This window comes from Diospyros lotus, chromosome 9 (genome assembly GCF_014633365.1).
Source record: "Diospyros lotus cultivar Yz01 chromosome 9, ASM1463336v1, whole genome shotgun sequence".
NCBI lineage: Eukaryota > Viridiplantae > Streptophyta > Magnoliopsida > Ericales > Ebenaceae > Diospyros > Diospyros lotus.
The window spans coordinates 21,167,012-21,311,190 of record NC_068346.1 but is presented as its reverse complement, the minus strand read 5'-3'; positions in this window follow the sequence as shown (position 1 = coordinate 21,311,190).

Sequence of the window (144,179 nt, the reverse complement as noted above, 5' to 3'; positions counted from 1 at the left end):
ATTAAAATGTCGTCTTTCACCTAGATTTGGAATCGTCAAAAGCAAATTAGTCAATTTTGAGATATCGTTGATTGAACAAAGTTGATTATTCCTTCTTTCAAGTTTTCTACAATGGACCCATGGCTAAAACTCAAGTTTTCTAAACTTCCCGAAATCCGAAATTGAACTTTCTTTAGCGTAATTAGTTCATCAAAATGTCGTCTTTGAGCTACATTTGGAATCGTCGAAAGCAAATTAGTCAATTTTGAGATATCATTGATTCAACAAAGTCGACTCTTTCTTGTTTCAAGTGTTCTACATTGGACCCATGGCTAAAACTCAAGTTTTCTAAACTTCCCGAAATCCGAAATTGAACATTTTTTAGCGTAATTAGTTTATCAAAATGTCGTCTTTGAGCTACATTTGGAATCGCCGAAAGCAAATGAGTCAATTTTGAGATATCATTGATTCACAAAGTCGACTCTTTCTTGTTTCAAGTGTTCTGCATTGGACCCATGGCTAAAACTCAAGATTTCTAAACTTTCCGAAATACGAAATTCAACTTTTTTTAGCGTAATTAGTTTATCAAAATGTCATCTTTTACCTAGATTTGAAATCGTCAAAAGCAATTAAGTCAATTTTGAGATATCGTTGATTGAACAAAGTTGACTCTTTCTTGTTTCAAGTGTTCTACAATGGACCCATGGCTAAAACTCAAGTTTTCAAAACTTCCCGAAATCTGAAATTGAACTTTCTTTAGCGTAATTAGTTTATTAAAATGTCGTCTTTCACCTAGATTTGGAATCGTCAAAAGCAAATTAGTCAATTTTGAGATATCGTTGATTGAACAAAGTTGATTATTCCTTCTTTCAAGTTTTCTACAATGGACCCATGGCTAAAACTCAAGTTTTCTAAACTTCCCGAAATCCGAAATTGAACTTTCTTTAGCGTAATTAGTTCATCAAAATGTCGTCTTTGAGCTACATTTGGAATCGTCGAAAGCAAATTAGTCAATTTTGAGATATCATTGATTCAACAAAGTCGACTCTTTCTTGTTTCAAGTGTTCTACATTGGACCCATGGCTAAAACTCAAGTTTTCTAAACTTCCCGAAATCCGAAATTGAACTTTTTTTAGCGTAATTAGTTTATCAAAATGTCGTCTTTGAGCTACATTTGGAATCGCCGAAAGCAAATAAGTCAATTTTGAGATATCATTGATTCACAAAGTCGACTCTTTCTTGTTTCAAGTGTTCTGCATTGGACCCATGGCTAAAACTCAAGATTTCTAAACTTTCCGAAATACGAAATTCAACTTTTTTTAGCGTAATTAGTTTATCAAAATGTCATCTTTTACCTAGATTTGAAATCGTCAAAAGCAATTAAGTCAATTTTGAGATATCGTTGATTGAACAAAGTTGTCTTTTTCTTATTACAAGTGTTGTACAATGGACCCATGGCTAAAACTCAAGTTTTCAAAACTTCCCGAAATCTGAAATTGAACTTTCTTTAGCGTAATTAGTTTATTAAAATGTCGTCTTTCACCTAGATTTGGAATCGTCAAAAGCAAATTAGTCAATTTTGAGATATCGTTGATTGAACAAAGTTGACTATTCCTTCTTTCAAGTTTTCTACAATGGACCCATGGCTAAAACTCAAGTTTTCTAAACTTCCCGAAATCCGAAATTGAACTTTCTTTAGAGTAATTAGTTCATCAAAATGTCGTCTTTGACCTAGATTTGGAATCGCCGAAAGTAAATGAGTCAATTTTGAGATATCATTGATTCACAAAGTCGACTCTTTCTTGTTTCAAGTGTTCTGCATTGGACCCATGGCTAAAACTCAAGATTTCTAAACTTTCCGAAATACGAAATTCAACTTTTTTTAGCGTAATTAGTTTATCAAAATGTCGTCTTTTACCTAGATTTGAAATCGTCAAAAGCAATTAAGTCAATTTTGAGATATCGTTGATTGAACAAAGTTGACTCTTTCTTGTTTCAAGTGTTCTACAATGGACCCATGGCTAAAACTCAAGTTTTCAAAACTTCCCGTAATCCGAAATTAAACTTTCTTTAGCGTAATTAGTTTATCAAAATGTCGTCTTTCACCTAGATTTGGAATCGTCAAAAGAAATTAAGTCAATTTTGAGATATTGTTGATTGAACAAAGTTGTCTTTTTCTTCTTTCAAGTTTTCTACAATGGACCCATGGCTAAAACTCAAGTTTCAAAACTTCCCAAAATCTGAAATTGAACTTTCTTTAGCGTAATTAGTTTATCAAAATGTCGTCTTTGACCAAGATTTGGAATTGTCGAAAGCAAATAAGTCAATTTTGAGATACCATTGATTGAACAAAGTTGACTCTTTCTTGTTTCAATTGTTCGACATTGGACCCATGGCTAAAACTCAAGTTTTCAAAACTTCCCGAAATCCGAAATTGAACTTTTTTTAGCGTAATTAGTTTATCAAAATGTCGTCTTTGACCAAGATTTGGAATTGTCGAAAGCAAATGAGTCAATTTTGAGATATCGTTGATCGAACAAAGTTGACTCTTTCTTGTTTCAATTGTTCGACATTGGACCCGTGGCTAAACTCAAGTTTTCAAAACTTTCCGAAATCCGAAATTGATCTTTCTTTAGCGTAATTAGTTTATCAAAATGTCGTCTTTCACCTAGATTTGGAATCGTCAAAAGAAATTAAGTGAATTTTGAGATATCGTTGATTGAACAAAGTTGTCTTTTTCTTCTTTCAAGTTTTCTACAATGGACCCATGGCTAAAACTCAAGTTTTCAAAACTTCCCAAAATCTCAAATTGAACTTTCTTTAGCGTAATTAGTTTATCAAAATGTCGTCTTTCACCAAGATTTGGAAATGTCGAAAGCAAATGAGTCAATTTTGAGATATCGTTGATTGAACAAAGTTGACTCTTTCTTGTTTCAATTGTTCGACATTGGACCCGTGGCTAAAACTCAAGTTTTCAAAACTTCCCGAAATCCAAAATTGATCTTTCTTTAGCTTAATTAATTTATCAAAATGTCGTCTTTCACCTAGATTTGGAATCGTGAAAAGCAATTAAGTTAATTTTGAGATATCGTTGATTGAACAAAGTTGACTTTTTCTTATTACAAGTGTTGTACAATGGACCCATGGCTAAAACTCAAGTTTTCAAAACTTCCCGAAATCTGAAATTGAACTTTCTTTAGCGTAATTAGTTTATTAAAATGTCGTCTTTCACCTAGATTTCGAATCGTCAAAAGCAATTAAGTCAATTTTGAGGTATCATTGATTGAACAAAGTTGACTTTTCCTTCTTTCAAGTTTTCTACAATGGACCCATGGCTAAAACTCAAGTTTTCAAAACTTCCCAAAATCTGAAATTTAACTTTCTTTAACGTAATTAGTTTATCAAAATGTCGTCTTTGAGCTACATTTGGAATCGCAGAAAGCAAATGAGTCCATTTTGAGATATCATTGATTCACAAAGTCGACTCTTTCTTGTTTCAAGTGTTCTGCATTGGACCCATGGCTAAAACTCAAGATTTCTAAACTTTCCGAAATACGAAATTCAACTTTTTTTAGCGTAATTAGTTTATCAAAATGTCGTCTTTTACCTAGATTTGAAATCGTTAAAAGCAATTAAGTCAATTTTGAGATATCGTTGATTGAACAAAGTTGTCTTTTTCTTATTACAAGTGTTGTACAATGGACCCATGGCTAAAACTCAAGTTTTCAAAACTTCCCGAAATCCGAAATTGATCTTTCTTTAGCGTAATTAGTTTATTAAAATGTCGTCTTTCACCTAGATTTGGAATCATCAAAAGCAAATTAGTCAATTTTGAGATATCGTTGATTGAACAAAGTTGACTATTCCTTCTTTCAAGTTTTCTACAATGGACCCATGGCTAAAACTCAAGTTTTCTAAACTTCCCGAAATCCGAAATTGAACTTTCTTTAGCGTAATTAGTTCATCAAAATGTCGTCTTTGAGCTACATTTGGAATCGCCGAAAGCAAATTAGTCAATTTTGAGATATCATTGATTCAACAAAGTCGACTCTTTCTTGTTTCAAGTGTTCTACATTGGACCCATGGCTAAAACTCAAGTTTTCTAAACTTTCGAAATCCGAAATTGAACTTTTTTTAGCGTAATTAGTTTATCAAAATGTCGTCTTTGAGCTACATTTGGAATCGCCGAAAGCAAATGAGTCAATTTTGAGATATCATTGATTCACAAAGTCGACTCTTTCCTGTTTCAAGTGTTCTGCATTGGACCCATGGCTAAAACTCAAGATTTCTAAACTTTCCGAAATACGAAATTCAACTTTTTTTAGCGTAATTAGTTTATCAAAATGTCGTCTTTTACCTAGATTTGAAATCGTCAAAAGCAATTAAGTCAATTTTGAGATATCGTTGATTGAACAAAGTTGACTCTTTCTTGTTTCAAGTGTTCTACAATGGACCCATGGCTAAAACACAAGTTTTCAAAACTTCCCGAAATCCGAAATTGAACTTTCTTTAGCGTAATTAGTTTATCAAAATGTCGTCTTTGACCAAGATTTGGAATTGTCGAAAGCAAATGAGTCAATTTTGAGATATCGTTGATCGAACAAAGTTGACTCTTTCTTGTTTCAATTGTTCGACATTGGACCCGTGGCTAAACTCAAGTTTTCAAAACTTTCCGAAATCCGAAATTGATCTTTCTTTAGCGTAATTAGTTTATCAAAATGTCGTCTTTCACCTAGATTTGGAATCGTGAAAAGAAATTTAGTGAATTTTGAGATATCGTTGATTGAACAAAGTTGTCTTTTTCTTCTTTCAAGTTTTCTACAATGGACCCATGGCTAAAACTCAAGTTCTCAAAACTTCCCAAAATCTGAAATTGAACTTTCTTTAGCGTAATTAGTTTATCAAAATGTCGTCTTTCACCAAGATTTGGAAATGTCGAAAGCAAATGAGTCAATTTTGAGATATCGTTGATGGAACAAAGTTGACTCTTTCTTGTTTCAATTGTTCGACATTCGACCCGTGGCTAAAACTCAAGTTTTCAAAACTTCCCGAAATCCGAAATTGATCTTTCTTTAGCTTAATTAATTTATCAAAATGTCGTCTTTCACCTAGATTTGGAATCGTCAAAAGAAATCAAGTCAATTTTGAGATATCGTTGATTGAACAAAGTTGTCTTTTTCTTCTTTCAAGTTTTCTACAATGGACCCATGGCTAAATTTCAAGTTTTCAAAACTTCCCAAAATCCGAAATTGAACTTTCTTTAGCGTAATTAGTTCATCAAAATGTCGTCTTTGAGCTACATTTGGAATCGCCGAAAGCAAATTAGTCAATTTTGAGATATCATTGATTCAACAAAGTCGACTCTTTCTTGTTTCAAGTGTTCTACATTGGACCCATGGCTAAAACTCAAGTTTTCTAAACTTCCCGAAATCCGAAATTGAACTTTTTTTAGCGTAATTTGTTTATCAAAATGTCGTCTTTGAGCTACATTTGGAATCGCCGAAAGCAAATGAGTCAATTTTGAGATATCATTGATTCACAAAGTCGACTCTTTCTTCTTTCAAGTGTTCTGCATTGGACCCATGGCTAAAACTCAAGATTTCTAAACTTTTCGAAATACGAAATTCAACTTTTTTTAGCGTAATTAGTTTATCAAAATGTCATCTTTTACCTAGATTTGAAATCGTCAAAAGCAATTAAGTCAATTTTGAGATATCGTTGATTGAACAAAGTTGTCCTTTTCTTATTACAAGTGTTGTACAATGGACCCATGGCTAAAACTCAAGTTTTAAAAACTTCCCGAAATCTGAAATTGAACTTTCTTTAGCGTAATTAGTTTATTAAAATGTCATCTTTCACCTAGATTTGGAATCGTCAAAAGCAAATTAGTCAATTTTGAGATATCGTTGATTGAACAAAGTTGACTATTCCTTCTTTCAAGTTTTCTACAATGGACCCATGGCTAAAACTCAAGTTTTCTAAACTTCTCGAAATCCGAAATTGAACTTTCTTTAGCGTAATTAGTTCATCAAAATGTCGTCTTTGAGCTACATTTGGAATCGCCGAAAGCAAATTAGTCAATTTTGAGATATCATTGATTCAACAAAGTCGACTCTTTCTTGTTTCAAGTGTTCTACATTGGACCCATGGCTAAAACTCAAGTTTTCTAAACTTCCGAAATCCGAAATTGAACTTTTTTTAGCGTAATTAGTTTATCAAAATGTCGTCTTTGAGCTACATTTGGAATCGCCGAAAGCAAATGAGTCAATTTTGAGATATCATTGATTCACAAAGTCGACTCTTTCTTGTTTCAAGTGTTCTGCATTGGACCCATGGCTAAAACTCAAGATTTCTAAACTTTCCTAAATACAAAATTCAACATTTTTTAGCGTAATTAGTTTATCAAAATGTCGTCTTTTACCTAGATTTGAAATCGTCAAAAGCAATTAAGTCAATTTTGAGATATCGTTGATTGAACAAAGTTGTCTTTTTCTTCTTACAAGTGTTATACAATGGACCCATGGCTAAAACTCAAGTTTTCAAAACTTCCCGAAATCTGAAATTGAACTTTCTTTAGCGTAATTAGTTTATTAAAATGTCGTCTTTCACCTAGATTTGGAATCGTCAAAAGCAAATTAGTCAATTTTGAGATATCGTTGATTGAACAAAGTTGACTATTCCTTCTTTCAAGTTTTCTACAATGGACCCATGGCTAAAACTCAAGTTTTCTAAACTTCCCGATATCCGAAATTGAACTTTCTTTAGCGTAATTAGTTCATCAAAATGTCGTCTTTGAGCTACATTTGGAATCACCGAAAGCAAATAAGTCAATTTTGAGATATCATTGATTCAACGAAGTCGACTGTTTCTTGTTTCAAGTGTTCTACATTGGACCCATGGCTAAAACTCAAGTTTTCTAAACTTCACGAAATCCGAAATTGAACTTTTTTTAGCGTAATTAGTTTATCAAAATGTCGTCTTTTACCTAGATTTGAAATCGTCAAAAGCAATTAGGTCAATTTTGTGATATCGTTGATTGAACAAAGTTGTCTTTTTCTTCTTTCAAGTTTTCTATAATGGACCCATGGCTAAAACTCAAGTTTTCAAAACTACCCAAAATCTGAAATTGAATTTTCTTTAGCGTAATTAGTTTATCAAAATGTCGTCTTTGACCAAGATTTGGAATTGTCGAAAGCAAATGAGTTAATTTTGAGATATCATTGATTGAACAAAGTTGACTCTTTCTTCTTTCAAGTTTTGTAGAATGGACCCATGGCTAAAACTCAAGTTTTCAAAACTTCCCAAAATCCGAAATTGAACTTTCTTTAGCGTAATTAGTTCATCAAAATGTCTCCTTTGAGCTACATTTGGAATCGCCGGAAACAAATGATTCAATTTTGAGATATCGTTTATTGAACAAAGTTGACTCTTTCTTGTTTCAAGTGTTCGACATTGGACCCATGGCTAAAACTCAAGTTTTGAAAACTTCCCGAAATCTGAAATTGAACTTTCTTTAGCGTAATTAGTTTGTTAAAATGTCATCTTTCACCTAGATTTGGAATCGTCAAAAGCAAATTAGTCAATTTTGAGATATCGTTGATTGAACAAAGTTGACTATTCCTTCTTTCAAGTTTTCTACAATGGACCCATGGCTAAAACTCAAGTTTTCTAAACTTCTCGAAATCCGAAATTGAACTTTTTTTAGCGTAATTTGTTTATCAAAATGTCGTCTTTGAGCTACATTTGGAATCGCCGAAAGCAAATGAGTCAATTTTGAGATATCATTGATTCACAAAGTCGACTCTTTCTTCTTTCAAGTGTTCTGCATTGGACCCATGGCTAAAACTCAAGATTTCTAAACTTTTCGAAATACGAAATTCAACTTTTTTTAGCGTAATTAGTTTATCAAAATGTCATCTTTTACCTAGATTTGAAATCGTCAAAAGCAATTAAGTCAATTTTGAGATATCGTTGATTGAACAAAGTTGTCTTTTTCTTATTACAAGTGTTGTACAATGGACCCATGGCTAAAACTCAAGTTTTAAAAACTTCCCGAAATCTGAAATTGAACTTTCTTTAGCGTAATTAGTTTATTAAAATGTCATCTTTCACCTAGATTTGGAATCGTCAAAAGCAAATTAGTCAATTTTGAGATATCGTTGATTGAACAAAGTTGACTATTCCTTCTTTCAAGTTTTCTACAATGGACCCATGGCTAAAACTCAAGTTTTCTAAACTTCTCGAAATCCGAAATTGAACTTTCTTTAGCGTAATTAGTTCATCAAAATGTCGTCTTTGAGCTACATTTGGAATCGCCGAAAGCAAATTAGTCAATTTTGAGATATCATTGATTCAACAAAGTCGACTCTTTCTTGTTTCAAGTGTTCTACATTGGACCCATGGCTAAAACTCAAGTTTTCTAAACTTCCGAAATCCGAAATTGAACTTTTTTTAGCGTAATTAGTTTATCAAAATGTCGTTTTGAGCTACATTTGGAATCGCCGAAAGCAAATGAGTCAATTTTGAGATATCATTGATTCACAAAGTCGACTCTTTCTTGTTTCAAGTGTTCTGCATTGGACCCATGGCTAAAACTCAAGATTTCTAAACTTTCCTAAATACAAAATTCAACATTTTTTAGCGTAATTAGTTTATCAAAATGTCGTCTTTTACCTAGATTTGAAATCGTCAAAAGCAATTAAGTCAATTTTGAGATATCGTTGATTGAACAAAGTTGACTCTTTCTTGTTTCAAGTGTTCTACAATGGACCCATGGCTAAAACACAAGTTTTCAAAACTTCCCGAAATCCGAAATTAAACATTCTTTAGCGTAATTAGTTTATCAAAATGTCGTCTTTCACCTAGATTTGGAATCGTCAAAAGAAATTAAGTCAATTTTGAGATATTGTTGATTGAACAAAGTTGTCTTTTTCTTCTTTCAAGTTTTCTACAATGGACCCATGGCTAAAACTCAAGTTTTCAAAACTTCCCAAAATCTGAAATTGAACTTTCTTTAGCGTAATTAGTTTATCAAAATGTCGTCTTTGACCAAGATTTGGAATTGTCGAAAGCAAATGAGTCAATTTTGAGATATCGTTGATCGAACAAAGTTGACTCTTTCTTGTTTCAATTGTTCGACATTGGACCCGTGGCTAAACTCAAGTTTTCAAAACTTTCCGAAATCCGAAATTGATCTTTCTTTAGCGTAATTAGTTTATCAAAATGTCGTCTTTCACCTAGATTTGGAATCGTGAAAAGAAATTTAGTGAATTTTGAGATATCGTTGATTGAACAAAGTTGTCTTTTTCTTCTTTCAAGTTTTCTACAATGGACCCATGGCTAAAACTCAAGTTCTCAAAACTTCCCAAAATCTGAAATTGAACTTTCTTTAGCGTAATTAGTTTATCAAAATGTCGTCTTTCACCAAGATTTGGAAATGTCGAAAGCAAATGAGTCAATTTTGAGATATCGTTGATGGAACAAAGTTGACTCTTTCTTGTTTCAATTGTTCGACATTCGACCCGTGGCTAAAAGTCAAGTTTTCAAAACTTCCCGAAATCCGAAATTGATCTTTCTTTAGCTTAATTAATTTATCAAAATGTCGTCTTTCACCTAGATTTGGAATCGTCAAAAGAAATCAAGTCAATTTTGAGATATCGTTGATTGAACAAAGTTGTCTTTTTCTTCTTTCAAGTTTTCTACAATGGACCCATGGCTAAATTTCAAGTTTTCAAAACTTCCCAAAATCTGAAATTGAACTTTCTTTAGCGTAATTAGTTTATCAAAATGTCGTCTTTGACCAAGATTTGGAATTGTCGAAAGCAAATGAGTCAATTTTGAGATATCGTTGATTGAACAAAGTTGACTCTTTCTTGTTTCAATTGTTCGACACTGGACCCATGGCTAAAACACAAGTTTTCAAAACTTCCCGAAATCCGAAATTGATCTTTCTTTAGCTTAATTAGTTTATCAAAATGTCGTCTTTCACCTAGATTTGAAATCGTCAAAAGCAATTAAGTCAATTTTGAGATATCGTTGATTGAACAAAGTTGACTCTTTCTTGTTTCAAGTGTTCTACAATGGACCCATGGCTAAAACACAAGTTTTCAAAACTTCCCGAAATCCGAAATTAAACTTTCTTTAGCGTAATTAGTTTATCAAAATGTCGTCTTTCACCTAGATTTGGAATCGTCAAAAGAAATTAAGTCAATTTTGAGATATTGTTGATTGAACAAAGTTGTCTTTTTCTTCTTTCAAGTTTTCTACAATGGACCCATGGCTAAAACTCAAGTTTTCAAAACTTCCCAAAATCTGAAATTGAACTTTCTTTAGCGTAATTAGTTTATCAAAATGTCGTCTTTGACCAAGATTTGGAATTGTCGAAAGCAAATGAGTCAATTTTGAGATATCGTTGATCGAACAAAGTTGACTCTTTCTTGTTTCAATTGTTCGACATTGGACCCGTGGCTAAACTCAAGTTTTCAAAACTTTCCGAAATCCGAAATTGATCTTTCTTTAGCGTAATTAGTTTATCAAAATGTCGTCTTTCACCTAGATTTGGAATCGTCAAAAGAAATTAAGTGAATTTTGAGATATCGTTGATTGAACAAAGTTGTCTTTTTCTTCTTTCATGTTTTCTACAATGGACCCATGGCTAAAACTCAAGTTTTCAAAACTTCCCAAAATCTGAAATTGAACTTTCTTTAGCGTAATTAGTTTATCAAAATGTCGTCTTTCACCAAGATTTGGAAATGTCGAAAGCAAATGAGTCAATTTTGAGATATCGTTGATTGAACAAAGTTGACTCTTTCTTGTTTCAATTGTTCGACATTCGACCCGTGGCTAAAACTCAAGTTTTCAAAACTTCCCGAAATCCGAAATTGATCTTTCTTTAGCTTAATTAATTTATCAAAATGTCGTCTTTCACCTAGATTTGGAATCGTCAAAAGAAATCAAGTCAATTTTGAGATATCGTTGATTGAACAAAGTTGTCTTTTTCTTCTTTCAAGTTTTCTACAATGGACCCATGGCTAAATTTCAAGTTTTCAAAACTTCCCAAAATCTGAAATTGAACTTTCTTTAGCGTAATTAGTTTATCAAAATGTCGTCTTTGACCAAGATTTGGAATTGTCGAAAGCAAATGAGTCAATTTTGAGATATCGTTGATTGAACAAAGTTGACTCTTTCTTGTTTCAATTGTTCGACACTGGACCCATGGCTAAAACACAAGTTTTCAAAACTTCCCGAAATCCGAAATTGATCTTTCTTTAGCGTAATTAGTTTATTAAAATGTCGTCTTTCACCTTGATTTGGAATCGTCAAAAGCAATTAAGTTAATTTTGAGATGTCGTTGATTGAGCAAAGTTGACTTTTTCTTCTTTCAAGTTTTATAGAATTCAAAACTTCCCGAAATCCGAAATTGAACTTTCTTTAGCGTAATTAGTTTATTAAAATGTCGTCTTTCACCTAGATTTGGAATCGTCAAAAGCAATTAAGTTAATTTTGAGATATTGTTGATTGAACAAAGTTGACTTTTTCTTATTACAAGTGTTGTAGAATGGACCCATGGCTAAAACTCAAGTTTTCAAAACTTCCCGAAATCTGAAATTGAACTTTCTTTAGCGTAATTAGTTTAGTAAAATGTCGTCTTTCACCTAGATTTCGAATTGTCAAAAGCAATTAAGTCAATTTTGAGATATCGTTGATTGAACAAAGTTGACTTTTCCTTCTTTCAAGTTTTCTACAATGGACCAATGGCTAAAACTCAAGTTTTCAAAACTTCCCAAAATCTGAAATTTAACTTTCTTTAACATAATTAGTTTATCAAAATGTCGTCTTTGAGCTACATTTGGAATCGCCGAAAGCAAATGAGTCAATTTTGAGATATCATTGATTCACAAAGTCGACTCTTTCTTCTTTCAAGTGTTCTGCATTGGACCCATGGCTAAAACTCAAGATTTCTAAACTTTTCGAAATACGAAATTCAACTTTTTTTAACGTGATTAGTTTATCAAAATGTCATCTTTTACCTAGATTTGAAATCGTCAAAAGCAATTAAGTCAATTTTGAGATATGGTTGATTGAACAAAGTTGTCTTTTTCTTATTACAAGTGTTGTACAATGGACCCATGGCTAAAACTCAAGTTTTAAAAACTTCCCGAAATCTGAAATTGAACTTTCTTTAGCGTAATTAGTTTGTTAAAATGTCATCTTTCACCTAGATTTGGAATCGTCAAAAGCAAATTAGTCAATTTTGAGATATCGTTGATTGAACAAAGTTGACTATTCCTTCTTTCAAGTTTTCTACAATGGACCCATGGCTAAAACTCAAGTTTTCTAAACTTCTCGAAATCCGAAATTGAACTTTCTTTAGCGTAATTAGTTCATCAAAATGTCGTCTTTGAGCTACATTTGGAATCGCCGAAAGCAAATTAGTCAATTTTGAGATATCATTGATTCAACAAAGTCGACTCTTTCTTGTTTCAAGTGTTCTACATTGGACCCATGGCTAAAACTCAAGTTTTCTAAACTTCCGAAATCCGAAATTGAACTTTTTTTAGCGTAATTAGTTTATCAAAATGTCGTCTTTGAGCTACATTTGGAATCGCCGAAAGCAAATGAGTCAATTTTGAGATATCATTGATTCACAAAGTCGACTCTTTCTTGTTTCAAGTGTTCTTCTGCATTGGACCCATGGCTAAAACTCAAGATTTCTAAACTTTCCGAAATACAAAATTCAACATTTTTTAGCGTAATTAGTTTATCAAAATGTCGTCTTTTACCTAGATTTGAAATCGTCAAAAGCATTTAAGTCAATTTTGAGATATCGTTGATTGAACAAAGTTGTCTTTTTCTTCTTACAAGTGTTCTACAATGGACCCATGGCTAAAACTCAAGTTTTCTAAACTTCCCGAAATCCGAAATTGAACTTTCTTTAGCGTAATTAGTTCATCAAAATGTCGTCTTTGAGCTACATTTGGAATCGCCGAAAGCAAATTAGTCAATTTTGAGATATCATTGATTCAACAAAGTCGACTCTTTCTTGTTTCAAGTGTTCTACATTGGACCCATGGCTAAAACTCAAGTTTTCTAAACTTCCCGAAATCCGAAATTGAACTTTTTTTAGCGTAATTTGTTTATCAAAATGTCGTCTTTGAGCTACATTTGGAATCGCCGAAAGCAAATGAGTCAATTTTGAGATATCATTGATTCACAAAGTCGACTCTTTCTTCTTTCAAGTGTTCTGCATTGGACCCATGGCTAAAACTCAAGATTTCTAAACTTTTCGAAATACGAAATTCAACTTTTTTTAGCGTAATTAGTTTATCAAAATGTCATCTTTTACCTAGATTTGAAATCGTCAAAAGCAATTAAGTCAATTTTGAGATATCGTTGATTGAACAAAGTTGTCTTTTTCTTATTACAAGTGTTGTACAATGGACCCATGGCTAAAACTCAAGTTTTAAAAACTTCCCGAAATCTGAAATTGAACTTTCTTTAGCGTAATTAGTTTATTAAAATGTCATCTTTCACCTAGATTTGGAATCGTCAAAAGCAAATTAGTCAATTTTGAGATATCGTTGATTGAACAAAGTTGACTATTCCTTCTTTCAAGTTTTCTACAATGGACCCATGGCTAAAACTCAAGTTTTCTAAACTTCTCGAAATCCGAAATTGAACTTTCTTTAGCGTAATTAGTTCATCAAAATGTCGTCTTTGAGCTACATTTGGAATCGCCGAAAGCAAATTAGTCAATTTTGAGATATCATTGATTCAACAAAGTCGACTCTTTCTTGTTTCAAGTGTTCTACATTGGACCCATGGCTAAAACTCAAGTTTTCTAAACTTCCGAAATCCGAAATTGAACTTTTTTTAGCGTAATTAGTTTATCAAAATGTCGTCTTTGAGCTACATTTGGAATCGCCGAAAGCAAATGAGTCAATTTTGAGATATCATTGATTCACAAAGTCGACTCTTTCTTGTTTCAAGTGTTCTGCATTGGACCCATGGCTAAAACTCAAGATTTCTAAACTTTCCTAAATACAAAATTCAACATTTTTTAGCGTAATTAGTTTATCAAAATGTCGTCTTTTACCTAGATTTGAAATCGTCAAAAGCAATTAAGTCAATTTTGAGATATCGTTGATTGAACAAAGTTGTCTTTTTCTTCTTACAAGTGTTGTACAATGGACCCATGGCTAAAACTCAAGTTTTCAAAACTTCCCGAAATCTGAAATTGAACTTTCTTTAGCGTAATTAGTTTATTAAAATGTCGTCTTTCACCTAGATTTGGAATCGTCAAAAGCAAATTAGTCAATTTTGAGATATCGTTGATTGAACAAAGTTGACTATTCCTTCTTTCAAGTTTTCTAAACTTCCCGATATCCGAAATTGAACTTTCTTTAGCGTAATTAGTTCATCAAAATGTCGTCTTTGAGCTACATTTGGAATCACCGAAAGCAAATAAGTCAATTTTGAGATATCATTGATTCAACGAAGTCGACTCTTTCTTGTTTCAAGTGTTCTACATTGGACCCATGGCTAAAACTCAAGTTTTCTAAACTTCACGAAATCCGAAATTGAACTTTTTTTAGCGTAATTAGTTTATCAAAATGTCGTCTTTTACCTAAATTTGAAATCGTCAAAAGCAATTAGGTCAATTTTGTGATATCGTTGATTGAACAAAGTTGTCTTTTTCTTCTTTCAAGTTTTCTATAATGGACCCATGGCTAAAACTCAAGTTTTCAAAACTACCCAAAATCTGAAATTGAATTTTCTTTAGCGTAATTAGTTTATCAAAATGTCGTCTTTGACCAAGATTTGGAATTGTCGAAAGCAAATGAGTTAATTTTGAGATATCATTGATTGAACAAAGTTGACTCTTTCTTCTTTCAAGTTTTGTAGAATGGACCCATGGCTAAAACTCAAGTTTTCAAAACTTCCCAAAATCCGAAATTGAACTTTCTTTAGCGTAATTAGTTCATCAAAATGTCTCCTTTGAGCTACATTTGGAATCGCCGGAAACAAATGATTCAATTTTGAGATATCGTTTATTGAACAAAGTTGACTCTTTCTTGTTTCAAGTGTTCGACATTGGACCCATGGCTAAAACTCAAGTTTTGAAAACTTCCCGAAATCTGAAATTGAACTTTCTTTAGCGTAATTAGTTTATCAAAAATTCGTCTTTCACCTAGATTTGGAATCGTCAAATGCCAATTAGTCAATTTTGAGATATTGATGATTGAACAAAGTTGAGTCTTTCTTGTTTCAAGTGTTTTACAATAGACCCATGGCTAAAACTCTAGTTTTCTAAACTTCCCGAAATTCAAAACTGGACTTTCTTTAACCTAATTAGTTTATTAAAATGTCTTCTTTCACCTAGATTTGGAATCGTCAAAAGCAATTAAATTAATTTTGTGATATCGTTGATTGAACAAAGTTGACTTTCTCTTATTACAAGTGTTGTACAATGGACCCATGGCTAAAACTCAAGTTTTCAAAACTTCCCGAAATCTGAAATTGAACTTTTTTTAGCGTAATTAGTTTATCAAAATGTCGTCTTTCTCCTAGATTTGGAATCGTTAAAAGCAATTAAGTCAATTTTGAGATATCGTTGATTGAACAAAGTTGACTCTTTCTTGTTTCAAGTGTTCTACATTGGACCTATGGCTAAAACTAAAGTTTTCTAAACTTCTCGAAATCTGAAATAGAACTTTCTTAAGCGTAATTAGTTTATCAAAATGTCGTCTTTCACCTATATTCGGAATCGTCAAAAGCAATTAAGTCAATTTTGAGATATCGTTGATTGAACAAAGTTGACATTTTCTTTTTTCAAGTTTTGTACAATGGACCCATGGCTAAAACTGAAATTATCAAAACATCCCGAAATCCGAAATTGAACTTTCTTTAGCGTAATTAGTTCATCAAAATGTCATTTTTGATCTACATTTGGACTCGCCATATCATTGATTCAACAAAGTCGACTCTTTCTTGTTTCAAGTGTTCTACATTGGACCCATGGCTAAAACTCAAGTTTTCTAAACTTCCCGAAATCCGAAATTCAACTTTTTTTAGCGTAATTAGTTTATCAAAATGTCGTCTTTCACCTAGATTTGGAATCGTCAAAAGAAATTAATTCAATTTTGAGATATCGTTGATTGAACAAAGTTGACTTTATCTTCTTTCAAGTTTTCTACAATGGACCCGTGGCTAAAACTCAAGTTTTCAAAACTTCCTGAAATCCGAAATTGTACTTTCTTTAGCGTATTTAGTATTATTAAAATGTTGTCTTTCACCTAGATTTGGAATCGTCAAAAGCAATTAAGTCAATTTTGAGATATCGTTGATTGAACAAAGTTGACTTTTCCTTCTTTCAAGTATTGTACAATGGATCCATGGCTAAAACTCAAGTTTTCAAAACTTCCCGAAATCTGAAATTGAACTTTCTTTAGTGTAATTAGTTCATCAAAATGTCGTCTTTGAGCAACATTTGGAATCGCCGAAAGCAAATGAGTCAATTTTGAGATATCATTGATTCAACAAAGTCGACTCTTTCTTGTTTCAAGTGTTCTACATTGGACTCATGGCTAAAACTCAAGTTTTCTAAACTTCCCGAAATCCGAAATTGAACTTTTTTTAGCGTAATTAGTTTATCAAAATGTCGTATTTTACCTAGATTTGATATCGTCAAAAACAATTAAGTCAATTTTGATATATCGTTGATTGAACAAAGTTGACTTTTCCTTCTTTCAAGTTTTCTACAATGGATCCATGGCTAAAACTCAAGTTTTCTAAACTTCCCGAAATCTGAAATTGAACTTTTTTTAGCATAATTAGTTTATCAAAATGTCGTGTTTGAGCTACATTAGGAATCGTCGAAAGCAATTGAGTCAATTTTGAGAAATCGTTCATTGAACAAAGTATCGTTCTTGCTCAAGTGTTCTACAAAGGACCCATGGCTAAAACTCAAGTTTTCTAAACTTCTCGAAATCCGAAATTGAACTTTCTTTAGCGTAATTAGTTTATCAAAATGTCGTCATTGAGCTACATTAGGAATCGTCGAAAGCAATTGAGTCAATTTTGAGATATCATTGATTCAACAAAGTTGTCTTTTTCTTCTTTCAAGTTTTCTACAATGGACCCATGGCTAAAACTCAAGTTTTTTAAACTTCTCGAAATCCGAAATTGAACTTTCTTTTGAGTAATTAGTTTATCAAAATGTCGTCATTGAGCTACATTAGGAATCGTCGAAAGCAATGGAGTCAATTTTGAGAAATCGTTCATTGAACAAAGTTGACTCTTTCTTGTTTCAAGTGTTTTACATTGGACCCATGGCTAAAACTCAAGTTTTCTATACTTCCCGAAATCCGAAATTGACCTTTTTTTAGCGTAATTAGTTTATAAAAATGTCATCTTTGAGCTACATTAGGAATCGTCAAAAGCAATTAAGTCAATTTTGAGATATCGTTGATTGAACAAAGTTGACTTTTTCTTCTTTCAAGTTTTCTACAATGGACCCACGGCTAAAACTCAAGTTTTCAAAACTTCCCGAAATCCGAAATTGAACTTTCTTTAGCATAATTAGTTTATTAAAATGTCGTCTTTCACCTAGATTTGGAATCGTCAAAAGCAATTAAGTTAATTTTGAGATATCGTTGATTGAACAAAGTTGAAAAAGTTGTACAATGGACCCATGGCTAAAACTCAAGTTTTCAAAACTTTCCGAAATCTGAAATTGAACTTTCTTTAGCATAATTAGTTTATTAAAATGTGGACTTTCACCTAGATTTGGAATCGTCAAAAGCAATTAAGTCAATTTTGAGATATCGTTGATTGAACAAAGTTGACTTTTCCTTCTTTCAAGTTTTGTACAACGGATCCATGGCTAAAACTCAAGTTTTCAAAACTTCCCGAAATCCGAAATTGAACTTTCTTTAGCGTAATTAGTTCATGAAAATGTCGTCTTTGAGCTACATTTGGAATCGCTGAAAGCAAATGAGTCAATTTTGAGATATCATTGATTCAACAAAGTCGACTCTTTCTTGTTTCAAGTGTTCTGCATTGGACCCATGGCTAAAACTCAAGTTTTCTAAACTTCCTGAAATCCGAAATTGAACTTTTTTTAACGTAATTAGTTTATCAAAATGTCGTCTTTTACCTAGATTTGAAATCGTCAAAAGCAATTAAGTCAATTTTGAGATATCGTTGATTGAACAAAGTTGACTCTTTCTTTTTCAAGTTTTGTACAATGGACCTATGGCTAAAACTCAAGTTTGTAAAACTTCTCAAAATCCAAAATTGAACTTTCTTTAGCGTAATTAGTTCATCAAAATGTCTCCTTTGAGCTACATTTGGAATCGCCGGAAACAAATGATTCAATTTTGAGATATCGTTTATTGAACAAAGTTGACTCTTTCTTGTTTCAAGTGTTCGACATTGGACCCATGGCTAAAACTCAAGTTTTGAAAACTTCCCGAAATCTGAAATTGAACTTTCTTTAGCGTAATTAGTTTATCAAAATGTCGTCTTTTACCTAGATTTGGAATCGTCAAATGCCAATTAGTCAATTTTGAGATATTGATGATTGAACAAAGTTGAGTCTTTCTTGTTTCAAGTGTTCTACAATAGACCCATGGCTAAAACTCTAGTTTTCTAAACTTCCCGAAATTCAAAACTGGACTTTCTTTAGCGTAATTAGTTTATCAAAATGTCGTCTTTCACTTAGATTTGGAATCGTCAAAAGCAATTAAGTCAATTTTGAGATATCGTTGATTGAACAAATTTGACTCTTTCTTGTTTCAAGTGTTCTACATTGGACCCATGGCTAAAACTCAAGTTTTCAAAACTTCCCGAAATCCGAAATTGAACTTTCTTTAACCAAATTAGTATATCAAAATGTCGTCTTTCACCTAGATTTGGAATCGTCATAAGCAAATGAGTCAATTTTGAGATATCGTTGATTGAACAATGTTGACTCTTTCTTGTTTCAAGTGTTCTACAATGGACCCATGGCTAAAACTCTTGTTTTCTAAACTTCCCGAAATCCGAAATTGAACTTTTTTTAGCGTAATTAGTTCATCAAAATGTCGTCTTTCACTTAGATTTGGAATCGTCAAAAGCAATGAAGTCAATTTTGAGATATCGTTGATTGAACAAAGTTGACTTTTTCTTGTTTCAAGTGTTCTACATTGGACCCATAGCTAAAACTCAAGTTTTCTAAACTTCCCGAAATCCAAAATTGAACTTTCTTTAACCTAATTAGTTTATCAAAATGTCGTCTTTCACCTAGATTTGGAATCGCCAAAAGCAATTAAGTTAATTTTAAGATATCGTTGATTGAACAAAGTCAACTCTTTCTTGTTTCAAGTGTTCTGCATTGGACCCATGGCTAAAACTCAAGTTTTCAAAACTTCCCGAAATCTGAAATTGAACTTTCTTTAGCGTAATTAGTTCATCAAAATGTCGTCTTTGAGCTACATTTGGAATCGCTGAAAGCAAATGAGTCAATTTTGAGATATCATTGATTCAACAAAGTCGACTCTTTCTTGTTTCAAGTGTTCTGCATTGGACCCATGGCTAAATCTCAAGTTTTCAAAACTTCCCGAAATCCGAAATTGAACTTTCTTTAGCGTAATTAGTTTATTAAAATGTCGTCTTTCACCTAGATTTGGAATCGTCAAAAGCAATTAAGTTAATTTTGACATATCGTTGATTGAACAAAGTTGACTTTTTCTTATTACAAGTGTTGTACAATGGACCCATGGTCAAAACTCAAGTTTTCAAAACTTCCCGAAATCTGAAATTGAACTTTCTTTAGCGTAATTAGTTTATTAAAATGTCGTCTTTCACCTAGATTTGGAATCGTCAAAAGCAAATTAATCAATTTTGAGATATCGATGATTGAACAAAGTTGACTTTTCCTTCTTTCAAGTTTTCTACAATGGACCCATGGCTAAAACTCAAGTTTTCAAAACTTCCCGAAATCCGAAATTGAACTTTCTTTAGCGTAATTAGTTCATCAAAATGTCGTCTTTGAGCTACATTTGGAATCGCCGAAAGCAAATTAGTCAATTTTGAGATATCATTGATTCAACAAAGTCGACACTTTTTTGTTTCAAGTGTTCTACATTGGACCCATGACTAAAACTCAAGTTTTCTAAACTTCCCGAAATCCGAAATTGAACTTTTTTTAGCGTAATTAGTTTATAAAAATGTCATCTTTGAGCTAGATTAGGAATCGTCAAAAGCAATTAAGTCAATTTTGAGATATCGTTGATTGTACAAAGTTGACTTTTTCTTCTTTCAAGTTTTCTACAATGGACCCATGGCTAAAACTCAAGTTTTCAAAACTTCCCGAAATCCGAAATTGAACTTTCTTTAGCATAATTAGTTTATTAAAATGTCGTCTTTCACCTAGATTTGGAATCGTCAAAAGCAATTAAGTTAATTTTAAGATATCGTTGATTGAACAAAGTTGACTTTTTCTTATTACAAGTGTTGTACAATGGACCAATGGCTAAAACTCAAGTTTTCAAAATTTCCCGAAATCCGAAATTGAACTTTCTTTATCGTAATTAGTTTATCAAAATGTCGTCTTTCACCTAGATTTGGAATCGTCAAAACAAATTAAGTCAATTTTGAGATATCGTTGATTGAACAAAGTTGACTTTTTCTTCTTTCAAGTTTTCTACAATGGACCCATGGCTAAAACTCAAGTTTTCAAAACTTTCCGAAATCCGAAATTGAACTTTCTTTAGCGTAATTAGTTCATCAAAATGTCGTCTTCGAGCTACATTTGGAATCGCTGAAAGCAAATGAGTCAATTTTGAGATATCATTGATTCAACAAAGTCGACTCTTTCTTGTTTCAAGTGTTCTGCATTGGACCCATGGCTAAAACTCAAGTTTTCTAAACTTCCTGAAATCCGAAATTGAACTTTTTTTAACATAATTAGTTTATCAAAATGTCGTCTTTTACCTAGATTTGAAATCGTCAAAAGCAATTAAGTCAATTTTGAGATATCGTTGATTGAACAAAGTTGACTCTTTCTTTTTCAAGTTTTGTACAATGGACCTATGGCTAAAACTCAAGTTTGTAAAACTTCTCAAAATCCAAAATTGAACTTTCTTTAGCGTAATTAGTTCATCAAAATGTCTCCTTTGAGCTACATTTGGAATCGCCGGAAACAAATGATTCGATTTTGAGATATCGTTGATTGAACAAATTTGACTTTTTCTTCTTACAAGTGTGGTACAATGGAACCATGGGTGAAACTCACGTTTTCAACACTTCCAGAAATCCGAAATTGAACTTTCTTTAGTGTAATTAGTTCATCAAAATGTCGTCTTTGAGCTACATTTGGAATCGCTGAAAGCAAATGAGTCAATTTTGAGATATCCTTGATTCAACAAAGTCGACTCTTTCTTGTTTCAAGTGTTCGGCATTGGACCCAAGGCTAAAACTCAAGTTTTCAAAACTTCCCGAAATCCGAAATTGAACTTTCTTTAGCGTAATTAGTTTATTAAAATGTCGTCTTTCACCTAGATTTGGAATCGTCAAAAGCAAATTAGTCAATTTTGAGATATCGATGATTGAACAAAGTTGACTTTTTCTTTTTCAAGTTTTGTACAATGGACCTATGGCTAAAACTCAAGTTTGTAAAACTTCTCAAAATCCAAAATTGAACTTTCTTTAGCGTAATTAGTTCATCAAAATGTCTCCTTTGAGCTACATTTGGAATCGCCGGAAACAAATGATTCAATTTTGAGATATCGTTTATTGAACAAAGTTGACTCTTTCTTGTTTCAAGTGTTCGACATTGGACCCATGGCTAAAACTCAAGTTTTGAAAACTTCCCGAAATCTGAAATTGAACTTTCTTTAGCGTAATTAGTTTATCAAAATGTCGTCTTTTACCTAGATTTGGAATCGTCAAATGCCAATTAGTCAATTTTGAGTTATTGATGATTGAACAAAGTTGAGTCTTTCTTGTTTCAAGTGTTCTACAATAGACCCATGGCTAAAACTCTAGTTTTCTAAACTTCCCGAAATTCAAAACTGGACTTTCTTTAGCGTAATTAGTTTATCAAAATGTCTTCTTTCACTTAGATTTGGAATCGTCAAAAGCAATTAAGTCAATTTTGAGATATCGTTGATTGAACAAAGTTGACTCTTTCTTGTTTCAAGTGTTCTACATTGGACCCATGGCTAAAACTCAAGTTTTCTAAACTTCCCGAAATCCGAAATTGAACTTTCTTTAACCAAATTAGTTTATCAAAATGTCGTCTCTCACCTAGATTTGGAATCGTCATAAGCAAATGAGTCAATTTTGAGATATCGTTGATTGAACAATGTTGACTCTTTCTTGTTTCAAGTGTTGTACAATAGACCCATGGCTAAAACTCTTGTTTTCTAAACTTCCCGAAATCCGAAATTGAACTTTTTTTAGCGTAATTAGTTTATCAAAATGTCGTCTTTCACTTAGATTTGGAATCGTCAAAAGCAATGAAGTCAATTTTGAGATATCGTTGATTGAACAAAGTTGACTATTTCTTGTTTCAAGTGTTCTACATTGGACCCATAGTTAAAACTCAAGTTTTCTAAACTTCCCGAAATCCAAAATTGAACTTTCTTTAACCTAATTAGTTTATCAAAATGTCGCCTTTCACCTAGATTTGAAATCGTCAAAAGCAATTAAGTTAATTTTAAGATATCGTTGATTGAACAAAGTTGACTTTTTCTTATTACAAGTGTTGTACAATGGACCAATGGCTAAAACTCAAGTTTTCAAAATTTCCCGAAATCCGAAATTGAACTTTCTTTATCGTAATTAGTTTATCAAAATGTCGTCTTTCACCTAGATTTGGAATCGTCAAAGGCAATTAAGTCAATTTTGAGATATCGTTGATTGAACAAAGTTGACTTTTTCTTCTTTCAAGTTTTCTACAATGGACCCATGGCTAAAACTCAAGTTTTTAAAACTTTCCGAAATCCGAAATTGAACTTTCTTTAGTGTAATTAATTTATCAAAATATCGTCTTTCAGCTACATTTGGAATCACCGAAAGCAAATGAGTCAATTTTGAGATATCATTGATTCAACAAAGTCGACTCTTTCTTGTTTCAAGTGTTCTGCATTGGACCCATGGCTAAAACTCAAGTTCTCAAAACTTCCCGAAATCTGAAATTGAACTTTCTTTAGCGTAATTAGTTTATTAAAATGTCGTCTTTCACCTAGATTTGGAATCGTCAAAAGCAAATTAGTCAATTTTGAGATATCGATGATTGAACAAAGTTGACTTTTCCTTCTTTCAAGTTTTCTACAATGGACCCATGGCTAAAACTCAAGTTTTCAAAACTTCCCGAAATCCGAAATTGAACTTTCTTTAGCGTAATTAGTTCAACAAAATGTCGTCTTTGAGCTACATTTGGAATCGCCGAAAGCAAATTAGTCAATTTTGAGATATCATTGATTCAACAAAGTCGACTCTTTTTTGTTTCAAGTGTTCTACATTGGACCCATGACTAAAACTCAAGTTTTGTAAACTTCCCGAAATCCGAAATTGAACTTTTTTTAGCGTAATTAGTTTATAAAAATGTCATCTTTGAGCTACATTAGGAATCGTCAAAAGCAATTAAGTCAATTTTGAGATATCGTTGATTGAACAAAGTTGACTTTTTCTTCTTTCAAGTTTTCTACAATGGACCCATGGCTAAAACTCAAGTTTTCAAAACTTTTCGAAATCCGAAATTGAACTTTCTTTAGTGTAATTAGTTCATCAAAATATCGTCTTTCAGCTACATTTGGAATCGCCGAAAGCAAATGAGTCAATTTTGAGATATCATTGATTCAACAAAGTCGACTCTTTCTTGTTTCAAGTGTTCTGCATTGGACCCATGGCTAAAACTCAAGTTTTCAAAACTTCCCGAAATCCGAAATTGAATTTCGTTAGCGTAATTAGTTTATGAAAATGTCTTCTTTCACCTAGATTTGGAATCGTCAAAAGCAATTAAGTCAATTTTGAGATATCGTTGATTGAACAAAGTTGACTTTTCCTTCTTTCAAGTTTTCAAAACTTCCCGAAATCCGAAATTAAACTTTCTTTAGCGTAATTAGTTTATCAAAATGTCGTCTTTCACCTAGATTTGGAATCGTCAAAAGCAATTAAGTCAATTTTGAGATATCGTTGATTGAACAAAGTTGACTTTTTCTTCTTTCAAGTTTCTACAATGGACCCATGGCTAAAACTCAACTTATCAAAACTTTCCGAAATCCGAAATTGAACTTTCTTTAGTGTAATTAGTTCATCAAAATGTCGTCTTTGAGCTACATTTGGAATCGCTGAAAGCAAATGAGTCAATTTTGAGATATCCTTGATTCAACAAAGTCGACTCTTTCTTGTTTCAAGTGTTCTGCATTGGACCCATGGCTAAAACTCAAGTTTTCAAAACTTCCCGAAATCCGAAATTGAACTTTCTTTAGCGTAATTAGTTTATTAAAATGTCGTCTTTCACCTAGATTTGGAATCGTCAAAAGCAATTAAGTTAATTTTAAGATATCGTTGATTGAACAAAGTTGACTTTTTCTTATTACAAGTGTTGTACAATGGACCAATGGCTAAAACTCAAGTTTTCAAAATTTCCCGAAATTCGAAATTGAACTTTCTTTATCGTAATTAGTTTATCAAAATGTCGTCTTTCACCTAGATTTGGAATCGTCAAAAGCAATTAAGTCAATTTTGAGATATCGTTGATTGAACAAAGTTGACTTTTTCTTCTTTCAAGTTTTCTACAATGGACCCATGGCTAAAACTCAAGTTTTCAAAACTTTCCGAAATCCGAAATTGAACTTTCTTTAGCGTAATTAGTTCATCAAAATGTCGTCTTCGAGCTACATTTGGAATCGCTGAAAGCAAATGAGTCAATTTTGAGATATCATTGATTCAACAAAGTCGACTCTTTCTTGTTTCAAGTGTTCTGCATTGGACCCATGGCTAAAACTCAAGTTTTCTAAACTTCTTGAAATCCGAAATTGAACTTTTTTTAACGTAATTAGTTTATCAAAATGTCGTCTTTTACCTAGATTTGAAATCGTCAAAAGCAATTAAGTCAATTTTGAGATATCGTTGATTGAACAAAGTTGACTCTTTCTTTTTCAAGTTTTGTACAATGGACTTATGGCTAAAACTCAAGTTTGTAAAACTTCTCAAAATCCAAAATTGAACTTTCTTTAGCGTAATTAGTTCATCAAAATGTCTCCTTTGAGCTACATTTGGAATCGCCGGAAACAAATGATTCGATTTTGAGATATCGTTGATTGAACAAATTTGACTTTTTCTTCTTACAAGTGTGGTACAATGGAACCATGGGTGAAACTCACGTTTTCAAAACTTCCAGAAATCCGAAATTGAACTTTCTTTAGTGTAATTAGTTCATCAAAATGTCGTCTTTGAGCTACATTTGGAATCGCTGAAAGCAAATGAGTCAATTTTGAGATATCCTTGATTCAACAAAGTCGACTCTTTCTTGTTTCAAGTGTTCGGCATTGGACCCAAGGCTAAAACTCAAGTTTTCAAAACTTCCCGAAATCCGAAATTGAACTTTCTTTAGCGTAATTAGTTTATGAAAATGTCTTCTTTCACCTAGATTTGGAATCGTCAAAAGGAATTAAGTTAATTTTAAGATATCGTTGATTGAACAAAGTTGACTTTTCCTTCTTTCAAGTTTTCAAAACTTCCCGAAATCCGAAATTAAACTTTCTTTAGCGTAATTAGTTTATCAAAATGTCGTCTTTCACCTAGATTTGGAATCGTCAAAAGCAATTAAGTCAATTTTGAGATATCGTTGATTGAACAAAGTTGACTTTTTCTTCTTTCAAGTTTCTACAATGGACCCATGGCTAAAACTCAACTTATCAAAACTTTCCGAAATCCGAAATTGAACTTTCTTTAGTGTAATTAGTTCATCAAAATGTCGTCTTTGAGCTACATTTGGAATTGCTGAAAGCAAATGAGTCAATTTTGAGATATCCTTGATTCAACAAAGTCGACTCTTTCTTGTTTCAAGTGTTCGGCATTGGACCCAAGGCTAAAACTCAAGTTTTCAAAACTTCCCGAAATCCGAAATTGAACTTTCTTTAGCGTAATTAGTTTATGAAAATGTCTTCTTTCACCTAGATTTGGAATCGTCAAAAGGAATTAAGTTAATTTTAAGATATCGTTGATTGAACAAAGTTGACTTTTCCTTCTTTCAAGTTTTCAAAACTTCCCGAAATCCGAAATTAAACTTTCTTTAGCGTAATTAGTTTATCAAAATGTCGTCTTTCACCTAGATTTGGAATCGTCAAAAGCAATTAAGTCAATTTTGAGATATCGTTGATTGAACAAAGTTGACTTTTTCTTCTTTCAAGTTTCTACAATGGACCCATGGCTAAAACTCAACTTATCAAAACTTTCCGAAATCCGAAATTGAACTTTCTTTAGTGTAATTAGTTCATCAAAATGTCGTCTTTGAGCTACATTTGGAATTGCTGAAAGCAAATGAGTCAATTTTGAGATATCCTTGATTCAACAAAGTCGACTCTTTCTTGTTTCAAGTGTTCTGCATTGGACCCATGGCTAAAACTCAAGTTTTCTAAACTTCCTGAAATCCGAAATTGAACTTTTTTTAACGTAATTAGTTTATCAAAATGTCGTCTTTTACCTAGATTTGAAATCGTCAAAAGCAATTAAGTCAATTTTGAGATATCGTTGATTGAACAAAGTTGACTCTTTCTTTTTCAAGTTTTGTACAATGGACTTATGGCTAAAACTCAAGTTTGTAAAACTTCTCAAAATCCAAAATTGAACTTTCTTTAGCGTAATTAGTTCATCAAAATGTCTCCTTTGAGCTACATTTGGAATCGCCGGAAACAAATGATTCGATTTTGAGATATCGTTGATTGAACAAATTTGACTTTTTCTTCTTACAAGTGTGGTACAATGGAACCATGGGTGAAACTCACGTTTTCAAAACTTCCAGAAATCCGAAATTGAACTTTCTTTAGTGTAATTAGTTCATCAAAATGTCGTCTTTGAGCTACATTTGGAATCGCTGAAAGCAAATGAGTCAATTTTGAGATATCCTTGATTCAACAAAGTCGACTCTTTCTTGTTTCAAGTGTTCGGCATTGGACCCAAGGCTAAAACTCAAGTTTTCAAAACTTCCCGAAATCCGAAATTGAACTTTCTTTAGCGTAATTAGTTTATTAAAATGTCGTCTTTCACCTAGATTTGGAATCGTCAAAAGCAATTAAGTTAATTTTAAGATATCGTTGATTGAACAAAGTTGACTTTTTCTTATTACAAGTGTTGTACAATGGACCAATGGCAAAAACTCAAGTTTTCAAAATTTCCCGAAATCCGAAATTGAACTTTCTTTATCGTAATTAGTTTATCAAAATGTCGTCTTTCACCTAGATTTGGAATCGTCAAAAGCAATTAAGTCAATTTTGAGATATCGTTGATTGAACAAAGTTGACTTTTTCTTCTTTCAAGTTTTCTACAATGGACCCATGGCTAAAACTCAAGTTTTCAAAACTTTCCGAAATCCGAAATTGAGCTTTCTTTAGTGTAATTAGTTCATCAAAATATCGTCTTTCAGCTACATTTGGAATCGCCGAAAGCAAATGAGTCAATTTTGAGATATCATTGATTCAACAAAGTCGACTCTTTCTTGTTTCAAGTGTTCTGCATTGGACCCATGGCTAAAACTCAAGTTTTCAAAACTTCCCGAAATCCGAAATTGAATTTCTTTAGCGTAATTAGTTTATGAAAATGTCTTCTTTCACCTAGATTTGGAATCGTCAAAAGCAATTAAGTCAATTTTGAGATATCGTTGATTGAACAAAGTTGACTTTTCCTTCTTTCAAGTTTTCAAAACTTCCCGAAATCCGAAATTAAACTTTCTTTAGCGTAATTAGTTTATCAAAATGTCGTCTTTCACCTAGATTTGGAATCGTCAAAAGCAATTAAGTCAATTTTGAGATATCGTTGATTGAACAAAGTTGACTTTTTCTTCTTTCAAGTTTCTACAATGGACCCATGGCTAAAACTCAACTTATCAAAACTTTCTGAAATCCGAAATTGAACTTTCTTTAGTGTAATTAGTTCATCAAAATGTCGTCTTTGAGCTACATTTGGAATCGCTGAAAGCAAATGAGTCAATTTTGAGATATCCTTGATTCAACAAAGTCGACTCTTTCTTGTTTCAAGTGTTCTGCATTGGACCCATGGCTAAAACTCAAGTTTTCAAAACTTCCCGAAATCCGAAATTGAACTTTCTTTAGCGTAATTAGTTTATTAAAATGTCGTCTTTCACCTAGATTTGGAATCGTCAAAAGCAATTAAGTTAATTTTAAGATATCGTTGATTGAACAAAGTTGACTTTTTCTTATTACAAGTGTTGTACAATGGACCAATGGCTAAAACTCAAGTTTTCAAAATTTCCCGAAATTCGAAATTGAACTTTCTTTATCGTAATTAGTTTATCAAAATGTCGTCTTTCACCTAGATTTGGAATCGTCAAAAGCAATTAAGTCAATTTTGAGATATCGTTGATTGAACAAAGTTGACTTTTTCTTCTTTCAAGTTTTCTACAATGGACCCATGGCTAAAACTCAAGTTTTCAAAACTTTCCGAAATCCGAAATTGAACTTTCTTTAGCGTAATTAGTTCATCAAAATGTCGTCTTCGAGCTACATTTGGAATCGCTGAAAGCAAATGAGTCAATTTTGAGATATCATTGATTCAACAAAGTCGACTCTTTCTTGTTTCAAGTGTTCTGCATTGGACCCATGGCTAAAACTCAAGTTTTCTAAACTTCCTGAAATCCGAAATTGAACTTTTTTTAACGTAATTAGTTTATCAAAATGTCGTCTTTTACCTAGATTTGAAATCGTCAAAAGCAATTAAGTCAATTTTGAGATATCGTTGATTGAACAAAGTTGACTCTTTCTTTTTCAAGTTTTGTACAATGGACCTATGGCTAAAACTCAAGTTTGTAAAACTTCTCAAAATCCAAAATTGAACTTTCTTTAGCGTAATTAGTTCATCAAAATGTCTCCTTTGAGCTACATTTGGAATCGCCGGAAACAAATGATTCGATTTTGAGATATCGTTGATTGAACAAATTTGACTTTTTCTTCTTACAAGTGTGGTACAATGGAACCATGGGTGAAACTCACGTTTTCAAAACTTCCCGAAATCCGAAATTGAACTTTCTTTAGTGTAATTAGTTCATCAAAATGTCGTCTTTGAGCTACATTTGGAATCGCTGAAAGCAAATGAGTCAATTTTGAGATATCCTTGATTCAACAAAGTCGACTCTTTCTTGTTTCAAGTGTTCTGCATTGGACCCATGGCTAAAACTCAAGTTTTGAAAACTTCCCGAAATCTGAAATTGAACTTTCTTTAGCGTAATTAGTTTATCAAAATGTCGTCTTTTACCTAGATTTGGAATCGTCAAATGCCAATTAGTCAATTTTGAGATATTGATGATTGAACAAAGTTGAGTCTTTCTTATTTCAAGTGTTCTACAATAGACCCATGGCTAAAACTCTAGTTTTCTAAACTTCCCGAAATTCAAAACTGGACTTTCTTTAGCGTAATTAGTTTATCAAAATGTCGTCTTTCACTTAGATTTGGAATTGTCAAAAGCAATTAAGTCAATTTTGAGATATCGTTAATTGAACAAAGTTGACTCTTTCTTGTTTCAAGTGTTCTACATTGGACCCATGGCTAAAACTCAAGTTTTCTAAACTTCCCGAAATCCGAAATTGAACTTTCTTTAACCAAATTAGTTTATCAAAATGTCGTCTTTCACCTAGATTTGGAATCGTCATAAGCAAATGAGTCAATTTTGAGATATCGTTGATTGAACAATGTTGACTCTTTCTTGTTTCAAGTGTTGTACAATAGACCCATGGCTAAAACTCTTGTTTTCTAAACTTCCCGAAATCCGAAATTGAACTTTTTTTAGCGTAATTAGTTTATCAAAATGTCGTCTTTCACTTAGATTTGGAATCGTCAAAAGCAATGAAGTCAATTTTGAGATATCGTTGATTGAACAAAGTTGACTCTTTCTTGTTTCAAGTGTTCTACATTGGACCCATAGCTAAAACTCAAGTTTTCTAAACTTCCCGAAATCCAAAATTGAACTTTCTTTAACCTAATTAGTTTATAAAAATGTCGTCTTTCACCTAGATTTGGAATCGTCAAAAGCAATTAAGTTAATTTTAAGATATCGTTGATTGAACAAAGTTGACTTTTTCTTATTACAAGTGTTGTACAATGGACCAATGGCTAAAACTCAAGTTTTCAAAATTTCCCGAAATCCGAAATTGAACTTTCTTTATCGTAATTAGTTTATCAAAATGTCGTCTTTCACCTAGATTTGGAATCGTCAAAAGCAATTAAGTCAATTTTGAGATATCGTTGATTGAGCAAAGTTGACTTTTTCTTCTTTCAAGTTTTCTACAATGGACCCATGGCTAAAACTCAAGTTTTCAAAACTTTCCGAAATCCGAAATTGAACTTTCTTTAGTGTAATTAGTTTATCAAAATATCGTCTTTCAGCTACATTTGGAATCGCCGAAAGCAAATGAGTCAATTTTGAGATATCATTGATTCAACAAAGTCGACTCTTTCTTGTTTCAAGTGTTCTGCATTGGACCCATGGCTAAAACTCAAGTTCTCAAAACTTCCCGAAATCTGAAATTGAATTTTCTTTAGCGTAATTAGTTTATTAAAATGTCGTCTTTCACCTAGATTTGGAATCGTCAAAAGCAAATTAGTCAATTTTGAGATATCGATGATTGAACAAAGTTGACTTTTCCTTCTTTAAAGTTTTCTACAATGGACCCATGGCTAAAACTCAAGTTTTCAAAACTTCCCGAAATCCGAAATTGAACTTTCTTTAGCGTAATTAGTTCAACAAAATGTCGTCTTTGAGCTACATTTGGAATCGCCGAAAGCAAATTAGTAAATTTTGAGATATCATTGATTCAACAAAGTCGACTCTTTTTTGTTTCAAGTGTTCTACATTGGACCCATGACTAAAACTCAAGTTTTCTAAACTTCCCGAAATCCGAAATTGAACTTTTTTTAGCGTAATTAGTTTATAAAAATGTCATCTTTGAGCTACATTAGGAATCGTCAAAAGCAATTAAGTCAATTTTGAGATATCGTTGATTGTACAAAGTTGACTTTTTCTTCTTTCAAGTTTTCTACAATGGACCCATGGCTAAAACTCAAGTTTTCAAAACTTCCCGAAATCCGAAATTGAACTTTCTTTAGCAGAATTAGTTTATTAAAATGTCGTCTTTCACCTAGATTTGGAATCGTCAAAAGCAATTAAGTTAATTTTGAGATATCGTTGATTGAACAAAGTTGACTTTTTCTTATTACAAGTGTTGTACAACGGACCCATGGCTAAAACTCAAGTTTTCAAAACTTCCCGAAATCTGAAATTAAACTTTCTTTAGCATAATTAGTTTATTAAAATGTCGTCTTTCGCCTAGATTTGGAATCGTCAAAAGCAATTAAGTCAATTTTGAGATATCGTTGATTGAACAAAGTTGACTTTTCCTTCTTTCAAGTTTTCTACAATGGATCCATGGCTAAAACTCAAGTTTTCAAAACTTCCCGAAATCCAAAATTGAACTTTCTTTAGCGTAATTAGTTTATCAAAAATCGTCTTTCACCTAGATTTGGAATCGTCAAAAGCAATTAAGTCAATTTTAAGATATCGTTGATTGAACAAAGTTGACTTTTTCTTATTACAAGTGTTGTACAATGGACCAATGGCTAAAACTCAAGTTTTCAAAATTTCCCGAAATCCGAAATTGAACTTTCTTTATCGTAATTAGTTTATCAAAATTTCGTCTTTCACCTAGATTTGGAATCGTCAAAAGCAATTAAGTCAATTTTGAGATATCGTTGATTGAACAAAGTTGACTTTTTCTTCTTTCAAGTTTTCTACAATGGAACCATGGCTAAAACTCAAGTTTTCAAAACTTTCTGAAATCCGAAATTGAACTTTCTTTAGTGTAATTAGTTCATCAAAATATCGTCTTTCAGCTACATTTGGAATCGCCGAAAGCAAATGAGTCAATTTTGAGATATCATTGATTCAACAAAGTCGACTCTTTCTTGTTTCAAGTGTTCTGCATTGGACCCATGGCTAAAACTCAAGTTTTCAAAACTTCCCGAAATCCGAAATTGAATTTCTTTAGCGTAATTAGTTTATGAAAATGTCTTCTTTCACCTAGATTTGGAATCGTCAAAAGCAATTAAGTCAATTTTGAGATATCGTTGATTGAACAAAGTTGACTTTTCCTTCTTTCAAGTTTTCAAAACTTCCCGAAATCCGAAATTAAACTTTCTTTAGCGTAATTAGTTTATAAAAATGTCGTCTTTCACCTAGATTTGGAATCGTCAAAAGCAATTAAGTCAATTTTGAGATATCGTTGATTGAACAAAGTTGACTTTTTCTTCTTTCAAGTTTCTACAATGGACCCATGGCTAAAACTCAACTTATCAAAACTTTCCGAAATCCGAAATTGAACTTTCTTTAGTGTAATTAGTTCATCAAAATGTCGTCTTTGAGCTACATTTGGAATCGCTGAAAGCAAATGAGTCAATTTTGAGATATCCTTGATTCAACAAAGTCGACTCTTTCTTGTTTCAAGTGTTCTGCATTGGACCCATGGCTAAAACTCAAGTTTTCAAAACTTCCTGAAATCTGAAATTGAACTTTCTTTAGCGTAATTAGTTTATTAAAATGTCGTCTTTCACCTAGATTTGGAATCGTCAAAAGCAATTAAGTTAATTTTAAGATATCGTTGATTGAACAAAGTTGACTTTTTCTTATTACAAGTGTTGTACAATGGACCAATGGCTAAAACTCAAGTTTTCAAAATTTCCCGAAATCCGAAATTGAACTTTCTTTATCGTAATTAGTTTATCAAAATGTCGTCTTTCATCTAGATTTGGAATCGTCAAAAGCAATTAAGTCAATTTTGAGATATCGTTGATTGAACAAAGTTGACTTTTTCTTCTTTCAAGTTTTCTACAATGGACCCATGGCTAAAACTCAAGTTTTCAAAACTTTTCGAAATCCGAAATTGAACTTTCTTTAGCGTAATTAGTTGATCAAAATGTCGTCTTCGAGCTACATTTGGAATCGCTGAAAGCAAATGAGTCAATTTTGAGATATCATTGATTCAACAAAGTCGACTCTTTCTTGTTTCAAGTGTTCTGCATTGGACCCATGGCTAAAACTCAAGTTTTCTAAACTTCCTGAAATCCGAAATTGAACTTTTTTTAACGTAATTAGTTTATCAAAATGTCGTCTTTTACCTAGATTTGAAATCGTCAAAAGCAATTAAGTCAATTTTGAGATATCGTTGATTGAACAAAGTTGACTCTTTCTTTTTCAAGTTTTGTACAATGGACCTATGGCTAAAACTCAAGTTTGTAAAACTTCTCAAAATCCAAAATTGAACTTTCTTTAGCGTAATTAGTTCATCAAAATGTCTCCTTTGAGCTACATTTGGAATCGCCGGAAACAAATGATTCGATTTTGAGATATCGTTGATTGAACAAATTTGACTTTTTCTTCTTACAAGTGTGGTACAATGGAACCATGGGTGAAACTCACGTTTTCAAAACTTCCCGAAATCCGAAATTGAACTTTCTTTAGTGTAATTAGTTCATCAAAATGTCGTCTTTGAGCTACATTTGGAATCGCTGAAAGCAAATGAGTCAATTTTGAGATATCCTTGATTCAACAAAGTCGACTCTTTCTTGTTTCAAGTGTTCTGCATTGGACCCAAGGCTAAAACTCAAGTTTTCAAAACTTCCCGAAATCCGAAATTGAACTTTCTTTAGCGTAATTAGTTTACTAAAATGTCGTCTTTCACCTAGATTTGGAATCGTCAAAAGCAATTAAGTTAATTTTAAGATATCGTTGATTGAACAAAGTTGACTTTTTCTTATTACAAGTGTTGTACAATGGACCAATGGCTAAAACTCAAGTTTTCAAAATTTCCCGAAATCCGAAATTGAACTTTCTTTATCGTAATTAGTTTTTCAAAATTTCGTCTTTCACCGAGATTTGGAATCGTCAAAAGCAATTAAGTCAATTTTGAGATATCGTTGATTGAACAAAGTTGACTTTTTCTTCTTTCAAGTTTTCTACAATGGACCCATGGCTAAAACTCAAGTTTTCAAAACTTTCCGAAATCCGAAATTGAACTTTCTTTAGTGTAATTAGTTCATCAAAATATCGTCTTTCAGCTACATTTGGAATCGCCGAAAGCAAATGAGTCAATTTTGAGATATCATTGATTCAACAAAGTCGACTCTTTCTTGTTTCAAGTGTTCTGCATTGGACCCATGGCTAAAACTCAAGTTTTCAAAACTTCCCGAAATCCGAAATTGAATTTCTTTAGCGTAATTAGTTTATGAAAATGTCTTCTTTCACCTAGATTTGGAATCGTCAAAAGCAATTAAGTCAATTTTGAGATATCGTTGATTGAACAAAGTTGACTTTTCCTTCTTTCAAGTTTTCAAAACTTCCCGAAATCCGAAATTAAACTTTCTTTAGCGTAATTAGTTTATCAAAATGTCGTCTTTCACCTAGATTTTGAATCGTCAAAAGCAATTAAGTCAATTTTGAGATATCGTTGATTGAACAAAGTTGACTTTTTCTTCTTTCAAGTTTCTACAATGGACCCATGGCTAAAACTCAACTTATCAAAACTTTCCGAAATCCGAAATTGAACTTTCTTTAGTGTAATTAGTTCATCAAAATGTCGTCTTTGAGCTACATTTGGAATCGCTGAAAGCAAATGAGTCAATTTTGAGATATCCTTGATTCAACAAAGTCGACTATTTCTTATTTCAAGTGTTCTGCATTGGACCCATGGCTAAAACTCAAGTTTTCAAAACTTCCCGAAATCCGAAATTGAACTTTCTTTAGCGTAATTAGTTTATTAAAATGTCGTCTTTCACCTAGATTTGGAATCGTCAAAAGCAATTAAGTTAATTTTAAGATATCGTTGATTGAACAAAGTTGACTTTTTCTTATTACAAGTGTTGTACAATGGACCAATGGCTAAAACTCAAGTTTTCAAAATTTCCCGAAATTCGAAATTGAACTTTCTTTATCGTAATTAGTTTATCAAAATGTCGTCTTTCACATAGATTTGGAATCGTCAAAAGCAATTAAGTCAATTTTGAGATATCGTTGATTGAACAAAGTTGACTTTTTCTTCTTTCAAGTTTTCTACAATGGACCCATGGCTAAAACTCAAGTTTTCAAAACTTTCCGAAATCCGAAATTGAACTTTCTTTAGCGTAATTAGTTCATCAAAATGTCGTCTTTGAGCTACATTTAGAATCGCTGAAAGCAAATGAGTCAATTTTGAGATATCATTGATTCAACAAAGTCGACTCTTTCTTGTTTCAAGTGTTCTGCATTGGACCCATGGCTAAAACTCAAGTTTTCTAAACTTCCTGAAATCCGAAATTGAACTTTTTTTAACGTAATTAGTTTATCAAAATGTCGTCTTTTACCTAGATTTGAAATCGTCAAAAGCAATTAAGTCAATTTTGAGATATCGTTGATTGAACAAAGTTGACTCTTTCTTTTTCAAGTTTTGTACAATGGACCTATGGCTAAAACTCAAGTTTGTAAAACTTCTCAAAATCCAAAATTGAACTTTCTTTAGCGTAATTAGTTCATCAAAATGTCTCCTTTGAGCTACATTTGGAATCGCCGGAAACAAATGATTCAATTTTGAGATATCGTTTATTGAACAAAGTTGACTCTTTCTTGTTTCAAGTGTTCGACATTGGACCCATGGCTAAAACTCAAGTTTTGAAAACTTCCCGAAATCTGAAATTGAACTTTCTTTAGCGTAATTAGTTTATCAAAATGTCGTCTTTTACCTAGATTTGGAATCGTCAAATGCCAATTAGTCAATTTTGAGATATTGATGATTGAACAAAGTTGAGTCTTTCTTGTTTCAAGTGTTCTACAATAGACCCATGGCTAAAACTCTAGTTTTCTAAACTTCCCGAAATTCAAAACTGGACTTTCTTTAGCGTAATTAGTTTATCAAAATGTCGTCTTTCACTTAGATTTGGAATCGTCAAAAGCAATTAAGTCAATTTTGAGATATCGTTGATTGAACAAAGTTGACTCTTTCTTGTTTCAAGTGTTCTACATTGGACCCATGGCTAAAACTCAAGTTTTCTAAACTTCCCGAAATCCGAAATTGAACTTTCTTTAACCAAATTAGTTTATCAAAATGTCGTCTTTCACCTAGATTTGGAATCGTCATAAGCAAATGAGTCAATTTTGAGATATCGTTGATTGAACAATGTTGACTCTTTCTTGTTTCAAGTGTTGTACAATAGACCCATGGCTAAAACTCTTGTTTTCTAAACTTCCCGAAATCCGAAATTGAACTTTTTTTAGCGTAATTAGTTTATCAAAATGTCGTCTTTCACTTAGATTTGGAATCGTCAAAAGCAATGAAGTCAATTTTGAGATATCGTTGATTGAACAAAGTTGACTCTTTCTTGTTTCAAGTGTTCTACATTGGACCCATAGCTAAAACTCAAGTTTTCTAAACTTCCCGAAATCCAAAATTGAACTTTCTTTAACCTAATTAGTTTATCAAAATGTCGTCTTTCACATAGATTTGGAATCGTCAAAAGCAATTAAGTTAATTTTAAGATATCGTTGATTGAACAAAGTTGACTTTTTCTTATTACAAGTGTTGTACAATGGACCAATGGCTAAAACTCAAGTTTTCAAAATTTCCCGAAATCCGAAATTGAACTTTCTTTATCGTAATTAGTTTATCAAAATGTCGTCTTTCACCTAGATTTGGAATCGTCAAAAGCAATTAAGTCAATTTTGAGATATCGTTGATTGTACAAAGTTGACTTTTTCTTCTTTCAAGTTTTCTACAATGGACCCATGGCTAAAACTCAAGTTTTCAAAACTTCCCGAAATCCGAAATTGAACTTTTTTTAGCGTAATTAGTTTATAAAAATGTCATCTTTGAGCTACATTAGGAATCGTCAAAAGCAATTAAGTCAATTTTGAGATATCGTTGATTGTACAAAGTTGACTTTTTCTTCTTTCAAGTTTTCTACAATGGACCCATGGCTAAAACTCAAGTTTTCAAAACTTCCCGAAATCCGAAATTGAACTTTCTTTAGCATAATTAGTTTATTAAAATGTCGTCTTTCACCTAGATTTGGAATCGTCAAAAGCAATTAAGTTAATTTTGAGATATCGTTGATTGAACAAAGTTGACTTTTTCTTATTACAAGTGTTGTACAACGGACCCATGGCTAAAACTCAAGTTTTCAAAACATCCCGAAATCTGAAATTAAACTTCCTTTAGCATAATTAGTTTATTAAAATGTCGTCTTTCGCCTAGATTTGGAATCGTCAAAAGCAATTAAGTCAATTTTGAGATATCGTTGATTGAACAAAGTTGACTTTTCCTTCTTTCAAGTTTTCTACAATGGATCCATGGCTAAAACTCAAGTTTTCAAAACTTCCCGAAATCCAAAATTGAACTTTCTTTAGCGTAATTAGTTTATCAAAAATCGTCTTTCACCTAGATTTGGAATCGTCAAAAGCAATTAAGTCAATTTTGAGATATCGTGGATTGAACAAAGTTGACTTTTTCTTCTTTCATGTTTTCTAGAATGGACCCATGGCTAAAACTCAAGTTTTCAAAACTTTTCGAAATCCGAAATTGAACTTTCTTTATTGTAATTAGTTCATTAAAATTTCGTCGTTGAGCTACATTTGGAATGGTCAAAAGCAATTAAGTCAATTTTGAGATATCGTTGATTGAACAAAGTTGACTCTTTCTTTTTCAAGTTTTGTACAATGGACCTATGGCTAAAACTCAAGTTTGTAAAACTTCTCAAAATCCAAAATTGAACTTTCTTTAGCGTAATTAGTTCATCAAAATGTCTCCTTTGAGCTACATTTGGAATCGCCGGAAACAAATGATTCGATTTTGAGATATCGTTGATTGAACAAATTTGACTTTTTCTTCTTACAAGTGTGGTACAATGGAACCATGGGTGAAACTCACGTTTTCAAAACTTCCCGAAATCCGAAATTGAACTTTCTTTAGTGTAATTAGTTCATCAAAATGTCGTCTTTGAGCTACATTTGGAATCGCTGAAAGCAAATGAGTCAATTTTGAGATATCCTTGATTCAACAAAGTCGACTCTTTCTTGTTTCAAGTGTTCTGCATTGGACCCAAGGCTAAAACTCAAGTTTTCAAAACTTCCCGAAATCCGAAATTGAACTTTCTTTAGCGTAATTAGTTTACTAAAATGTCGTCTTTCACCTAGATTTGGAATCGTCAAAAGCAATTAAGTTAATTTTAAGATATCGTTGATTGAACAAAGTTGACTTTTTCTTATTACAAGTGTTGTACAATGGACCAATGGCTAAAACTCAAGTTTTCAAAATTTCCCGAAATCCAAAATTGAACTTTCTTTATCGTAATTAGTTTATCAAAATTTCGTCTTTCACCTAGATTTGGAATCGTCAAAAGCAATTAAGTCAATTTTGAGATATCGTTGATTGAACAAAGTTGACTTTTTCTTCTTTCAAGTTTTCTACAATGGACCCATGGCTAAAACTCAAGTTTTCAAAACTTTTCGAAATCCGAAATTGAACTTTCTTTAGTGTAATTAGTTCATCAAAATATCGTCTTTCAGCTACATTTGGAATCGCCGAAAGCAAATGAGTCAATTTTGAGATATCATTGATTCAACAAAGTCGACTCTTTCTTGTTTCAAGTGTTCTGCATTGGACCCATGGCTAAAACTCAAGTTTTCAAAACTTCCCGAAATCCGAAATTGAATTTCTTTAGCGTAATTAGTTTATGAAAATGTCTTCTTTCACCTAGATTTGGAATCGTCAAAAGCAATTAAGTCAATTTTGAGATATCGTTGATTGAACAAAGTTGACTTTTCCTTCTTTCAAGTTTTCAAAACTTCCCGAAATCCGAAATTAAACTTTCTTTAGCGTAATTAGTTTATCAAAATGTCGTCTTTCACCTAGATTTTGAATCGTCAAAAGCAATTAAGTCAATTTTGAGATATCGTTGATTGAACAAAGTTGACTTTTTCTTCTTTCAAGTTTCTACAATGGACCCATGGCTAAAACTCAACTTATCAAAACTTTCCGAAATCCGAAATTGAACTTTCTTTAGTGTAATTAGTTCATCAAAATGTCGTCTTTGAGCTACATTTGGAATCGCCGAAAGCAAATGAGTCAATTTTGAGATATCATTGATTCAACAAAGTCGACTCTTTCTTGTTTCAAGTGTTCTGCATTGGACCCATGGCTAAAACTCAAGTTTTCTAAACTTCCTGAAATCTGAAATTTAACTTTTTTTAACGTAATTAGTTTATCAAAATGTCGTCTTTTACCTATATTTGAAATCGTCAAAAGCAATTAAGTCAATTTTGAGATATCGTTGATTGAACAAAGTTGACTCTTTCTTTTTCAAGTTTTGTACAATGGACCTATGGCTAAAACTCAAGTTTGTAAAACTTCTCAAAATCCAAAATTGAACTTTCTTTAGCGTAATTAGTTCATCAAAATGTCTCCTTTGAGCTACATTTGGAATCGCCGGAAACAAATGATTCGATTTTGAGATATCGTTGATTGAACAAATTTGACTTTTTCTTCTTACAAGTGTGGTACAATGGAACCATGGGTGAAACTCACGTTTTCAAAACTTCCCGAAATCCGAAATTGAACTTTCTTTAGTGGAATTAGTTCATCAAAATGTCGTCTTTGAGCTACATTTGGAATCGCTGAAAGCAAATGAGTCAATTTTGAGATATCCTTGATTCAACAAAGTCGACTCTTTCTTGTTTCAAGTGTTCTGCATTGGACCCAAGGCTAAAACTCAAGTTTTCAAAACTTCCCGAAATCCGAAATTGAACTTTCTTTAGCGTAATTAGTTTATTAAAATGTCGTCTTTCACCTAGATTTGGAATCTTCAAAAGCAATTAAGTTAATTTTAAGATATCGTTGATTGAACAAAGTTGACTTTTTCTTATTACAAGTGTTGTACAATGGACCAATGGCTAAAACTCAAGTTTTCAAAATTTCCCGAAATCCGAAATTGAACTTTCTTTATCGTAATTAGTTTATCAAAATGTCGTCTTTCACCTAGATTTGGAATCGTCAAAAGAAATTAAGTCAATTTTGAGATATCGTTGATTGAACAAAGTTGACTTTTTCTTCTTTCAAGTTTTCTACAATGGACCCATGGCTAAAACTCAAGTTTTCAAAACTTTCCGAAATCCGAAATTGAACTTTCTTTAGTGTAATTAGTTCATCAAAATATCGTCTTTCAGCTACATTTGGAATCGCAGAAAGCAAATGAGTCAATTTTGAGATATCATTGATTCAACAAAGTCGACTCTTTCTTGTTTCAAGTGTTCTGCATTGGACCCATGGCTAAAACTCAAGTTTTCAAAACTTCCCGAAATCCGAAATTGAATTTCTTTAGCGTAATTAGTTTATGAAAATGTCTTCTTTCACCTAGATTTGGAATCTTCAAAAGCAATTAAGTCAATTTTGAGATATCGTTGATTGAACAAAGTTGACTTTTCCTTCTTTCAAGTTTTCAAAACTTCCCGAAATCCGAAATTAAACTTTCTTTAGCGTAATTAGTTTATCAAAATGTCGTCTTTCACCTAGATTTGGAATCGTCAAAAGCAATTAAGTCAATTTTGAGATATCATTGATTGAACAAAGTTGACTTTTTCTTCTTTCAAGTTTCTACAATGGACCCATGGCTAAAACTCAACTTATCAAAACTTTCCGAAATCCGAAATTGAACTTTCTTTAGTGTAATTAGTTCATCAAAATGTCGTCTTTGAGCTACATTTGGAATCGCCGACAGCAAATGAGTCAATTTTGAGATATCCTTGATTCAACAAAGTCGACTCTTTCTTGTTTCAAGTGTTCTGCATTGGACCCATGGCTAAAACTCAAGTTTTCAAAACTTCCCGAAATCCAAAATTGAACTTTCTTTAGCGTAATTAGTTTATTAAAATGTCGTCTTTCACCTAGATTTGGAATCGTCAAAAGCAATTAAGTTAATTTTAAGATATCGTTGATTGAACAAAGTTGACTTTTTCTTATTACAAGTGTTGTACAATGGACCAATGGCTAAAACTCAAGTTTTCAAAATTTCCCGAAATTCGAAATTGAACTTTCTTTATCGTAATTAGTTTATCAAAATGTCGTCTTTCACCTAGATTTGGAATCGTCAAAAGCAATTAAGTCAATTTTGAGATATCGTTGATTGAACAAAGTTGACTTTTTCTTCTTTCAAGTTTTCTACAATGGACCCATGGCTAAAACTCAAGTTTTCAAAACTTTCCGAAATCCGAAATTGAACTTTCTTTAGCGTAATTAGTTTATCAAAATGTCGTCTTTCACCTAGATTTTGAATCGTCAAAAGCAATTAAGTCAATTTTGAGATATCGTTGATTGAACAAAGTTGACTTTTTCTTGTTTCAAGTGTTCTGCATTGGACCCATGGCTAAAACTCAAGTTTTCTAAACTTCCTGAAATCTGAAATTTAACTTTTTTTAACGTAATTAGTTTATCAAAATGTCGTCTTTTACCTATATTTGAAATCGTCAAAAGCAATTAAGTCAATTTTGAGATATCGTTGATTGAACAAAGTTGACTCTTTCTTTTTCAAGTTTTGTACAATGGACCTATGGCTAAAACTCAAGTTTGTAAAACTTCTCAAAATCCAAAATTGAACTTTCTTTAGCGTAATTAGTTCATCAAAATGTCTCCTTTGAGCTACATTTGGAATCGCAGGAAACAAATGATTCAATTTTGAGATATTGTTTATTGAACAAAGTTGACTCTTTCTTGTTTCAAGTGTTCGACATTGGACCCATGGCTAAAACTCAAGTTTTGAAAACTTCCCGAAATCTGAAATTGAACTTTCTTTAGCATAATTAGTTTATCAAAATGTCGTCTTTTACCTAGATTTGGAATCGTCAAATGCCAATTAGTCAATTTTGAGATATTGATGATTGAACAAAGTTGAGTCTTTCTTGTTTCAAGTGTTCTATAATAGACCCATGGCTAAAACTCTAGTTTTCTAAACTTCCCGAAATTCAAAACTGGACTTTCTTTAGCGTAATTAGTTTATCAAAATGTCGTCTTTCACTTAGATTTGGAATCGTCAAAAGCAATTAAGTCAATTTTGAGATATCGTTGATTGAACAAAGTTGACTCTTTCTTGTTTCAAGTGTTCTACATTGGACCCATGGCTAAAACTCAAGTTTTCTAAACTTCCCGAAATCCGAAATTGAACTTTCTTTAACCAAATTAGTTTATCAAAATGTCGTCTTTCACCTAGATTTGGAATCGTCATAAGCAAATGAGTCAATTTTGAGATATCGTTGATTGAACAATGTTGACTCTTTCTTGTTTCAAGTGTTGTACAATAGACACATGGCTAAAACTCTTGTTTTCTAAACTTCCCGAAATCCGAAATTGAACTTTTTTTAGCGTAATTAGTTTATCAAAATGTCGTCTTTCACTTAGATTTGGAATCGTCAAAAGCAATGAAGTCAATTTTGAGATATCGTTGATTGAACAAAGTTGACTCTTTCTTGTTTCAAGTGTTCTACATTGGACCCATAGCTAAAACTCAAGTTTTCTAAACTTCCCGAAATCCAAAATTGAACTTTCTTTAACCTAATTAGTTTATCAAAATGTCGTCTTTCACCTAGATTTGGAATCGTCAAAAGCAATTAAGTTAATTTTAAGATATCGTTGATTGAACAAAGTTGACTTTTTCTTATTACAAGTGTTGTACAATGGACCAATGGCTAAAACTCAAGTTTTCAAAATTTCCCGAAATCCGAAATTGAACTTTCTTTATCGTAATTAGTTTATCAAAATGTCGTCTTTCACCTAGATTTTGAATCGTCAAAAGCAATTAAGTCAATTTTGAGATATCGTTGATTGAACAAAGTTGACTTTTTCTTCTTTCAAGTTTTCTACAATGGACCCATGGCTAAAACTCAAGTTTTCAAAACTTTCCGAAATCCGAAATTGAACTTTCTTTAGTGTAATTAGTTTATCAAAATATCGTCTTTCAGCTACATTTGGAATCGCCGAAAGCAAATGAGTCAATTTTGAGATATCATTGATTCAACAAAGTCGACTCTTTCTTGTTTCAAGTGTTCTGCATTGGACCCATGGCTAAAACTCAAGTTCTCAAAACTTCCCGAAATCTGAAATTGAACTTTCTTTAGCGTAACTAGTTTATTAAAATGTCGTCTTTCACCTAGATTTGGAATCGTCAAAAGCAAATTAGTCAATTTTGAGATATCGATGATTGAACAAAGTTGACTTTTCCTTCTTTCAAGTTTTCTACAATGGACCCATGGCTAAAACTCAAGTTTTCAAAACTTCCCGAAATCCGAAATTGAACTTTCTTTAGCGTAATTAGTTCAACAAAATGTCGTCTTTGAGCTACATTTGGAATCGTCGAAAGCAAATTAGTCAATTTTGAGATATCATTGATTCAACAAAGTCGACTCTTTTTTGTTTCAAGTGTTCTACATTGGACCCATGACTAAAACTCAAGTTTTCTAAACTTCCCGAAATCCGAAATTGAACTTTTTTTAGCGTAATTAGTTTATAAAAATGTCATCTTTGAGCTACATTAGGAATCGTCAAAAGCAATTAAGTCAATTTTGAGATATCGTTGATTGTACAAAGTTGACTTTTTCTTCTTTCAAGTTTTCTACAATGGACCCATGGCTAAAACTCAAGTTTTCAAAACTTCCCGAAATCCGAAATTGAACTTTCTTTAGCATAATTAGTTTATTAAAATGTCGTCTTTCACCTAGATTTGGAATCGTCAAAAGCAATTAAGTTAATTTTGAGATATCGTTGATTGAACAAAGTTGACTTTTTCTTATTACAAGTGTTGTACAACGGACCCATGGCTAAAACTCAAGTTTTCAAAACATCCCGAAATCTGAAATTAAACTTTCTTTAGCATAATTAGTTTATTAAAATGTCGTCTTTCGCCTAGATTTGGAATCGTCAAAAGATTTTAAGTCAATTTTGAGATATCGTTGATTGAACAAAGTTGACTTTTCCTTCTTTCAAGTTTTCTACAATGGATCCATGGCTAAAACTCAAGTTTTCAAAACTTCCCGAAATCCAAAATTGAACTTTCTTTAGCGTAATTACTTTATCAAAAATCGTCTTTCACCTAGATTTGGAATCGTCAAAAGCAGTTAAGTCAATTTTGAGATATCGTTGATTGAACAAAGTTGACTTTTTCTTCTTTCATGTTTTCTAGAATGGACCCATGGCTAAAACTCAAGTTTTCAAAACTTTTCGAAATCCGAAATTGAACTTTCTTTATTGTAATTAGTTCGTTAAAATGTCGTCGTTGAGCTACATTTGGAATGGTCAAAAGCAATTAAGTCAATTTTGAGATATCGTTGATTGAACAAAGTTGACTTTTTCTTCTTTCAAGTTTTCTACAATGGACCCATGGCTAAAACTCAAGTTTTCAAAACTTTTCGAAATCCGAAATTGGACTTTCTTTAGTGTAATTAGTTCATCAAAATATCGTCTTTGAGCTACATTTGGAATCGCCGAAAGCAAATGAGTCAATTTTGAGATATCATTGATTCAACAAAGTCGACTCTTTCTTGTTTCAAGTGTTCTGCATTGGACCCATGGCTAAAACTCAAGTTTTCAAAACTTCCCGAAATCCGAAATTGAACTTTCTTTAGCGTAATTAGTTTATTAAAATGTCGTCTTTCACCTAGATTTGGAATCGTCAAAAGCAATTAAGTCAATTTTGAGATATCGTTGATTGAACAAAGTTGACTTTTCCTTCTTTCAAGTTTTCAAAACTTCCCGAAATCCGAAATTAAACTTTCTTTAGCATAATTAGTTTATCAAAATGTCGTCTTTCACCTAGATTTGGAATCGTCAAAAGCAATTAAGTCAATTTTGAGATATCGTTGATTGAACAAAGTTGACTCTTTCTTGTTTCAAGTGTTCTACATTGGACCCATGGCTAAAACTCAAGTTTTCTAAACTTCCCGAAATCCGAAATTGAACTTTCTTTAACCAAATTAGTTTATCAAAATGTCGTCTTTCACCTAGATTTGGAATCGTCATAAGCAAATGAGTCAATTTTGAGATATCGTTGATTGAACAATGTTGACTCTTTCTTGTTTCAAGTGTTGTACAATAGAACCATGGCTAAAACTCTTGTTTTCTAAACTTCCCGAAATCCGAAATTGAACTTTTTTTAGCGTAATTAGTTTATCAAAATGTCGTCTTTCACTTAGATTTGGAATCGTCAAAAGCAATGAAGTCAATTTTGAGATATCGTTGATTGAACAAAGTTGACTCTTTCTTGTTTCAAGTGTTCTACATTGGACCCATAGCTAAAACTCAAGTTTTCTAAACTTCCCGAAATCCAAAATTGAACTTTCTTTAACCTAATTAGTTTATCAAAATGTCGTCTTTCACCTAGATTTGGAATCGTCAAAAGCAATTAAGTTAATTTTAAGATATCGTTGATTGAACAAAGTTGACTTTTTCTTATTACAAGTGTTGTACAATGGACCAATGGCTAAAACTCAAGTTTTCAAAATTTCCCGAAATCCGAAATTGAACTTTCTTTATCGTAATTAGTTTATCAAAATGTCGTCTTTCACCTAGATTTGGAATCGTCAAAAGCAATTAAGTCAATTTTGAGATATCGTTGATTGAACAAATTTGACTTTTTCTTCTTACAAGTGTGGTACAATGGAACCATGGGTGAAACTCACGTTTTCAAAACTTCCCGAAATCCGAAATTGAACTTTCTTTAGTGTAATTAGTTCATCAAAATGTCGTCTTTGAGCTACATTTGGAATCGCTGAAAGCAAATGAGTCAATTTTGAGATATCCTTGATTCAACAAAGTCGACTCTTTCTTGTTTCAAGTGTTCTGCATTGGACCCAAGGCTAAAACTCAAGTTTTCAAAACTTCCCGAAATCCGAAATTGAACTTTCTTTAGCGTAATTAGTTTACTAAAATGTCGTCTTTCACCTAGATTTGGAATCGTCAAAAGCAATTAAGTTAATTTTAAGATATCGTTGATTGAACAAAGTTGACTTTTTCTTATTACAAGTGTTGTACAATGGACCAATGGCTAAAACTCAAGTTTTCAAAATTTCCCGAAATCCGAAATTGAACTTTCTTTATCGTAATTAGTTTATCAAAATTTCGTCTTTCACCTAGATTTGGAATCGTCAAAAGCAATTAAGTCAATTTTGAGATATCGTTGATTGAACAAAGTTGACTTTTTCTTCTTTCAAGTTTTCTACAATGGACCCATGGCTAAAACTCAAGTTTTCAAAACTTTTCGAAATCCGAAATTGAACTTTCTTTAGTGTAATTAGTTCATCAAAATATCGTCTTTCAGCTACATTTGGAATCGCCGAAAGCAAATGAGTCAATTTTGAGATATCATTGATTCAACAAAGTCGACTCTTTCTTGTTTCAAGTGTTCTGCATTGGACCCATGGCTAAAACTCAAGTTTTCAAAACTTCCCGAAATCCGAAATTGAATTTCTTTAGCGTAATTAGTTTATGAAAATGTCTTCTTTCACCTAGATTTGGAATCGTCAAAAGCAATTAAGTCAATTTTGAGATATCGTTGATTGAACAAAGTTGACTTTTCCTTCTTTCAAGTTTTCAAAACTTCCCGAAATCCGAAATTAAACTTTCTTTAGCGTAATTAGTTTATCAAAATGTCGTCTTTCACCTAGATTTTGAATCGTCAAAAGCAATTAAGTCAATTTTGAGATATCGTTGATTGAACAAAGTTGACTTTTTCTTCTTTCAAGTTTCTACAATGGACCCATGGCTAAAACTCAACTTATCAAAACTTTCCGAAATCCGAAATTGAACTTTCTTTAGTGTAATTAGTTCATCAAAATGTCGACTTTGAGCTACATTTGGAATCGCCGAAAGCAAATGAGTCAATTTTGAGATATCATTGATTCAACAAAGTCGACTCTTTCTTGTTTCAAGTGTTCTGCATTGGACCCATGGCTAAAACTCAAGTTTTCTAAACTTCCTGAAATCTGAAATTTAACTTTTTTTAACGTAATTAGTATATCAAAATGTCGTCTTTTACCTATATTTGAAATCGTCAAAAGCAATTAAGTCAATTTTGAGATATCGTTGATTGAACAAAGTTGACTCTTTCTTTTTCAAGTTTTGTACAATGGACCTATGGCTAAAACTCAAGTTTGTAAAACTTCTCAAAATCCAAAATTGAACTTTCTTTAGCGTAATTAGTTCATCAAAATGTCTCCTTTGAGCTACATTTGGAATCGCCGGAAACAAATGATTCGATTTTGAGATATCGTTGATTGAACAAATTTGACTTTTTCTTCTTACAAGTGTGGTACAATGGAACCATGGGTGAAACTCACGTTTTCAAAACTTCCCGAAATCCGAAATTGAACTTTCTTTAGTGGAATTAGTTCATCAAAATGTCGTCTTTGAGCTACATTTGGAATCGCTGAAAGCAAATGAGTCAATTTTGAGATATCCTTGATTCAACAAAGTCGACTCTTTCTTGTTTCAAGTGTTCTGCATTGGACCCAAGGCTAAAACTCAAGTTTTCAAAACTTCCCGAAATCCGAAATTGAACTTTCTTTAGCGTAATTAGTTTATTAAAATGTCGTCTTTCACCTAGATTTGGAATCTTCAAAAGCAATTAAGTTAATTTTAAGATATCGTTGATTGAACAAAGTTGACTTTTTCTTATTACAAGTGTTGTACAATGGACCAATGGCTAAAACTCAAGTTTTCAAAATTTCCCGAAATCCGAAATTGAACTTTCTTTATCGTAATTAGTTTATCAAAATGTCGTCTTTCACCTAGATTTGGAATCGTCAAAAGAAATTAAGTCAATTTTGAGATATCGTTGATTGAACAAAGTTGACTTTTTCTTCTTTCAAGTTTTCTACAATGGACCCATGGCTAAAACTCAAGTTTTCAAAACTTTCCGAAATCCGAAATTGAACTTTCTTTAGTGTAATTAGTTCATCAAAATATCGTCTTTCAGCTACATTTGGAATCGCAGAAAGCAAATGAGTCAATTTTGAGATATCATTGATTCAACAAAGTCGACTCTTTCTTGTTTCAAGTGTTCTGCATTGGACCCATGGCTAAAACTCAAGTTTTCAAAACTTCCCGAAATCCGAAATTGAATTTCTTTAGCGTAATTAGTTTATGAAAATGTCTTCTTTCACCTAGATTTGGAATCTTCAAAAGCAATTAAGTCAATTTTGAGATATCGTTGATTGAACAAAGTTGACTTTTCCTTCTTTCAAGTTTTCAAAACTTCCCGAAATCCGAAATTAAACTTTCTTTAGCGTAATTAGTTTATCAAAATGTCGTCTTTCACCTAGATTTGGAATCGTCAAAAGCAATTAAGTCAATTTTGAGATATCGTTGATTGAACAAAGTTGACTTTTTCTTCTTTCAAGTTTCTACAATGGACCCATGGCTAAAACTCAACTTATCAAAACTTTCCGAAATCCGAAATTGAAATTTCTTTAGTGTAATTAGTTCATCAAAATGTCGTCTTTGAGCTACATTTGGAATCGCCGACAGCAAATGAGTCAATTTTGAGATATCCTTGATTCAACAAAGTCGACTCTTTCTTGTTTCAAGTGTTCTGCATTGGACCCATGGCTAAAACTCAAGTTTTCAAAACTTCCCGAAATCCAAAATTGAACTTTCTTTAGCGTAATTAGTTTATTAAAATGTCGTCTTTCACCTAGATTTGGAATCGTCAAAAGCAATTAAGTTAATTTTAAGATATCGTTGATTGAACAAAGTTGACTTTTTCTTATTACAAGTGTTGTACAATGGACCAATGGCTAAAACTCAAGTTTTCAAAATTTCCCGAAATTCGAAATTGAACTTTCTTTATCGTAATTAGTTTATCAAAATGTCGTCTTTCACCTAGATTTGGAATCGTCAAAAGCAATTAAGTCAATTTTGAGATATCGTTGATTGAACAAAGTTGACTTTTTCTTCTTTCAAGTTTTCTACAATGGACCCATGGCTAAAACTCAAGTTTTCAAAACTTTCCGAAATCCGAAATTGAACTTTCTTTAGCGTAATTAGTTCATCAAAATGTCGTCTTCGAGCTACATTTGGAATCGCTGAAAGCAAATGAGTCAATTTTGAGATATCATTGATTCAACAAAGTCGACTCTTTCTTGATTCAAGTGTTCTGCATTGGACCCATGGCTAAAACTCAAGTTTTCTAAACTTCCTGAAATCCGAAATTGAACTTTTTTTAACGTAATTTGTTTATCAAAATGTCGTCTTTTACCTAGATTTGAAATCGTCAAAAGCAATTAAGTCAGTTTTGAGATATCGTTGATTTAACAAAGTTGACTCTTTCTTTTTCAAGTTTTGTACAATGGACCTATGGCTAAAACTCAAGTTTGTAAAACTTCTCAAAATCCAAAATTGAACTTTCTTTAGCGTAATTAGTTCATCAAAATGTCTCCTTTGAGCTACATTTGGAATCGCAGGAAACAAATGATTCAATTTTGAGATATTGTTTATTGAACAAAGTTGACTCTTTCTTGTTTCAAGTGTTCGACATTGGACCCATGGCTAAAACTCAAGTTTTGAAAACTTCCCGAAATCTGAAATTGAACTTTCTTTAGCATAATTAGTTTATCAAAATGTCGTCTTTTACCTAGATTTGGAATCGTCAAATGCCAATTAGTCAATTTTGAGATATTGATGATTGAACAAAGTTGAGTCTTTCTTGTTTCAAGTGTTCTATAATAGACCCATGGCTAAAACTCTAGTTTTCTAAACTTCCCGAAATTCAAAACTGGACTTTCTTTAGCGTAATTAGTTTATCAAAATGTCGTCTTTCACTTAGATTTGGAATCGTCAAAAGCAATTAAGTCAATTTTGAGATATCGTTGATTGAACAAAGTTGACTCTTTCTTGTTTCAAGTGTTCTACATTGGACCCATGGCTAAAACTCAAGTTTTCTAAACTTCCCGAAATCCGAAATTGAACTTTCTTTAACCAAATTAGTTTATCAAAATGTCGTCTTTCACCTAGATTTGGAATCGTCATAAGCAAATGAGTCAATTTTGAGATATCGTTGATTGAACAATGTTGACTCTTTCTTGTTTCAAGTGTTGTACAATAGACACATGGCTAAAACTCTTGTTTTCTAAACTTCCCGAAATCCGAAATTGAACTTTTTTTAGCGTAATTAGTTTATCAAAATGTCGTCTTTCACTTAGATTTGGAATCGTCAAAAGCAATGAAGTCAATTTTGAGATATCGTTGATTGAACAAAGTTGACTCTTTCTTGTTTCAAGTGTTCTACATTGGACCCATAGCTAAAACTCAAGTTTTCTAAACTTCCCGAAATCCAAAATTGAACTTTCTTTAACCTAATTAGTTTATCAAAATGTCGTCTTTCACCTAGATTTGGAATCGTCAAAAGCAATTAAGTTAATTTTAAGATATCGTTGATTGAACAAAGTTGACTTTTTCTTATTACAAGTGTTGTACAATGGACCAATGGCTAAAACTCAAGTTTTCAAAATTTCCCGAAATCCGAAATTGAACTTTCTTTATCGTAATTAGTTTATCAAAATGTCGTCTTTCACCTAGATTTTGAATCGTCAAAAGCAATTAAGTCAATTTTGAGATATCGTTGATTGAACAAAGTTGACTTTTTCTTCTTTCAAGTTTTCTACAATGGACCCATGGCTAAAACTCAAGTTTTCAAAACTTTCCGAAATCCGAAATTGAACTTTCTTTAGTGTAATTAGTTTATCAAAATATCGTCTTTCAGCTACATTTGGAATCGCCGAAAGCAAATGAGTCAATTTTGAGATATCATTGATTCAACAAAGTCGACTCTTTCTTGTTTCAAGTGTTCTGCATTGGACCCATGGCTAAAACTCAAGTTCTCAAAACTTCCCGAAATCTGAAATTGAACTTTCTTTAGCGTAACTAGTTTATTAAAATGTCGTCTTTCACCTAGATTTGGAATCGTCAAAAGCAAATTAGTCAATTTTGAGATATCGATGATTGAACAAAGTTGACTTTTCCTTCTTTCAAGTTTTCTACAATGGACCCATGGCTAAAACTCAAGTTTTCAAAACTTCCCGAAATCCGAAATTGAACTTTCTTTAGCGTAATTAGTTCAACAAAATGTCGTCTTTGAGCTACATTTGGAATCGTCGAAAGCAAATTAGTCAATTTTGAGATATCATTGATTCAACAAAGTCGACTCTTTTTTGTTTCAAGTGTTCTACATTGGACCCATGACTAAAACTCAAGTTTTCTAAACTTCCCGAAATCCGAAATTGAACTTTTTTTAGCGTAATTAGTTTATAAAAATGTCATCTTTGAGCTACATTAGGAATCGTCAAAAGCAATTAAGTCAATTTTGAGATATCGTTGATTGTACAAAGTTGACTTTTTCTTCTTTCAAGTTTTCTACAATGGACCCATGGCTAAAACTCAAGTTTTCAAAACTTCCCGAAATCCGAAATTGAACTTTCTTTAGCATAATTAGTTTATTAAAATGTCGTCTTTCACCTAGATTTGGAATCGTCAAAAGCAATTAAGTTAATTTTGAGATATCGTTGATTGAACAAAGTTGACTTTTTCTTATTACAAGTGTTGTACAACGGACCCATGGCTAAAACTCAAGTTTTCAAAACATCCCGAAATCTGAAATTAAACTTTCTTTAGCATAATTAGTTTATTAAAATGTCGTCTTTCGCCTAGATTTGGAATCGTCAAAAGATTTTAAGTCAATTTTGAGATATCGTTGATTGAACAAAGTTGACTTTTCCTTCTTTCAAGTTTTCTACAATGGATCCATGGCTAAAACTCAAGTTTTCAAAACTTCCCGAAATCCAAAATTGAACTTTCTTTAGCGTAATTACTTTATCAAAAATCGTCTTTCACCTAGATTTGGAATCGTCAAAAGCAGTTAAGTCAATTTTGAGATATCGTTGATTGAACAAAGTTGACTTTTTCTTCTTTCATGTTTTCTAGAATGGACCCATGGCTAAAACTCAAGTTTTCAAAACTTTTCGAAATCCGAAATTGAACTTTCTTTATTGTAATTAGTTCGTTAAAATGTCGTCGTTGAGCTACATTTGGAATGGTCAAAAGCAATTAAGTCAATTTTGAGATATCGTTGATTGAACAAAGTTGACTTTTTCTTCTTTCAAGTTTTCTACAATGGACCCATGGCTAAAACTCAAGTTTTCAAAACTTTTCGAAATCCGAAATTGAACTTTCTTTAGTGTAATTAGTTCATCAAAATATCGTCTTTGAGCTACATTTGGAATCGCCGAAAGCAAATGAGTCAATTTTGAGATATCATTGATTCAACAAAGTCGACTCTTTCTTGTTTCAAGTGTTCTGCATTGGACCCATGGCTAAAACTCAAGTTTTCAAAACTTCCCGAAATCCGAAATTGAACTTTCTTTAGCGTAATTAGTTTATTAAAATGTCGTCTTTCACCTAGATTTGGAATCGTCAAAAGCAATTAAGTCAATTTTGAGATATCGTTGATTGAACAAAGTTGACTTTTCCTTCTTTCAAGTTTTCAAAACTTCCCGAAATCCGAAATTAAACTTTCTTTAGCATAATTAGTTTATCAAAATGTCGTCTTTCACCTAGATTTGGAATCGTCAAAAGCAATTAAGTCAATTTTGAGATATCGTTGATTGAACAAAGTTGACTCTTTCTTGTTTCAAGTGTTCTACATTGGACCCATGGCTAAAACTCAAGTTTTCTAAACTTCCCGAAATCCGAAATTGAACTTTCTTTAACCAAATTAGTTTATCAAAATGTCGTCTTTCACCTAGATTTGGAATCGTCATAAGCAAATGAGTCAATTTTGAGATATCGTTGATTGAACAATGTTGACTCTTTCTTGTTTCAAGTGTTGTACAATAGAACCATGGCTAAAACTCTTGTTTTCTAAACTTCCCGAAATCCGAAATTGAACTTTTTTTAGCGTAATTAGTTTATCAAAATGTCGTCTTTCACTTAGATTTGGAATCGTCAAAAGCAATGAAGTCAATTTTGAGATATCGTTGATTGAACAAAGTTGACTCTTTCTTGTTTCAAGTGTTCTACATTGGACCCATAGCTAAAACTCAAGTTTTCTAAACTTCCCGAAATCCAAAATTGAACTTTCTTTAACCTAATTAGTTTATCAAAATGTCGTCTTTCACCTAGATTTGGAATCGTCAAAAGCAATTAAGTTAATTTTAAGATATCGTTGATTGAACAAAGTTGACTTTTTCTTATTACAAGTGTTGTACAATGGACCAATGGCTAAAACTCAAGTTTTCAAAATTTCCCGAAATCCGAAATTGAACTTTCTTTATCGTAATTAGTTTATCAAAATGTCGTCTTTCACCTAGATTTTGAATCGTCAAAAGCAATTAAGTCAATTTTGAGATATCGTTGATTGAACAAAGTTGACTTTTTCTTCTTTCAAGTTTTCTACAATGGACCCATGGCTAAAACTCAAGTTTTCAAAACTTTCCGAAATCCGAAATTGAACTTACTTTAGTGTAATTAGTTTATCAAAATATCGTCTTTCAGCTACATTTGGAATCGCCGAAAGCAAATGAGTCAATTTTGAGATATCATTGATTCAACAAAGTCGACTCTTTCTTGTTTCAAGTGTTCTGCATTGGACCCATGGCTAAAACTCAAGTTCTCAAAACTTCCCGAAATCTGAAATTGAACTTTCTTTAGCGTAATTAGTTTATTAAAATGTCGTCTTTCACCTAGATTTGGAATCGTCAAAAGCAAATTAGTCAATTTTGAGATATCGATGATTGAACAAAGTTGACTTTTCCTTCTTTCAAGTTTTCTACAATGGACCCATGGCTAAAACTCAAGTTTTCAAAACTTCCCGAAATCCGAAATTGAACTTTCTTTAGCGTAATTAGTTCAACAAAATGTCGTCTTTGAGCTACATTTGGAATCGCCGAAAGCAAATTAGTCAATTTTGAGATATCATTGATTCAACAAAGTCGACTCTTTTTTGTTTCAAGTGTTCTACATTGGACCCATGACTAAAACTCAAGTTTTCTAAACTTCCCGAAATCCGAAATTGAACTTTTTTTAGCGTAATTAGTTTTTAAAAATGTCATCTTTGAGCTACATTAGGAATCGTCAAAAGCAATTAAGTCAATTTTGAGATATCGTTGATTGTACAAAGTTGACTTTTTCTTCTTTCAAGTTTTCTACAATGGACCCATGGCTAAAACTCAAGTTTTCAAAACTTCCCGAAATCCGAAATTGAACTTTCTTTAGCATAATTAGTTTATTAAAATGTCGTCTTTCACCTAGATTTGGAATCGTCAAAAGCAATTAAGTTAATTTTGAGATATCGTTGATTGAACAAAGTTGACTTTTTCTTATTACAAGTGTTGTACAACGGACCCATGGCTAAAACTCAAGTTTTCAAAACTTCCCGAAATCTGAAATTAAACTTTCTTTAGCATAATTAGTTTATTAAAATGTCGTCTTTCGCCTAGATTTGGAATCGTCAAAAGCAATTAAGTCAATTTTGAGATATCGTTGATTGAACAAAGTTGACTTTTCCTTCTTTCAAGTTTTCTACAATGGATCCATGGCTAAAACTCAAGTTTTCAAAACTTCCCGAAATCCAAAATTAAACTTTCTTTAGCGTAATTAGTTTATCAAAAATCGTCTTTCACCTAGATTTGGAATCGTCAAAAGCAATTAAGTCAATTTTGAGATATCGTTGATTGAACAAAGTTGATTTTTTCTTCTTTCATGTTTTCTAGAATGGACCCATGGCTAAAACTCAAGTTTTCAAAACTTTTCGAAATCCGAAATTGAACTTTCTTTATTGTAATTAGTTCATTAAAATGTCGTCTTTGAGCTACATTTGGAATCGTCAAAAGCAATTAAGTCAATTTTGAGATATCGTTGATTGAACAAAGTTGACTTTTTCTTCTTTCAAGTTTTCTACAATGGACCCATGGCTAAAACTCAAGTTTTCAAAACTTTTCGAAATCCGAAATTGAACTTTCTTTAGTGTAATTAGTTCATCAAAATATAGTCTTTGAGCTACATTTGGAATCGCCGAAAGCAAATGAGTCAATTTTGAGATATCATTGATTCAACAAAGTCGACTCTTTCTTGTTTCAAGTGTTCTGCATTGGACCCATGGCTAAAACTCAAGTTTTCAAAACTTCCCGAAATCCGAAATTGAACTTTCTTTAGCGTAATTAGTTTATTAAAATGTCGTCTTTCACCTAGATTTGGAATCGTCAAAAGCAATTAAGTCAATTTTGAGATATCGTTGATTGAACAAAGTTGACTTTTCCTTCTTTCAAGTTTTCAAAACTTCCCGAAATCCGAAATTAAACTTTCTTTAGCATAATTAGTTTATCAAAATGTCGTCTTTCACCTAGATTTGGAATCGTCAAAAGCAATTAAGTCAATTTTGAGATATCGTTGATTGAACAAAGTTGACTCTTTCTTGTTTCAAGTGTTCTACATTGGACCCATGGCTAAAACTCAAGTTTTCTAAACTTACCGAAATCCGAAATTGAACTTTCTTTAACCAAATTAGTTTATCAAAATGTCGTCTTTCACCTAGATTTGGAATCGTCATAAGCAAATGAGTCAATTTTGAGATATCGTTGATTGAACAATGTTGACTCTTTCTTGTTTCAAGTGTTGTACAATAGACCCATGGCTAAAACTCTTGTTTTCTAAACTTCCCGAAATCCGAAATTGAACTTTTTTTAGCGTAATTAGTTTATCAAAATGTCGTCTTTCACTTAGATTTGGAATCGTCAAAAGCAATGAAGTCAATTTTGAGATATCGTTGATTGAACAAAGTTGACTCTTTCTTGTTTCAAGTGTTCTACATTGGACCCATAGCTAAAACTCAAGTTTTCTAAACTTCCCGAAATCCAAAATTGAACTTTCTTTACCCTAATTAGTTTATCAAAATGTCGTCTTTCACCTAGATTTGGAATCGTCAAAAGCAATTAAGTTAATTTTAAGATATCGTTGATTGAACAAAGTTGACTTTTTCTTATTACAAGTGTTGTACAATGGACTAATGGCTAAAACTCAAGTTTTCAAAATTTCCCGAAATCCGAAATTGAACTTTCTTTATCGTAATTAGTTTATCAAAATGTCGTCTTTCACCTAGATTTGGAATCGTCAAAAGCAATTAAGTCAATTTTGAGATATCGTTGATTGAACAAAGTTGACTTTTTCTTCTTTCAAGTTTTCTACAATGGACCCATGGCTAAAACTCAAGTTTTCAAAACTTTTCGAAATCCGAAATTGAACTTTCTTTAGTGTAATTAGTTCATCAAAATATCGTCTTTGAGCTACATTTGGAATCGCCGAAAGCAAATGAGTCAATTTTGAGATATCATTGATTCAACAAAGTCGACTCTTTCTTGTTTCAAGTGTTCTGCATTGGACCCATGGCTAAAACTCAAGTTTTCAAAACTTCCCGAAATCCGAAATTGAACTTTCTTTAGCGTAATTAGTTTATTAAAATGTCGTCTTTCACCTTGATTTGGAATCGTCAAAGCAATTAAGTCAATTTTGAGATATCGTTGATTGAACAAAGTTGACTTTTCCTTCTTTCAAGTTTTCAAAACTTCCCGAAATCCGAAATTAAACTTTCTTTAGCGTAATTAGTTTATCAAAATGTCGTCTTTCACCTAGATTTGGAATCGTCAAAAGCAATTAAGTCAATTTTGAGATATCGTTGATTGAACAAAGTTGACTTTTTCTTCTTTCAAGTTTCTACAATGGACCCATGGCTAAAACTCAACTTATCAAAACTTTCCGAAATCCGAAATTGAACTTTCTTTAGTGTAATTAGTTCATCAAAATGTCGTCTTTGAGCTACATTTGGAATCGCTGAAAGCAAATGAGTCAATTTTGAGATATCCTTGATTCAACAAAGTCGACTCTTTCTTGTTTCAAGTGTTCTGCATTGGACCCAAGGCTAAAACTCAAGTTTTCAAAACTTCCCGAAATCCGAAATTGAACTTTCTTTAGCGTAATTAGTTTACTAAAATGTCGTCTTTCACCTAGATTTGGAATCGTCAAAAGCAATTAAGTTAATTTTAAGATATCGTTGATTGAACAAAGTTAACTTTTTCTTATTACAAGTGTTGTACAATGGACCAATGGCTAAAACTCAAGTTTTCAAAATTTCCCGAAATCCGAAATTGAACTTTCTTTATCGTAATTAGTTTATCAAAATGTCGTCTTTCACCTAGATTTGGAATCGTCAAAAGCAATTAAGTCAATTTTGAGATATCGTTGATTGAACAAAGTTGACTTTTTCTTCTTTCAAGTTTTCTACAATGGACCCATGGCTAAAACTCAAGTTTTCAAAACTTTCCGAAATCCGAAATTGAACTTTCTTTAGCGTAATTAGTTCATCAAAATGTCGTCTTCGAGCTACATTTGGAATCGCTGAAAGCAAATGAGTCAATTTTGAGATATCATTGATTCAACAAAGTCGACTCTTTCTTGTTTCAAGTGTTCTGCATTGGACCCATGGCTAAAACTCAAGTTTTCTAAACTTCCTGAAATCCGAAATTGAACTTTTTTTAACGTAATTAGTTTATCAAAATGTCGTCTTTTACCTAGATTTGAAATCGTCAAAAGCAATTAAGTCAATTTTGAGATATCGTTGATTGAACAAAGTTGACTCTTTCTTTTTCAAGTTTTGTACAATGGACCTATGGCTAAAACTCAAGTTTGTAAAACTTCTCAAAATCCAAAATTGAACTTTCTTTAGCGTAATTAGTTCATCAAAATGTCTCCGTTGAGCTACATTTGGAATCGCCGGAAACAAATGATTCGATTTTGAGATATCGTTGATTGAACAAATTTGACTTTTTCTTCTTACAAGTGTGGTACAATGGAACCATGGGTGAAACTCACGTTTTCAAAACTTCCCGAAATCCGAAATTGAACTTTCTTTAGTGTAATTAGTTCATCAAAATGTCGTCTTTGAGCTACGTTTGGAATCGCTGTAAGCAAATGAGTCAATTTTGAGATATCCTTGATTCAACAAAGTCGACTCTTTCTTGTTTCAAGTGTTCTGCATTGGACCCAAGGCTAAAACTCAAGTTTTCAAAACTTCCCGAAATCCGAAATTGTACTTTCTTTAGCGTAATTAGTTTATTAAAATGTCGTCTTTCACCTAGATTTGGAATCGTCAAAAGCAATTAAGTTAATTTTAAGATATCGTTGATTGAACAAAGTTAACTTTTTCTTATTACAAGTGTTGTACAATGGACCAATGGCTAAAACTCAAGTTTTCAAAATTTCCCGAAATCCGAAATTGAACTTTCTTTATCGTAATTAGTTTATCAAAATGTCGTCTTTCACCTAGATTTGGAATCGTCAAAAGCAATTAAGTCAATTTTGAGATATCGTTGATTGAACAAAGTTGACTTTTTCTTCTTTCATGTTTTCTAGAATGGACCCATGGCTAAAACTCAAGTTTTCAAAACTTTTCGAAATCCGAAATTGAACTTTCTTTATTGTAATTAGTTCATTAAAATGTCGTCTTTGAGCTACATTTGGAATCGTCAAAAGCAATTAAGTCAATTTTGAGATATCGTTGATTGAACAAAGTTGACTTTTTCTTCTTTCAAGTTTTCTACAATGGACCCATGGCTAAAACTCAAGTTTTCAAAACTTTTCGAAATCCGAAATTGAACTTTCTTTAGTGTAATTAGTTCATCAAAATATAGTCTTTGAGCTACATTTGGAATCGCCGAAAGCAAATGAGTCAATTTTGAGATATCATTGATTCAACAAAGTCGACTCTTTCTTGTTTCAAGTGTTCTGCATTGGACCCATGGCTAAAACTCAAGTTTTCAAAACTTCCCGAAATCCGAAATTGAACTTTCTTTAGCGTAATTAGTTTATTAAAATGTCGTCTTTCACCTAGATTTGGAATCGTCAAAAGCAATTAAGTCAATTTTGAGATATCGTTGATTGAACAAAGTTGACTTTTCCTTCTTTCAAGTTTTCAAAACTTCCCGAAATCCGAAATTAAACTTTCTTTAGCATAATTAGTTTATCAAAATGTCGTCTTTCACCTAGATTTGGAATCGTCAAAAGCAATTAAGTCAATTTTGAGATATCGTTGATTGAACAAAGTTGACTCTTTCTTGTTTCAAGTGTTCTACATTGGACCCATGGCTAAAACTCAAGTTTTCTAAACTTACCGAAATCCGAAATTGAACTTTCTTTAACCAAATTAGTTTATCAAAATGTCGTCTTTCACCTAGATTTGGAATCGTCATAAGCAAATGAGTCAATTTTGAGATATCGTTGATTGAACAATGTTGACTCTTTCTTGTTTCAAGTGTTGTACAATAGACCCATGGCTAAAACTCTTGTTTTCTAAACTTCCCGAAATCCGAAATTGAACTTTTTTTAGCGTAATTAGTTTATCAAAATGTCGTCTTTCACTTAGATTTGGAATCGTCAAAAGCAATGAAGTCAATTTTGAGATATCGTTGATTGAACAAAGTTGACTCTTTCTTGTTTCAAGTGTTCTACATTGGACCCATAGCTAAAACTCAAGTTTTCTAAACTTCCCGAAATCCAAAATTGAACTTTCTTTACCCTAATTAGTTTATCAAAATGTCGTCTTTCACCTAGATTTGGAATCGTCAAAAGCAATTAAGTTAATTTTAAGATATCGTTGATTGAACAAAGTTGACTTTTTCTTATTACAAGTGTTGTACAATGGACTAATGGCTAAAACTCAAGTTTTCAAAATTTCCCGAAATCCGAAATTGAACTTTCTTTATCGTAATTAGTTTATCAAAATGTCGTCTTTCACCTAGATTTGGAATCGTCAAAAGCAATTAAGTCAATTTTGAGATATCGTTGATTGAACAAAGTTGACTTTTTCTTCTTTCAAGTTTTCTACAATGGACCCATGGCTAAAACTCAAGTTTTCAAAACTTTTCGAAATCCGAAATTGAACTTTCTTTAGTGTAATTAGTTCATCAAAATATCGTCTTTGAGCTACATTTGGAATCGCCGAAAGCAAATGAGTCAATTTTGAGATATCATTGATTCAACAAAGTCGACTCTTTCTTGTTTCAAGTGTTCTGCATTGGACCCATGGCTAAAACTCAAGTTTTCAAAACTTCCCGAAATCTGAAATTGAACTTTCTTTAGCGTAATTAGTTTATTAAAATGTCGTCTTTCACCTTGATTTGGAATCGTCAAAGCAATTAAGTCAATTTTGAGATATCGTTGATTGAACAAAGTTGACTTTTCCTTCTTTCAAGTTTTCAAAACTTCCCGAAATCCGAAATTAAACTTTCTTTAGCGTAATTAGTTTATCAAAATGTCGTCTTTCACCTAGATTTGGAATCGTCAAAAGCAATTAAGTCAATTTTGAGATATCGTTGATTGAACAAAGTTGACTTTTTCTTCTTTCAAGTTTCTACAATGGACCCATGGCTAAAACTCAACTTATCAAAACTTTCCGAAATCCGAAATTGAACTTTCTTTAGTGTAATTAGTTCATCAAAATGTCGTCTTTGAGCTACATTTGGAATCGCTGAAAGCAAATGAGTCAATTTTGAGATATCCTTGATTCAACAAAGTCGACTCTTTCTTGTTTCAAGTGTTCTGCATTGGACCCAAGGCTAAAACTCAAGTTTTCAAAACTTCCCGAAATCCGAAATTGAACTTTCTTTAGCGTAATTAGTTTACTAAAATGTCGTCTTTCACCTAGATTTGGAATCGTCAAAAGCAATTAAGTTAATTTTAAGATATCGTTGATTGAACAAAGTTAACTTTTTCTTATTACAAGTGTTGTACAATGGACCAATGGCTAAAACTCAAGTTTTCAAAATTTCCCGAAATCCGAAATTGAACTTTCTTTATCGTAATTAGTTTATCAAAATGTCGTCTTTCACCTAGATTTGGAATCGTCAAAAGCAATTAAGTCAATTTTGAGATATCGTTGATTGAACAAAGTTGACTTTTTCTTCTTTCAAGTTTTCTACAATGGACCCATGGCTAAAACTCAAGTTTTCAAAACTTTCCGAAATCCGAAATTGAACTTTCTTTAGCGTAATTAGTTCATCAAAATGTCGTCTTCGAGCTACATTTGGAATCGCTGAAAGCAAATGAGTCAATTTTGAGATATCATTGATTCAACAAAGTCGACTCTTTCTTGTTTCAAGTGTTCTGCATTGGACCCATGGCTAAAACTCAAGTTTTCTAAACTTCCTGAAATCCGAAATTGAACTTTTTTTAACGTAATTAGTTTATCAAAATGTCGTCTTTTACCTAGATTTGAAATCGTCAAAAGCAATTAAGTCAATTTTGAGATATCGTTGATTGAACAAAGTTGACTCTTTCTTTTTCAAGTTTTGTACAATGGACCTATGGCTAAAACTCAAGTTTGTAAAACTTCTCAAAATCCAAAATTGAACTTTCTTTAGCGTAATTAGTTCATCAAAATGTCTCCGTTGAGCTACATTTGGAATCGCCGGAAACAAATGATTCGATTTTGAGATATCGTTGATTGAACAAATTTGACTTTTTCTTCTTACAAGTGTGGTACAATGGAACCATGGGTGAAACTCACGTTTTCAAAACTTCCCGAAATCCGAAATTGAACTTTCTTTAGTGTAATTAGTTCATCAAAATGTCGTCTTTGAGCTACGTTTGGAATCGCTGTAAGCAAATGAGTCAATTTTGAGATATCCTTGATTCAACAAAGTCGACTCTTTCTTGTTTCAAGTGTTCTGCATTGGACCCAAGGCTAAAACTCAAGTTTTCAAAACTTCCCGAAATCCGAAATTGTACTTTCTTTAGCGTAATTAGTTTATTAAAATGTCGTCTTTCACCTAGATTTGGAATCGTCAAAAGCAATTAAGTTAATTTTAAGATATCGTTGATTGAACAAAGTTGACTTTTTCTTATTACAAGTGTTGTACAATGGACCAATGGCTAAAACTCAAGTTTTCAAAATTTCCCGAAATCCGAAATTGAACTTTCTTTATCGTAATTAGTTTATCAAAATGTCGTCTTTCACCTAGATTTGGAATCGTCAAAAGCAATTAAGTCAATTTTGAGATATCGTTGATTGAACAAAGTTGACTTTTTCTTCTTTCAAGTTTTCTACAATGGACCCATGGCTAAAACTCAAGTTTTCAAAACTTTCCGAAATCCGAAATTGAACTTTCTTTAGTGTAATTAGTTCATCAAAATATCGTCTTTCAGCTACATTTGGAATCGCCGAAAGCAAATGAGTCAATTTTGAGATATCATTGATTCAACAAAGTCGACTCTTTCTTGTTTCAAGTGTTCTGCATTGGACCCATGGCTAAAACTCAACTTTTCAAAACTTCCCGAAATCCGAAATTGAATTTCTTTAGCGTAATTAGTTTATGAAAATGTCTTCTTTCACCTAGATTTGGAATCGTCAAAAGCAATTAAGTCAATTTTGAGATATCGTTGATTGAACAAAGTTGACTTTTTCTTCTTTCAAGTTTCTACAATGGACCCATGGCTAAAACTCAACTTATCAAAACTTTCCGAAATCCGAAATTGAACTTTCTTTAGTGTAATTAGTTCATCAAAATGTCGTCTTTGAGCTACATTTTGAATCGCTGAAAGCAAATGAGTCAATTTTGAGATATCCTTGATTCAACAAAGTCGACTCTTTCTTGTTTCAAGTGTTCTGCATTGGACCCATGGCTAAAACTCAAGTTTTCAAAACTTCCCGAAATCCGAAATTGAACTTTCTTTAGCGTAATTAGTTTATTAAAATGTCGTCTTTCACCTAGATTTGGAATCGTCAAAAGCAATTAAGTTAATTTTAAGATATCGTTGATTGAACAAAGTTGACTTTTTCTTATTACAAGTGTTGTACAATGGACCAATGGCTAAAACTCAAGTTTTCAAAATTTCCCGATATTCGAAATTGAACTTTCTTTATCGTAATTAGTTTATCAAAATGTCGTCTTTCACCTAGATTTGGAATCGTCAAAAGCAATTAAGTCAATTTTGAGATATCGTTGATTGAACAAAGTTGACTTTTTCTTCTTTCAAGTTTTCTACAATGGACCCATGGCTAAAACTCAAGTTTTCAAAACTTTCCGAAATCCGAAATTGAACTTTCTTTAGTGTAATTAGTTCATCAAAATATCGTCTTTCAGCTACATTTGGAATCGCCGAAAGCAAATGAGTCAATTTTGAGATATCATTGATTCAACAAAGTCGACTCTTTCTTGTTTCAAGTGTTCTGCATTGGACCCATGGCTAAAACTCAACTTTTCAAAACTTCCCGAAATCCGAAATTGAATTTCTTTAGCGTAATTAGTTTATGAAAATGTCTTCTTTCACCTAGATTTGGAATCGTCAAAAGCAATTAAGTCAATTTTGAGATATCGTTGATTGAACAAAGTTGACTTTTCCTTCTTTCAAGTTTTCAAAACTTCCCGAAATCCGAAATTAAACTTTCTTTAGCGTAATTAGTTTATCAAAATGTCGTCTTTCACCTAGATTTGGAATCGTCAAAAGCAATTAAGTCAATTTTGAGATATCGTTGATTGAACAAAGTTGACTTTTTCCTCTTTCAAGTTTCTACAATGGACCCATGGCTAAAACTCAACTTATCAAAACTTTCCGAAATCCGAAATTGAACTTTCTTTAGTGTAATTAGTTCATCAAAATGTCGTCTTTGAGCTACATTTTGAATCGCTGAAAGCAAATGAGTCAATTTTGAGATATCCTTGATTCAACAAAGTCGACTCTTTCTTGTTTCAAGTGTTCTGCATTGGACCCATGGCTAAAACTCAAGTTTTCAAAACTTCCCGAAATCCGAAATTGAACTTTCTTTAGCGTAATTAGTTTATTAAAATGTCGTCTTTCACCTAGATTTGGAATCGTCAAAAGCAATTAAGTTAATTTTAAGATATCGTTGATTGAACAAAGTTGACTTTTTCTTATTACAAGTGTTGTACATTGGACCAATGGCTAAAACTCAAGTTTTCAAAATTTCCCGATATTCGAAATTGAACTTTCTTTATCGTAATTAGTTTATCAAAATGTCGTCTTTCACCTAGATTTGGAATCGTCAAAATCAATTAAGTCAATTTTGAGATATCGTTGATTGAACAAAGTTGACTTTTTCTTCTTTCAAGTTTTCTACAATGGACCCATGGCTAAAACTCAAGTTTTCAAAACTTTCCGAAATCCGAAATTGAACTTTCTTTAGCGTAATTAGTTCATCAAAATGTCGTCTTTGAGCTACATTTGGAATCGCGGAAAGCAAATGAGTCAATTTTGAGATATCATTGATTCAACAAAGTCGACTCTTTCTTGTTTCAAGTGTTCTGCATTGGACCCATGGCTAAAACTCAAGTTTTCTAAACTTCCTGAAATCCGAAATTGAACTTTTTTTAACGTAATTAGTTTATCAAAATGTCGTCTTTTACCTAGATTTGAAATCCTCAAAAGCAATTAAGTCAATTTTGAGATATCGTTGATTGAACAAAGTTGACTCTTTCTTTTTCAAGTTTTGTACAATGGACCTATGGCTAAAACTCAAGTTTGTAAAACTTCTCAAAATCCAAAATTGAACTTTCTTTAGCGTAATTAGTTCATCAAAATGTCTCCTTTGAGCTACATTTGGAATCGCCGGAAACAAATGATTCAATTTTGAGATATCGTTTATTGAACAAAGTTGACTCTTTCTTGTTTCAAGTGTTCGACATTGGACCCATGGCTAAAACTCAAGTTTTGAAAACTTCCCGAAATCTGAAATTGAACTTTCTTTAGCGTAATTAGTTTATCAAAATGTCGTCTTTTACCTAGATTTGGAATCGTCAAATGCCAATTAGTCAATTTTGAGATATTGATGATTGAACAAAGTTGAGTCTTTCTTGTTTCAAGTGTTCTACAATAGACCCATGGCTAAAACTCTAGTTTTCTAAACTTCCCGAAATTCAAAACTGGACTTTCTTTAGCGTAATTAGTTTATCAAAATGTCGTCTTTCACTTAGATTTGGAATCGTCAAAAGCAATTAAGTCAATTTTGAGATATCGTTGATTGAACAAAGTTGACTCTTTCTTGTTTCAAGTGTTCTACATTGGACCCATGGCTAAAACTCAAGTTTTCTAAACTTCCCGAAATCCGAAATTGAACTTTCTTTAACCAAATTAGTTTATCAAAATGTCGTCTTTCACCTAGATTTGGAATCGTCATAAGCAAATGAGTCAATTTTGAGATATCGTTGATTGAACAATGTTGACTCTTTCTTGTTTCAAGTGTTCTACATTGGACCCATAGCTAAAACTCAAGTTTTCTAAACTTCCCGAAATCCAAAATTGAACTTTCTTTAACCTAATTAGTTTATCAAAATGTCGTCTTTCACCTAGATTTGGAATCGTCAAAAGCAATTAAGTTAATTTTAAGATATCGTTGATTGAACAAAGTTGACTTTTTCTTATTACAAGTGTTGTACAATGGACCAATGGCTAAAACTCAAGTTTTCAAAATTTCCCGAAATCCGAAATTGAACTTTCTTTATCGTAATTAGTTTATCAAAATGTCGTCTTTCACCTAGATTTGGAATCGTCAAAAGCAATTAAGTCAATTTTGAGATATCGTTGATTGAACAAAGTTGACTTTTTCTTCTTTCAAGTTTTCTACAATGGACCCATGGCTAAAACTCAAGTTTTCAAAACTTTCCGAAATCCGAAATTGAACTTACTTTAGCGTAATTAGTTTATCAAAATATCGTCTTTCAGCTACATTTGGAATCGCCGAAAGCAAATGAGTCAATTTTGAGATATCATTGATTCAACAAAGTCGACTCTTTCTTGTTTCAAGTGTTCTGCATTGGACCCATGGCTAAAACTCAAGTTTTCTAAACTTCCCGAAATAAAAAAGTGACCTTTCTTTAACATAATTGGTTTATCAAAATGTCGTCTTTCACCTAGATTTGGAATCGTCAAAAACAAATGAGTCAATTTTGAGATATCGTTGATTGAACAAAGTTAACTCTTTCTTGTTTCAAGTGTTCTACATTGGACCCATAGCTAAAACTCAAGTTTTCTAAACTTCCCGAAATAAAAAATTGACCTTTCTTTAACCTAATTGGTTTATCAAAATGTCGTCTTTCACCTAGATTTCGAATCGTCAAAAGCAATTAAGTCAATTTTGAGATATCGTTGATTTAGCAAAGTTGTCTTTTTCTTCTATCAAGTTTTCTACAATAGAACCATGGCTAAAACTCAAGTTTTCTAAACTTCCCGAAATCCAAAATTGAACTTTTTTTAGCTTAATTAGTTTATCAAAATGTCGTCTTTCACCTAGATTTGGAATCGTCAAAAGCAATTAAGTCAATTTTGAGATATCGTTGATTGAACAAAGTCGACTCTTTCTTGTTTCAAGTGTTCTGCATTGGACCCATGGCTAAAACTCAAGTTTTCAAAACTTCCCGAAATCCGAAATTGAACTTTTTTTACCGTAATTAGTTTATCAAAATGTTGTCTTTTACCTTGATTTGAAATCGTCAAAAGCAATTAAGTCAATTTTGAGATATCGTTGATTGAACAAAGTTGACTTTTTCTTCTTTCAAGTTTTCTACAATGGACCCATGGCTAAAACTCAAGTTTTCAAAACTTCCCGAAATCCGAAATTGTACTTTCTTTAGCGTAATTAGTTTATTAAAATGTCGTCTTTCACCTAGATTTGGAATCGTCAAAAGCAATTAAGTTAATTTTGACATATCGTTGATTGAACAAAGTTGACTTTTTCTTATTACAAGTGTTGTACAATGGACCCATGGTTAAAACTCAAGTTTTCAAAACTTCCCGAAATCTGAAATTGAACTTTCTTTAGCGTAATTAGTTTATTAAAATGTCGTCTTTCACCTAGATTTGGAATCGTCAAAAGCAATTAAGTCAATTTTGAGATATCGTTGATTGAAGAAAGTTGACTTTTCCTTCTTTCAAGTTTTGTACAACGGATCCATGGCTAAAACTCAAGTTTTCAAAACTTCCCGAAATCCGAAATTGTACTTTCTTTAGCGTAATTAGTTTATCAAAATGTTGTCTTTTACCTTGATTTGAAATCGTCAAAAGCAATTAAGTCAATTTTGAGATATCGTTGATTGAACAAAGTTGACTTTTTCTTCTTTCAAATTTTCTACAGTGGACCCATGGCTAAAACTCAAGTTTTCAAAACTTCCCGAAATCCGAAATTGAACTTTCTTTCGCGTAATTAGTTCATCAAAATGTCGTCTTTGAGCTACATTTGAAATCACCGAAAGCAAATGAGTCAATTTTTAGATATCATTGATTCAACAAAGTCGACTCTTTCTTGTTTCAAGTGTTCTACATTGGACCCATGGCTAAAACTCAAGTTTTCTAAACTTTCCGAAATCCGAAATTGAATTTTTTTAGCGTAATTAGTTTATCAAAATGTCATCTTTTACCTAGATTTGAAATCGTCAAAAGCAATTAAGTCATTTCTGAGATATCGTTGACTGAACAAAGTTGACTTTTTCTTCTTTCAAGTTTTCTACAATGGACCCATGGCTAAAACTCAAGTTTTCAAAACTTCCCGAAATCCGAAATTGTACTTTCTTTAGCGTAATTAGTTTATTAAAATGTCGTCTTTCACCTAGATTTGGAATCGTCAAAAGCAATTAAGTTAATTTTGACATATCGTTGATTGAACAAAGTTGACTTTTTCTTATTACAAGTGTTGTACAATGGACCCATGGTTAAAACTCAAGTTTTCAAAACTTCCCGAAATCTGAAATTGAACTTTCTTTAGCGTAATTAGTTTATTAAAATGTCGTCTTTCACCTAGATTTGGAATCGTCAAAAGCAATTAAGTCAATTTTGAGATATCGTTGATTGAACAAAGTTGACTTTTCCTTCTTTCAAGTTTTGTACAACGGATCCACGGCTAAAACTCAAGTTTTCAAAACTTCCCGAAATCCGAAATTGTACTTTCTTTAGCGTAATTAGTTTATTAAAATGTCGTCTTTTACCTAGATTTGAAATCGTCAAAAGCAATTAAGTCATTTCTTTGATATCGTTGATTGAACAAAGTTGACTTTTTCTTCTTTCAAGTTTTCTACAATGGACCCATGGCTAAAACTCAAATTTTCAAAACTTCCCGAAATCCGAAATTGAACTTTCTTTAGCGTAATTAGTTTATTAAAATGTCGTCTTTCACCTAGATTTGGAATCGTCAAAAGCAATTAAGTCAATTTTGAGATATCGTTGATTGAACAAAGTCGACTCTTTCTTGTTTCAAGTGTTCTGCATTGGACCCATGGCTAAAACTCAAGTTTTCAAAACTTCCCGCAATCCGAAATTGAACTTTTTTTACCGTAATTAGTTTATCAAAATGTTGTCTTTTACCTTGATTTGAAATCGTCAAAAGCAATTAAGTCAATTTTGAGATATCGTTGATTGAACAAAGTTGACTTTTTCTTCTTTCAAGTTTTCTACAATGGACCCATGGCTAAAACTCAATTTTTCAAAACTTCCCGAAATCCGAAATTGAACTTTCTTTAACCTAATTAGTTTATCAAAATGTCGTCTTTCACCTAGATTTGCAATCCTCAAAAGCAATTAAGTCAATTTTGAGATATCGTTGATTGAACAAAGTTGACTTTTTCTTCTTTCAAATTTTCTACAGTGGACCCATGGCTAAAACTCAAGTTTTCAAAACTTCCCGAAATCCGAAATTGAACTTTCTTTAGCGTAATTAGTTCATCAAAATGTCGTCTTTGAGCTACATTTGAAATCACCGAAAGCAAATGAGTCAATTTTTAGATATCATTGATTCAACAAAGTCGACTCTTTCTTGTTTCAAGTGTTCTACATTGGACCCATGGCTAAAACTCAAGTTTTCTAAACTTTCCGAAATCCGAAATTGAATTTTTTTAGCGTAATTAGTTTATCAAAATGTCATCTTTTACCTAGATTTGAAATCGTCAAAAGCAATTAAGTCATTTCTGAGATATCGTTGATTGAAGAAAGTTGACTTTTTCTTCTTTCAAGTTTTCTACAATGGACCCATGGCTAAAACTCAAGTTTTCAAAACTTCCCGAAATCCGAAATTGTACTTTCTTTAGCGTAATTAGTTTATTAAAATGTCGTCTTTCACCTAGATTTGGAATCGTCAAAAGCAATTAAGTTAATTTTGAGATATCGTTGATTGAACAAAGTTGACTTTTTCTTATTACAAGTGTTGTACAATGGACCCATGGCTAAAACTCAAGTTTTCAAAACTTCCCGAAATCTGAAATTGAACTTTCTTTAGCGCAATTAGTTTATTAAAATGTCGTCTTTCACCTAGATTTGGAATCGTCAAAAACAATTAAGTCAATTTTGAGATATCGTTGATTGAACAAAGTTGACTTTTCCATCTTTGAAGTTTTCTAGAATGGATCCATGGCTAAAACTCAAGTTTTCAAAACTTCCCGAAATCCGAAATTGAATTTTCTTTAGTGTAATTAGTTCATCAAAATGTCGTCTTTGAGCTACATTTGGAATCGCCGAAATCAAATGAGTCAATTTTGAGATATCATTGATTCAACAAAGTCGACTCTTTCTTGTTTCAAGTGTTCTACATTGGACCCATGGCTAAAACTCAAGTTTTCAAAACTTCCCGAAATCCGAAATTGTACTTTCTTTAGCGTAATTAGTTTATTAAAATGTCGTCTTTTACCTAGATTTGAAATCGTCAAAAGCAATTAAGTCATTTCTTTGATATCGTTGATTGAACAAAGTTGACTTTTTCTTCTTTCAAGTTTTCTACAATGGACCCATGGCTAAAACTCAAATTTTCAAAACTTCCCGAAATCCGAAATTGAACTTTCTTTAGCATAATTAGTTTATTAAAATGTCGTCTTTCACCTAGATTTGGAATCGTCAAAAGCAATTAAGTCAATTTTGAGATATCGTTGATTGAACAAAGTCGACTCTTTCTTGTTTCAAGTGTTCTGCATTGGACCCATGGCTAAAACTCAAGTTTTCAAAACTTCCCGCAATCCGAAATTGAACTTTTTTTACCGTAATTAGATTATCAAAATGTTGTCTTTTACCTTGATTTGAAATCGTCAAAAGCAATTAAGTCAATTTTGAGATATCGTTGATTGAACAAAGTTGACTTTTTCTTCTTTCAAGTTTTCTACAATGGACCCATGGCTAAAACTCAATTTTTCAAAACTTCCCGAAATCCGAAATTGAACTTTCTTTAACCTAATTAGTTTATCAAAATGTCGTCTTTCATCTAGATTTGGAATCATCAAAAGCAATTAAGTCAATTTTGAGATATCGTTGATTGAACAAAGTTGACTTTTTCTTCTTTCAAATTTTCTACAGTGGACCCATGGCTAAAACTCAAGTTTTCAAAACTTCCCGAAATCCGAAATTGAACTTTCTTTAGCGTAATTAGTTCATCAAAATGTCGTCTTTGAGCTACATTTGAAATCACCGAAAGCAAATGAGTCAATTTTTAGATATCATTGATTCAACAAAGTCGACTCTTTCTTGTTTCAAGTGTTCTACATTGGACCCATGGCTAAAACTCAAGTTTTCTAAACTTTCCGAAATCCGAAATTGAATTTTTTTAGCGTAATTAGTTTATCAAAATGTCATCTTTTACCTAGATTTGAAATCGTCAAAAGCAATTAAGTCATTTCTGAGATATCGTTGATTGAACAAAGTTGACTTTTTCTTCTTTCAAGTTTTCTACAATGGACCCATGGCTAACCTCAAGTTTTCAAAACTTTCCGAAATCCGAAATTGAACTTTCTTTAGTGTAATTAGTTCATCAAAATATCGTCTTTCAGCTACATTTGGAATCGCCGAAAGCAAATGAGTCAATTTTGAGATATCATTGATTCAACAAAGTCGACTCTTTCTTGTTTCAAGTGTTCTGCATTGGACCCATGGCTAAAACTCAACTTTTCAAAACTTCCCGAAATCCGAAATTGAATTTCTTTAGCGTAATTAGTTTATGAAAATGTCTTCTTTCACCTAGATTTGGAATCGTCAAAAGCAATTAAGTCAATTTTGAGATATCGTTGATTGAACAAAGTTGACTTTTCCTTCTTTCAAGTTTTCAAAACTTCCCGAAATCCGAAATTAAACTTTCTTTAGCGTAATTAGTTTATCAAAATGTCGTCTTTCACCTAGATTTGGAATCGTCAAAAGCAATTAAGTCAATTTTGAGATATCGTTGATTGAACAAAGTTGACTTTTTCTTCTTTCAAGTTTCTACAATGGACCCATGGCTAAAACTCAACTTATCAAAACTTTTCGAAATCCGAAATTGAACTTTCTTTAGTGTAATTAGTTCATCAAAATGTCGTCTTTGAGCTACATTTGGAATCGCTGAAAGCAAATGAGTCAATTTTGAGATATCCTTGATTCAACAAAGTCGACTCTTTCTTGTTTCAAGTGTTCTGCATTGGACCCATGGCTAAAACTCAAGTTTTCAAAACTTCCCGAAATCTGAAATTGAACTTTCTTTAGCGTAATTAGTTTATTAAAATGTCGTCTTTCACCTAGATTTGAAATCGTCAAAAGCAATTAAGTTAATTTTAAGATATCGTTGATTGAACAAAGTTGACTTTTTCTTATTACAAGTGTTGTACAATGGACCAATGGCTAAAACTCAAGTTTTCAAAATTTCCCGAAATCCGAAATTGAACTTTCTTTATCGTAATTAGTTTATCAAAATGTCGTCTTTCATCTAGATTTGGAATCGTCAAAAGCAATTAAGTCAATTTTGAGATATCGTTGATTGAACAAAGTTGACTTTTTCTTCTTTCAAGTTTTCTACAATGGACCCATGGCTAAAACTCAAGTTTTCAAAACTTTCCGTAATCCGAAATTGAACTTTCTTTAGCGTAATTAGTTGATCAAAATGTCGTCTTCGAGCTACATTTGGAATCGCTGAAAACAAATGAGTCAATTTTGAGATATCATTGATTCAACAAAGTCGACTCTTTCTTGTTTCAAGTGTTCTGCATTGGACCCATGGCTAAAACTCAAGTTTTCTAAACTTCCTGAAATCCGAAATTGAACTTTTTTTAACGTAATTAGTTTATCAAAATGTCGTCTTTTACCTAGATTTGAAATCGTCAAAAGCAATTAAGTCAATTTTGAGATATCGTTGATTGAACAAAGTTGACTCTTTCTTTTTCAAGTTTTGTACAATGGACCTATGGCTAAAACTCAAGTTTGTAAAACTTCTCAAAATCCAAAATTGAACTTTCTTTAGCGTAATTAGTTCATCAAAATGTCTCCTTTGAGCTACGTTTGGAATCGCCGGAAACAAATGATTCGATTTTGAGATATCGTTGATTGAACAAATTTGACTTTTTCTTCTTACAAGTGTGGTACAATGGAACCATGGGTGAAATTCACGTTTTCAAAGCTTCCCGAAATCCGAAATTGAACTTTCTTTAGTGTAATTAGTTCATCAAAATGTCGTCTTTGAGCTACATTTGGAATCGCTGAAAGCAAATGAGTCAATTTTGAGATATCCTTGATTCAACAAAGTCGACTCTTTCTTGTTTCAAGTGTTCTGCATTGGACCCAAGGCTAAAACTCAAGTTTTCAAAACTTCCCGAAATCCGAAATTGAACTTTCTTTAGCGTAATTAGTTTACTAAAATGTCGTCTTTCACCTAGATTTGGAATCGTCAAAAGCAATTAAGTTAATTTTAAGATATCGTTGATTGAACAAAGTTGACTTTTTCTTATTACAAGTGTTGTACAATGGACCAATGGCTAAAACTCAAGTTTTCAAAATTTCCCGAAATCCGAAATTGAACTTTCTTTATCGTAATTAGTTTATCAAAATTTCGTCTTTCACCTAGATTTGGAATCGTCAAAAGCAATTAAGTCAATTTTGAGATATCGTTGATTGAACAAAGTTGACTTTTTCTTCTTTCAAGTTTTCTACAATGGACCCATGGCTAAAACTCAAGTTTTCAAAACTTTCCGAAATCCGAAATTGAACTTTCTTTAGTGTAATTAGTTCATCAAAATATCGTCTTTCAGCTACATTTGGAATCGCCGAAAGCAAATGAGTCAATTTTGAGATATCATTGATTCAACAAAGTCGACTCTTTCTTGTTTCAAGTGTTCTACATTGGACCCATGGCTAAAACTCAACTTTTCAAAACTTCCCGAAATCCGAAATTGAATTTCTTTAGCGTAATTAGTTTATGAAAATGTCTTCTTTCACCTAGATTTGGAATCGTCATAAGCAATTAAGTCAATTTTGAGATATCGTTGATTGAACAAAGTTGACTTTTCCTTCTTTCAAGTTTTCAAAACTTCCCGAAATCCGAAATTAAACTTTCTTTAGCGTAATTAGTTTATCAAAATGTCGTCTTTCACCTAGATTTTGAATCGTCAAAAGCAATTAAGTCAATTTTGAGATATCGTTGATTGAACAAAGTTGACTTTTTCTTCTTTCAAGTTTCTACAATGGACCCATGGCTAAAACTCAACTTATCAAAACTTTCCGAAATCCGAAATGGAACTTTCTTTAGTGTAATTAGTTCATCAAAATGTCGTCTTTGAGCTACATTTGGAATCGCTGAAAGCAAATGAGTCAATTTTGAGATATCCTTGATTCAACAAAGTCGACTCTTTCTTGTTTCAAGTGTTCTGCATTGGACCCATGGCTAAAACTCAAGTTTTCAAAACTTCCCGAAATCCGAAATTGAACTTTCTTTAGCGTAATTAGTTTATTAAAATGTCGTCTTTCACCTAGATTTGGAATCGTCAAAAGCAATTAAGTTAATTTTAAGATATCGTTGATTGAACAAAGTTGACTTTTTCTTATTACAAGTGTTGTACAATGGACCAATGGCTAAAACTCAAGTTTTCAAAATTTCCCGAAATTCGAAATTGAACTTTCTTTATCGTAATTAGTTTATCAAAATGTCGTCTTTCACATAGATTTGGAATCGTCAAAAGCAATTAAGTCAATTTTGAGATATCGTTGATTGAACAAAGTTGACTTTTTCTTCTTTCAAGTTTTCTACAATGGACCCATGGCTAAAACTCAAGTTTTCAAAACTTTTCGAAATCCGAAATTGAACTTTCTTTAGCGCAATTAGTTGATCAAAATGTCGTCTTTGAGCTACATTTGGAATCGCTGAAAGCAAATGAGTCAATTTTGAGATATCATTGATTCAACAAAGTCGACTCTTTCTTGTTTCAAGTGTTCTGCATTGGACCCATGGCTAAAACTCAAGTTTTCTAAACTTCCTGAAATCCGAAATTGAACTTTTTTTAACGTAATTAGTTTATCAAAATGTCGTCTTTTACCTAGATTTGAAATCGTCAAAAGCAAATAAGTCAATTTTGAGATATCGTTGATTGAACAAAGTTGACTCTTTCTTTTTCAAGTTTTGTACAATGGACCTATGGCTAAAACTCAAGTTTGTAAAACTTCTCAAAATCCAAAATTGAACTTTCTTTAGCGTAATTAGTTCATCAAAATGTCTCCTTTGAGCTACATTAGGAATCGCCGGAAACAAATGATTCAATTTTGAGATATCGTTTATTGAACAAAGTTGACTCTTTCTTGTTTCAAGTGTTCGACATTGGACCCATGGCTAAAACTCAAGTTTTGAAAACTTCCCGAAATCTGAAATTGAACTTTCTTTAGCGTAATTAGTTTATCAAAATGTCGTCTTTTACCTAGATTTGGAATCGTCAAATGCCAATTAGTCAATTTTGAGATATTGATGATTGAACAAAGTTGAGTCTTTCTTGTTTCAAGTGTTCTACAATAGACCCATGGCTAAAACTCTAGTTTTCTAAACTTCCCGAAATTCAAAACTGGACTTTCTTTAGCGTAATTAGTTTATCAAAATGTCGTCTTTCACTTAGATTTGGAATCGTCAAAAGCAATTAAGTCAATTTTGAGATATCGTTGATTGAACAAAGTTGACTCTTTCTTGTTTCAAGTGTTCTACATTGGACCCATGGCTAAAACTCAAGTTTTCTAAACTTCCCGAAATCCGAAATTGAACTTTCTTTAACCAAATTAGTTTATCAAAATGTCGTCTTTCACCTAGATTTGGAATCGTCATAAGCAAATGAGTCAATTTTGAGATATCGTTGATTGAACAATGTTGACTCTTTCTTGTTTCAAGTGTTGTACAATAGACCCATGGCTAAAACTCTTGTTTTCTAAACTTCTCGAAATCCGAAATTGAACTTTTTTTAGCGTAATTAGTTTATCAAAATGTCGTCTTTCACTTAGATTTGGAATCGTCAAAAGCAATGAAGTCAATTTTGAGATATCGTTGATTGAACAAAGTTGACTCTTTCTTGTTTCAAGTGTTCTACATTGGACCCATAGCTAAAACTCAAGTTTTCTAAACTTCCCGAAATCCAAAATTGAACTTTCTTTAACCTAATTAGTTTATCAAAATGTCGTCTTTCACCTAGATTTGGAATCGTCAAAAGCAATTAAGTTAATTTTAAGATATCGTTGATTGAACAAAGTTGACTTTTTCTTATTACAAGTGTTGTACAATGGACCAATGGCTAAAACTCAAGTTTTCAAAATTTCCCGAAATCCGAAATTGAACTTTCTTTATCGTAATTAGTTTATCAAAATGTCGTCTTTCGCCTAGATTTTGAATCGTCAAAAGCAATTAAGTCAATTTTGAGATATCGTTGATTGAACAAAGTTGACTTTTTCTTCTTTCAAGTTTTCTACAATGGACCCATGGCTAAAACTCAAGTTTTCAAAACTTTCCGAAATCCGAAATTGAACTTTCTTTAGTGTAATTAGTTTATCAAAATATCGTCTTTCAGCTACATTTGGAATCGCCGAAAGCAAATGAGTCAATTTTGAGATATCATTGATTCAACAAAGTCGACTCTTTCTTGTTTCAAGTGTTCTGCATTGGACCCATGGCTAAAACTCAAGTTCTCAAAACTTCCCGAAATCTGAAATTGAACTTTCTTTAGCGTAATTAGTTTATTAAAATGTCGTCTTTCACCTAGATTTGGAATCGTCAAAAGCAAATTAGTCAATTTTGAGATATCGATGATTGAACAAAGTTGACTTTTCCTTCTTTCAAGTTTTCTACAATGGACCCATGGCTAAAACTCAAGTTTTCAAAACTTCCCGAAATCCGAAATTGAACTTTCTTTAGCGTAATTAGTTCAACAAAATGTCGTCTTTGAGCTACATTTGGAATCGTCGAAAGCAAATTAGTCAATTTTGAGATATCATTGATTCAACAAAGTCGACTCTTTTTTGTTTCAAGTGTTCTACATTGGACCCATGACTAAAACTCAAGTTTTCTAAACTTCCCGAAATCCGAAATTGAACTTTTTTTAGCGTAATTAGTTTATAAAAATGTCATCTTTGAGCTACATTAGGAATCGTCAAAAGCAATTAAGTCAATTTTGAGATATCGTTGATTGTACAAAGTTGACTTTTTCTTCTTTCAAGTTTTCTACAATGGACCCATGGCTAAAACTCAAGTTTTCAAAACTTCCTGAAATCCGAAATTGAACTTTCTTTAGCATAATTAGTTTATTAAAATGTCGTCTTTCACCTAGATTTGGAATCGTCAAAAGCAATTAAGTTAATTTTGAGATATCGTTGATTGAACAAAGTTGACTTTTTCTTATTACAAGTGTTGTACAACGGACCCATGGCTAAAACTCAAGTTTTCAAAACTTCCCGAAATCTGAAATTAAACTTTCTTTAGCATAATTAGTTTATTAAAATGTCGTCTTTCGCCTAGATTTGGAATCGTCAAAAGCAATTAAGTCAATTTTGAGATATCGTTGATTGAACAAAGTTGACTTTTCCTTCTTTCAAGTTTTCTACAATGGATCCATGGCTAAAACTCAAGTTTTCAAAACTTCCCGAAATCCAAAATTGAACTTTCTTTAGCGTAATTAGTTTATCAAAAATCGTCTTTCACCTAGATTTGGAATCGTCAAAAGCAATTAAGTCAATTTTGAGATATCGTTGATTGAACAAAGTTGACTCTTTCTTCTTTCATGTTTTCTAGAATGGACCCATGGCTAAAACTCAAGTTTTCAAACTTTTCGAAATCCGAAATTGAACTTTCTTTATTGTAATTAGTTCATTAAAATGTCGTCGTTGAGCTACATTTGGAATGGTCAAAAGCAATTAAGTCAATTTTGAGATATCGTTGATTGAACAAAGTTGACTTTTTCTTCTTTCAAGTTTTCTACAATGGACCCATGGCTAAAACTCAAGTTTTCAAAACTTTTCGAAATCCGAAATTGAACTTTCTTTAGTGTAATTAGTTCAACAAAATGTCGTCTTTGAGCTACATTTGGAATCGTCGAAAGCAAATTAGTCAATTTTGAGATATCATTGATTCAACAAAGTCGACTCTTTTTTGTTTCAAGTGTTCTACATTGGACCCATGACTAAAACTCAAGTTTTCTAAACTTCCCGAAATCCGAAATTGAACTTTTTTTAGCGTAATTAGTTTATAAAAATGTCATCTTTGAGCTACATTAGGAATCGTCAAAAGCAATTAAGTCAATTTTGAGATATCGTTGATTGTACAAAGTTGACTTTTTCTTCTTTCAAGTTTTCTACAATGGACCCATGGCTAAAACTCAAGTTTTCAAAACTTCCCGAAATCCGAAATTGAACTTTCTTTAGCATAATTAGTTTATTAAAATGTCGTCTTTCACCTAGATTTGGAATCGTCAAAAGCAATTAAGTTAATTTTGAGATATCGTTGATTGAACAAAGTTGACTTTTTCTTATTACAAGTGTTGTACAACGGACCCATGGCTAAAACTCAAGTTTTCAAAACTTCCCGAAATCTGAAATTAAACTTTCTTTAGCATAATTAGTTTATTAAAATGTCGTCTTTCGCCTAGATTTGGAATCGTCAAAAGCAATTAAGTCAATTTTGAGATATCGTTGATTGAACAAAGTTGACTTTTCCTTCTTTCAAGTTTTCTACAATGGATCCATGGCTAAAACTCAAGTTTTCAAAACTTCCCGAAATCCAAAATTGAACTTTCTTTAGCGTAATTAGTTTATCAAAAATCGTCTTTCACCTAGATTTGGAATCGTCAAAAGCAATTAAGTCAATTTTGAGATATCGTTGATTGAACAAAGTTGACTCTTTCTTCTTTCATGTTTTCTAGAATGGACCCATGGCTAAAACTCAAGTTTTCAAAACTTTTCGAAATCCGAAATTGAACTTTCTTTATTGTAATTAGTTCATTAAAATGTCGTCGTTGAGCTACATTTGGAATGGTCAAAAGCAATTAAGTCAATTTTGAGATATCGTTGATTGAACAAAGTTGACTTTTTCTTCTTTCAAGTTTTCTACAATGGACCCATGGCTAAAACTCAAGTTTTCAAAACTTTTCGAAATCCGAAATTGAACTTTCTTTAGTGTAATTAGTTCATCAAAATATCGTCTTTGAGCTACATTTGGAATCGCCGAAAGCAAATGAGTCAATTTTGAGATATCATTGATTCAACAAAGTCGACTCTTTCTTGTTTCAAGTGTTCTACATTGGACTCATGGCTAAAACTCAAGTTTTCTAAACTTCCCGAAATCCGAAATTGAACTTTCTTTAACCAAATTAGTTTATCAAAATGTCGTCTTTCACCTAGATTTGGAATCGTCATAAGCAAATGAGTCAATTTTGAGATATCGTTGATTGAACAATGTTGACTCTTTCTTGTTTCAAGTGTTGTACAATAGACCCATGGCTAAAACTCTTGTTTTCTAAACTTCCCGAAATCCGAAATTGAACTTTTTTTAGCGTAATTAGTTTATCAAAATGTCGTCTTTCACTTTGATTGGGAATCGTCAAAAGCAATGAAGTCAATTTTGAGATATCGTTGATTGAACAAAGTTGACTCTTTCTTGTTTCAAGTGTTCTACATTGGACCCATAGCTAAAACTCAAGTTTTCTAAACTTCCCGAAATCCAAAATTGAACTTTCTTTAACCTAATTAGTTTATCAAAATGTCGTCTTTCACCTAGATTTGGAATCGTCAAAAGCAATTAAGTTAATTTTAAGATATCGTTGATTGAACAAAGTTGACTTTTTCTTATTACAAGTGTTGTACATTGGACCAATGGCTAAAACTCAAGTTTTCAAAATTTCCCGAAATCCGAAATTGAACTTTCTTTATCGTAATTAGTTTATCAAAATGTCGTCTTTCACCTAGATTTGGAATCGTCAAAAGCAATTAAGTCAATTTTGAGATATCGTTGATTGAACAAAGTTGACTTTTTCTTCTTTCAAGTTTTCTACAATGGACCCATGGCTAAAACTCAAGTTTTCAAAACTTTCCGAAATCCGAAATTGAACTTTCTTTAGTGTAATTAGTTTATCAAAATATCGTCTTTCAGCTACATTTGGAATCGCCGAAAGCAAATGAGTCAATTTTGAGATATCATTGATTCAACAAAGTCGACTCTTTCTTGTTTCAAGTGTTCTGCATTGGACCCATGGCTAAAACTCAAGTTCTCAAAACTTCCCGAAATCCGAAATTAAACTTTCTTTAGCGTAATTAGTTTATCAAAATGTCGTCTTTCACCTAGATTTGGAATCGTCAAAAGCAATTAAGTCAATTTTGAGATATCGTTGATTGAACAAAGTTGACTTTTTCTTCTTTCAAGTTTCTACAATGGACATAAAACTCAACTTATCAAAACTTTTCGAAATCCGAAATTGAACTTTCTTTAGTGTAATTAGTTCATCAAAATGTCGTCTTTGAGCTACATTTGGAATCGCTGAAAGCAAATGAGTCAATTTTGAGATATCCTTGATTCAACAAAGTCGACTCTTTCTTGTTTCAAGTGTTCTGCATTGGACCCATGGCTAAAACTCAAGTTTTCAAAACTTCCCGAAATCTGAAATTGAACTTTCTTTAGCGTAATTAGTTTATTAAAATGTCGTCTTTCACCTAGATTTGGAATCGTCAAAAGCAATTAAGTTAATTTTAAGATATCGTTGATTGAACAAAGTTGACTTTTTCTTATTACAAGTGTTGTACAATGGACCAATGGCTAAAACTCAAGTTTTCAAAATTTCCCGAAATCCGAAATTGAACTTTCTTTATCGTAATTAGTTTATCAAAATGTCGTCTTTCATCTAGATTTGGAATCGTCAAAAGCAATTAAGTCAATTTTGAGATATCGTTGATTGAACAAAGTTGACTTTTTCTTCTTTCAAGTTTTCTACAATGGACCCATGGCTAAAACTCAAGTTTTCAAAACTTTCCGTAATCCGAAATTGAACTTTCTTTAGCGTAATTAGTTGATCAAAATGTCGTCTTCGAGCTACATTTGGAATCGCTGAAAACAAATGAGTCAATTTTGAGATATCATTGATTCAACAAAGTCGACTCTTTCTTGTTTCAAGTGTTCTGCATTGGACCCATGGCTAAAACTCAAGTTTTCTAAACTTCCTGAAATCCGAAATTGAACTTTTTTTAACGTAATTAGTTTATCAAAATGTCGTCTTTTACCTAGATTTGAAATCGTCAAAAGCAATTAAGTCAATTTTGAGATATCGTTGATTGAACAAAGTTGACTCTTTCTTTTTCAAGTTTTGTACAATGGACCTATGGCTAAAACTCAAGTTTGTAAAACTTCTCAAAATCCAAAATTGAACTTTCTTTAGCGTAATTAGTTCATCAAAATGTCTCCTTTGAGCTACATTTGGAATCGCCGGAAACAAATGATTCGATTTTGAGATATCGTTGATTGAACAAATTTGACTTTTTCTTCTTACAAGTGTGGTACAATGGAACCATGGGTGAAATTCACGTTTTCAAAGCTTCCCGAAATCGGAAATTGAACTTTCTTTAGTGTAATTAGTTCATCAAAATGTCGTCTTTGAGCTACATTTGGAATCGCTGAAAGCAAATGAGTCAATTTTGAGATATCCTTGATTCAACAAAGTCGACTCTTTCTTGTTTCAAGTGTTCTGCATTGGACCCAAGGCTAAAACTCAAGTTTTCAAAACTTCCCGAAATCCGAAATTGAACTTTCTTTAGCGTAATTAGTTTACTAAAATGTCGTCTTTCACCTAGATTTGGAATCGTCAAAAGCAATTAAGTTAATTTTAAGATATCGTTGATTGAACAAAGTTGACTTTTTCTTATTACAAGTGTTGTACAATGGACCAATGGCTAAAACTCAAGTTTTCAAAATTTCCCGAAATCCGAAATTGAACTTTCTTTATCGTAATTAGTTTATCAAAATTTCGTCTTTCACCTAGATTTGGAATCGTCAAAAGCAATTAAGTCAATTTTGAGATATCGTTGATTGAACAAAGTTGACTTTTTCTTCTTTCAAGTTTTCTACAATGGACCCATGGCTAAAACTCAAGTTTTCAAAACTTTCCGAAATCCGAAATTGAACTTTCTTTAGTGTAATTAGTTCATCAAAATATCGTCTTTCAGCTACATTTGGAATCGCCGAAAGCAAATGAGTCAATTTTGAGATATCATTGATTCAACAAAGTCGACTCTTTCTTGTTTCAAGTGTTCTGCATTGGACCCATGGCTAAAACTCAACTTTTCAAAACTTCCCGAAATCCGAAATTGAATTTCTTTAGCGTAATTAGTTTATGAAAATGTCTTCTTTCACCTAGATTTGGAATCGTCATAAGCAATTAAGTCAATTTTGAGATATCGTTGATTGAACAAAGTTGACTTTTCCTTCTTTCAAGTTTTCAAAACTTCCCGAAATCCGAAATTAAACTTTCTTTAGCGTAATTAGTTTATCAAAATGTCGTCTTTCACCTAGATTTTGAATCGTCAAAAGCAATTAAGTCAATTTTGAGATATCGTTGATTGAACAAAGTTGACTTTTTCTTCTTTCAAGTTTCTACAATGGATCCATGGCTAAAACTCAAGTTTTCAAAACTTCCCGAAATCCAAAATTGAACTTTCTTTAGCGTAATTAGTTTATCAAAAATCGTCTTTCACCTAGATTTGGAATCGTCAAAAGCAATTAAGTCAATTTTGAGATATCGTTGATTGAACAAAGTTGACTCTTTCTTCTTTCATGTTTTCTAGAATGGACCCATGGCTAAAACTCAAGTTTTCAAAACTTTTCGAAATCCGAAATTGAACTTTCTTTATTGTAATTAGTTCATTAAAATGTCGTCGTTGAGCTACATTTGGAATGGTCAAAAGCAATTAAGTCAATTTTGAGATATCGTTGATTGAACAAAGTTGACTTTTTCTTCTTTCAAGTTTTCTACAATGGACCCATGGCTAAAACTCAAGTTTTCAAAACTTTTCGAAATCCGAAATTGAACTTTCTTTAGTGTAATTAGTTCATCAAAATATCGTCTTTGAGCTACATTTGGAATCGCCGAAAGCAAATGAGTCAATTTTGAGATATCATTGATTCAACAAAGTCGACTCTTTCTTGTTTCAAGTGTTCTACATTGGACTCATGGCTAAAACTCAAGTTTTCTAAACTTCCCGAAATCCGAAATTGAACTTTCTTTAACCAAATTAGTTTATCAAAATGTCGTCTTTCACCTAGATTTGGAATCGTCATAAGCAAATGAGTCAATTTTGAGATATCGTTGATTGAACAATGTTGACTCTTTCTTGTTTCAAGTGTTGTACAATAGACCCATGGCTAAAACTCTTGTTTTCTAAACTTCCCGAAATCCGAAATTGAACTTTTTTTAGCGTAATTAGTTTATCAAAATGTCGTCTTTCACTTTGATTGGGAATCGTCAAAAGCAATGAAGTCAATTTTGAGATATCGTTGATTGAACAAAGTTGACTCTTTCTTGTTTCAAGTGTTCTACATTGGACCCATAGCTAAAACTCAAGTTTTCTAAACTTCCCGAAATCCAAAATTGAACTTTCTTTAACCTAATTAGTTTATCAAAATGTCGTCTTTCACCTAGATTTGGAATCGTCAAAAGCAATTAAGTTAATTTTAAGATATCGTTGATTGAACAAAGTTGACTTTTTCTTATTACAAGTGTTGTACAATGGACCAATGGCTAAAACTCAAGTTTTCAAATTTCCCGAAATCCGAAATTGAACTTTCTTTATCGTAATTAGTTTATCAAAATGTCGTCTTTCACCTAGATTTGGAATCGTCAAAAGCAATTAAGTCAATTTTGAGATATCGTTGATTGAACAAAGTTGACTTTTTCTTCTTTCAAGTTTTCTACAATGGACCCATGGCTAAAACTCAAGTTTTCAAAACTTTCCGAAATCCGAAATTGAACTTTCTTTAGTGTAATTAGTTTATCAAAATATCGTCTTTCAGCTACATTTGGAATCGCCGAAAGCAAATGAGTCAATTTTGAGATATCATTGATTCAACAAAGTCGACTCTTTCTTATTTCAAGTGTTCTGCATTGGACCCATGGCTAAAACTCAAGTTCTCAAAACTTCCCGAAATCTGAAATTGAACTTTCTTTAGCGTAATTAGTTTATTAAAATGTCGTCTTTCACCTAGATTTGGAATCGTCAAAAGCAAATTAGTCAATTTTGAGATATCGATGATTGAACAAAGTTGACTTTTCCTTCTTTCAAGTTTTCTACAATGGACCCATGGCTAAAACTCAAGTTTTCAAAACTTCCCGAAATCCGAAATTGAACTTTCTTTAGCGTAATTAGTTCAACAAAATGTCGTCTTTGAGCTACATTTGGAATCGCCGAAAGCAAATTAGTCAATTTTGAGATATCATTGATTCAACAAAGTCGACTCTTTTTTGTTTCAAGTGTTCTACATTGGACCCATGACTAAAACTCAAGTTTTCTAAACTTCCCGAAATCCGAAATTGAACTTTTTTTAGCGTAATTAGTTTATAAAAATGTCATCTTTGAGCTACATTAGGAATCGTCAAAAGCAATTAAGTCAATTTTGAGATATCGTTGATTGTACAAAGTTGACTTTTTCTTCTTTCAAGTTTTCTACAATGGACCCATGGCTAAAACTCAAGTTTTCAAAACTTCCCGAAATCCGAAATTGAACTTTCTTTAGCATAATTAGTTTATTAAAATGTCGTCTTTCACCTAGATTTGGAATCGTCAAAAGCAATTAAGTTAATTTTGAGATATCGTTGATTGAACAAAGTTGACTTTTTCTTATTACAAGTGTTGTACAACGGACCCATGGCTAAAACTCAAGTTTTCAAAACTTCCCGAAATCTGAAATTAAACTTTCTTTAGCATAATTAGTTTATTAAAATGTCGTCTTTCGCCTAGATTTGGAATCGTCAAAAGCAATTAAGTCAATTTTGAGATATCGTTGATTGAACAAAGTTGACTTTTCCTTCTTTCAAGTTTTCTACAATGGATCCATGGCTAAAACTCAAGTTTTCAAAACTTCTCGAAATCCAAAATTAAACTTTCTTTAGCGTAATTAGTTTATCAAAAATCGTCTTTCACCTAGATTTGGAATCGTCAAAAGCAATTAAGTCAATTTTGAGATATCGTTGATTGAACAAAGTTGACTTTTTCTTCTTTCATGTTTTCTAGAATGGACCCATGGCTAAAACTCAAGTTTTCAAAACTTTTCGAAATCCGAAATTGAACTTTCTTTATTGTAATTACTTCATTAAAATGTCGTCGTTGAGCTACATTTGGAATCGTCAAAAGCAATTAAGTCAATTTTGAGATATCGTTGATTGAACAAAGTTGACTTTTTCTTCTTTCAAGTTTTCTACAATGGACCCATGGCTAAAACTCAAGTTTTCAAAACTTTTCGAAATCCGAAATTGAACTTTCTTTAGTGTAATTTGTTCATCAAAATATCGTCTTTGAGCTACATTTGGAATCGCCGAAAGCAAATGAGTCAATTTTGAGATATCATTGATTCAACAAAGTCGACTCTTTCTTGTTTCAAGTGTTCTGCATTGGACCCATGGCTAAAACTCAAGTTTTCAAAACTTCCCGAAATCCGAAATTGAACTTTCTTTAGCGTAATTAGTTTATTAAAATGTCGTCTTTCACCTAGATTTGGAATCGTCAAAAGCAATTAAGTCAATTTTGAGATATCGTTGATTGAACAAAGTTGACTTTTCCTTCTTTCAAGTTTTCAAAACTTCCCGAAATCCGAAATTAAACTTTCTTTAGCGTAATTAGTTTATCAAAATGTCGTCTTTCACCTAGATTTGGAATCGTCAAAAGCAATTAAGTCAATTTTGAGATATCGTTGATTGAACAAAGTTGACTTTTTCTTCTTTCAAGTTTCTACAATGGACCCATGGCTAAAACTCAACTTATCAAAACTTTCCGAAATCCGAAATTGAACTTTCTTTAGTGTAATTAGTTCATCAAAATGTCGTCTTTGAGCTACATTTGGAATCGCTGAAAGCAAATGAGTCAATTTTGAGATATCCTTGATTCAACAAAGTCGACTCTTTCTTGTTTCAAGTGTTCTGCATTGGACCCATGGCTAAAACTCAAGTTTTCAAAACTTCCCGAAATCTGAAATTGAACTTTCTTTAGCGTAATTAGTTTATCAAAATGTCGTCTTTTACCTAGATTTGGAATCGTCAAATGCCAATTAGTCAATTTTGAGATATTGATGATTGAACAAAGTTGAGTCTTTCTTGTTTCAAGTGTTCTACAATAGACCCATGGCTAAAACTCTAGTTTTCTAAACTTCCCGAAATTCAAAACTGGACTTTCTTTAGCGTAATTAGTTTATCAAAATGTCGTCTTTCACTTAGATTTGGAATCGTCAAAAGCAATTAAGTCAATTTTGAGATATCGTTGATTGAACAAAGTTGACTCTTTCTTGTTTCAAGTGTTCTACATTGGACCCATGGCTAAAACTCAAGTTTTCTAAACTTCCCGAAATCCGAAATTGAACTTTCTTTAACCAAATTAGTTTATCAAAATGTCGTCTTTCACCTAGATTTGGAATCGTCATAAGCAAATGAGTCAATTTTGAGATATCGTTGATTGAACAATGTTGACTCTTTCTTGTTTCAAGTGTTGTACAATAGACCCATGGCTAAAACTCTTGTTTTCTAAACTTCCCGAAATCCGAAATTGAACTTTTTTTAGCGTAATTAGTTTATCAAAATGTCGTCTTTCACTTAGATTTGGAATCGTCAAAAGCAATGAAGTCAATTTTGAGATATCGTTGATTGAACAAAGTTGACTCTTTCTTGTTTCAAGTGTTCTACATTGGACCCATAGCTAAAACTCAAGTTTTCTAAACTTCCCGAAATCCAAAATTGAACTTTCTTTAACCTAATTAGTTTATCAAAATGTCGTCTTTCACCTAGATTTGGAATCGTCAAAAGCAATTAAGTTAATTTTAAGATATCGTTGATTGAACAAAGTTGACTTTTTCTTATTACAAGTGTTGTACAATGGACCAATGGCTAAAACTCAAGTTTTCAAAATTTCCCGAAATCCGAAATTGAACTTTCTTTATCGTAATTAGTTTATCAAAATGTCGTCTTTCACCTAGATTTTGAATCGTCAAAAGCAATTAAGTCAATTTTGAGATATCGTTGATTGAACAAAGTTGACTTTTTCTTCTTTCAAGTTTTCTACAATGGACCCATGGCTAAAACTCAAGTTTTCAAAACTTTCCGAAATCCGAAATTGAACTTTCTTTAGTGTAATTAGTTTATCAAAATATCGTCTTTCAGCTACATTTGGAATCGCCGAAAGCAAATGAGTCAATTTTGAGATATCATTGATTCAACAAAGTCGACTCTTTCTTGTTTCAAGTGTTCTGCATTGGACCCATGGCTAAAACTCAAGTTCTCAAAACTTCCCGAAATCTGAAATTGAACTTTCTTTAGCGTAATTAGTTTATTAAAATGTCGTCTTTCACCTAGATTTGGAATCGTCAAAAGCAAATTAGTCAATTTTGAGATATCGATGATTGAACAAAGTTGACTTTTCCTTCTTTCAAGTTTTCTACAATGGACCCATGGCTAAAACTCAAGTTTTCAAAACTTCCCGAAATCCGAAATTGAACTTTCTTTAGCGTAATTAGTTCAACAAAATGTCGTCTTTGAGCTACATTTGGAATCGTAGAAAGCAAATTAGTCAATTTTGAGATATCATTGATTCAACAAAGTCGACTCTTTTTTGTTTCAAGTGTTCTACATTGGACCCATGACTAAAACTCAAGTTTTCTAAACTTCCCGAAATCCGAAATTGAACTTTTTTTAGCGTAATTAGTTTATAAAAATGTCATCTTTGAGCTACATTAGGAATCGTCAAAAGCAATTAAGTCAATTTTGAGATATCGTTGATTGTACAAAGTTGACTTTTTCTTCTTTCAAGTTTTCTAGAATGGACCCATGGCTAAAACTCAAGTTTTCAAAACTTCCCGAAATCCGAAATTGAACTTTCTTTAGCATAATTAGTTTATTAAAATGTCGTCTTTCACCTAGATTTGGAATCGTCAAAAGCAATTAAGTTAATTTTGAGATATCGTTGATTGAACAAAGTTGACTTTTTCTTATTACAAGTGTTGTACAACGGACCCATGGCTAAAACTCAAGTTTTCAAAACTTCCCGAAATCTGAAATTAAACTTTCTTTAGCATAATTAGTTTATTAAAATGTCGTCTTTCGCCTAGATTTGGAATCGTCAAAAGCAATTAAGTCAATTTTGAGATATCGTTGATTGAACAAAGTTGACTTTTCCTTCTTTCAAGTTTTCTACAATGGATCCATGGCTAAAACTCAAGTTTTCAAAACTTCCCGAAATCCAAAATTGAACTTTCTTTAGCGTAATTAGTTTATCAAAAATCGTCTTTCACCTAGATTTGGAATCGTCAAAAGCAATTAAGTCAATTTTGAGATATCGTTGATTGAACAAAGTTGACTCTTTCTTCTTTCATGTTTTCTAGAATGGACCCATGGCTAAAACTCAAGTTTTCAAAACTTTTCGAAATCCGAAATTGAACTTTCTTTATTGTAATTAGTTCATTAAAATGTCGTCGTTGAGCTACATTTGGAATCGTCAAAAGCAATTAAGTCAATTTTGAGATATCGTTGATTGAACAAAGTTGACTTTTTCTTCTTTCAAGTATTCTACAATGGACCCATGGCTAAAACTCAAGTTTTCAAAACTTTTCGAAATCCGAAATTGAACTTTCTTTAGTGTAATTAGTTCATCAAAATATCGTCTTTGAGCTACATTTGGAATCGCCGAAAGCAAATGAGTCAATTTTGAGATATCATTGATTCAACAAAGTCGACTCTTTCTTGTTTCAAGTGTTCTGCATTGGACCCATGGCTAAAACTCAAGTTTTCAAAACTTCCCGAAATCCGAAATTGAACTTTCTTTAGCGTAATTAGTTTATTAAAATGTCGTCTTTCACCTAGATTTGGAATCGTCAAAAGCAATTAAGTCAATTTTGAGATATCGTTGATTGAACAAAGTTGACTTTTCCTTCTTTCAAGTTTTCAAAACTTCCCGAAATCCGAAATTAAACTTTCTTTAGCATAATTAGTTTATCAAAATGTCGTCTTTCACCTAGATTTGGAATCGTCAAAAGCAATTAAGTCAATTTTGAGATATCGTTGATTGAACAAAGTTGACTCTTTCTTGTTTCAAGTGTTCTACATTGGACCCATGGCTAAAACTCAAGTTTTCTAAACTTCCCGAAATCCGAAATTGAACTTTCTTTAACCAAATTAGTTTATCAAAATGTCGTCTTTCACCTAGATTTGGAATCGTCATAAGCAAATGAGTCAATTTTGAGATATCGTTGATTGAACAATGTTGACTCTTTCTTGTTTCAAGTGTTGTACAATAGACCCATGGCTAAAACTCTTGTTTTCTAAACTTCCCGAAATCCGAAATTGAACTTTTTTTAGCGTAATTAGTTTATCAAAATGTCGTCTTTCACTTTGATTTGGAATCGTCAAAAGCAATGAAGTCAATTTTGAGATATCGTTGATTGAACAAAGTTGACTCTTTCTTGTTTCAAGTGTTCTACATTGGACCCATAGCTAAAACTCAAGTTTTCTAAACTTCGCGAAATCCAAAATTGAACTTTCTTTAACCTAATTAGTTTATCAAAATGTCGTCTTTCACCTAGATTTGGAATCGTCAAAAGCAATTAAGTTAATTTTAAGATATCGTTGATTGAACAAAGTTGACTTTTTCTTATTACAAGTGTTGTACAATGGACCAATGGCTAAAACTCAAGTTTTCAAAATTTCCCGAAATCCGAAATTGAACTTTCTTTATCGTAATTAGTTTATCAAAATGTCGTCTTTCACCTAGATTTGGAATCGTCAAAAGCAATTAAGTCAATTTTGAGATATCGTTGATTGAACAAAGTTGACTTTTTCTTCTTTCAAGTTTTCTACAATGGACCCATGGCTAAAACTCAAGTTTTCAAACTTTCCGAAATCCGAAATTGAACTTTCTTTAGTGTAATTAGTTTATCAAAATATCGTCTTTCAGCTACATTTGGAATCGCCGAAAGCAAATGAGTCAATTTTGAGATATCATTGATTCAACAAAGTCGACTCTTTCTTGTTTCAAGTGTTCTGCATTGGACCCATGGCTAAAACTCAAGTTCTCAAAACTTCCCGAAATCTGAAATTGAACTTTCTTTAGCGTAATTAGTTTATTAAAATGTCGTCTTTCACCTAGATTTCGAATCGTCAAAAGCAAATTAGTCAATTTTGAGATATCGATGATTGAACAAAGTTGACTTTTCCTTCTTTCAAGTTTTCTACAATGGACCCATGGCTAAAACTCAAGTTTTCAAAACTTCTCGAAATCCGAAATTGAACTTTCTTTAGCGTAATTAGTTCAACAAAATGTCGTCTTTGAGCTACATTTGGAATCGCCGAAAGCAAATTAGTCAATTTTGAGATATCATTGATTCAACAAAGTCGACTCTTTTTTGTTTCAAGTGTTCTACATTGGACCCATGACTAAAACTCAAGTTTTCTAAACTTCCCGAAATCCGAAATTGAACTTTTTTTAGCGTAATTAGTTTATAAAAATGTCATCTTTGAGCTACATTAGGAATCATCAAAAGCAATTAAGTCAATTTTGAGATATCGTTGATTGTACAAAGTTGACTTTTTCTTCTTTCAAGTTTTCTACAATGGACCCATGGCTAAAACTCAAGTTTTCAAAACTTCCCGAAATCCGAAATTGAACTTTCTTTAGCATAATTAGTTTATTAAAATGTCGTCTTTCACCTAGATTTGGAATCGTCAAAAGCAATTAAGTTAATTTTGAGATATCGTTGATTGAACAAAGTTGACTTTTTCTTATTACAAGTGTTGTACAACGGACCCATGGCTAAAACTCAAGTTTTCAAAACTTCCCGAAATCTGAAATTAAACTTTCTTTAGCATAATTAGTTTATTAAAATGTCGTCTTTCGCCTAGATTTGGAATCGTCAAAAGCAATTAAGTCAATTTTGAGATATCGTTGATTGAACAAAGTTGACTTTTCCTTCTTTCAAGTTTTCTACAATGGATCCATGGCTAAAACTCAAGTTTTCAAAACTTCTCGAAATCCAAAATTAAACTTTCTTTAGCGTAATTAGTTTATCAAAAATCGTCTTTCACCTAGATTTGGAATCGTCAAAAGCAATTAAGTCAATTTTGAGATATCGTTGATTGAACAAAGTTGACTTTTTCTTCTTTCATGTTTTCTAGAATGGACCCATGGCTAAAACTCAAGTTTTCAAAACTTTTCGAAATCCGAAATTGAACTTTCTTTATTGTAATTAGTTCATTAAAATGTCGTCGTTGAGCTACATTTGGAATCGTCAAAAGCAATTAAGTCAATTTTGAGATATCGTTGATTGAACAAAGTTGACTTTTTCTTCTTTCAAGTTTTCTACAATGGACCCATGGCTAAAACTCAAGTTTTCAAAACTTTTCGAAATCCGAAATTGAACTTTCTTTAGTGTAATTTGTTCATCAAAATATCGTCTTTGAGCTACATTTGGAATCGCCGAAAGCAAATGAGTCAATTTTGAGATATCATTGATTCAACAAAGTCGACTCTTTCTTGTTTCAAGTGTTCTGCATTGGACCCATGGCTAAAACTCAAGTTTTCAAAACTTCCCGAAATCCGAAATTGAACTTTCTTTAGCGTAATTAGTTTATTAAAATGTCGTCTTTCACCTAGATTTGGAATCGTCAAAAGCAATTAAGTCAATTTTGAGATATCGTTGATTGAACAAAGTTGACTTTTCCTTCTTTCAAGTTTTCAAAACTTCCCGAAATCCGAAATTAAACTTTCTTTAGCGTAATTAGTTTATCAAAATGTCGTCTTTCACCTAGATTTGGAATCGTCAAAAGCAATTAAGTCAATTTTGAGATATCGTTGATTGAACAAAGTTGACTTTTTCTTCTTTCAAGTTTCTACAATGGACCCATGGCTAAAACTCAACTTATCAAAACTTTCCGAAATCCGAAATTGAACTTTCTTTAGTGTAATTAGTTCATCAAAATGTCGTCTCCGAGCTACATTTGGAATCGCTGAAAGCAAATGAGTCAATTTTGAGATATCCTTGATTCAACAAAGTCGACTCTTTCTTGTTTCAAGTGTTCTGCTTTGGACCCATGGCTAAAACTCAAGTTTTCAAAACTTCCCGAAATCTGAAATTGAACTTTCTTTAGCGTAATTAGTTTATTAAAATGTCGTCTTTCACCTAGATTTGGAATCGTCAAAAGCAATTAAGTTAATTTTAAGATATCGTTGATTGAACAAAGTTAACTTTTTCTTATTACAAGTGTTGTACAATGGACCAATGGCTAAAACTCAAGTTTTCAAAATTTCCCGAAATCCGAAATTGAACTTTCTTTATCGTAATTAGTTTATCAAAATGTCGTCTTTCACCTAGATTTGGAATCGTCAAAAGCAATTAAGTCAATTTTGAGATATCGTTGATTGAACAAAGTTGACTTTTTCTTCTTTCAAGTTTTCTACAATGGACCCATGGCTAAAACTCAAGTTTTCAAAACTTTCCGAAATCCGAAATTGAACTTTCTTTAGCGTAATTAGTTCATCAAAATGTCGTCTTCGAGCTACATTTGGAATCGCTGAAAGCAAATGAGTCAATTTTGAGATATCATTGATTCAACAAAGTCGACTCTTTCTTGTTTCAAGTGTTCTGCATTGGACCCATGGCTAAAACTCAAGTTTTCAAAACTTCCCGAAATCTGAAATTGAACTTTCTTTAGCGTAATTAGTTTATTAAAATGTCGTCTTTCACCTAGATTTGGAATCGTCAAAAGCAATTAAGTTAATTTTAAGATATCGTTGATTGAACAAAGTTGACTTTTTCTTATTACAAGTGTTGTACAATGGACCAATGGCTAAAACTCAAGTTTTCAAAATTTCCCGAAATCCGAAATTGAACTTTCTTTATCGTAATTAGATTATCAAAATGTCGTCTTTGCCCTAGATTTGGAATCGTCAAAAGCAATTAAGTCAATTTTGAGATATCGTTGATTGAACAAAGTTGACTTTTCCTTCTTTCAAGTTTTCTACAATGGATCCATGGCTAAAACTCAAGTTTTCAAAACTTCCCGAAATCCAAAATTAAACTTTCTTTAGCGTAATTAGTTTATCAAAAATCGTCTTTCACCTAGATTTGGAATCGTCAAAAGCAATTAAGTCAATTTTGAGATATCGTTGATTGAACAAAGTTGACTTTTTCTTCTTTCATGTTTTCTAGAATGGACCCATGGCTAAAACTCAAGTTTTCAAAACTTTTCGAAATCCGAAATTGAACTTTCTTTATTGTAATTAGTTCATTAAAATGTCGTCGTTGAGCTACATTTGGAATCGTCAAAAGCAATTAAGTCAATTTTGAGATATCGTTGATTGAACAAAGTTGACTTTTTCTTCTTTCAAGTTTTCTACAATGGACCCATGGCTAAAACTCAAGTTTTCAAAACTTTTCGAAATCCGAAATTGAACTTTCTTTAGTGTAATTAGTTCATCAAAATATCGTCTTTGAGCTACATTTGGAATCGCCGAAAGCAAATGAGTCAATTTTGAGATATCATTGATTCAACAAAGTCGACTCTTTCTTGTTTCAAGTGTTCTGCATTGGACCCATGGCTAAAACTCAAGTTTTCAAAACTTCCCGAAATCCGAAATTGAACTTTCTTTGGCGTAATTAGTTTATTAAAATGTCGTCTTTCACCTAGATTTGGAATCGTCAAAAGCAATTAAGTCAATTTTGAGATATCGTTGATTGAACAAAGTTGACTTTTCCTTCTTTCAAGTTTTCAAAACTTCCCGAAATCCGAAATTAAACTTTCTTTAGCGTAATTAGTTTATCAAAATGTCGTCTTTCACCTAGATTTGGAATCGTCAAAAGCAATTAAGTCAATTTTGAGATATCGTTGATTGAACAAAGTTGACTTTTTCTTCTTTCAAGTTTCTACAATGGACCCATGGCTAAAACTCAACTTATCAAAACTTTCCGAAATCCGAAATTGAACTTTCTTTAGTGTAATTAGTTCATCAAAATGTCGTCTTTGAGCTACATTTGGAATCGCTGAAAGCAAATGAGTCAATTTTGAGATATCCTTGATTCAACAAAGTCGACTCTTTCTTGTTTCAAGTGTTCTGCATTGGACCCATGGCTAAAACTCAAGTTTTCAAAACTTCCCGAAATCTGAAATTGAACTTTCTTTAGCGTAATTAGTTTATTAAAAAGTCGTCTTTCACCTAGATTTGGAATCGTCAAAAGCAATTAAGTTAATTTTAAGATATCGTTGATTGAACAAAGTTAACTTTTTCTTATTACAAGTGTTGTACAATGGACCAATGGCTAAAACTCAAGTTTTCAAAATTTCCCGAAATCCGAAATTGAACTTTCTTTATCGTAATTAGTTTATCAAAATGTCGTCTTTCACCTAGACTTGGAATCGTCAAAAGCAATTAAGTCAATTTTGAGATATCGTTGATTGAACAAAGTTGACTTTTTCTTCTTTCAAGTTTTCTACAATGGACCCATGGCTAAAACTCAAGTTTTCAAAACTTTCCGAAATCCGAAATTGAACTTTCTTTAGCGTAATTAGTTCATCAAAATGTCGTCTTCGAGCTACATTTGGAATCGCTGAAAGCAAATGAGTCAATTTTGAGATATCATTGATTCAACAAAGTCGACTCTTTCTTGTTTCAAGTGTTCTGCATTGGACCCATGGCTAAAACTCAAGTTTTCTAAACTTCCTGAAATCCGAAATTGAACTTTTTTTAACGTAATTAGTTTATCAAAATGTCGTCTTTTACCTAGATTTGAAATCGTCAAAAGCAATTAAGTCAATTTTGAGATATCGTTGATTGAACAAAGTTGACTCTTTCTTTTTCAAGTTTTGGACAATGGACCTATGGCTAAAACTCAAGTTTGTAAAACTTCTCAAAATCCAAAATTGAACTTTCTTTAGCGTAATTAGTTCATCAAAATGTCTCCTTTGAGCTACATTTGGAATCGCCGGAAACAAATGATTCGATTTTGAGATATCGTTGATTGAACAAATTTGACTTTTTCTTCTTACAAGTGTGGTACAATGGAACCATGGGTGAAACTCACGTTTTCAAAACTTCTCGAAATCCGAAATTGAACTTTCTTTAGTGTAATTAGTTCATCAAAATGTCGTCTTTGAGCTACGTTTGGAATCGCTGAAAGCAAATGAGTCAATTTTGAGATATCCTTGATTCAACAAAGTCGACTCTTTCTTGTTTCAAGTGTTCTGCATTGGACCCAAGGCTAAAACTCAAGTTTTCAAAACTTCCCGAAATCCGAAATTGAACTTTCTTTAGCGTAATTAGTTTATTAAAATGTCGTCTTTCACCTAGATTTGGAATCGTCAAAAGCAATTAAGTTAATTTTAAGATATCGTTGATTGAACAAAGTTGACTTTTTCTTATTACAAGTGTTGTACAATGGACCAATGGCTAAAACTCAAGTTTTCAAAATTTCCCGAAATCCGAAATTGAACTTTCTTTATCGTAATTAGTTTATCAAAATGTCGTCTTTCACCTAGATTTGGAATCGTCAAAAGCAATTAAGTCAATTTTGAGATATCGTTGATTGAACAAAGTTGACTTTTTCTTCTTTCAAGTTTCTACAATGGACCCATGGCTAAAACTCAACTTATCAAAACTTTCCGAAATCCGAAATTGAACTTTCTTTAGTGTAATTAGTTCATCAAAATGTCGTCTTTGAGCTACATTTGGAATCGCTGAAAGCAAATGAGTCAATTTTGAGATATCCTTGATTCAACAAAGTCGACTCTTTCTTGTTTCAAGTGTTCTGCATTGGACCCATGGCTAAAACTCAAGTTTTCAAAACTTCCCGAAATCTGAAATTGAACTTTCTTTAGCGTAATTAGTTTATTAAAATGTCGTCTTTCACCTAGATTTGGAATCGTCAAAAGCAATTAAGTTAATTTTAAGATATCGTTGATTGAACAAAGTTGACTTTTTCTTATTACAAGTGTTGTACAATGGACCAATGGCTAAAACTCAAGTTTTCAAAATTTCCCGAAATCCGAAATTGAACTTTCTTTATCGTAATTAGATTATCAAAATGTCGTCTTTCCCCTAGATTTGGAATCGTCAAAAGCAATTAAGTCAATTTTGAGATATCGTTGATTGAACAAAGTTGACTTTTTCTTCTTTCAAGTTTTCTACAATGGACCCATGGCTAAAACTCAAGTTTTCAAAACTTTCCGAAATCCGAAATTGAACTTTCTTTAGCGTAATTAGTTCATCAAAATGTCGTCTTCGAGCTACATTTGGAATCGCTGAAAGCAAATGAGTCAATTTTGAGATATCATTGATTCAACAAAGTCGACTCTTTCTTGTTTCAAGTGTTCTGCATTGGACCCATGGCTAAAACTCAAGTTTTCTAAACTTCCTGAAATCCGAAATTGAACTTTTTTTAACGTAATTAGTTTATCAAAATGTCGTCTTTTACCTAGATTTGAAATCGTCAAAAGCAATTAAGTCAATTTTGAGATATCGTTGATTGAACAAAGTTGACTCTTTCTTTTTCAAGTTTTGGACAATGGACCTATGGCTAAAACTCAAGTTTGTAAAACTTCTCAAAATCCAAAATTGAACTTTCTTTAGCGTAATTAGTTCATCAAAATGTCTCCTTTGAGCTACATTTGGAATCGCCGGAAACAAATGATTCGATTTTGAGATATCGTTGATTGAACAAATTTGACTTTTTCTTCTTACAAGTGTGGTACAATGGAACCATGGGTGAAACTCACGTTTTCAAAACTTCTCGAAATCCGAAATTGAACTTTCTTTAGTGTAATTAGTTCATCAAAATGTCGTCTTTGAGCTACGTTTGGAATCGCTGAAAGCAAATGAGTCAATTTTGAGATATCCTTGATTCAACAAAGTCGACTCTTTCTTGTTTCAAGTGTTCTGCATTGGACCCAAGGCTAAAACTCAAGTTTTCAAAACTTCCCGAAATCCGAAATTGAACTTTCTTTAGCGTAATTAGTTTATTAAAATGTCGTCTTTCATCTAGATTTGGAATCGTCAAAAGCAATTAAGTTAATTTTAAGATATCGTTGATTGAACAAAGTTGACTTTTTCTTATTACAAGTGTTGTACAATGGACCAATGGCTAAAACTCAAGTTTTCAAAATTTCCCGAAATCCGAAATTGAACTTTCTTTATCGTAATTAGTTTATCAAAATGTCGTCTTTCACCTAGATTTGGAATCGTCAAAAGCAATTAAGTCAATTTTGAGATATCGTTGATTGAACAAAGTTGACTTTTTCTTCTTTCAAGTTTCTACAATGGACCCATGGCTAAAACTCAACTTATCAAAACTTTCCGAAATCCGAAATTGAACTTTCTTTAGTGTAATTAGTTCATCAAAATGTCGTCTTTGAGCTACATTTGGAATCGCTGAAAGCAAATGAGTCAATTTTGAGATATCCTTGATTCAACAAAGTCGACTCTTTCTTGTTTCAAGTGTTCTGCATTGGACCCATGGCTAAAACTCAAGTTTTCAAAACTTCCCGAAATCTGAAATTGAACTTTCTTTAGCGTAATTAGTTTATTAAAATGTCGTCTTTCACCTAGATTTGGAATCGTCAAAAGCAATTAAGTTAATTTTAAGATATCGTTGATTGAACAAAGTTGACTTTTTCTTATTACAAGTGTTGTACAATGGACCAATGGCTAAAACTCAAGTTTTCAAAATTTCCCGAAATCCGAAATTGAACTTTCTTTATCGTAATTAGTTTATCAAAATGTCGTCTTTCCCCTAGATTTGGAATCGTCAAAAGCAATTAAGTCAATTTTGAGATATCGTTGATTGAACAAAGTTGACTTTTCCTTCTTTCAAGTTTTCTACAATGGATCCATGTCTAAAACTCAAGTTTTCAAAACTTCCCGAAATCCAAAATTAAACTTTCTTTAGCGTAATTAGTTTATCAAAAATCGTCTTTCACCTAGATTTGGAATCGTCAAAAGCAATTAAGTCAATTTTGAGATATCGTTGATTGAACAAAGTTGACTCTTTCTTCTTTCATGTTTTCTAGAATGGACCCATGGCTAAAACTCAAGTTTTCAAAACTTTTCGAAATCCGAAATTGAACTTTCTTTATTGTAATTAGTTCATTAAAATGTCGTCGTTGAGCTACATTTGGAATCGTCAAAAGCAATTAAGTCAATTTTGAGATATCGTTGATTGAACAAAGTTGACTTTTTCTTCTTTCAAGTTTTCTACAATGGACCCATGGCTAAAACTCAAGTTTTCAAAACTTTTCGAAATCCGAAATTGAACTTTCTTTAGTGTAATTAGTTCATCAAAATATCGTCTTTGAGCTACATTTGGAATCGCCGAAAGCAAATGAGTCAATTTTGAGATATCATTGATTCAACAAAGTCGACTCTTTCTTGTTTCAAGTGTTCTGCATTGGACCCATGGCTAAAACTCAAGTTTTCAAAACTTCCCGAAATCCGAAATTGAACTTTCTTTGGCGTAATTAGTTTATTAAAATGTCGTCTTTCACCTAGATTTGGAATCGTCAAAAGCAATTAAGTCAATTTTGAGATATCGTTGATTGAACAAAGTTGACTTTTCCTTCTTTCAAGTTTTCAAAAGTTCCCGAAATCCGAAATTAAACTTTCTTTAGCGTAATTAGTTTATCAAAATGTCGTCTTTCACCTAGATTTGGAATCGTCAAAAGCAATTAAGTCAATTTTGAGATATCGTTGATTGAACAAAGTTGATTTTTTCTTCTTTCAAGTTTCTACAATGGACCCATGGCTAAAACTCAACTTATCAAAACTTTCCGAAATCCGAAATTGAACTTTCTTTAGTGTAATTAGTTCATCAAAATGTCGTCTTTGAGCTACATTTGGAATCGCTGAAAGCAAATGAGTCAATTTTGAGATATCCTTGATTCAACAAAGTCGACTCTTTCTTGTTTCAAGTGTTCTGCATTGGACCCATGGCTAAAACTCAAGTTTTCAAAACTTCCCGAAATCTGAAATTGAACTTTCTTTAGCGTAATTAGTTTATTACAATGTCGTCTTTCACCTAGATTTGGAATCGTCAAAAGCAATTAAGTTAATTTTAAGATATCGTTGATTGAACAAAGTTGACTTTTTCTTATTACAAGTGTTGTACAATGGACCAATGGCTAAAACTCAAGTTTTCAAAATTTCCCGAAATCCGAAATTGAACTTTCTTTATCGTAATTAGTTTATCAAAATGTCGTCTTTCACCCAGATTTTGAATCGTCAAAAGCAATTAAGTCAATTTTGAGATATCGTTGATTGAACAAAGTTGACTTTTTCTTCTTTCAAGTTTTCTACAATGGACCCATGGCTAAAACTCAAGTTTTCAAAACTTTCCGAAATCCGAAATTGAACTTTCTTTAGTGTAATTAGTTTATCAAAATATCGTCTTTCAGCTACATTTGGAATCGCCGAAAGCAAATGAGTCAATTTTGAGATATCATTGATTCAACAAAGTCGACTCTTTCTTGTTTCAAGTGTTCTGCATTGGACCCATGGCTAAAACTCAAGTTCTCAAAACTTCCCGAAATCTGAAATTGAACTTTCTTTAGCGTAATTAGTTTATTAAAATGTCGTCTTTCACCTAGATTTGGAATCGTCAAAAGCAAATTAGTCAATTTTGAGATATCGATGATTGAACAAAGTTGACTTTTCCTTCTTTCAAGTTTTCTACAATGGACCCATGGCTAAAACTCAAGTTTTCAAAACTTCCCGAAATCCGAAATTGAACTTTCTTTAGCGTAATTAGTTCAACAAAATGTCGTCTTTGAGCTACATTTGGAATCGTAGAAAGCAAATTAGTCAATTTTGAGATATCATTGATTCAACAAAGTCGACTCTTTTTTGTTTCAAGTGTTCTACATTGGACCCATGACTAAAACTCAAGTTTTCTAAACTTCCCGAAATCCGAAATTGAACTTTTTTTAGCGTAATTAGTTTATAAAAATGTCATCTTTGAGCTACATTAGGAATCGTCAAAAGCAATTAAGTCAATTTTGAGATATCGTTGATTGTACAAAGTTGACTTTTTCTTCTTTCAAGTTTTCTAGAATGGACCCATGGCTAAAACTCAAGTTTTCAAAACTTCCCGAAATCCGAAATTGAACTTTCTTTAGCATAATTAGTTTATTAAAATGTCGTCTTTCACCTAGATTTGGAATCGTCAAAAGCAATTAAGTTAATTTTGAGATATCGTTGATTGAACAAAGTTGACTTTTTCTTATTACAAGTGTTGTACAACGGACCCATGGCTAAAACTCAAGTTTTCAAAACTTCCCGAAATCTGAAATTAAACTTTCTTTAGCATAATTAGTTTATTAAAATGTCGTCTTTCGCCTAGATTTGGAATCGTCAAAAGCAATTAAGTCAATTTTGAGATATCGTTGATTGAACAAAGTTGACTTTTCCTTCTTTCAAGTTTTCTACAATGGATCCATGGCTAAAACTCAAGTTTTCAAAACTTCCCGAAATCCAAAATTGAACTTTCTTTAGCGTAATTAGTTTATCAAAAATCGTCTTTCACCTAGATTTGGAATCGTCAAAAGCAATTAAGTCAATTTTGAGATATCGTTGATTGAACAAAGTTGACTCTTTCTTCTTTCATGTTTTCTAGAATGGACCCATGGCTAAAACTCAAGTTTTCAAAACTTTTCGAAATCCGAAATTGAACTTTCTTTATTGTAATTAGTTCATTAAAATGTCGTCGTTGAGCTACATTTGGAATCGTCAAAAGCAATTAAGTCAATTTTGAGATATCGTTGATTGAACAAAGTTGACTTTTTCTTCTTTCAAGTTTTCTACAATGGACCCATGGCTAAAACTCAAGTTTTCAAAACTTTTCGAAATCCGAAATTGAACTTTCTTTAGTGTAATTAGTTCATCAAAATATCGTCTTTGAGCTACATTTGGAATCGCCGAAAGCAAATGAGTCAATTTTGAGATATCATTGATTCAACAAAGTCGACTCTTTCTTGTTTCAAGTGTTCTGCATTGGACCCATGGCTAAAACTCAAGTTTTCAAAACTTCCCGAAATCCGAAATTGAACTTTCTTTAGCGTAATTAGTTTATTAAAATGTCGTCTTTCACCTAGATTTGGAATCGTCAAAAGCAATTAAGTCAATTTTGAGATATCGTTGATTGAACAAAGTTGACTTTTCCTTCTTTCAAGTTTTCAAAACTTCCCGAAATCCGAAATTAAACTTTCTTTAGCATAATTAGTTTATCAAAATGTCGTCTTTCACCTAGATTTGGAATCGTCAAAAGCAATTAAGTCAATTTTGAGATATCGTTGATTGAACAAAGTTGACTCTTTCTTGTTTCAAGTGTTCTACATTGGACCCATGGCTAAAACTCAAGTTTTCTAAACTTCCCGAAATCCGAAATTGAACTTTCTTTAACCAAATTAGTTTATCAAAATGTCGTCTTTCACCTAGATTTGGAATCGTCATAAGCAAATGAGTCAATTTTGAGATATCGTTGATTGAACAATGTTGACTCTTTCTTGTTTCAAGTGTTGTACAATAGACCCATGGCTAAAACTCTTGTTTTCTAAACTTCCCGAAATCCGAAATTGAACTTTTTTTAGCGTAATTAGTTTATCAAAATGTCGTCTTTCACTTTGATTTGGAATCGTCAAAAGCAATGAAGTCAATTTTGAGATATCGTTGATTGAACAAAGTTGACTCTTTCTTGTTTCAAGTGTTCTACATTGGACCCATAGCTAAAACTCAAGTTTTCTAAACTTCGCGAAATCCAAAATTGAACTTTCTTTAACCTAATTAGTTTATCAAAATGTCGTCTTTCACCTAGATTTGGAATCGTCAAAAGCAATTAAGTTAATTTTAAGATATCGTTGATTGAACAAAGTTGACTTTTTCTTATTACAAGTGTTGTACAATGGACCAATGGCTAAAACTCAAGTTTTCAAAATTTCCCGAAATCCGAAATTGAACTTTCTTTATCGTAATTAGTTTATCAAAATGTCGTCTTTCACCTAGATTTGGAATCGTCAAAAGCAATTAAGTCAATTTTGAGATATCGTTGATTGAACAAAGTTGACTTTTTCTTCTTTCAAGTTTTCTACAATGGACCCATGGCTAAAACTCAAGTTTTCAAAACTTTCCGAAATCCGAAATTGAACTTTCTTTAGTGTAATTAGTTTATCAAAATATCGTCTTTCAGCTACATTTGGAATCGCCGAAAGCAAATGAGTCAATTTTGAGATATCATTGATTCAACAAAGTCGACTCTTTCTTGTTTCAAGTGTTCTGCATTGGACCCATGGCTAAAACTCAAGTTCTCAAAACTTCCCGAAATCTGAAATTGAACTTTCTTTAGCGTAATTAGTTTATTAAAATGTTGTCTTTCACCTAGATTTGGAATCGTCAAAAGCAAATTAGTCAATTTTGAGATATCGATGATTGAACAAAGTTGACTTTTCCTTCTTTCAAGTTTTCTACAATGGACCCATGGCTAAAACTCAAGTTTTCAAAACTTCCCGAAATCCGAAATTGAACTTTCTTTAGCGTAATTAGTTCAACAAAATGTCGTCTTTGAGCTACATTTGGAATCGCCGAAAGCAAATTAGTCAATTTTGAGATATCATTGATTCAACAAAGTCGACTCTTTTTTGTTTCAAGTGTTCTACATTGGACCCATGACTAAAACTCAAGTTTTCTAAACTTCCCGAAATCCGAAATTGAACTTTTTTTAGCGTAATTAGTTTATAAAAATGTCATCTTTGAGCTACATTAGGAATCGTCAAAAGCAATTAAGTCAATTTTGAGATATCGTTGATTGTACAAAGTTGACTTTTTCTTCTTTCAAGTTTTCTACAATGGACCCATGGCTAAAACTCAAGTTTTCAAAACTTCCCGAAATCCGAAATTGAACTTTCTTTAGCATAATTAGTTTATTAAAATGTCGTCTTTCACCTAGATTTGGAATCGTCAAAAGCAATTAAGTTAATTTTGAGATATCGTTGATTGAACAAAGTTGACTTTTTCTTATTACAAGTGTTGTACAACGGACCCATGGCTAAAACTCAAGTTTTCAAAACTTCCCGAAATCTGAAATTAAACTTTCTTTAGCATAATTAGTTTATTAAAATGTCGTCTTTCGCCTAGATTTGGAATCGTCAAAAGCAATTAAGTCAATTTTGAGATATCGTTGATTGAACAAAGTTGACTTTTCCTTCTTTCAAGTTTTCTACAATGGATCCATGGCTAAAACTCAAGTTTTCAAAACTTCTCGAAATCCAAAATTAAACTTTCTTTAGCGTAATTAGTTTATCAAAAATCGTCTTTCACCTAGATTTGGAATCGTCAAAAGCAATTAAGTCAATTTTGAGATATCGTTGATTGAACAAAGTTGACTTTTTCTTCTTTCATGTTTTCTAGAATGGACCCATGGCTAAAACTCAAGTTTTCAAAACTTTTCGAAATCCGAAATTGAACTTTCTTTATTGTAATTAGTTCATTAAAATGTCGTCGTTGAGCTACATTTGGAATCGTCAAAAGCAATTAAGTCAATTTTGAGATATCGTTGATTGAACAAAGTTGACTTTTTCTTCTTTCAAGTTTTCTACAATGGACCCATGGCTAAAACTCAAGTTTTCAAAACTTTTCGAAATCCGAAATTGAACTTTCTTTAGTGTAATTTGTTCATCAAAATATCGTCTTTGAGCTACATTTGGAATCGCCGAAAGCAAATGAGTCAATTTTGAGATATCATTGATTCAACAAAGTCGACTCTTTCTTGTTTCAAGTGTTCTGCATTGGACCCATGGCTAAAACTCAAGTTTTCAAAACTTCCCGAAATCCGAAATTGAACTTTCTTTAGCGTAATTAGTTTATTAAAATGTCGTCTTTCACCTAGATTTGGAATCGTCAAAAGCAATTAAGTCAATTTTGAGATATCGTTGATTGAACAAAGTTGACTTTTCCTTCTTTCAAGTTTTCAAAACTTCCCGAAATCCGAAATTAAACTTTCTTTAGCGTAATTAGTTTATCAAAATGTCGTCTTTCACCTAGATTTGGAATCGTCAAAAGCAATTAAGTCAATTTTGAGATATCGTTGATTGAACAAAGTTGACTTTTTCTTCTTTCAAGTTTCTACAATGGACCCATGGCTAAAACTCAACTTATCAAAACTTTCCGAAATCCGAAATTGAACTTTCTTTAGTGTAATTAGTTCATCAAAATGTCGTCTCCGAGCTACATTTGGAATCGCTGAAAGCAAATGAGTCAATTTTGAGATATCCTTGATTCAACAAAGTCGACTCTTTCTTGTTTCAAGTGTTCTGCTTTGGACCCATGGCTAAAACTCAAGTTTTCAAAACTTCCCTAAATCTGAAATTGAACTTTCTTTAGCGTAATTAGTTTATTAAAATGTCGTCTTTCACCTAGATTTGGAATCGTCAAAAGCAATTAAGTTAATTTTAAGATATCGTTGATTGAACAAAGTTAACTTTTTCTTATTACAAGTGTTGTACAATGGACCAATGGCTAAAACTCAAGTTTTCAAAATTTCCCGAAATCCGAAATTGAACTTTCTTTATCGTAATTAGTTTATCAAAATGTCGTCTTTCACCTAGATTTGGAATCGTCAAAAGCAATTAAGTCAATTTTGAGATATCGTTGATTGAACAAAGTTGACTTTTTCTTCTTTCAAGTTTTCTACAATGGACCCATGGCTAAAACTCAAGTTTTCAAAACTTTCCGAAATCCGAAATTGAACTTTCTTTAGCGTAATTAGTTCATCAAAATGTCGTCTTCGAGCTACATTTGGAATCGCTGAAAGCAAATGAGTCAATTTTGAGATATCATTGATTCAACAAAGTCGACTCTTTCTTGTTTCAAGTGTTCTGCATTGGACCCATGGCTAAAACTCAAGTTTTCTAAACTTCCTGAAATCCGAAATTGAACTTTTTTTAACGTAATTAGTTTATCAAAATGTCGTCTTTTACCTAGATTTGAAATCGTCAAAAGCAATTAAGTCAATTTTGAGATATCGTTGATTGAACAAAGTTGACTCTTTCTTTTTCAAGTTTTGTACAATGGACCTATGGCTAAAACTCAAGTTTGTAAAACTTCTCAAAATCCAAAATTGAACTTTCTTTAGCGTAATTAGTTCATCAAAATGTCTCCTTTGAGCTACATTTGGAATCGCCGGAAACAAATGATTCGATTTTGAGATATCGTTGATTGAACAAATTTGACTTTTTCTTCTTACAAGTGTGGTACAATGGAACCATGGGTGAAACTCACGTTTTCAAAACTTCTCGAAATCCGAAATTGAACTTTCTTTAGTGTAATTAGTTCATCAAAATGTCGTCTTTGAGCTACGTTTGGAATCGCTGAAAGCAAATGAGTCAATTTTGAGATATCCTTGATTCAACAAAGTCGACTCTTTCTTGTTTCAAGTGTTCTGCATTGGACCCAAGGCTAAAACTCAAGTTTTCAAAACTTCCCGAAATCCGAAATTGAACTTTCTTTAGCGTAATTAGTTTATTAAAATGTCGTCTTTCACCTAGATTTGGAATCGTCAAAAGCAATTAAGTTAATTTTAAGATATCGTTGATTGAACAAAGTTGACTTTTTCTTATTACAAGTGTTGTACAATGGACCAATGGCTAAAACTCAAGTTTTCAAAATTTCCCGAAATCCGAAATTGAACTTTCTTTATCGTAATTAGTTTATCAAAATGTCGTCTTTCACCTAGATTTGGAATCGTCAAAAGCAATTAAGTCAATTTTGAGATATCGTTGATTGAACAAAGTTGACTTTTTCTTCTTTCAAGTTTCTACAATGGACCCATGGCTAAAACTCAACTTATCAAAACTTTCCGAAATCCAAAATTGAACTTTCTTTAGTGTAATTAGTTCATCAAAATGTCGTCTTTGAGCTACATTTGGAATCGCTGAAAGCAAATGAGTCAATTTTGAGATATCCTTGATTCAACAAAGTCGACTCTTTCTTGTTTCAAGTGTTCTGCATTGGACCCATGGCTAAAACTCAAGTTTTCAAAACTTCCCGAAATCTGAAATTGAACTTTCTTTAGCGTAATTAGTTTATTAAAATGTCGTCTTTCACCTAGATTTGGAATCGTCAAAAGCAATTAAGTTAATTTTAAGATATCGTTGATTGAACAAAGTTGACTTTTTCTTATTACAAGTGTTGTACAATGGACCAATGGCTAAAACTCAAGTTTTCAAAATTTCCCGAAATCCGAAATTGAACTTTCTTTATCGTAATTAGATTATCAAAATGTCGTCTTTCCCCTAGATTTGGAATCGTCAAAAGCAATTAAGTCAATTTTGAGATATCGTTGATTGAACAAAGTTGACTTTTCCTTCTTTCAAGTTTTCTACAATGGATCCATGGCTAAAACTCAAGTTTTCAAAACTTCCCGAAATCCAAAATTAAACTTTCTTTAGCGTAATTAGTTTATCAAAAATCGTCTTTCACCTAGATTTGGAATCGTCAAAAGCAATTAAGTCAATTTTGAGATATCGTTGATTGAACAAAGTTGACTTTTTCTTCTTTCATGTTTTCTAGAATGGACCCATGGCTAAAACTCAAGTTTTCAAAACTTTTCGAAATCCGAAATTGAACTTTCTTTATTGTAATTAGTTCATTAAAATGTCGTCGTTGAGCTACATTTGGAATCGTCAAAAGCAATTAAGTCAATTTTGAGATATCGTTGATTGAACAAAGTTGACTTTTTCTTCTTTCAAGTTTTCTACAATGGACCCATGGCTAAAACTCAAGTTTTCAAAACTTTTCGAAATCCGAAATTGAACTTTCTTTAGTGTAATTAGTTCATCAAAATATCGTCTTTGAGCTACATTTGGAATCGCCGAAAGCAACTGAGTCAATTTTGAGATATCATTGATTCAACAAAGTCGACTCTTTCTTGTTTCAAGTGTTCTGCATTGGACCCATGGCTAAAACTCAAGTTTTCAAAACTTCCCGAAATCCGAAATTGAACTTTCGTTGGCGTAATTAGTTTATTAAAATGTCGTCTTTCACCTAGATTTGGAATCGTCAAAAGCAATTAAGTCAATTTTGAGATATCGTTGATTGAACAAAGTTGACTTTTCCTTCTTTCAAGTTTTCAAAACTTCCCGAAATCCGAAATTAAACTTTCTTTAGCGTAATTAGTTTATCAAAATGTCGTCTTTCACCTAGATTTGGAATCGTCAAAAGCAATTAAGTCAATTTTGAGATATCGTTGATTGAACAAAGTTGACTTTTTCTTCTTTCAAGTTTCTACAATGGACCCATGGCTAAAACTCAACTTATCAAAACTTTCCGAAATCCGAAATTGAACTTTCTTTAGTGTAATTAGTTCATCAAAATGTCGTCTTTGAGCTACATTTGGAATCGCTGAAAGCAAATGAGTCAATTTTGAGATATCCTTGATTCAACAAAGTCGACTCTTTCTTGTTTCAAGTGTTCTGCATTGGACCCATGGCTAAAACTCAAGTTTTCAAAACTTCCCGAAATCTGAAATTGAACTTTCTTTAGCGTAATTAGTTTATTAAAAAGTCGTCTTTCACCTAGATTTGGAATCGTCAAAAGCAATTAAGTTAATTTTAAGATATCGTTGATTGAACAAAGTTAACTTTTTCTTATTACAAGTGTTGTACAATGGACCAATGGCTAAAACTCAAGTTTTCAAAATTTCCCGAAATCCGAAATTGAACTTTCTTTATCGTAATTAGTTTATCAAAATGTCGTCTTTCACCTAGATTTGGAATCGTCAAAAGCAATTAAGTCAATTTTGAGATATCGTTGATTGAACAAAGTTGACTTTTTCTTCTTTCAAGTTTTCTACAATGGACCCATGGCTAAAACTCAAGTTTTCAAAACTTTCCGAAATCCGAAATTGAACTTTCTTTAGCGTAATTAGTTCATCAAAATGTCGTCTTCGAGGTACATTTGGAATCGCTGAAAGCAAATGAGTCAATTTTGAGATATCATTGATTCAACAAAGTCGACTCTTTCTTGTTTCAAGTGTTCTGCATTGGACCCATGGCTAAAACTCAAGTTTTCTAAACTTCCTGAAATCCGAAATTGAACTTTTTTTAACGTAATTAGTTTATCAAAATGTCGTCTTTTACCTAGATTTGAAATCGTCAAAAGCAATTAAGTCAATTTTGAGATATCGTTGATTGAACAAAGTTGACTATTTCTTTTTCAAGTTTTGTACAATGGACCTATGGCTAAAACTCAAGTTTGTAAAACTTCTCAAAATCCAAAATTGAACTTTCTTTAGCGTAATTAGTTCATCAAAATGTCTCCTTTGAGCTACATTTGGAATCGCCGGAAACAAATGATTCGATTTTGAGATATCGTTGATTGAACAAATTTGACTTTTTCTTCTTACAAGTGTGGTACAATGGAACCATGGGTGAAACTCACGTTTTCAAAACTTCTCGAAATCCGAAATTGAACTTTCTTTAGTGTAATTAGTTCCTCAAAATGTCGTCTTTGAGCTACGTTTGGAATCGCTGAAAGCAAATGAGTCAATTTTGAGATATCCTTGATTCAACAAAGTCGACTCTTTCTTGTTTCAAGTGTTCTGCATTGGACCCAAGGCTAAAACTCAAGTTTTCAAAACTTCCCGAAATCCGAAATTGAACTTTCTTTAGCGTAATTAGTTTATTAAAATGTCGTCTTTCACCTAGATTTGGAATCGTCAAAAGCAATTAAGTTAATTTTAAGATATCGTTGATTGAACAAAGTTGACTTTTTCTTATTACAAGTGTTGTACAATGGACCAATGGCTAAAACTCAAGTTTTCAAAATTTCCCGAAATCCGAAATTGAACTTTCTTTATCGTAATTAGTTTATCAAAATGTCGTCTTTCACCTAGATTTGGAATCGTCAAAAGCAATTAAGTCAATTTTGAGATATCGTTGATTGAACAAAGTTGACTTTTTCTTCTTTCAAGTTTCTACAATGGACCCATGGCTAAAACTCAACTTATCAAAACTTTCCGAAATCCGAAATTGAACTTTCTTTAGTGTAATTAGTTCATCAAAATGTCGTCTTTGAGCTACATTTGGAATCGCTGAAAGCAAATGAGTCAATTTTGAGATATCCTTGATTCAACAAAGTCGACTCTTTCTTGTTTCAAGTGTTCTGCATTGGACCCATGGCTAAAACTCAAGTTTTCAAAACTTCCCGAAATCTGAAATTGAACTTTCTTTAGCGTAATTAGTTTATTAAAATGTCGTCTTTCACCTAGATTTGGAATCGTCAAAAGCAATTAAGTTAATTTTAAGATATCGTTGATTGAACAAAGTTGACTTTTTCTTATTACAAGTGTTGTACAATGGACCAATGGCTAAAACTCAAGTTTTCAAAATTTCCCGAAATCCGAAATTGAACTTTCTTTATCGTAATTAGTTTATCAAAATGTCGTCTTTCCCCTAGATTTGGAATCGTCAAAAGCAATTAAGTCAATTTTGAGATATCGTTGATTGAACAAAGTTGACTTTTCCTTCTTTCAAGTTTTCTACAATGGATCCATGTCTAAAACTCAAGTTTTCAAAACTTCCCGAAATCCAAAATTAAACTTTCTTTAGCGTAATTAGTTTATCAAAAATCGTCTTTCACCTAGATTTGGAATCGTCAAAAGCAATTAAGTCAATTTTGAGATATCGTTGATTGAACAAAGTTGACTCTTTCTTCTTTCATGTTTTCTAGAATGGACCCATGGCTAAAACTCAAGTTTTCAAAACTTTTCGAAATCCGAAATTGAACTTTCTTTATTGTAATTAGTTCATTAAAATGTCGTCGTTGAGCTACATTTGGAATCGTCAAAAGCAATTAAGTCAATTTTGAGATATCGTTGATTGAACAAAGTTGACTTTTTCTTCTTTCAAGTTTTCTACAATGGACCCATGGCTAAAACTCAAGTTTTCAAAACTTTTCGAAATCCGAAATTGAACTTTCTTTAGTGTAATTAGTTCATCAAAATATCGTCTTTGAGCTACATTTGGAATCGCCGAAAGCAAATGAGTCAATTTTGAGATATCATTGATTCAACAAAGTCGACTCTTTCTTGTTTCAAGTGTTCTGCATTGGACCCATGGCTAAAACTCAAGTTTTCAAAACTTCCCGAAATCTGAAATTGAACTTTCTTTAGCGTAATTAGTTTATTAAAATGTCGTCTTTCACCTAGATTTGGAATCGTCAAAAGCAATTAAGTTAATTTTAAGATATCGTTGATTGAACAAAGTTGACTTTTTCTTATTACAAGTGTTGTACAATGGACCAATGGCTAAAACTCAAGTTTTCAAAATTTCCCGAAATCCGAAATTGAACTTTCTTTATCGTAATTAGTTTATCAAAATGTCGTCTTTCACCTAGATTTGGAATCGTCAAAAGCAATTAAGTTAATTTTAAGATATCGTTGATTGAACAAAGTTGACTTTTTCTTATTACAAGTGTTGTACAATGGACCAATGGCTAAAACTCAAGTTTTCTAAATTTCCCGAAATCCGAAATTGAACTTTCTTTATCGTAATTAGTTTATCAAAATGTCGTCTTTCACCCAGATTTTGAATCGTCAAAAGCAATTAAGTCAATTTTGAGATATCGTTGATTGAACAAAGTTGACTTTTTCTTCTTTCAAGTTTTCTACAATGGACCCATGGCTAAAACTCAAGTTTTCAAAACTTTCCGAAATCCGAAATTGAACTTTCTTTAGTGTAATTAGTTTATCAAAATATCGTCTTTCAGCTACATTTGGAATCGCCGAAAGCAAATGAGTCAATTTTGAGATATCATTGATTCAACAAAGTCGACTCTTTCTTGTTTCAAGTGTTCTGCATTGGACCCATGGCTAAAACTCAAGTTCTCAAAACTTCCCGAAATCTGAAATTGAACTTTCTTTAGCGTAATTAGTTTATTAAAATGTCGTCTTTCACCTAGATTTGGAATCGTCAAAAGCAAATTAGTCAATTTTGAGATATCGATGATTGAACAAAGTTGACTTTTCCTTCTTTCAAGTTTTCTACAATGGACCCATGGCTAAAACTCAAGTTTTCAAAACTTCCCGAAATCCGAAATTGAACTTTCTTTAGCGTAATTAGTTCAACAAAATGTCGTCTTTGAGCTACATTTGGAATCCCCGAAAGCAAATTAGTCAATTTTGAGATATCATTGATTCAACAAAGTCGACTCTTTTTTGTTTCAAGTGTTCTACATTGGACCCATGACTAAAACTCAAGTTTTCTAAACTTCCCGAAAGCCGAAATTGAACTTTTTTTAGCGTAATTAGTTTATAAAAATGTCATCTTTGAGCTACATTAGGAATCGTCAAAAGCAATTAAGTCAATTTTGAGATATCGTTGATTGTACAAAGTTGACTTTTTCTTCTTTCAAGTTTTCTACAATGGACCCATGGCTAAAACTCAAGTTTTCAAAACTTCCCGAAATCCGAAATTGAACTTTCTTTAGCATAATTAGTTTATTAAAATGTCGTCTTTCACCTAGATTTGGAATCGTCAAAAGCAATTAAGTTAATTTTGAGATATCGTTGATTGAACAAAGTTGACTTTTTCTTATTACAAGTGTTGTACAACGGACCCATGGCTAAAACTCAAGTTTTCAAAACTTCCCGAAATCTGAAATTAAACTTTCTTTAGCATAATTAGTTTATTAAAATGTCGTCTTTCGCCTAGATTTGGAATCGTCAAAAGCAATTAAGTCAATTTTGAGATATCGTTGATTGAACAAAGTTGACTTTTCCTTCTTTCAAGTTTTCTACAATGGATCCATGGCTAAAACTCAAGTTTTCAAAACTTCCCGAAATCCAAAATTGAACTTTCTTTAGCGTAATTAGTTTATCAAAAATCGTCTTTCACCTAGATTTGGAATCGTCAAAAGCAATTAAGTCAATTTTGAGATATCGTTGATTGAACAAAGTTGACTCTTTCTTCTTTCATGTTTTCTAGAATGGACCCATGGCTAAAACTCAAGTTTTCAAAAACTTTTCGAAATCCGAAATTGAACTTTCTTTATTGTAATTAGTTCATTAAAATGTCGTCGTTGAGCTACATTTGGAATCGTCAAAAGCAATTAAGTCAATTTTGAGATATCGTTGATTGAACAAAGTTGACTTTTTCTTCTTTCAAGTTTTCTACAATGGACCCATGGCTAAAACTCAAGTTTTCAAAACTTTTCGAAATCCGAAATTGAACTTTCTTTAGTGTAATTAGTTCATCAAAATATCGTCTTTGAGCTACATTTGGAATCGCCGAAAGCAAATGAGTCAATTTTGAGATATCATTGATTCAACAAAGTCGACTCTTTCTTGTTTCAAGTGTTCTGCATTGGACCCATGGCTAAAACTCAAGTTTTCAAAACTTCCCGAAATCCGAAATTGAACTTTCTTTAGCGTAATTAGTTTATTAAAATGTCGTCTTTCACCTAGATTTGGAATCGTCAAAAGCAATTAAGTCAATTTTGAGATATCGTTGATTGAACAAAGTTGACTTTTCCTTCTTTCAAGTTTTCAAAACTTCCCGAAATCCGAAATTAAACTTTCTTTAGCATAATTAGTTTATCAAAATGTCGTCTTTCACCTAGATTTGGAATCGTCAAAAGCAATTAAGTCAATTTTGAGATATCGTTGATTGAACAAAGTTGACTCTTTCTTGTTTCAAGTGTTCTACATTGGACCCATGGCTAAAACTCAAGTTTTCTAAACTTCCCGAAATCCGAAATTTAACTTTCTTTAACCAAATTAGTTTATCAAAATGTCGTCTTTCACCTAGATTTGGAATCGTCATAAGCAAATGAGTCAATTTTGAGATATCGTTGATTGAACAATGTTGACTCTTTCTTGTTTCAAGTGTTGTACAATAGACCCATGGCTAAAACTCTTGTTTTCTAAACTTCCCGAAATCCGAAATTGAACTTTTTTTAGCGTAATTAGTTTATCAAAATGTCGTCTTTCACCTTGATTTGGAATCGTCAAAAGCAATGAAGTCAATTTTGAGATATCGTTGATTGAACAAAGTTGACTCTTTCTTGTTTCAAGTGTTCTACATTGGACCCATAGCTAAAACTCAAGTTTTCTAAACTTCGCGAAATCCAAAATTGAACTTTCTTTAACCTAATTAGTTTATCAAAATGTCGTCTTTCACCTAGATTTGGAATCGTCAAAAGCAATTAAGTTAATTTTAAGATATCGTTGATTGAACAAAGTTGACTTTTTCTTATTACAAGTGTTGTACAATGGACCAATGGCTAAAACTCAAGTTTTCAAAATTTCCCGAAATCCGAAATTGAACTTTCTTTATCGTAATTAGTTTATCAAAATGTCGTCTTTCACCTAGATTTGGAATCGTCAAAAGCAATTAAGTCAATTTTGAGATATCGTTGATTGAACAAAGTTGACTTTTTCTTCTTTCAAGTTTTCTACAATGGACCCATGGCTAAAACTCAAGTTTTCAAAACTTTCCGAAATCCGAAATTGAACTTTCTTTAGTGTAATTAGTTTATCAAAATATCGTCTTTCAGCTACATTTGGAATCGCCGAAAGCAAATGAGTCAATTTTGAGATATCATTGATTCAACAAAGTCGACTCTTTCTTGTTTCAAGTGTTCTGCATTGGACCCATGGCTAAAACTCAAGTTCTCAAAACTTCCCGAAATCTGAAATTGAACTTTCTTTAGCGTAATTAGTTTATTAAAATGTCGTCTTTCACCTAGATTTGGAATCGTCAAAAGCAAATTAGTCAATTTTGAGATATCGATGATTGAACAAAGTTGACTTTTCCTTCTTTCAAGTTTTCTACAATGGACCCATGGCTAAAACTCAAGTTTTCAAAACTTCCCGAAATCCGAAATTGAACTTTCTTTAGCGTAATTAGTTCAACAAAATGTCGTCTTTGAGCTACATTTGGAATCGCCGAAAGCAAATTAGTCAATTTTGAGATATCATTGATTCAACAAAGTCGACTCTTTTTTGTTTCAAGTGTTCTACATTGGACCCATGACTAAAACTCAAGTTTCCTAAACTTCCCGAAATCCGAAATTGAACTTTTTTTAGCGTAATTAGTTTATAAAAATGTCATCTTTGAGCTACATTAGGAATCGTCAAAAGCAATTAAGTCAATTTTGAGATATCGTTGATTGTACAAAGTTGACTTTTTCTTCTTTCAAGTTTTCTACAATGGACCCATGGCTAAAACTCAAGTTTTCAAAACTTCCCGAAATCCGAAATTGAACTTTCTTTAGCATAATTAGTTTATTAAAATGTCGTCTTTCACCTAGATTTGGAATCGTCAAAAGCAATTAAGTTAATTTTGAGATATCGTTGATTGAACAAAGTTGACTTTTTCTTATTACAAGTGTTGTACAACGGACCCATGGCTAAAACTCAAGTTTTCAAAACTTCCCGAAATCTGAAATTAAACTTTCTTTAGCATAATTAGTTTATTAAAATGTCGTCTTTCGCCTAGATTTGGAATCGTCAAAAGCAATTAAGTCAATTTTGAGATATCGTTGATTGAACAAAGTTGACTTTTCCTTCTTTCAAGTTTTCTACAATGGATCCATGGCTAAAACTCAAGTTTTCAAAACTTCTCGAAATCCAAAATTAAACTTTCTTTAGCGTAATTAGTTTATCAAAAATCGTCTTTCACCTAGATTTGGAATCGTCAAAAGCAATTAAGTCAATTTTGAGATATCGTTGATTGAACAAAGTTGACTTTTTCTTCTTTCATGTTTTCTAGAATGGACCCATGGCTAAAACTCAAGTTTTCAAAACTTTTCGAAATCCGAAATTGAACTTTCTTTATTGTAATTAGTTCATTAAAATGTCGTCGTTGAGCTACATTTGGAATCGTCAAAAGCAATTAAGTCAATTTTGAGATATCGTTGATTGAACAAAGTTGACTTTTTCTTCTTTCAAGTTTTCTACAATGGACCCATGGCTAAAACTCAAGTTTTCAAAACTTTTCGAAATCCGAAATTGAACTTTCTTTAGTGTAATTAGTTCATCAAAATATCGTCTTTGAGCTACATTTGGAATCGCCGAAAGCAAATGAGTCAATTTTGAGATATCATTGATTCAACAAAGTCGACTCTTTCTTGTTTCAAGTGTTCTGCATTGGACCCATGGCTAAAACTCAAGTTTTCAAAACTTCCCGAAATCCGAAATTGAACTTTCTTTAGCGTAATTAGTTTATTAAAATGTCGTCTTTCACCTAGATTTGGAATCGTCAAAAGCAATTAAGTCAATTTTGAGATATCGTTGATTGAACAAAGTTGACTTTTCCTTCTTTCAAGTTTTCAAAACTTCCCGAAATCCGAAATTAAACTTTCTTTAGCGTAATTAGTTTATCAAAATGTCGTCTTTCACCTAGATTTGGAATCGTCAAAAGCAATTAAGTCAATTTTGAGATATCGTTGATTGAACAAAGTTGACTTTTTCTTCTTTCAAGTTTCTACAATGGACCCATGGCTAAAACTCAACTTATCAAAACTTTTCGAAATCCGAAATTGAACTTTCTTTAGTGTAATTAGTTCATCAAAATGTCGTCTTTGAGCTACATTTGGAATCGCTGAAAGCAAATGAGTCAATTTTGAGATATCCTTGATTCAACAAAGTCGACTCTTTCTTGTTTCAAGTGTTCTGCATTGGACCCATGGCTAAAACTCAAGTTTTCAAAACTTCCCGAAATCTGAAATTGAACTTTCTTTAGCGTAATTAGTTTATTAAAATGTCGTCTTTCACCTAGATTTGGAATCGTCAAAAGCAATTAAGTTAATTTTAAGATATCGTTGATTGAACAAAGTTGACTTTTTCTTATTACAAGTGTTGTACAATGGACCAATGGCTAAAACTCAAGTTTTCAAAATTTCCCGAAATCCGAAATTGAACTTTCTTTATCGTAATTAGTTTATCAAAATGTCGTCTTTCCCCTAGATTTGGAATCGTCAAAAGCAATTAAGTCAATTTTGAGATATCGTTGATTGAACAAAGTTGACTTTTCCTTCTTTCAAGTTTTCTACAATGGATCCATGTCTAAAACTCAAGTTTTCAAAACTTCCCGAAATCCAAAATTAAACTTTCTTTAGCGTAATTAGTTTATCAAAAATCGTCTTTCACCTAGATTTGGAATCGTCAAAAGCAATTAAGTCAATTTTGAGATATCGTTGATTGAACAAAGTTGACTTTTTCTTCTTTCATGTTTTCTAGAATGGACCCATGGCTAAAACTCAAGTTTTCAAAACTTTTCGAAATCCGAAATTGAACTTTCTTTATTGTAATTAGTTCATTAAAATGTCGTCGTTGAGCTACATTTGGAATCGTCAAAAGCAATTAAGTCAATTTTGAGATATCGTTGATTGAACAAAGTTGACTTTTTCTTCTTTCAAGTTTTCTACAATGGACCCATGGCTAAAACTCAAGTTTTCAAAACTTTTCGAAATCCGAAATTGAACTTTCTTTAGTGTAATTAGTTCATCAAAATATCGTCTTTGAGCTACATTTGGAATCGCCGAAAGCAAATGAGTCAATTTTGAGATATCATTGATTCAACAAAGTCGACTCTTTCTTGTTTCAAGTGTTCTGCATTGGACCCATGGCTAAAACTCAAGTTTTCAAAACTTCCCGAAATCCGAAATTGAACTTTCTTTAGCGTAATTAGTTTATTAAAATGTCGTCTTTCACCTAGATTTGGAATCGTCAAAAGCAATTAAGTCAATTTTGAGATATCGTTGATTGAACAAAGTTGACTTTTCCTTCTTTCAAGTTTTCAAAACTTCCCGAAATCCGAAATTAAACTTTCTTTAGCGTAATTAGTTTATCAAAATGTCGTCTTTCACCTAGATTTGGAATCGTCAAAAGCAATTAAGTCAATTTTGAGATATCGTTGATTGAACAAAGTTGACTTTTTCTTCTTTCAAGTTTCTACAATGGACCCATGGCTAAAACTCAACTTATCAAAACTTTCCGAAATCCGAAATTGAACTTTCTTTAGTGTAATTAGTTCATCAAAATGTCGTCTTTGAGCTACATTTGGAATCGCTGAAAGCAAATGAGTCAATTTTGAGATATCCTTGATTCAACAAAGTCGACTCTTTCTTGTTTCAAGTGTTCTGCATTGGACCCATGGCTAAAACTCAAGTTTTCAAAACTTCCCGAAATCTGAAATTGAACTTTCTTTAGCGTAATTAGTTTATTAAAATGTCGTCTTTCACCTAGATTTGGAATCGTCAAAAGCAATTAAGTTAATTTTAAGATATCGTTGATTGAACAAAGTTGACTTTTTCTTATTACAAGTGTTGTACAATGGACCAATGGCTAAAACTCAAGTTTTCAAAATTTCCCGAAATCCGAAATTGAACTTTCTTTATCGTAATTAGTTTATCAAAATGTCGTCTTTCACCTAGATTTGGAATCGTCAAAAGCAATTAAGTCAATTTTGAGATATCGTTGATTGAACAAAGTTGACTTTTCCTTCTTTCAAGTTTTCTACAATGGATCCATGGCTAAAACTCAAGTTTTCAAAACTTCCCGAAATCCAAAATTAAACTTTCTTTAGCGTAATTAGTTTATCAAAAATCGTCTTTCACCTAGATTTGGAATCGTCAAAAGCAATTAAGTCAATTTTGAGATATCGTTGATTGAACAAAGTTGACTTTTTCTTCTTTCATGTTTTCTAGAATGGACCCATGGCTAAAACTCAAGTTTTCAAAACTTTTCGAAATCCGAAATTGAACTTTCTTTATTGTAATTAGTTCATTAAAATGTCGTCGTTGAGCTACATTTGGAATCGTCAAAAGCAATTAAGTCAATTTTGAGATATCGTTGATTGAACAAAGTTGACTTTTTCTTCTTTCAAGTTTTCTACAATGGACCCATGGCTAAAACTCAAGTTTTCAAAACTTTTCGAAATCCGAAATTGAACTTTCTTTAGTGTAATTAGTTCATCAAAATATCGTCTTTGAGCTACATTTGGAATCGCCGAAAGCAAATGAGTCAATTTTGAGATATCATTGATTCAACAAAGTCGACTCTTTCTTGTTTCAAGTGTTCTGCATTGGACCCATGGCTAAAACTCAAGTTTTCAAAACTTCCCGAAATCCGAAATTGAACTTTCTTTAGCGTAATTAGTTTATTAAAATGTCGTCTTTCACCTAGATTTGGAATCGTCAAAAGCAATTAAGTCAATTTTGAGATATCGTTGATTGAACAAAGTTGACTTTTCCTTCTTTCAAGTTTTCAAAACTTCCCGAAATCCGAAATTAAACTTTCTTTAGCGTAATTAGTTTATCAAAATGTCGTCTTTCACCTAGATTTGGAATCGTCAAAAGCAATTAAGTCAATTTTGAGATATCGTTGATTGAACAAAGTTGACTTTTTCTTCTTTCAAGTTTCTACAATGGACCCATGGCTAAAACTCAACTTATCAAAACTTTCCGAAATCCGAAATTGAACTTTCTTTAGTGTAATTAGTTCATCAAAATGTCGTCTTTGAGCTACATTTGGAATCGCTGAAAGCAAATGAGTCAATTTTGAGATATCCTTGATTCAACAAAGTCGACTCTTTCTTGTTTCAAGTGTTCTGCATTGGACCCATGGCTAAAACTCAAGTTTTCAAAACTTCCCGAAATCTGAAATTGAACTTTCTTTAGCGTAATTAGTTTATTAAAATGTCGTCTTTCACCTAGATTTGGAATCGTCAAAAGCAATTAAGTTAATTTTAAGATATCGTTGATTGAACAAAGTTAACTTTTTCTTATTACAAGTGTTGTACAATGGACCAATGGCTAAAACTCAAGTTTTCAAAATTTCCCGAAATCCGAAATTGAACTTTCTTTATCGTAATTAGTTTATCAAAATGTCGTCTTTCACCTAGATTTGGAATCGTCAAAAGCAATTAAGTCAATTTTGAGATATCGTTGATTGAACAAAGTTGACTTTTTCTTCTTTCAAGTTTTCTACAATGGACCCATGGCTAAAACTCAAGTTTTCAAAACTTTCCGAAATCCGAAATTGAACTTTCTTTAGCGTAATTAGTTCATCAAAATGTCGTCTTCGAGCTACAGTTGGAATCGCTGAAAGCAAATGAGTCAATTTTGAGATATCATTGATTCAACAAAGTCGACTCTTTCTTGTTTCAAGTGTTCTGCATTGGACCCATGGCTAAAACTCAAGTTTTCTAAACTTCCTGAAATCCGAAATTGAACTTTTTTTAACGTAATTAGTTTATCAAAATGTCGTCTTTTACCTAGATTTGAAATCGTCAAAAGCAATTAAGTCAATTTTGAGATATCGTTGATTGAACAAAGTTGACTCTTTCTTTTTCAAGTTTTGTACAATGGACCTATGGCTAAAACTCAAGTTTGTAAAACTTCTCAAAATCCAAAATTGAACTTTCTTTAGCGTAATTAGTTCATCAAAATGTCTCCTTTGAGCTACATTTGGAATCGCCGGAAACAAATGATTCGATTTTGAGATATCGTTGATTGAACAAATTTGACTTTTTCTTCTTACAAGTGTGGTACAATGGAACCATGGGTGAAACTCACGTTTTCAAAACTTCTCGAAATCCGAAATTGAACTTTCTTTAGTGTAATTAGTTCATCAAAATGTCGTCTTTGAGCTACGTTTGGAATCGCTGAAAGCAAATGAGTCAATTTTGAGATATCCTTGATTCAACAAAGTCGACTCTTTCTTGTTTCAAGTGTTCTGCATTGGACCCAAGGCTAAAACTCAAGTTTTCAAAACTTCCCGAAATCCGAAATTGAACTTTCTTTAGCGTAATTAGTTTATTAAAATGTCGTCTTTCACCTAGATTTGGAATCGTCAAAAGCAATTAAGTTAATTTTAAGATATCGTTGATTGAACAAAGTTGACTTTTTCTTATTACAAGTGTTGTACAATGGACCAATGGCTAAAACTCAAGTTTTCAAAATTTCCCGAAATCCGAAATTGAACTTTCTTTATCGTAATTAGTTTATCAAAATGTCGTCTTTCACCTAGATTTGGAATCGTCAAAAGCAATTAAGTCAATTTTGAGATATCGTTGATTGAACAAAGTTGACTTTTTCTTCTTTCAAGTTTCTACAATGGACCCATGGCTAAAACTCAACTTATCAAAACTTTCCGAAATCCGAAATTGAACTTTCTTTAGTGTAATTAGTTCATCAAAATGTCGTCTTTGAGCTACATTTGGAATCGCTGAAAGCAAATGAGTCAATTTTGAGATATCCTTGATTCAACAAAGTCGACTCTTTCTTGTTTCAAGTGTTCTGCATTGGACCCATGGCTAAAACTCAAGTTTTCAAAACTTCCCGAAATCTGAAATTGAACTTTCTTTAGCGTAATTAGTTTATTAAAATGTCGTCTTTCACCTAGATTTGGAATCGTCAAAAGCAATTAAGTTAATTTTAAGATATCGTTGATTGAACAAAGTTGACTTTTTCTTATTACAAGTGTTGTACAATGGACCAATGGCTAAAACTCAAGTTTTCAAAATTTCCCGAAATCCGAAATTGAACTTTCTTTATCGTAATTAGTTTATCAAAATGTCGTCTTTCCCCTAGATTTGGAATCGTCAAAAGCAATTAAGTCAATTTTGAGATATCGTTGATTGAACAAAGTTGACTTTTCCTTCTTTCAAGTTTTCTACAATGGATCCATGTCTAAAACTCAAGTTTTCAAAACTTCCCGAAATCCAAAATTAAACTTTCTTTAGCGTAATTAGTTTATCAAAAATCGTCTTTCACCTAGATTTGGAATCGTCAAAAGCAATTAAGTCAATTTTGAGATATCGTTGATTGAACAAAGTTGACTTTTTCTTCTTTCATGTTTTCTAGAATGGACCCATGGCTAAAACTCAAGTTTTCAAAACTTTTCGAAATCCGAAATTGAACTTTCTTTATTGTAATTAGTTCATTAAAATGTCGTCGTTGAGCTACATTTGGAATCGTCAAAAGCAATTAAGTCAATTTTGAGATATCGTTGATTGAACAAAGTTGACTTTTTCTTCTTTCAAGTTTTCTACAATGGACCCATGGCTAAAACTCAAGTTTTCAAAACTTTTCGAAATCCGAAATTGAACTTTCTTTAGTGTAATTAGTTCATCAAAATATCGTCTTTGAGCTACATTTGGAATCGCCGAAAGCAAATGAGTCAATTTTGAGATATCATTGATTCAACAAAGTCGACTCTTTCTTGTTTCAAGTGTTCTGCATTGGACCCATGGCTAAAACTCAAGTTTTCAAAACTTCCCGAAATCCGAAATTGAACTTTCTTTAGCGTAATTAGTTTATTAAAATGTCGTCTTTCACCTAGATTTGGAATCGTCAAAAGCAATTAAGTCAATTTTGAGATATCGTTGATTGAACAAAGTTGACTTTTCCTTCTTTCAAGTTTTCAAAACTTCCCGAAATCCGAAATTAAACTTTCTTTAGCGTAATTAGTTTATCAAAATGTCGTCTTTCACCTAGATTTGGAATCGTCAAAAGCAATTAAGTCAATTTTGAGATATCGTTGATTGAACAAAGTTGACTTTTTCTTCTTTCAAGTTTCTACAATGGACCCATGGCTAAAACTCAACTTATCAAAACTTTTCGAAATCCGAAATTGAACTTTCTTTAGTGTAATTAGTTCATCAAAATGTCGTCTTTGAGCTACATTTGGAATCGCTGAAAGCAAATGAGTCAATTTTGAGATATCCTTGATTCAACAAAGTCGACTCTTTCTTGTTTCAAGTGTTCTGCATTGGACCCATGGCTAAAACTCAAGTTTTCAAAACTTCCCGAAATCTGAAATTGAACTTTCTTTAGCGTAATTAGTTTATTAAAATGTCGTCTTTCACCTAGATTTGGAATCGTCAAAAGCAATTAAGTTAATTTTAAGATATCGTTGATTGAACAAAGTTGACTTTTTCTTATTACAAGTGTTGTACAATGGACCAATGGCTAAAACTCAAGTTTTCAAAATTTCCCGAAATCCGAAATTGAACTTTCTTTATCGTAATTAGTTTATCAAAATGTCGTCTTTCCCCTAGATTTGGAATCGTCAAAAGCAATTAAGTCAATTTTGAGATATCGTTGATTGAACAAAGTTGACTTTTCCTTCTTTCAAGTTTTCTACAATGGATCCATGTCTAAAACTCAAGTTTTCAAAACTTCCCGAAATCCAAAATTAAACTTTCTTTAGCGTAATTAGTTTATCAAAAATCGTCTTTCACCTAGATTTGGAATCGTCAAAAGCAATTAAGTCAATTTTGAGATATCGTTGATTGAACAAAGTTGACTTTTTCTTCTTTCATGTTTTCTAGAATGGACCCATGGCTAAAACTCAAGTTTTCAAAACTTTTCGAAATCCGAAATTGAACTTTCTTTATTGTAATTAGTTCATTAAAATGTCGTCGTTGAGCTACATTTGGAATCGTCAAAAGCAATTAAGTCAATTTTGAGATATCGTTGATTGAACAAAGTTGACTTTTTCTTCTTTCAAGTTTTCTACAATGGACCCATGGCTAAAACTCAAGTTTTCAAAACTTTTCGAAATCCGAAATTGAACTTTCTTTAGTGTAATTAGTTCATCAAAATATCGTCTTTGAGCTACATTTGGAATCGCCGAAAGCAAATGAGTCAATTTTGAGATATCATTGATTCAACAAAGTCGACTCTTTCTTGTTTCAAGTGTTCTGCATTGGACCCATGGCTAAAACTCAAGTTTTCAAAACTTCCCGAAATCCGAAATTGAACTTTCTTTAGCGTAATTAGTTTATTAAAATGTCGTCTTTCACCTAGATTTGGAATCGTCAAAAGCAATTAAGTCAATTTTGAGATATCGTTGATTGAACAAAGTTGACTTTTCCTTCTTTCAAGTTTTCAAAACTTCCCGAAATCCGAAATTAAACTTTCTTTAGCGTAATTAGTTTATCAAAATGTCGTCTTTCACCTAGATTTGGAATCGTCAAAAGCAATTAAGTCAATTTTGAGATATCGTTGATTGAACAAAGTTGACTTTTTCTTCTTTCAAGTTTCTACAATGGACCCATGGCTAAAACTCAACTTATCAAAACTTTCCGAAATCCGAAATTGAACTTTCTTTAGTGTAATTAGTTCATCAAAATGTCGTCTTTGAGCTACATTTGGAATCGCTGAAAGCAAATGAGTCAATTTTGAGATATCCTTGATTCAACAAAGTCGACTCTTTCTTGTTTCAAGTGTTCTGCATTGGACCCATGGCTAAAACTCAAGTTTTCAAAACTTCCCGAAATCTGAAATTGAACTTTCTTTAGCGTAATTAGTTTATTAAAATGTCGTCTTTCACCTAGATTTGGAATCGTCAAAAGCAATTAAGTTAATTTTAAGATATCGTTGATTGAACAAAGTTGACTTTTTCTTATTACAAGTGTTGTACAATGGACCAATGGCTAAAACTCAAGTTTTCAAAATTTCCCGAAATCCGAAATTGAACTTTCTTTATCGTAATTAGTTTATCAAAATGTCGTCTTTCACCTAGATTTGGAATCGTCAAAAGCAATTAAGTCAATTTTGAGATATCGTTGATTGAACAAAGTTGACTTTTCCTTCTTTCAAGTTTTCTACAATGGATCCATGGCTAAAACTCAAGTTTTCAAAACTTCCCGAAATCCAAAATTAAACTTTCTTTAGCGTAATTAGTTTATCAAAAATCGTCTTTCACCTAGATTTGGAATCGTCAAAAGCAATTAAGTCAATTTTGAGATATCGTTGATTGAACAAAGTTGACTTTTTCTTCTTTCATGTTTTCTAGAATGGACCCATGGCTAAAACTCAAGTTTTCAAAACTTTTCGAAATCCGAAATTGAACTTTCTTTATTGTAATTAGTTCATTAAAATGTCGTCGTTGAGCTACATTTGGAATCGTCAAAAGCAATTAAGTCAATTTTGAGATATCGTTGATTGAACAAAGTTGACTTTTTCTTCTTTCAAGTTTTCTACAATGGACCCATGGCTAAAACTCAAGTTTTCAAAACTTTTCGAAATCCGAAATTGAACTTTCTTTAGTGTAATTAGTTCATCAAAATATCGTCTTTGAGCTACATTTGGAATCGCCGAAAGCAAATGAGTCAATTTTGAGATATCATTGATTCAACAAAGTCGACTCTTTCTTGTTTCAAGTGTTCTGCATTGGACCCATGGCTAAAACTCAAGTTTTCAAAACTTCCCGAAATCCGAAATTGAACTTTCTTTAGCGTAATTAGTTTATTAAAATGTCGTCTTTCACCTAGATTTGGAATCGTCAAAAGCAATTAAGTCAATTTTGAGATATCGTTGATTGAACAAAGTTGACTTTTCCTTCTTTCAAGTTTTCAAAACTTCCCGAAATCCGAAATTAAACTTTCTTTAGCGTAATTAGTTTATCAAAATGTCGTCTTTCACCTAGATTTGGAATCGTCAAAAGCAATTAAGTCAATTTTGAGATATCGTTGATTGAACAAAGTTGACTTTTTCTTCTTTCAAGTTTCTACAATGGACCCATGGCTAAAACTCAACTTATCAAAACTTTCCGAAATCCGAAATTGAACTTTCTTTAGTGTAATTAGTTCATCAAAATGTCGTCTTTGAGCTACATTTGGAATCGCTGAAAGCAAATGAGTCAATTTTGAGATATCCTTGATTCAACAAAGTCGACTCTTTCTTGTTTCAAGTGTTCTGCATTGGACCCATGGCTAAAACTCAAGTTTTCAAAACTTCCCGAAATCTGAAATTGAACTTTCTTTAGCGTAATTAGTTTATTAAAATGTCGTCTTTCACCTAGATTTGGAATCGTCAAAAGCAATTAAGTTAATTTTAAGATATCGTTGATTGAACAAAGTTAACTTTTTCTTATTACAAGTGTTGTACAATGGACCAATGGCTAAAACTCAAGTTTTCAAAATTTCCCGAAATCCGAAATTGAACTTTCTTTATCGTAATTAGTTTATCAAAATGTCGTCTTTCACCTAGATTTGGAATCGTCAAAAGCAATTAAGTCAATTTTGAGATATCGTTGATTGAACAAAGTTGACTTTTTCTTCTTTCAAGTTTTCTACAATGGACCCATGGCTAAAACTCAAGTTTTCAAAACTTTCCGAAATCCGAAATTGAACTTTCTTTAGCGTAATTAGTTCATCAAAATGTCGTCTTCGAGCTACAGTTGGAATCGCTGAAAGCAAATGAGTCAATTTTGAGATATCATTGATTCAACAAAGTCGACTCTTTCTTGTTTCAAGTGTTCTGCATTGGACCCATGGCTAAAACTCAAGTTTTCTAAACTTCCTGAAATCCGAAATTGAACTTTTTTTAACGTAATTAGTTTATCAAAATGTCGTCTTTTACCTAGATTTGAAATCGTCAAAAGCAATTAAGTCAATTTTGAGATATCGTTGATTGAACAAAGTTGACTCTTTCTTTTTCAAGTTTTGTACAATGGACCTATGGCTAAAACTCAAGTTTGTAAAACTTCTCAAAATCCAAAATTGAACTTTCTTTAGCGTAATTAGTTCATCAAAATGTCTCCTTTGAGCTACATTGGGAATCGCCGGAAACAAATGATTCGATTTTGAGATATCGTTGATTGAACAAATTTGACTTTTTCTTCTTACAAGTGTGGTACAATGGAACCATGGGTGAAACTCACGTTTTCAAAACTTCTCGAAATCCGAAATTGAACTTTCTTTAGTGTAATTAGTTCATCAAAATGTCGTCTTTGAGCTACGTTTGGAATCGCTGAAAGCAAATGAGTCAATTTTGAGATATCCTTGATTCAACAAAGTCGACTCTTTCTTGTTTCAAGTGTTCTGCATTGGACCCAAGGCTAAAACTCAAGTTTTCAAAACTTCCCGAAATCCGAAATTGAACTTTCTTTAGCGTAATTAGTTTATTAAAATGTCGTCTTTCACCTAGATTTGGAATCGTCAAAAGCAATTAAGTTAATTTTAAGATATCGTTGATTGAACAAAGTTGACTTTTTCTTATTACAAGTGTTGTACAATGGACCAATGGCTAAAACTCAAGTTTTCAAAATTTCCCGAAATCCGAAATTGAACTTTCTTTATCGTAATTAGTTTATCAAAATGTCGTCTTTCACCTAGATTTGGAATCGTCAAAAGCAATTAAGTCAATTTTGAGATATCGTTGATTGAACAAAGTTGACTTTTTCTTCTTTCAAGTTTCTACAATGGACCCATGGCTAAAACTCAACTTATCAAAACTTTCCGAAATCCGAAATTGAACTTTCTTTAGTGTAATTAGTTCATCAAAATGTCGTCTTTGAGCTACATTTGGAATCGCTGAAAGCAAATGAGTCAATTTTGAGATATCCTTGATTCAACAAAGTCGACTCTTTCTTGTTTCAAGTGTTCTGCATTGGACCCATGGCTAAAACTCAAGTTTTCAAAACTTCCCGAAATCTGAAATTGAACTTTCTTTAGCGTAATTAGTTTATTAAAATGTCGTCTTTCACCTAGATTTGGAATCGTCAAAAGCAATTAAGTTAATTTTAAGATATCGTTGATTGAACAAAGTTGACTTTTTCTTATTACAAGTGTTGTACAATGGACCAATGGCTAAAACTCAAGTTTTCAAAATTTCCCGAAATCCGAAATTGAACTTTCTTTATCGTAATTAGTTTATCAAAATGTCGTCTTTCCCCTAGATTTGGAATCGTCAAAAGCAATTAAGTCAATTTTGAGATATCGTTGATTGAACAAAGTTGACTTTTCCTTCTTTCAAGTTTTCTACAATGGATCCATGTCTAAAACTCAAGTTTTCAAAACTTCCCGAAATCCAAAATTAAACTTTCTTTAGCGTAATTAGTTTATCAAAAATCGTCTTTCACCTAGATTTGGAATCGTCAAAAGCAATTAAGTCAATTTTGAGATATCGTTGATTGAACAAAGTTGACTTTTTCTTCTTTCATGTTTTCTAGAATGGACCCATGGCTAAAACTCAAGTTTTCAAAACTTTTCGAAATCCGAAATTGAACTTTCTTTATTGTAATTAGTTCATTAAAATGTCGTCGTTGAGCTACATTTGGAATCGTCAAAAGCAATTAAGTCAATTTTGAGATATCGTTGATTGAACAAAGTTGACTTTTTCTTCTTTCAAGTTTTCTACAATGGACCCATGGCTAAAACTCAAGTTTTCAAAACTTTTCGAAATCCGAAATTGAACTTTCTTTAGTGTAATTAGTTCATCAAAATATCGTCTTTGAGCTACATTTGGAATCGCCGAAAGCAAATGAGTCAATTTTGAGATATCATTGATTCAACAAAGTCGACTCTTTCTTGTTTCAAGTGTTCTGCATTGGACCCATGGCTAAAACTCAAGTTTTCAAAACTTCCCGAAATCCGAAATTGAACTTTCTTTAGCGTAATTAGTTTATTAAAATGTCGTCTTTCACCTAGATTTGGAATCGTCAAAAGCAATTAAGTCAATTTTGAGATATCGTTGATTGAACAAAGTTGACTTTTCCTTCTTTCAAGTTTTCAAAACTTCCCGAAATCCGAAATTAAACTTTCTTTAGCGTAATTAGTTTATCAAAATGTCGTCTTTCACCTAGATTTGGAATCGTCAAAAGCAATTAAGTCAATTTTGAGATATCGTTGATTGAACAAAGTTGACTTTTTCTTCTTTCAAGTTTCTACAATGGACCCATGGCTAAAACTCAACTTATCAAAACTTTTCGAAATCCGAAATTGAACTTTCTTTAGTGTAATTAGTTCATCAAAATGTCGTCTTTGAGCTACATTTGGAATCGCTGAAAGCAAATGAGTCAATTTTGAGATATCCTTGATTCAACAAAGTCGACTCTTTCTTGTTTCAAGTGTTCTGCATTGGACCCATGGCTAAAACTCAAGTTTTCAAAACTTCCCGAAATCTGAAATTGAACTTTCTTTAGCGTAATTAGTTTATTAAAATGTCGTCTTTCACCTAGATTTGGAATCGTCAAAAGCAATTAAGTTAATTTTAAGATATCGTTGATTGAACAAAGTTGACTTTTTCTTATTACAAGTGTTGTACAATGGACCAATGGCTAAAACTCAAGTTTTCAAAATTTCCCGAAATCCGAAATTGAACTTTCTTTATCGTAATTAGTTTATCAAAATGTCGTCTTTCCCCTAGATTTGGAATCGTCAAAAGCAATTAAGTCAATTTTGAGATATCGTTGATTGAACAAAGTTGACTTTTCCTTCTTTCAAGTTTTCTACAATGGATCCATGTCTAAAACTCAAGTTTTCAAAACTTCCCGAAATCCAAAATTAAACTTTCTTTAGCGTAATTAGTTTATCAAAAATCGTCTTTCACCTAGATTTGGAATCGTCAAAAGCAATTAAGTCAATTTTGAGATATCGTTGATTGAACAAAGTTGACTTTTTCTTCTTTCATGTTTTCTAGAATGGACCCATGGCTAAAACTCAAGTTTTCAAAACTTTTCGAAATCCGAAATTGAACTTTCTTTATTGTAATTAGTTCATTAAAATGTCGTCGTTGAGCTACATTTGGAATCGTCAAAAGCAATTAAGTCAATTTTGAGATATCGTTGATTGAACAAAGTTGACTTTTTCTTCTTTCAAGTTTTCTACAATGGACCCATGGCTAAAACTCAAGTTTTCAAAACTTTTCGAAATCCGAAATTGAACTTTCTTTAGTGTAATTAGTTCATCAAAATATCGTCTTTGAGCTACATTTGGAATCGCCGAAAGCAAATGAGTCAATTTTGAGATATCATTGATTCAACAAAGTCGACTCTTTATTGTTTCAAGTGTTCTGCATTGGACCCATGGCTAAAACTCAAGTTTTCAAAACTTCCCGAAATCCGAAATTGAACTTTCTTTAGCGTAATTAGTTTATTAAAATGTCGTCTTTCACCTAGATTTGGAATCGTCAAAAGCAATTAAGTCAATTTTGAGATATCGTTGATTGAACAAAGTTGACTTTTCCTTCTTTCAAGTTTTCAAAACTTCCCGAAATCCGAAATTAAACTTTCTTTAGCGTAATTAGTTTATCAAAATGTCGTCTTTCACCTAGATTTGGAATCGTCAAAAGCAATTAAGTCAATTTTGAGATATCGTTGATTGAACAAAGTTGACTTTTTCTTCTTTCAAGTTTCTACAATGGACCCATGGCTAAAACTCAACTTATCAAAACTTTCCGAAATCCGAAATTGAACTTTCTTTAGTGTAATTAGTTCATCAAAATGTCGTCTTTGAGCTACATTTGGAATCGCTGAAAGCAAATGAGTCAATTTTGAGATATCCTTGATTCAACAAAGTCGACTCTTTCTTGTTTCAAGTGTTCTGCATTGGACCCATGGCTAAAACTCAAGTTTTCAAAACTTCCCGAAATCTGAAATTGAACTTTCTTTAGCGTAATTAGTTTATTAAAATGTCGTCTTTCACCTAGATTTGGAATCGTCAAAAGCAATTAAGTTAATTTTAAGATATCGTTGATTGAACAAAGTTGACTTTTTCTTATTACAAGTGTTGTACAATGGACCAATGGCTAAAACTCAAGTTTTCAAAATTTCCCGAAATCCGAAATTGAACTTTCTTTATCGTAATTAGTTTATCAAAATGTCGTCTTTCACCTAGATTTGGAATCGTCAAAAGCAATTAAGTCAATTTTGAGATATCGTTGATTGAACAAAGTTGACTTTTCCTTCTTTCAAGTTTTCTACAATGGATCCATGGCTAAAACTCAAGTTTTCAAAACTTCCCGAAATCCAAAATTAAACTTTCTTTAGCGTAATTAGTTTATCAAAAATCGTCTTTCACCTAGATTTGGAATCGTCAAAAGCAATTAAGTCAATTTTGAGATATCGTTGATTGAACAAAGTTGACTTTTTCTTCTTTCATGTTTTCTAGAATGGACCCATGGCTAAAACTCAAGTTTTCAAAACTTTTCGAAATCCGAAATTGAACTTTCTTTATTGTAATTAGTTCATTAAAATGTCGTCGTTGAGCTACATTTGGAATCGTCAAAAGCAATTAAGTCAATTTTGAGATATCGTTGATTGAACAAAGTTGACTTTTTCTTCTTTCAAGTTTTCTACAATGGACCCATGGCTAAAACTCAAGTTTTCAAAACTTTTCGAAATCCGAAATTGAACTTTCTTTAGTGTAATTAGTTCATCAAAATATCGTCTTTGAGCTACATTTGGAATCGCCGAAAGCAAATGAGTCAATTTTGAGATATCATTGATTCAACAAAGTCGACTCTTTCTTGTTTCAAGTGTTCTGCATTGGACCCATGGCTAAAACTCAAGTTTTCAAAACTTCCCGAAATCCGAAATTGAACTTTCTTTAGCGTAATTAGTTTATTAAAATGTCGTCTTTCACCTAGATTTGGAATCGTCAAAAGCAATTAAGTCAATTTTGAGATATCGTTGATTGAACAAAGTTGACTTTTCCTTCTTTCAAGTTTTCAAAACTTCCCGAAATCCGAAATTAAACTTTCTTTAGCGTAATTAGTTTATCAAAATGTCGTCTTTCACCTAGATTTGGAATCGTCAAAAGCAATTAAGTCAATTTTGAGATATCGTTGATTGAACAAAGTTGACTTTTTCTTCTTTCAAGTTTCTACAATGGACCCATGGCTAAAACTCAACTTATCAAAACTTTCCGAAATCCGAAATTGAACTTTCTTTAGTGTAATTAGTTCATCAAAATGTCGTCTTTGAGCTACATTTGGAATCGCTGAAAGCAAATGAGTCAATTTTGAGATATCCTTGATTCAACAAAGTCGACTCTTTCTTGTTTCAAGTGTTCTGCATTGGACCCATGGCTAAAACTCAAGTTTTCAAAACTTCCCGAAATCTGAAATTGAACTTTCTTTAGCGTAATTAGTTTATTAAAATGTCGTCTTTCACCTAGATTTGGAATCGTCAAAAGCAATTAAGTTAATTTTAAGATATCGTTGATTGAACAAAGTTAACTTTTTCTTATTACAAGTGTTGTACAATGGACCAATGGCTAAAACTCAAGTTTTCAAAATTTCCCGAAATCCGAAATTGAACTTTCTTTATCGTAATTAGTTTATCAAAATGTCGTCTTTCACCTAGATTTGGAATCGTCAAAAGCAATTAAGTCAATTTTGAGATATCGTTGATTGAACAAAGTTGACTTTTTCTTCTTTCAAGTTTTCTACAATGGACCCATGGCTAAAACTCAAGTTTTCAAAACTTTCCGAAATCCGAAATTGAACTTTCTTTAGCGTAATTAGTTCATCAAAATGTCGTCTTCGAGCTACAGTTGGAATCGCTGAAAGCAAATGAGTCAATTTTGAGATATCATTGATTCAACAAAGTCGACTCTTTCTTGTTTCAAGTGTTCTGCATTGGACCCATGGCTAAAACTCAAGTTTTCTAAACTTCCTGAAATCCGAAATTGAACTTTTTTTAACGTAATTAGTTTATCAAAATGTCGTCTTTTACCTAGATTTGAAATCGTCAAAAGCAATTAAGTCAATTTTGAGATATCGTTGATTGAACAAAGTTGACTCTTTCTTTTTCAAGTTTTGTACAATGGACCTATGGCTAAAACTCAAGTTTGTAAAACTTCTCAAAATCCAAAATTGAACTTTCTTTAGCGTAATTAGTTCATCAAAATGTCTCCTTTGAGCTACATTTGGAATCGCCGGAAACAAATGATTCGATTTTGAGATATCGTTGATTGAACAAATTTGACTTTTTCTTCTTACAAGTGTGGTACAATGGAACCATGGGTGAAACTCACGTTTTCAAAACTTCTCGAAATCCGAAATTGAACTTTCTTTAGTGTAATTAGTTCATCAAAATGTCGTCTTTGAGCTACGTTTGGAATCGCTGAAAGCAAATGAGTCAATTTTGAGATATCCTTGATTCAACAAAGTCGACTCTTTCTTGTTTCAAGTGTTCTGCATTGGACCCAAGGCTAAAACTCAAGTTTTCAAAACTTCCCGAAATCCGAAATTGAACTTTCTTTAGCGTAATTAGTTTATTAAAATGTCGTCTTTCACCTAGATTTGGAATCGTCAAAAGCAATTAAGTTAATTTTAAGATATCGTTGATTGAACAAAGTTGACTTTTTCTTATTACAAGTGTTGTACAATGGACCAATGGCTAAAACTCAAGTTTTCAAAATTTCCCGAAATCCGAAATTGAACTTTCTTTATCGTAATTAGTTTATCAAAATGTCGTCTTTCACCTAGATTTGGAATCGTCAAAAGCAATTAAGTCAATTTTGAGATATCGTTGATTGAACAAAGTTGACTTTTTCTTCTTTCAAGTTTCTACAATGGACCCATGGCTAAAACTCAACTTATCAAAACTTTCCGAAATCCGAAATTGAACTTTCTTTAGTGTAATTAGTTCATCAAAATGTCGTCTTTGAGCTACATTTGGAATCGCTGAAAGCAAATGAGTCAATTTTGAGATATCCTTGATTCAACAAAGTCGACTCTTTCTTGTTTCAAGTGTTCTGCATTGGACCCATGGCTAAAACTCAAGTTTTCAAAACTTCCCGAAATCTGAAATTGAACTTTCTTTAGCGTAATTAGTTTATTAAAATGTCGTCTTTCACCTAGATTTGGAATCGTCAAAAGCAATTAAGTTAATTTTAAGATATCGTTGATTGAACAAAGTTGACTTTTTCTTATTACAAGTGTTGTACAATGGACCAATGGCTAAAACTCAAGTTTTCAAAATTTCCCGAAATCCGAAATTGAACTTTCTTTATCGTAATTAGTTTATCAAAATGTCGTCTTTCCCCTAGATTTGGAATCGTCAAAAGCAATTAAGTCAATTTTGAGATATCGTTGATTGAACAAAGTTGACTTTTCCTTCTTTCAAGTTTTCTACAATGGATCCATGTCTAAAACTCAAGTTTTCAAAACTTCCCGAAATCCAAAATTAAACTTTCTTTAGCGTAATTAGTTTATCAAAAATCGTCTTTCACCTAGATTTGGAATCGTCAAAAGCAATTAAGTCAATTTTGAGATATCGTTGATTGAACAAAGTTGACTTTTTCTTCTTTCATGTTTTCTAGAATGGACCCATGGCTAAAACTCAAGTTTTCAAAACTTTTCGAAATCCGAAATTGAACTTTCTTTATTGTAATTAGTTCATTAAAATGTCGTCGTTGAGCTACATTTGGAATCGTCAAAAGCAATTAAGTCAATTTTGAGATATCGTTGATTGAACAAAGTTGACTTTTTCTTCTTTCAAGTTTTCTACAATGGACCCATGGCTAAAACTCAAGTTTTCAAAACTTTTCGAAATCCGAAATTGAACTTTCTTTAGTGTAATTAGTTCATCAAAATATCGTCTTTGAGCTACATTTGGAATCGCCGAAAGCAAATGAGTCAATTTTGAGATATCATTGATTCAACAAAGTCGACTCTTTCTTGTTTCAAGTGTTCTGCATTGGACCCATGGCTAAAACTCAAGTTTTCAAAACTTCCCGAAATCCGAAATTGAACTTTCTTTAGCGTAATTAGTTTATTAAAATGTCGTCTTTCACCTAGATTTGGAATCGTCAAAAGCAATTAAGTCAATTTTGAGATATCGTTGATTGAACAAAGTTGACTTTTCCTTCTTTCAAGTTTTCAAAACTTCCCGAAATCCGAAATTAAACTTTCTTTAGCGTAATTAGTTTATCAAAATGTCGTCTTTCACCTAGATTTGGAATCGTCAAAAGCAATTAAGTCAATTTTGAGATATCGTTGATTGAACAAAGTTGACTTTTTCTTCTTTCAAGTTTCTACAATGGACCCATGGCTAAAACTCAACTTATCAAAACTTTTCGAAATCCGAAATTGAACTTTCTTTAGTGTAATTAGTTCATCAAAATGTCGTCTTTGAGCTACATTTGGAATCGCTGAAAGCAAATGAGTCAATTTTGAGATATCCTTGATTCAACAAAGTCGACTCTTTCTTGTTTCAAGTGTTCTGCATTGGACCCATGGCTAAAACTCAAGTTTTCAAAACTTCCCGAAATCTGAAATTGAACTTTCTTTAGCGTAATTAGTTTATTAAAATGTCGTCTTTCACCTAGATTTGGAATCGTCAAAAGCAATTAAGTTAATTTTAAGATATCGTTGATTGAACAAAGTTGACTTTTTCTTATTACAAGTGTTGTACAATGGACCAATGGCTAAAACTCAAGTTTTCAAAATTTCCCGAAATCCGAAATTGAACTTTCTTTATCGTAATTAGTTTATCAAAATGTCGTCTTTCCCCTAGATTTGGAATCGTCAAAAGCAATTAAGTCAATTTTGAGATATCGTTGATTGAACAAAGTTGACTTTTCCTTCTTTCAAGTTTTCTACAATGGATCCATGGCTAAAACTCAAGTTTTCAAAACTTCCCGAAATCCAAAATTAAACTTTCTTTAGCGTAATTAGTTTATCAAAAATCGTCTTTCACCTAGATTTGGAATCGTCAAAAGCAATTAAGTCAATTTTGAGATATCGTTGATTGAACAAAGTTGACTTTTTCTTCTTTCATGTTTTCTAGAATGGACCCATGGCTAAAACTCAAGTTTTCAAAACTTTTCGAAATCCGAAATTGAACTTTCTTTATTGTAATTAGTTCATTAAAATGTCGTCGTTGAGCTACATTTGGAATCGTCAAAAGCAATTAAGTCAATTTTGAGATATCGTTGATTGAACAAAGTTGACTTTTTCTTCTTTCAAGTTTTCTACAATGGACCCATGGCTAAAACTCAAGTTTTCAAAACTTTTCGAAATCCGAAATTGAACTTTCTTTAGTGTAATTAGTTCATCAAAATATCGTCTTTGAGCTACATTTGGAATCGCCGAAAGCAAATGAGTCAATTTTGAGATATCATTGATTCAACAAAGTCGACTCTTTCTTGTTTCAAGTGTTCTGCATTGGACCCATGGCTAAAACTCAAGTTTTCAAAACTTCCCGAAATCCGAAATTGAACTTTCTTTAGCGTAATTAGTTTATTAAAATGTCGTCTTTCACCTAGATTTGGAATCGTCAAAAGCAATTAAGTCAATTTTGAGATATCGTTGATTGAACAAAGTTGACTTTTCCTTCTTTCAAGTTTTCAAAACTTCCCGAAATCCGAAATTAAACTTTCTTTAGCGTAATTAGTTTATCAAAATGTCGTCTTTCACCTAGATTTGGAATCGTCAAAAGCAATTAAGTCAATTTTGAGATATCGTTGATTGAACAAAGTTGACTTTTTCTTCTTTCAAGTTTCTACAATGGACCCATGGCTAAAACTCAACTTATCAAAACTTTCCGAAATCCGAAATTGAACTTTCTTTAGTGTAATTAGTTCATCAAAATGTCGTCTTTGAGCTACATTTGGAATCGCTGAAAGCAAATGAGTCAATTTTGAGATATCCTTGATTCAACAAAGTCGACTCTTTCTTGTTTCAAGTGTTCTGCATTGGACCCATGGCTAAAACTCAAGTTTTCAAAACTTCCCGAAATCTGAAATTGAACTTTCTTTAGCGTAATTAGTTTATTAAAATGTCGTCTTTCACCTAGATTTGGAATCGTCAAAAGCAATTAAGTTAATTTTAAGATATCGTTGATTGAACAAAGTTAACTTTTTCTTATTACAAGTGTTGTACAATGGACCAATGGCTAAAACTCAAGTTTTCAAAATTTCCCGAAATCCGAAATTGAACTTTCTTTATCGTAATTAGTTTATCAAAATGTCGTCTTTCACCTAGATTTGGAATCGTCAAAAGCAATTAAGTCAATTTTGAGATATCGTTGATTGAACAAAGTTGACTTTTTCTTCTTTCAAGTTTTCTACAATGGACCCATGGCTAAAACTCAAGTTTTCAAAACTTTCCGAAATCCGAAATTGAACTTTCTTTAGCGTAATTAGTTCATCAAAATGTCGTCTTCGAGCTACAGTTGGAATCGCTGAAAGCAAATGAGTCAATTTTGAGATATCATTGATTCAACAAAGTCGACTCTTTCTTGTTTCAAGTGTTCTGCATTGGACCCATGGCTAAAACTCAAGTTTTCTAAACTTCCTGAAATCCGAAATTGAACTTTTTTTAACGTAATTAGTTTATCAAAATGTCGTCTTTTACCTAGATTTGAAATCGTCAAAAGCAATTAAGTCAATTTTGAGATATCGTTGATTGAACAAAGTTGACTCTTTCTTTTTCAAGTTTTGTACAATGGACCTATGGCTAAAACTCAAGTTTGTAAAACTTCTCAAAATCCAAAATTGAACTTTCTTTAGCGTAATTAGTTCATCAAAATGTCTCCTTTGAGCTACATTTGGAATCGCCGGAAACAAATGATTCGATTTTGAGATATCGTTGATTGAACAAATTTGACTTTTTCTTCTTACAAGTGTGGTACAATGGAACCATGGGTGAAACTCACGTTTTCAAAACTTCTCGAAATCCGAAATTGAACTTTCTTTAGTGTAATTAGTTCATCAAAATGTCGTCTTTGAGCTACGTTTGGAATCGCTGAAAGCAAATGAGTCAATTTTGAGATATCCTTGATTCAACAAAGTCGACTCTTTCTTGTTTCAAGTGTTCTGCATTGGACCCAAGGCTAAAACTCAAGTTTTCAAAACTTCCCGAAATCCGAAATTGAACTTTCTTTAGCGTAATTAGTTTATTAAAATGTCGTCTTTCACCTAGATTTGGAATCGTCAAAAGCAATTAAGTTAATTTTAAGATATCGTTGATTGAACAAAGTTGACTTTTTCTTATTACAAGTGTTGTACAATGGACCAATGGCTAAAACTCAAGTTTTCAAAATTTCCCGAAATCCGAAATTGAACTTTCTTTATCGTAATTAGTTTATCAAAATGTCGTCTTTCACCTAGATTTGGAATCGTCAAAAGCAATTAAGTCAATTTTGAGATATCGTTGATTGAACAAAGTTGACTTTTTCTTCTTTCAAGTTTCTACAATGGACCCATGGCTAAAACTCAACTTATCAAAACTTTCCGAAATCCGAAATTGAACTTTCTTTAGTGTAATTAGTTCATCAAAATGTCGTCTTTGAGCTACATTTGGAATCGCTGAAAGCAAATGAGTCAATTTTGAGATATCCTTGATTCAACAAAGTCGACTCTTTCTTGTTTCAAGTGTTCTGCATTGGACCCATGGCTAAAACTCAAGTTTTCAAAACTTCCCGAAATCTGAAATTGAACTTTCTTTAGCGTAATTAGTTTATTAAAATGTCGTCTTTCACCTAGATTTGGAATCGTCAAAAGCAATTAAGTTAATTTTAAGATATCGTTGATTGAACAAAGTTGACTTTTTCTTATTACAAGTGTTGTACAATGGACCAATGGCTAAAACTCAAGTTTTCAAAATTTCCCGAAATCCGAAATTGAACTTTCTTTATCGTAATTAGTTTATCAAAATGTCGTCTTTCCCCTAGATTTGGAATCGTCAAAAGCAATTAAGTCAATTTTGAGATATCGTTGATTGAACAAAGTTGACTTTTCCTTCTTTCAAGTTTTCTACAATGGATCCATGTCTAAAACTCAAGTTTTCAAAACTTCCCGAAATCCAAAATTAAACTTTCTTTAGCGTAATTAGTTTATCAAAAATCGTCTTTCACCTAGATTTGGAATCGTCAAAAGCAATTAAGTCAATTTTGAGATATCGTTGATTGAACAAAGTTGACTTTTTCTTCTTTCATGTTTTCTAGAATGGACCCATGGCTAAAACTCAAGTTTTCAAAACTTTTCGAAATCCGAAATTGAACTTTCTTTATTGTAATTAGTTCATTAAAATGTCGTCGTTGAGCTACATTTGGAATCGTCAAAAGCAATTAAGTCAATTTTGAGATATCGTTGATTGAACAAAGTTGACTTTTTCTTCTTTCAAGTTTTCTACAATGGACCCATGGCTAAAACTCAAGTTTTCAAAACTTTTCGAAATCCGAAATTGAACTTTCTTTAGTGTAATTAGTTCATCAAAATATCGTCTTTGAGCTACATTTGGAATCGCCGAAAGCAAATGAGTCAATTTTGAGATATCATTGATTCAACAAAGTCGACTCTTTCTTGTTTCAAGTGTTCTGCATTGGACCCATGGCTAAAACTCAAGTTTTCAAAACTTCCCGAAATCCGAAATTGAACTTTCTTTAGCGTAATTAGTTTATTAAAATGTCGTCTTTCACCTAGATTTGGAATCGTCAAAAGCAATTAAGTCAATTTTGAGATATCGTTGATTGAACAAAGTTGACTTTTCCTTCTTTCAAGTTTTCAAAACTTCCCGAAATCCGAAATTAAACTTTCTTTAGCGTAAATAGTTTATCAAAATGTCGTCTTTCACCTAGATTTGGAATCGTCAAAAGCAATTAAGTCAATTTTGAGATATCGTTGATTGAACAAAGTTGACTTTTTCTTCTTTCAAGTTTCTACAATGGACCCATGGCTAAAACTCAACTTATCAAAACTTTTCGAAATCCGAAATTGAACTTTCTTTAGTGTAATTAGTTCATCAAAATGTCGTCTTTGAGCTACATTTGGAATCGCTGAAAGCAAATGAGTCAATTTTGAGATATCCTTGATTCAACAAAGTCGACTCTTTCTTGTTTCAAGTGTTCTGCATTGGACCCATGGCTAAAACTCAAGTTTTCAAAACTTCCCGAAATCTGAAATTGAACTTTCTTTAGCGTAATTAGTTTATTAAAATGTCGTCTTTCACCTAGATTTGGAATCGTCAAAAGCAATTAAGTTAATTTTAAGATATCGTTGATTGAACAAAGTTGACTTTTTCTTATTACAAGTGTTGTACAATGGACCAATGGCTAAAACTCAAGTTTTCAAAATTTCCCGAAATCCGAAATTGAACTTTCTTTATCGTAATTAGTTTATCAAAATGTCGTCTTTCCCCTAGATTTGGAATCGTCAAAAGCAATTAAGTCAATTTTGAGATATCGTTGATTGAACAAAGTTGACTTTTCCTTCTTTCAAGTTTTCTACAATGGATCCATGTCTAAAACTCAAGTTTTCAAAACTTCCCGAAATCCAAAATTAAACTTTCTTTAGCGTAATTAGTTTATCAAAAATCGTCTTTCACCTAGATTTGGAATCGTCAAAAGCAATTAAGTCAATTTTGAGATATCGTTGATTGAACAAAGTTGACTTTTTCTTCTTTCATGTTTTCTAGAATGGACCCATGGCTAAAACTCAAGTTTTCAAAACTTTTCGAAATCCGAAATTGAACTTTCTTTATTGTAATTAGTTCATTAAAATGTCGTCGTTGAGCTACATTTGGAATCGTCAAAAGCAATTAAGTCAATTTTGAGATATCGTTGATTGAACAAAGTTGACTTTTTCTTCTTTCAAGTTTTCTACAATGGACCCATGGCTAAAACTCAAGTTTTCAAAACTTTTCGAAATCCGAAATTGAACTTTCTTTAGTGTAATTAGTTCATCAAAATATCGTCTTTGAGCTACATTTGGAATCGCCGAAAGCAAATGAGTCAATTTTGAGATATCATTGATTCAACAAAGTCGACTCTTTCTTGTTTCAAGTGTTCTGCATTGGACCCATGGCTAAAACTCAAGTTTTCAAAACTTCCCGAAATCCGAAATTGAACTTTCTTTAGCGTAATTAGTTTATTAAAATGTCGTCTTTCACCTAGATTTGGAATCGTCAAAAGCAATTAAGTCAATTTTGAGATATCGTTGATTGAACAAAGTTGACTTTTCCTTCTTTCAAGTTTTCAAAACTTCCCGAAATCCGAAATTAAACTTTCTTTAGCGTAATTAGTTTATCAAAATGTCGTCTTTCACCTAGATTTGGAATCGTCAAAAGCAATTAAGTCAATTTTGAGATATCGTTGATTGAACAAAGTTGACTTTTTCTTCTTTCAAGTTTCTACAATGGACCCATGGCTAAAACTCAACTTATCAAAACTTTCCGAAATCCGAAATTGAACTTTCTTTAGTGTAATTAGTTCATCAAAATGTCGTCTTTGAGCTACATTTGGAATCGCTGAAAGCAAATGAGTCAATTTTGAGATATCCTTGATTCAACAAAGTCGACTCTTTCTTGTTTCAAGTGTTCTGCATTGGACCCATGGCTAAAACTCAAGTTTTCAAAACTTCCCGAAATCTGAAATTGAACTTTCTTTAGCGTAATTAGTTTATTAAAATGTCGTCTTTCACCTAGATTTGGAATCGTCAAAAGCAATTAAGTTAATTTTAAGATATCGTTGATTGAACAAAGTTGACTTTTTCTTATTACAAGTGTTGTACAATGGACCAATGGCTAAAACTCAAGTTTTCAAAATTTCCCGAAATCCGAAATTGAACTTTCTTTATCGTAATTAGTTTATCAAAATGTCGTCTTTCACCTAGATTTGGAATCGTCAAAAGCAATTAAGTCAATTTTGAGATATCGTTGATTGAACAAAGTTGACTTTTCCTTCTTTCAAGTTTTCTACAATGGATCCATGGCTAAAACTCAAGTTTTCAAAACTTCCCGAAATCCAAAATTAAACTTTCTTTAGCGTAATTAGTTTATCAAAAATCGTCTTTCACCTAGATTTGGAATCGTCAAAAGCAATTAAGTCAATTTTGAGATATCGTTGATTGAACAAAGTTGACTTTTTCTTCTTTCATGTTTTCTAGAATGGACCCATGGCTAAAACTCAAGTTTTCAAAACTTTTCGAAATCCGAAATTGAACTTTCTTTATTGTAATTAGTTCATTAAAATGTCGTCGTTGAGCTACATTTGGAATCGTCAAAAGCAATTAAGTCAATTTTGAGATATCGTTGATTGAACAAAGTTGACTTTTTCTTCTTTCAAGTTTTCTACAATGGACCCATGGCTAAAACTCAAGTTTTCAAAACTTTTCGAAATCCGAAATTGAACTTTCTTTAGTGTAATTAGTTCATCAAAATATCGTCTTTGAGCTACATTTGGAATCGCCGAAAGCAAATGAGTCAATTTTGAGATATCATTGATTCAACAAAGTCGACTCTTTCTTGTTTCAAGTGTTCTGCATTGGACCCATGGCTAAAACTCAAGTTTTCAAAACTTCCCGAAATCTGAAATTGAACTTTCTTTAGCGTAATTAGTTTATTAAAATGTCGTCTTTCACCTAGATTTGGAATCGTCAAAAGCAATTAAGTTAATTTTAAGATATCGTTGATTGAACAAAGTTAACTTTTTCTTATTACAAGTGTTGTACAATGGACCAATGGCTAAAACTCAAGTTTTCAAAATTTCCCGAAATCCGAAATTGAACTTTCTTTATCGTAATTAGTTTATCAAAATGTCGTCTTTCACCTAGATTTGGAATCGTCAAAAGCAATTAAGTCAATTTTGAGATATCGTTGATTGAACAAAGTTGACTTTTCCTTCTTTCATGTTTTCAAAACTTCCCGAAATCCGAAATTAAACTTTCTTTAGCGTAATTAGTTTATCAAAATGTCGTCTTTCACCTAGATTTGGAATCGTCAAAAGCAATTAAGTCAATTTTGAGATATCGTTGATTGAACAAAGTTGACTTTTTCTTCTTTCAAGTTTCTACAATGGACCCATGGCTAAAACTCAACTTATCAAAACTTTCCGAAATCCGAAATTGAACTTTCTTTAGTGTAATTAGTTCATCAAAATGTCGTCTTTGAGCTACATTTGGAATCGCTGAAAGCAAATGAGTCAATTTTGAGATATCCTTGATTCAACAAAGTCGACTCTTTCTTGTTTCAAGTGTTCTGCATTGGACCCATGGCTAAAACTCAAGTTTTCAAAACTTCCCGAAATCTGAAATTGAACTTTCTTTAGCGTAATTAGTTTATTAAAATGTCGTCTTTCACCTAGATTTGGAATCGTCAAAAGCAATTAAGTTAATTTTAAGATATCGTTGATTGAACAAAGTTAACTTTTTCTTATTACAAGTGTTGTACAATGGACCAATGGCTAAAACTCAAGTTTTCAAAATTTCCCGAAATCCGAAATTGAACTTTCTTTATCGTAATTAGTTTATCAAAATGTCGTCTTTCACCTAGATTTGGAATCGTCAAAAGCAATTAAGTCAATTTTGAGATATCGTTGATTGAACAAAGTTGACTTTTTCTTCTTTCAAGTTTTCTACAATGGACCCATGGCTAAAACTCAAGTTTTCAAAACTTTCCGAAATCCGAAATTGAACTTTCTTTAGCGTAATTAGTTCATCAAAATGTCGTCTTCGAGCTACATTTGGAATCGCTGAAAGCAAATGAGTCAATTTTGAGATATCATTGATTCAACAAAGTCGACTCTTTCTTGTTTCAAGTGTTCTGCATTGGACCCATGGCTAAAACTCAAGTTTTCTAAACTTCCTGAAATCCGAAATTGAACTTTTTTTAACGTAATTAGTTTATCAAAATGTCGTCTTTTACCTAGATTTGAAATCGTCAAAAGCAATTAAGTCAATTTTCAGATATCGTTGATTGAACAAAGTTGACTCTTTCTTTTTCAAGTTTTGTACAATGGACCTATGGCTAAAACTCAAGTTTGTAAAACTTCTCAAAATCCAAAATTGAACTTTCTTTAGCGTAATTAGTTCATCAAAATGTCTCCTTTGAGCTACATTTGGAATCGCCGGAAACAAATGATTCGATTTTGAGATATCGTTGATTGAACAAATTTGACTTTTTCTTCTTACAAGTGTGGTACAATGGAACCATGGGTGAAACTCACGTTTTCAAAACTTCTCGAAATCCGAAATTGAACTTTCTTTAGTGTAATTAGTTCATCAAAATGTCGTCTTTGAGCTACGTTTGGAATCGCTGAAAGCAAATGAGTCAATTTTGAGATATCCTTGATTCAACAAAGTCGACTCTTTCTTGTTTCAAGTGTTCTGCATTGGACCCAAGGCTAAAACTCAAGTTTTCAAAACTTCCCGAAATCCGAAATTGAACTTTCTTTAGCGTAATTAGTTTATTAAAATGTCGTCTTTCACCTAGATTTGGAATCGTCAAAAGCAATTAAGTTAATTTTAAGATATCGTTGATTGAACAAAGTTGACTTTTTCTTATTACAAGTGTTGTACAATGGACCAATGGCTAAAACTCAAGTTTTCAAAATTTCCCGAAATCCGAAATTGAACTTTCTTTATCGTAATTAGTTTATCAAAATGTCGTCTTTCACCTAGATTTGGAATCGTCAAAAGCAATTAAGTCAATTTTGAGATATCGTTGATTGAACAAAGTTGACTTTTTCTTCTTTCAAGTTTCTACAATGGACCCATGGCTAAAACTCAACTCATCAAAACTTTCCGAAATCCGAAATTGAACTTTCTTTAGTGTAATTAGTTCATCAAAATGTCGTCTTTGAGCTACATTTGGAATCGCTGAAAGCAAATGAGTCAATTTTGAGATATCCTTGATTCAACAAAGTCGACTCTTTCTTGTTTCAAGTGTTCTGCATTGGACCCATGGCTAAAACTCAAGTTTTCAAAACTTCCCGAAATCTGAAATTGAACTTTCTTTAGCGTAATTAGTTTATTAAAATGTCGTCTTTCACCTAGATTTGGAATCGTCAAAAGCAATTAAGTTAATTTTAAGATATCGTTGATTGAACAAAGTTGTATTTTTCTTATTACAAGTGTTGTACAATGGACCAAATGGCTAAAACTCAAGTTTTCAAAATTTCCCGAAATCCGAAATTGAACTTTCTTTATCGTAATTAGTTTATCAAAATGTCGTCTTTCACCTAGATTTGGAATCGTCAAAAGCAATTAAGTCAATTTTGAGATATCGTTGAATGAACAAAGTTGACTTTTTCTTCTTTCAAGTTTTCTACAATGGACCCATGGCTAAAACTCAAGTTTTCAAAACTTTCCGTAATCCGAAATTGAACTTTCTTTAGTGTAATTAGTTCATCAAAATATCGTCTTTCAGCTACATTTGGAATCGCCGAAAGCAAATGAGTCAATTTTGAGATATCATTGATTCAACAAAGTCGACTCTTTCTTGTTCAAGTGTTCTGCATTGGACCCATGGCTAAAACTCAACTTTTCAAAACTTCCCGAAATCCGAAATTGAATTTCTTTAGCGTAATTAGTTTATGAAAATGTCTTCTTTCACCTAGATTTGGAATCGTCAAAAGCAATTAAGTCAATTTTGAGATATCGTTGATTGAACAAAGTTGACTTTTCCTTCTTTCAAGTTTTCAAAACTTCCCGAAATCCGAAATTAAACTTTCTTTAGCGTAATTAGTTTATCAAAATGTCGTCTTTCACCTAGATTTTGAATCGTCAAAAGCAATTAAGTCAATTTTGAGATATCGTTGATTGAACAAAGTTGACTTTTTCTTGTTTCAAGTGTTCTGCATTGGACCCATGGCTAAAACTCAAGTTCTCAAAACTTCCCGAAATCTGAAATTGAACTTTCTTTAGCGTAATTAGT